This window comes from Xenopus laevis, chromosome 7L, assembly GCF_017654675.1.
Source record: "Xenopus laevis strain J_2021 chromosome 7L, Xenopus_laevis_v10.1, whole genome shotgun sequence".
Classification (NCBI taxonomy): domain Eukaryota; kingdom Metazoa; phylum Chordata; class Amphibia; order Anura; family Pipidae; genus Xenopus; species Xenopus laevis.
The window spans coordinates 123,903,525-124,008,603 of NC_054383.1; the positions used below are offsets into that span (position 1 = coordinate 123,903,525).

At 40.7% G+C, this 105,079-nt stretch overlaps 1 protein-coding gene across 2 annotated transcripts; it reads right to left on the reverse strand.

The window, feature by feature from the left end:
- Positions 1 to 9,536: 9,536 nt before the first annotated feature.
- trpm4.L (transient receptor potential cation channel, subfamily M, member 4 L homeolog) lies at positions 9,537 to 86,463 on the reverse strand. 2 transcript variants are annotated; one of them, XM_041569655.1, is made up of 26 exons: positions 86,184 to 86,385; positions 78,883 to 79,002; positions 58,849 to 58,916; positions 55,752 to 55,929; positions 41,025 to 41,205; positions 30,090 to 30,256; positions 29,823 to 30,000; positions 29,087 to 29,151; positions 27,152 to 27,334; positions 25,597 to 25,696; positions 25,381 to 25,499; positions 22,865 to 23,245; positions 22,388 to 22,516; positions 21,201 to 21,330; positions 19,215 to 19,360; positions 18,213 to 18,325; positions 17,239 to 17,337; positions 16,440 to 16,877; positions 15,667 to 15,799; positions 14,640 to 14,814; positions 14,097 to 14,265; positions 13,272 to 13,453; positions 13,056 to 13,188; positions 12,555 to 12,627; positions 10,892 to 10,988; positions 9,537 to 10,614 (listed from the first exon to the last, which is right to left on the reverse strand). In XM_041569655.1, exons 4-26 carry the CDS (start codon positions 55,896 to 55,898, stop codon positions 10,610 to 10,612), a joined length of 3,543 nt encoding a protein of 1,180 aa, XP_041425589.1. In that variant the 5' UTR covers positions 55,899 to 55,929; positions 58,849 to 58,916; positions 78,883 to 79,002; positions 86,184 to 86,385; the 3' UTR covers positions 9,537 to 10,609. The 2 variants fall into 2 exon arrangements, with proteins under 2 accessions (XP_041425589.1, XP_041425588.1); XM_041569654.1 differs by lacking the exon at positions 78,883 to 79,002 and having other exon boundaries at positions 86,184 to 86,463.
- Between the last annotated feature and the right edge of the window lie 18,616 nt (positions 86,464 to 105,079).

Genomic DNA, 105,079 nt, shown 5'->3' on the forward strand with positions numbered 1-105,079 from the left:
TGAAGCAAATTGTAACAGTTCAGAATCTGCACCTGGATCCTGAGAGATGGGAACATATCATCCAACTTCAATTTTGGAAAAACGGTCAAAAATAAAAAATGGAAAGCAGTTGAAAAAAGTCTTTATTTCTGGTGATCTATCTGAAAACAACTGAACTTATAAAAGAGTTTGGAAGGTGAACAACCCCTTTAAAGGAACAATATCACCAAAAAACTGATCATGTATCATATAATGTTGCCCTGCACTGGTAACACTGATGGACCTGGATTTTACTATTGAGTGTTGTTCTTAGATCTACCAGGCAGCTGTTATCTTGTGTTATGGAGCTGCTATCTGGTTACCTTACCATTGTTCTGTTGTTAGGCTGCTGGGGAGAAAGGAAGGGTGGATATCACTCCAACTTGCAGTACAGCAATAAAGTGACTGAAGTTTATCAGAGCACAAGTCACGACTGGGGGCACCTGGGACACTGACAATATGTCAGATTTCAAAAATAAAACATGGAAAGCAGTTGAAAAAAGTCTTTATTTCTGGTGATCTATCTGAAAACAACTGAACTTATAAAAGAGTTTGGAAGGTGAACAACCCCTTTAAAGGAACAATATCACCAAAAAACTGATCATGTATCATATAATGTTGCCCTGCACTGGTAACACTGATGTGTTTGCTTCAGAAACACTACTATAGTTCATATAAACAAGCTGCTGTGTAGCAATGGTGGAAATTGAAAAAAGTCTATATGGCACAGGTTAAATAGTGGATAACAGATAACACCATTATGTTCTACAGAGCTTATCTGCTGTGTAACCGGAGCCTTTTCTCCTTTGAATGGCTGCCCCCATTGCTACACAGCAGCTTATTTATATAAACAATAGTAGTGTTTCTGAAGCAAACACAGCAGTTTTATCAGTGCAGGGCAACACTGCATTATATTTTTATTTCCTTAAAACAATTAAATTTTTTGATGTTATGGTTCCTTTCAAACTCTTCCTTGGCCCCAGCCAATATACTGTTTTTAGTTGGGAAGAAAACCTTTTATAGAATAAGGTTCATTTGTTCTTTGTTTCGCGTTTTTTCCCGGTGTCCCGCCCGGCCCAATCTGACTCTGGCTGTATTCCAGGATCTGTCTGTTAAACACACAAATAAACCATATGACTGTTAATCTCTGGCTATGGGGTCTTTGAAGAGTTAGTGGAGGTAGTGTGTTGCAGAACTGTAACATTCAATTGGTTAAATCAATTGGGTGTCAGTGGTTCTTAAAAAAATGATAACTCTTTATTCACAAAAAGGTACAGCAATCACTTATAGGACGTTGACAGATTGATGCAGTACAGTTATTCAGCATTTACTCAATACAAAGCTTCCAGACGCATTTGCCCATCAGGGGTCAATAATTAATGTGTGGATTGAGTTAACTCATAAGTGTCCAATCTGAAGTCCTCCAAGAGGAACCTCGGTGGGAAAACATCTACACCTAAGGGTAGGGGCACACTGGGCGATTTGGGGAGATTTAGTCGCCTGGCGACTAATCGCCTAGTCTTTGTGGCAACCAATCGCCCCGAATGCCTTCCCTCTCTTTTTCGCTAGCTAAAATGAAAAATCGTCTGCGCTAAAGCACCTTTCACTTTTTCACTTCGGGCGACTTCAGAAAACAAATCGCCGTGGGTGCTTTAGCGCATTTTTTTATTTTACCCAGCGCAAGAGAGAGGGAAGGCGTTCAGGGAGATTGGTCGCCGCAAAGATGAGGCGATTAGTCGCCAGGCGACTAAATCTCCCTGAATCGCCCAGTGTGCCCCTGGAGTACACTTGAGTCCTTCCTCTATGGGTGGTACACCCAGGACTGCTAAAACCTTCTAATTCTCCTAGTTGGAGCTTCAGGCTGCTCACTAGCTACTCCAATTCTATCACTCACGCCTGGAGTGAACTTTTACGGAAATATCCTGACACTATCATCTACTGGTCTTACCTCTGCCGAGGCTCTGAGTTCCATTCACCGCTGCCAAAAGTGGGACCCAAGACACCAGGCACATGTTGGCTTCACCTTTTATAGACTAGAACACTGACATCTCCTGGACAGTTACTAAACTGCCAGGAAAATACTTTAACCGACGAAAAGGAAAAAAAACAGCTTCTCATTCCAGCTGTAAATTAGCTGTTCCAAACTTTAGGGAATGCCCTGAATAGAGCGTAACTAAACCTTAGCAAAGGTTTAGTTATAATTTAAGGGTAACATAGAAAAGATTCATGTACCAGAGGCCAACCCTTCAGACTAGAGGAAAAGAACTTTCATTTGAAGCAGGGGGGTTCTTCATGGTAAGGACAGTGAGGTTGTGGAATGCACTGCCGGGTGATGTTGTGATGCTGATTCTGTTAATCCTTTTAAGAGTGACTTGGATGATTTCAGGAATAAGCATATATCCAGGGCTATTGTGGTCTTAACATCTACAGTGGAGAAACACCTGTATGCTCCAATGTGCCTTGTGTTGCAGCAGCACTAACACCTGCCTCTTTGTGCTCAGTAATAAGATAATATCCGGCACCTTCCCCTATGAAATGCAGAATCAGACTTGGGTCCCCCCCCCCCGGAAAATGTTGATATTGGAGCTGCGGCTCTGCTGCAACTTAAAGGTTCGCTTCTTGGCATCGACATGAGAGGAGAACAAGCGGCAAGGGAAAGTACCCAGCATGCACCAGGGTTGTTTTTTTTGCAGCAGGAATGTTTAAGTTATGAAAACTGGGTCAGTTGGCAGCCATTTCCTACTTGGATGAGTGACACTTGGCAAGCGCTTGTCTGCTAAATGGTGCGCTGCGGGGCAGGTGGAACAGGCAGGGTACTGGGGAGATGCTGAATAAAATGTGTACATAAGGCGCCCTCTGCTGGATGAGGGTTCCTATAATAGGAGGAAAGTGAATGTGGAACAGCCATGAGCCTGTACTGACTTATTGAGTCACACCCAGGGCTGACTGTGTGTAGAAGCTGGGCCACAACTAGTAGAATCTGGGCCATCTACTGCAACATCAATTTAGGGAATAAGACATTTTCTATGAAATTGCTTATCTGTCAGTTTTTCTTATTGAATTGAGAGTCTGCACTCCACACGGGGGGGGGGGGGGGCAAACACTAGTAATTTTCACTGCACCCTACTGACTGCTGTGCCCCTTGCACCAGTGGGAGCTCCAGCAAAAGTGACCATGTAATGAACTAGTTGCTTGCCTCTATGCGCATGGCTGGGACCTGACCCTTATATCATATACAGTCAGACTGAAGTCTAGTGACACTTCTTTTAACCCTCTGGAAGCCACAGGAAGCCACAGGGGTAGGTGGCAGAGGCACATTCCTCTGGTCTATTTGGGGGAGGCACTTGGAGGTGGTGATTAGTGATGAGCTAATTCATTCACCAGTCAGTCATGGATTCTCCGGGAAATTCAGAATTTCGCCATGTGCAAATTTTTTTACAAAAATTTGCAGCAGAAAAAACGCCAAAAATAAAAAATGCCCATTGACTTTAATGCATTAGGATATAAAAGTCACCATAAGAAAAAACGGCCATTGATTTTAATGCATTTGGATAAAAAAGTCTCCATAAGAAAACTCCCATGAACTTTAAAGGGATACTGTCATGGGAAAAAATTTTTTTTCAAAATGAATCAGTTAATAGTGCTCCTCCAGCAGAATTCTGCACTGAAATCCATTTCTCAAAAGAGAAAACAGATTTTTTTTATATTCAATTTTGAAATCTGACATGGGGCTAGACATATTGTCAATTTCCCAGCTGCCCAAAGTCATGTGACTTGTGCTCTGATAAACTTCAATCACTCTTTACTGCTGTACTGCAAGTTGGAGTGATATCACCCCCTCCCTTTCCCCCCCCAGCAGCCAAACAAAAGAACAATGGGAAGGTAACCAGATAGCAGCTCCCTAACACAAGATAACAGCTGCCTGGTAGATCTAAGAACAACACTCAATAGTAAAAGGCCATGTCCCACTGAGACTCCTTCAGTTACATTGAGAAGGAAAAACAGCAGCCTGCCAGAAAGCATTTCTCTCCTAAAGTGCAGGCACAAGTCACATGACCAGGGGCAGCTGGGAAATTGACAAAATGTCTAGCCCCATGTCAGATTTCAAAATTGAATATAAAAAAATCTTTTTGCTCTTTTGAGAAATGGATTTCAGATGACAGGATTCCTTTAATTCATTAGGACAAAAAAAGTCGCCATAAGAAAAATGCCTATTGACTTTAATGCATTAGGACATAAAAGTCACCATGAGAAAAAACGGCCATTGATTTTAATGCATTTGGATAAAAAAGTCGCCATAAGAAAAACGCCCATTAACTTTAATTCATGAGGACATAAAAGTCGCCATAAGACAAAAGGCCCATTGACTTTAATTCATTAGGACAAAAAAAGTCGCCATAATAAAAATGCCAACAAATCTCCTCTTCTTCGGGGCGACTAATCTCCCCAAACTGCCTCCCACTGGCTATAATGTAAATCGCCGGCGGAATGTCACTTGGATCACTTCGTTTTCCGAAGTTGCCGAAGTTTCCTTCACCCATTGACTTTAATGCATTAGGATGAAAAAACGCCCAATGCGTTTTGCGGGACAGATTCGCTCATCACTAGTAGGGATGTAGCGAACTGCCGATTTGGTGTTCGCGAACGCCGTTCGCGAACACCGGCAAAAAATGCGAACGTTCGCGAACAGTTCGCGAACTTCGAACACCGCTAAAATCGTTCGATTCGAACGATCGAAGGATTTTAATCGTTCGATCGAAGGATTTTCATTCGAATCGAACGATCGAAGCCATTCGATCGAATGCTTTTCATTGGATCGAATGCTTACAATCGTTCGAACGAATGGAAATCGTTCGATTTTTAGCGGTCGAAGGAATTCGAATGGTCGAATGGTCGAACGATCGAACGCGAACTGAAACTGCGAACGTTCCCAAACGTTCGCGAACATTCGGCGGACGCGAACGGTCGAAGTTCGCGCGAACTAGTTCGCGGGCGAACAGTTCGCTACATCCCTAATCACTAGTGGTGAGCAACAGGGTGAACAAGCAACAAGGGGGCCATGCATGTGGGGGTACAGGGGGCTGATGGGGTGTCGACTCTGTGGGGGGGAGAGGTGAGTGAGCAAGTAAGATGTAGTTAGTAGTGATGCACAGGCCGGCCCGAAACTTGCAACCTAACACTTTCGACTCCTCCATTTATAGGTAAGCTCCTGCCCCTGTGACGTCGCTATGAGGCAGGTCAGGCTTTAAATTGAGGAGCCGGGTTGGGCCGTGTGCCGGTTGAGTGAGGGCAGTTTAGGGGGAGGTGCCGGTCCAGATAATCTGTACCCACTAGTGATGTGCGGGCCGACCCGTGGGTTTACCCGCGGTTCGGGCGGGTTCAGGTCGACCTCGCACTGCTCCTCTCGGGTGGCGGGTGTGGGTTGAGCTCTTCTTTTGCTCTCCACGCCCGCCACCTTCAAATGCCTGCATCCGACTTCCGGGTTCCGGATTTATAGGCTCACGTCTGCTCGCCCTGCCCCTTTTGTGACGTCATTGTGACGTCATCGGGTTGGTGCGGGTCTATAAAAGGACCCCGGAAGCGTGGACGCAGGCTGCAGCAGGGCGTGTTAGGGTCGGGTGTGGGTCAGGAAAACCCTGACCCGCACATCACTAGTACCCACACATCACTAGTGGGTAGGGAGCTGGGTGAAGTAGCACCAACACTACTAGGCAAAGCTCTGGGCAGCTGATTGGCCATCATGATAGTAGCAATGTAGAACTTAGAGAATACTATGGTCTATTTTTATCTTTACTCTTTTAAATGCCAGGGTCCAATCAATTTCCAACAGTGAGTGTAGGGTGCCCTAGGTGTAAAGAATACTTTTAAAGCAGTTGGTCACCTTTAAAGTAACATTTAGTATTTTTGACCATGCCTATGCTGTGGCCACACCCCTTTAAATGTCATGTAAATTTTTGCAAAATTTGGCAGGTTATGGAAAGCTTGAACAATCGTATCTAAGTACAGGTGCAGAGTATTCTGGGCTCTCTGCCAAAAAGCCTCTTATTTAAGTTTCAGAAACTTTGTATCTTTTTCTGTCATCAGTGCAAGAGATCAAAGAGAAACTCAGGACATTTTAAGAAAAACTCAGGACTCTGAGCTGAGCTGTCAAAATCGGGACAGTTGGGAGGTATGGAAAAGTCCTGTACTTCATGCAAATGTCACATGGAATAGCTTGGAATCTGGTCATGATCAACCTGCAGAGAGCGATCGCGACATCTAGTGGCCACAATGCTCATTGTCAGTATTAGGATTAAAATGCTTGGTGCTTTTTCTCTCAAAGAACTTGTGCAATAATGCGTAAAGAATGTTCTGTACAGCCAGTTGTGAGAGTCAATATTTACCCACTCTCTTCAGCAAATTGTCAGCACAAACCCTGTCAGCAAATGAAATAGCCCACCCCACCCAGCCAGCATAATGGAGCGTCTCTCTACAGCAGGGATCCCCAACCTTTTGAACCTGTGAGCAACACTGAGAAATAAAAGGAGTTGGGGAGCAACACAAGCATGAAAAATGTTCTTAAGGGTGCCAAATACGTTCTGTGATTGGCCATTTAGTAGCCCCTATGTGGATTGTCAACCTACATTGAGGCTCTGTTTGGCAGTACACCTGGTTTTTATACAACCAAAACTTGCCTCCAAGCCTGGAATTCAAAAATAAGCTCCTGCTTTGAGACCGCTGAGAGCAACATCCAAGGGGTTGGTGAGGAACATGTTGCCCATGAGCCACTGGTTGGGGATCATTTCTCTACAGTATAGAGATCACTTATGTAGTCTTCCAGTATTTGTAAACATAAAGGTGGTGGGCCTCCTGACTTGCTTGTACCCAGGGCCACCATTAGGGGGACACAGGGGGTACAGTTGTCCCGGGTCCAGCAGAATTTAGGTTTAAAGGGGTGCACTTAGCGGGGTTCCTCTGGAGCATTGACGCTGCCGAAAACACGAAGCTGCAAATTGAGCTGAAGCTGAAGATCCTAAGCCGCGAATGGAGTTCAAGTCACAAACAGAGTCGAAGGAGCGAACAGAGCCAAAGCCCAAGCCAAATGGAGCCAAAGAAGATGACTCAAAGCCATCTAAAGTTGCTATCATCGAGGACAAAGAAGAGGTAAGTTCCACTGGCCACCAATTTTTTTTATTTTATTACTCTATGGGCCCCTGGCCACCAATGTTTTTTTTAACTTGTAAGGGGGGCTCTTGCCACAAATGTTTCTTTTTGTTCCTCGTAGGGGTGACCCTGGCCACCAATGAAGATTTTTTTTAACTTTTATGGGGGCCCCTGACCACCAATTAACTTTTTTTAAAGTTGTAGGGGGGACCCTGGCCACCAATGGGTTTTTAGCATTTATGTTTTTTGCGCCTATGTTTTTGTGGCTTTTTTACTGGGGTTTGGGGGTGTGTGGGGCCTGGGGTGGCACATTCGGTGATGGGAGGGGCCCAGAAAATGTTGTCGTATGGGGCCCCCGTGATTTCTGATGGTGGCCCTGCTTATACCACAACAGGCTGAGCGCAACTGTAATTACACAAATTGGCAGGGTCCCTTTAAGTTGTGTACCGGAGGCTTGAGCGCCCTTGGTTTTGCATGTGTTTTGCAGCTGTTGGCAGGTGAGCACCAGCCATGCTAATTGATATCCCAGTGCAAACACCTTGACATCTTTCTCTAGTTCCTATTCAAATAAGGGCAGCAGGACGGGCAGCTGTAGCAGGGCAAACGCAGGGCTTTAGTTTCACTATTATTTATAATAATAACCATGTCTTTTTTCCAGGTAAGCGGATATTAAATGCAAATGCTAAAACCTGTGTATTTAATTTCCTTGTTTTCCTTTGGAGTTTTGGACAAGGTGGAAATGTGTCCTGCAACCACAACTTTCATTTGCCTGACATTTCCGGGCCATGCTCCAGTCTGCTTGAGTTTCTTCTCATTTATTTATGCACCACTTCCATTTTATTTGTTGTACCTTTATTTAGTTTGCACATTGGTGTGTGGCAATTCCTAGCTAGTCCCAGGCAATAGTAAATCTAACCGTGGCAAAGCAAAAATTTGGGAGGCTGCCAAGCAAGCCAACTAGTGTCGGACTGGCCCACTGGGGCACCAGGAAAAAACCTTGTGGGCCCCGGACTTGCCCGGATACATGGGCAAGTGGTGGAGCACAGTGCAGTGGAGTGCGGAAATATGGTGCTAATCATAGGCGGTGGTAATCTGTGGTGGTTGTGCGATAATCATGAAGGGTGCTGGAGTAGTGGGCCCTTATCTAGGGGGGACAGGTGGTAGGTCCTTTGCCACCTTTTTGGAAACAAATACCGGCCTTCCTTTATATTTCTATTTTTTCCCTATTAAAAAACATTGGGGTTAAGCATCATTTTTACTCGTCAGGCCAGTGAAATACTGGCCAGGTGGCAACCCTATTAGCTGGGAGGATGGGGCAGTGGGCCCTTGGCTCGGGTTTTTCGGTGGGCTCCGCCTCCCTTAGCCCAACACTGAGGACAACAGAGCTCATTTACTTACTGCAGTGCATTGAACAAAGTGCAATTTCAATTACCATTGCCATAGTATCCACAATGCAGCAACGCAACTATGTGCAATGAAGAGCGCAACTGTTTAATGATTTAGCAGCCCTGTAGCTGTAATGACCCCAAATGGTTTTAGTCCATCTTTTTTTTACTTATACCACACAATCCTTGGGTCTAGTGGGGTCCCTAAACTTTATGGGAACTATGGCAACTTCACAGAATTAGGGTAACTCTGAGCTAGACGGTTCAGATGAATATGATAATATCCACATGATGGTGTTGCACCTGTATAAGCTCAGTGAATAGAATTATGAATAGAATATTTGCTTTTATCTATATAAACAGTCTGGAATATGAGAAGAGACAGAACCTGCTTAGCTGCCATTTGTTTTTCTTGTATTATGGTTCATTTGAGGGCAGCACTATTGTGTGTGCTGGGGACACTCTGCTATGGATAAAACCTTTGGATGGCTGGATGAGCATAGTAATGTCGGCCTCAGCTATCTGCTGCTGTTTAATAAAGTATTATTTTATCAGATCCATTCTGGGACAGAACAGCAAAGTGAATCCGGTGCAGGAAAATGATTTGACTTTGTTTTTCTGATGTTCATCTCTGGAACCTCAAAGGTGCAATGGGTTCTGCTTGGCCAGTGCTGCAGCACATAGAGCCCAACATCAGTGCTTGATAGGGAAGCTCTATGGCTCTACAGCTGCCCAACTTTACAGTGAAGGTTGGCATGTTATTTTTGGTCAGTACTTCACTGTAACTGAGACTGAGAATTTCCAATCAATAACTATAACTGGTGTGTGTAAAGTCTGCTCTTAAAGTGTAAACAAAAAATAAAAAATCAAGACAAATCCAAAAAGTAATAAATGGTCTCATAACGTAAACCCCAGTCTAAGGGTTGCCAGTAATGACTATAAACAACTGAAGTGCGAGGACCATTAGAAGTGAAAAAGTAGTAGAAGTAATTAGAAAACTAACAAGTATTTATTAGGACATAAACAGCCTAATGCATTTCGTGCCTGGTGATAGGCTCATAGGCTGAGAATTTCCTGTCTTGAGGGGTTGAGCACTGGAGCAGGGATTCTATCCAGGAATCAGTACCAATATACCCCTTGTGCCACCTAGTGGGGCCACCATACATGGAGAGACAGCAAGACCAAATATGCAACTTAGGGAAAGGTTTCCATAAAAAAATAAAATCTGTTAGATCTTAAACTATAAGAACCCTCTAAACATCTTGGTTTATGCTTTGACTCATGTTTTAGTAAATAAATCTCTACATTTACAGTACACATATACAAACCATTATTATGGACACAATTTAAAATCAAAAGGTAAACAAAAACAGTAGAAAACATGGCATCCCTAACCTTTACATTATAATCTCTATAAAAAATAACCATGGCATTCTGTTGGTATTATTTTACAGAAAAAGTCTTGGACCTGTTAGAAATCATCTACCAAACTAGATCTAAAATGAAGACCTTAAAACTTTTCTTTAAAAAAATAAGAATTTGGATTGAAACTGGTAATCATGAAAGATTCCCAGCAGCTGCTGTTTGTAAGCAGGTCCATCTCTGTTCATTGGATGACCAGTTCAGAGCCAAGATGAGATTCCACGTGCCAGTATTTGGGACAAAAAGTTCTGCTTGTTGGCTGGACCAGAAGGCAAATCATTTCTAGTCTTGCACATGGAAAGGGTCCAGGTTAGGGATATTGAGCCTTACAGCAAGAATTCCATAGTCCATTGAGAAATTGCCCATGCATGATTGAGAAATTGTGACTCCAGATATTCAATTTATGTTTGTGGGGAGGAGGGTAAATATCTGAAGACAGAACTGGTGATTTGCTTTATATTTCAGCCTTGATTATTTTTTAATGACATGAGAGAATGATCTGTTGGGTGAAAACTTTGTAATTATCATTGGAATTCAGCAACTTTATTAATAGACAGGCAGACTAGTGGTCCATAGGTGCAAGGGAAGAAGATGGAAACCTCAGCAGTTGGTAGCAGCAATTCTTTCTTGGTCAAAGAATGTCAACCTGTGAAAAGGAGAATATGATATTAGCACATTGGGTTGGAGATATGCAATTGACTTGTGTTTGAGGAACAGGGGATGATGTGTGGTTAGTTATTAAATAGATTGTGGTATATGGTGTGTCTAGTGGTACAATACAATACGAGTTCCCCATATGTTTCCACATATTGAGATAATCAACTGGTCATAGGTCTTGGGTCTTGGTCTTTTTTTGGGGGGGGCTGCAGTTAGATGGCTGAGGATGATACTTTATTGACTTCATTCATGACTTCCCTACTTACCTTCAATACAAACAGGTGGACTTCTAGTGGTTTTCACAACCTCGCTCTGTTGAAGTGCATCGACTATCCAGGAAAGTGCATTACGGCAGTATTCCAGCTAGTAAAACGTATGGAAAAGTGGTAAATTGTTTGAAACGTTTGTCTTCCCCTGTGGTTGCTATACTCCATTCATTATAATAGTCTTAGATAATGCTGGCTTGTGTAAGTGTGGGTGGAAAAAGTGGAGCCCCATCTAGATGTAGGCATGTCCTGTGGGTAGAGAGGCCCCTATTGCGACTATGTTTTCAAGGTGTTTCCCTTTAGATATATAAAAAGTAACAGTGGTAGCCATGTTATTTAACTTTTCTCATGATGGATGGTGCAGAAAACTTGTGGCAGAGAAGGCCATAGTGAAGAGCAAGTCCCAAGGAAAGATCAGACCTCAGTATTGGTCAGGGAAGAGGGACCTTGTGAACAAGGAATATCTAGTGGTTTGTAAATTATAAGCCATCTGCATTGCATTGTAACATCTTGATGAAATTGTGTGATATATTTATCTGCTTGTTCAGTCAATACATTGTGATCAACCTAAAGGATAAGTAAACCTTAAAAATAAGTGAGTATAAATTTGATGAGTTCTATTCTAAGCATTTTTGCAATGTACAAAATTACACTTTGGCTGTTATGTCTTCAGGCACTTCCTTCAGTCATGCCAAAGCCCTCCTTGATTGGAGATTAGAACTTGTATGATTATTGTTCTGAACCAGCACACAGGCATGTGATTTTTTCACCGTGTGCACCAGCCACACACTGTCTTATATATATAGATAGATAGATAGATAGATAGATAGATAGATAGATAGATATATATACAGTAGTAATGAATCAGCACACTCTTTGTAGAAGTAAATAAAGTATTTTATTGGTAACACAGCATTATTATCCATCGTTTCTTCATCCTTGAGAAAGGTCCCCAGGTGGGACCAAAACGTCAGATAATAATGCTGTGTTACCAATAAAATACTTTATTTACTTCTACAAATAGTGTGCTGATCCATTACTACTACATATTATGAACATTGATTGTGCACCTCTACTCTACCTGAGATCGAATGCGGACACCCAAAGCATTTATATATATATATATATATATATATATATATATATATATATATATATATTATCCCACAGCACCAGCACTCAGATCAGTGTATAACAGGTGGTGCACGATCAAACGATCAAAGTTGCATATATAGTATAAAGAGGATCAGCACTCACATCGTTGTAGGTGAAGAAAATAGTATTTATTCAATAGATTTACATCTTAATCCTTGGATTAAGATGTAAATCTATTGAATAAATGCTATTTTCTTCACCTACAACGATGTGAGTGCTGATCCTCTTTATACTATATATATATATATATATAGATATAGATATATATATTATAGAAAAGAGACCAGTGCATTGCAATCTCCTGAGTGATGGTCTGTTTTTTTATCTTATGTTTCTAATGGGAGGTCTGATTTGTAAATCTTTAAATATATATGTATATAAACACAAAATGTGCTAGATAGACATCTGTGTTGCAGCACTATGGTAATCTCTATTATTTGAGACTCAAGTCCCCTTTTTAAAACCGACCTATATGTCAATAACACAAAAACCTTATTTAGCAGCTTACTTCAGTTTCCATTGCTTTCAACCTTCGGTCATGTTCCTTGATCTCATTCAGATGTTTTAAGGCCGTATCAACCCTGCAGATGGAAAATAATGGTGTCAGGTTGTTAACAGACCACATTAGACTGTGTTATGGAGAGCTATCCTTGTTATCAAACCAAATTATTCAATATTAGGGATGAGCAACCTGGTCATCTGATCAGATTATTCTATAATAGGGGTGGGCAACCTTGTCATCAGACCATATTGTCCTATATTAGGGATAGGCAACCCTGTTATAGATAGCTATTGCTGTTGCAGACCTAACACCATCTCACAGAAGGAAAGCTGAGCTCTAAATGTTGTGATCACTGGACTACATACAATAACGTAACAATGGATTTAATGTTTGGGTGTTGTACTTTTGTCCAAGTAGCAGCGGTCATGACTAAAGCTTGGCTAAAGAGATCACTTGCGCTGCCTTTTCAAATGCGAGGAAATAGTGGTGGCAATTTAGGGTTCTTACTTTTGTGAGGTTCTGCGCAGACGTTCTGTGTCACTGTCCCTTTTATGCTTAGCAACATTTACCATGTAGTTCTCCTTCTGCACGGCTTCCCAGATGATCATTCGGTTGTCTAGAGTCTCTGTCAGTTCCAGCACTAAGGATACAAGACAATATAAGTCCTTTAGATGGTAAAGACAAAAGCAAGTGTCCAAGGTCTGTGGGTTCTAAAGCACTCACTGAAATGTCGGATCTTCTGAGATGCCACCTTGCGGATCTTGCGCTTGATGAAAGCGTTAATGTGGCTGATGATGATGAATGGTGGAGCTAGGGCCGGGCGGTTGTGATACTCCACTATCAGGTTATATCGCTGGAATTTCCAGTAGATATCGCTGTTGCCCTGGACCTTGGAGAAGGTGTAACTGAAGATGGAAGAAGAGACAAAGATCATAGATCCACCTCTAATCAGGAGTCATTTCTATAATACATCAGAATACACACAATTTACACTGTGCGTGCAACAGATAAAAGCTTCCTGGTTGGTCCACTATTATAGGGGTTCATATCTGGGCACATAGGGACCATGTCAGGTCCCAGCACTCCTGTTATAATGTACTTGACTAAGAATGCCCGACAATTATTAAAGCGATATGGTAGTTCCTTGTAGCTGGTTTAAACATAAACATGCAGCTAATGAAGGTTCCATACACACCATAAGATATGACTTTACACTTTACTGTTTCTTTTAGGGAAAAAATTGTAATTAAACCACTGCTTATAAACAACTAGACTGTTGCAATTCCCTGTGTCTGTCACTTGTGGTAAATGAAGACCACATTTTAGTAACAATATGCATAAAATAAGCTTTCGATGCTAAAAAAATAATAATTTTGTCTGCTGGCTGAGAAACACCTGTCTCCGCCATTGACCACTGGCGACTGGCAATGGCTATTTAAGTCAAGGGCAGGCAGTATGGGTGGTGACAGCTGTTCCTTTGCCTCAAGAAGGTAAATGAAAGACACACTGAATGAGAAAACCTTTCTCAGCCCTTCCCCAGTTTGTCACCTGAACATGGCAATCAGCAGGTTCAGAAGAAGGATATTGGCAACCAGCAGAAAAATGACAAGCAGGAGAATGACCAGCCAGTTGGCATATGTGTTGGTGCAAGGTTCTGCCTCTTCCAGCATTATGGCGATGGGGTCATCCGTGCAGTTGGAGGAAGAAATCTTGGAAGCTTTAAGAGAGTAGAACAGGACCTCAGATACAACATGTAGAGCTATGACATTTATTTATCAAGATAGGCCTGTGGGCCAGAAATGGGCATTCTCTTATATCATGCACTCCAACTTCTAGAAAGGGAGAAAGGCTGTCCTGTGCATATAATTTCCATATATGCTGCTCGACAAGGCAACGAATGCATATGTCTACCTCCCATTATTCACAATTTAGCAATGCCTTGTTCTGCTCAACCAAGCCCATATCAACCCTCACCTCAACCCCAAAACCTTATTTTCTGCTGAGCACAGCGGGAAACAGTACAATCTTTTTATTCAGTGGGTATAGTGTGTTTATATCAAGTTTTGGACACTAAAAAAATACTTCTCTCACCATCAAACTCCTCCTGTGGGATCTGACCAAAAATTTGGAGATAAGGCCTGTAGAAGACCCGGCGGAAGATCCAGCTGAGACGCATGTCGCTGGGATGAAGCAGGCCCTCGGTGGTAACTCCATAAGCAATGAGCCAGACACCCAGAAAAAAGAGAAAGAAAAAAACATCCTTCATCTGCAAAAAAAAAGATAAAATAAGCTAAAAACATCTGCCCCCTCTCTCATGATCTCTCATGATTCATATATGGGTGGAATTAGTCTCCATAGGGGAGGGGTCAGCACTATTACATAAAAAAATGCAGAAGCCATGCTTGAAGTTTGACCTGCTGCCTGCTCAAACCTGGAGCTCACCTAGTTGGCCGAAACCTGTCCAACATGTGGGTAAACCCACAGCTCCATGGGAGTTTTGGGTCAACCTACCCATCAAAAATTTGGAGGGGTTGAACTTGATGGACTGCTATCTTTTCTCCATCCCAAATTAACTATGTAACTATCTATCTACTCAGTAGGGATACATCTACTGGGGACTCCAGAAGCATGCGATGGACACCTATTTTCTGTGCTGGAACAAAAATAATTGGTTAAATCAAATGCCTGAAGTGATAAAAGTTAATGATCATTAGTAAACCAGTCCTCTAGAAAGATAAGAAGAATGAAACCAGTTCAGAGGGCTGAGAGCTTATATAGAGCACTAGGATGAGCCTTGACTACCTATACCTTTTCAATCCCCTTTAGCTAGAGATTAGGGGAAAAACATCACCCTATTATTTGACAACTCAATGCTGCACAAACATCACAGTAATGTAGCTAATTAATTAGATTGTTGAGAGGGGTTATTGGACATTGGAAAATGAACAAAAATAGAATAATAATGGCCTTTTTGATGTTACTTTTGGCAAAAGCTTTTGAACAATGGTTCACATACAGTATACTAATCTGCATTTCTATGGTTTCCCTAGCTGTACAGCACTACAATAAATAATCATCAATATGCACCTTTTTATTTGCAAATAATTCTATTACTTACCATTTTTCTGACTATAATGATTTTTGGCCCCAGCTGTTTGTTGACGGCAAAGATATGGATCAGCCTAAGAGTAAAGACCATGAAGTCAAAGCAGAGGATTGTCCGGCCAGCTTCAAACGTTGCATCAAACATCCTGTAAGAAAGTATCAATTATTAGCTGGTCACTCAACATCTTGTGCATGTGCTGTTGGGTATCTTTTCCACCTGCTTTTGGCATTGTAGTAGGGTTGAAATATCACCACAAATTAGAAATCCCATTGCTTTTACTTGGGAAGAGAATTAAAATGTTCTATTGAAAGAAATCCACAAGCAAGTGTCATGGAACCAGTTCCAAAAAAGCTTACTAGATGATGGTTCCCAGTATCACCATCCTGTATGTATCAAATTACAAATGGAATGTTTTTCAAACAATATACTTGGTAAATAAAAATTACAAATAAGCTTAGGAACAAACATTCAAACAAGAATATTTAATATTTGCTTTCCTATACTCTCTGGAACTGTGCTTGGAAACCCGCAGACCCTTATAATGTTTATATTGCAAAGCAACGTGACGACTCCCAACAACACATGAAGTCCGAGGATTGACTATGATTAGTTATGTGTGAATTCGGAGCGAAAAATTTCAGAAACGACGCCGGCGTCCGTTTTTTGGACGCCGGTGCACATTCGGCGGTTTCACGAATTTATTCGCCGGCGGCAAATCGTGGGAATTCACCCATCACTAACTATGATTGCTCTGGAGCATCCACACATTCTTACTATAGACTTACCTGCAAATCACCCCGATGATAAAGAGGCATAGCGCGATGATGTCAACATGGTTCCACGAATCCTGCAAGTACTGCCTGAGCTTCTGCGCCACGGGCATGGTGCCCACAAAGAAACTCTGCCGTATCTCTTCACAGACCATTGTAAAAACCCAAAAATAAAGTATTAACTCTGAGTTTGCTGGGCCATCTGGTGGAGGCATCTTGAATTCCAAAAGCAGCACGTAGGAAAAAAGGAAGAGGAAAGCAAAGTACATGACCACGTTGCCAAAGAAGGCTGTCACGGGTGCACTCCAGAATTGCTTCCAGCGTTGCATCCACTTTGGCCGCTGTTTCTCCTTGATGATTTCTGCCTCTGAGGCCTGCCCTTTTTTTGATTTTTTCACACTCAACTTTTTGAGCGGTACTTTTTCTGCTTTCTCGTTGTCTTGTCTGTCTTCCCTAAAAAAGGAAATAAAGCTCATGTGACTGTTTCAAACAACAGCAGACCTAAGGATAAAATGTCGGCACTGAAAGAAATGAAATGAAAAAAGGGACTTTGCTAAGACCGTGGAAGAGATACGAAAACCAGTGAAATTTCTAAATTCATGAAAATACATGAAATCTGGTTTCAAAAGTGGTTCCCAAATTATGGGCTGCCCTTCTAGGAAGCCTAGGGCAGTTGGTTGGGAGGGGGAAATACTTGAAGCCCAGATAAGGTGAGAAACTGAGAATGCCTATTGCTTCTCCTAGTATTTATCTAAAGGCTGTGTACTTTTTTAGTTAGTCTTGTCTTATTTTCAGTTTGAAAGCCCTGGCTTACCCTTCCATAATTTCTGCAACAGTAGTCTTTATGTCAGTATCCAGGCTGTCCATTTCCATTCGATGAGCACTTTCTATTCCATTTTCATGGTCAATAGACCTAAAGTAGAGAGGGTTAACAGTGAAAGGGAGTCAATAGAAATGCATTGCCAACTATGTAATACAAGAGTATTTAGTTGAGATTATTAATGCTGTAACCCAAGATAAAATGTACATGTATATAACGGAGTGTTTGGAGTCCACAAACTGCACATCTTTGACAAATAAAGTAACCTCAGGACTGGCCAGCCTGTAAATATCTTGATGCCACTGGTCAACGTTTTATTTCATTTATTTTATGTCATGTTAACTGGAAAAATTGAGACCTTGGGGTTTCTGAAAATATTTTTTTTCTCTTTTGTGGCGTTCCATTCCTTAAGTCTATTAGAAAATATTAATAGAAAGCCTTGGTGATCTATAACCAATATAATACAAAGGAACTTCTTTGGTAGCTTGAAAACCTTAATTACAGAAATGTAGGCTTTCTAATTGTAAACATTCTAATATAAAAAGTCCTCAAAGCCACCATCAAATGAAAGGAGAACAGGCACTTTTAAGCTTTATTTCTATAGCCTTCCTAATGGCAGGGCAAAACTACCGGTATTGTCCTGAATGCAATGATATTGCCTTTCATAACTGGTGAGGGGGTAATGGGCTTGGGAGAGGTATTAGCTGAATAACTAAACCACTAAACTGGAGGAAATGATCAAAAATATACTGCAGTAGCCTCAGAAAATCCCCTTCCATGTTAAAGAATGTTAATTACTGTCACAAATATATGGTGGGACATGAGAACATTGATACATTGGCTTTGGTTACTGGGCTGCTGGACACCACCCCATTCTGTTCTACTGAACTAGGAACATATGAACCATTTACTTTGGCCTTTACAGTACTGTCCTGGAAAATGAGCAACACCTACAGCTTGTAACTTACTTAAATGTGATCAGGTCTGTATAAATCAGAGGCGGACAGAAGAAAGTCAGCACCATCGCCCACACAGGGGTGTTCTGAGCCATCTGCCCCCACCAATTCTCTGTTAACATTGACTGGAATACATATAAAATGCATTATTATGAGTATTTATGAAGAGCAGAAGTATCGAACAAAAACTGAAGGTAAAGATTTATAGGCTTACTATAATTCCATTTAATTCCACTTGTATTTACTTCATATTTACTGCAAAACTTTTTGCACTTCTTGGAAGGATGAAACTTATATTCACATTTATCTTTACTAATAACAGTCAGTCTTTGGGCCAATTCAATTCGAGATGCAATTCAATTCAGAAAAACTTGTCTCATGGTTTATCACATGGAAACTCTATTGAAGTCTATGGGAAAAAAACTGGAACTGAATTTGGAGAAAAGTTTTATTCTCCTCAAATTGAATCTCATCCATGACTTTTCACCATGAAATAACTTTTTTTCACTGAATTGAATCTGGGCCTTTGTTTGACGGCCATTTCTACTGACCATAACTTGAATTTGTCTCATAACAGACATGGACCTAATTGTCTCCCATAATAATCCAGAAATGTCTATTTCTGTTAATGACTTTACTTTCACCCACTCTCACACCAGGCAGGTGCCTTGATCTTATGTATTCTATGTCACTCATCATATCCAATCATTAACTAGATAATGTCACTTTTATCTACAGAATATTTCTAGAATATTGTTTATCACAGAAGAGGCCTCCAAAATTCAAATTTCCTCTGGCGTCATATCACATATTGATGTATGGGTTCTACTGATATCGCTGCATTCTAAAAATCCCCCAAAAACATGATCCCACCCAATAAAAAGTGGTCAACATTTTTCCTGTATGAAGGGAATAGTTCAGGGGTGAAAGAAGAATATCCATAGCTATAGAAACTGGAAATGCTTACATACCCAAATGAACCTGACACAACAAGAAATGGCACTGCTCATGTACCTGAACACCATCCTGGGCAAAGAAGTTGCGGGCATCAGCCTCGTAAGCCAACTGCAGACACGTGGCTCCTCCCCAGATGCTGGAGCGCCGCACAAGGAGCTTAAATGCTCGATTTTCACTGTTTCTGTAGCATTCATTAAACACTCCTAAAAGAGTAAACAAGAGCTTTAAATAATTTTTATACACAGCTAAAGCATTTAGACACCATAATATTTCTAAAAGGGATACTGTCATGGGAAAACTTGTTTTTTTGAAAACACAACATCAGTTAATAGTGCTGCTCCAGCAGAATTCTGCGCTGAAATCCATTTTTCAAAAGAGCAAACAGATTTTGTTATATTCAGTTTTGAAATCTGACATGGGGCTAGACATTTTGTCAATTTCCCAGGTGCCTCCAGTCATGTGACTTGTGCTCTGATAAACTTCAATCACTCTTTACTGCAAGTTGGAGTGATATCGCCCCAGCAGCCTAACAACAGAACAATGGGAAGGTAACGAGATAGCAGCTCCCTAACACAAGATAGTTACATAGTTACATAGTTACATAGTTAAGATAACAGCTCCCTGGAAGATCTAAGAACAGCACTAAATAGTAAAAGCCAAGTCCCACTGAGACACATTAAGTAGGAGAAATAACAGCCTGCCAGAAAGTAATTCCATCCTAAAGTGCAGACACAAGTCACATGACTGGGGCAGCTGGGAAACTGACAAAATGTCTAGCCCAATGTCAGATTTCAAAATTGAATATAAAAAAATCTGTTTGCTCTTTTGAGAAATGGATTTCAGTGCAGAATTCTGCTGGAGCAGCACTATTAACTGATGTGTTTTGGAAAAAACATGTTTTCCATGACAGTATCCCTTTAAGATGGACATAAGGGAAAGATTTAAGCTGCCGATTCAGCCACTTTAGACCATTTCAGTAGCTCATCTGTATGGAGCCCTCCTTCAGTTCTACCCAACCAGTATGTGGTCAAATGTTGAACTACTGTTTGCACCAGAGAGGCATTTAGGGGCAGATTTATCAAGGGTCAAATTTCGAATTCATGGGAGTTATTTAAAACTCCCATAAACTCCCATGAACTCAAATTCGACCAATTGAAATTTATTAAAAAATCTAATTTGGCAAACTCCAGTGGATAGAACCTGAAAATTCATCATTTGGAAAAAAACCTCAAATGTCAGGAAGGTGGTAAATAACTCCAAATTGATCCCAGGATGTCTTCCATAGGCTAAAACAGCAATTCGGCAGGTTTAAGGTGGCAAATAGTCAAATTTGAGTTCTTAAAGGGCCAGTGTATGATAAATCGAAAAAATCGAATTCAAATTTTTTGACAATTTTGACAATTTTAACAATTCCCTAGTCGAATTTCACAGTTTTGGCCTTAAAAAAACTTCGACCCTTGATAAATCTGCCCCTTAACATCTCTATGAGCAGTGATACTACAGATCCCATTTTTATTATATCTTCAGGGCCAAAAGGTTGCTGATACAATGGATTGTATATTAAGGGGGAAGATCAAAAGTAGATAAACATCTCTAATTAAAGGAACATTAACATCAAAAAATTAAAGTGTTTTAAAGTAATAAAAATATAATTTAGTGTTGCCCTGCACTGGTAAAACTGGTGTGTTTGCTTCAGAAACACTACTATTGTTTATATAAATAAGCTGCTGTGTAGCAATGGGGCAGCCCTTCAAAGGAGAAAAGGCTCAGGTTACACAGCAGATAAACTCTGTAGAACATAATGGTGTTATCTGTTACCTGTGCCATGTAGCCTTTTTTCAATTTCCCCCATTGCTACACAGCAGCTTGTTTATATGAACTATAGTAGTGTTTCTGAAGCAAACACACCAGTTTTACCAGTGAAGGGCAACACTGCATTATATTTTCATTACCTGTATATAGTGCCCTTTCTGTTGGTGGTTTGACCCATAATCTCAAATTGAAGAGTTCAGAGAAGAAACTTTAAAACAGGCCTTTAAATACCTATAGCAAGTTGCTCAAACTTAGCAGCCAGATCCCTCATGGCTAAAGATTCTTCAGCCTCTGACTCCATCCGGGAAAGATCCCTGAGAATCTTCATAGCAGCCAGAGCGGAGGTTACAGCCTCAGAGCCCTGCACAATAACAAAGGAAACACTGAGCACAAAAGATAATTATAACATGAGGAGGTATCTTCTCCTATTCTCTAGGCCCCAAACAGACACTATTATCTAACTGGAGAACATTTCAGTGTTAGTCTTTATGGATAACTTGGGCAGATTATTTTACATAATTGGGGAACTTCACCATCTCTCTTTAAACTAAAGGTAGACACACCCAGATTTAAGGGCACGCCATCCTGTGACCAAGTTACAGTCATTCTGCCCAGACTGATAATTTACCTATGGATGCCCATCCTCGGTAGGTAGGAAGAGGAGCTGGTATCTGCTGTCTATTTCAAAGAAGTGACCAATGCAATTTGGCTTCCACATGAATGGACAAATGGCACAATATACAGCAAATCTGCCCGCATGCTGGTCAGTCAGATAGATGACAGCCTTTACTATGTATGGACATCTTAACTCTGCTAATTTCAGTGAGAAGGAACTGGGCAGTATTAGGGTCAACATGAAACCATGATCCATAAGACCATTTCCAATACAGGTCTATCTATTTGGCTGATGTTGCTGTCATGTGCTTTCAGACAGAGCCAGGACTTTAGGATGGAACTGCTTTCTGACAGGCTGTTGTTTCTCCTACTCAATGTAACTGTTCTGTTGTCAGGCTGTTGGGGAGAGGGGGTCGATATCACTCCAACTAGCAGTACAGCAGTAAAGAGTGACTGTAGTTTATCGGAGCACAAGTCACATGACTGGGGCAGCAGGGAAACTGACAATATGTCTAGCCCTGTGTCATATTTCAAAATGAAATATAAAACAATCTGTTCGCTCTTTTGAGAAACGGATTTCAGTTCAGAATAATAATATAATAATAATTTTTCCCATGACAGTATCCCTTTAAATATTTAACCAATCACGGTCTGAGAAAACTGTGGCCACATCATATTCCAGGGTGTCCAATGACCCCATATAAGTGCCTTGAGCTAGTCTTTCTGACTCATCAGCTATGTTGCAGGCATGTTTTACAGGCCACTAAAATCCTGTTTAAATGATTCCTAAGCTTGAGACTCACCATTTCCCAGAAGTAAGTGGCCATTTCATCTCGATTCTGTAATATTGCCCAAATAAAGAGATCTATCCATGGACACGTTGACTTGTTTGGTTCATACTTTTCCACAGAGATTTGCTCCTGAGATTTTCTCTGTTCATTTAAGAAATAATAAACATATACAATTAAGTGACGCTGAGTCATGTGTATCATACAGCTGCCCTTACATCTCTTTTTATGAAACAATCCTAAAACTGTTCTATGCCAGTATGCAAAACAATATATCTAGATTTATGTGGCTACATGCAATATACTGTAAGAAGAATATCCGTGTTAGTCCAGTCAGGGTCTTCCAACCTGCACATAACACTAGATTACTAGTTGAACAAAACAATTTGCAAAAAGTACTTTTTTTTTCAGACATTTCTAAAACTTGGAGCTTCATTTATTATATTCTTTTAATAAAAGTAAATACGGGGCAGATATCCAAATACAACATACGCTTGAGTGTCTTCTGTGAACAGAACCTTTCATATTTCCCAGGACATGTGTGTAGAAAGGAGCACAGACATCACCCAACAGGTCCCGTAGGACCTTGGAAACCTCATAGAGCTTGAATTCCACCTCTTTGCCATTCGATTCCATCAGTGGGAATTGATGATGATGATGATGATGATCTTTGTTTGAACTCCTCCGTTCATCATGTTTGTGCTTTAGCAATTGATAGAGGAGAGTATTGTCCAGCACAGAACTGTAGAGTTCCTCAAGCCGCCCGTAGGTCAAGTAATCCACAATGTTCAAGTTATTGTCCACAAAAAGCTTCACAAACCTGGGCTTGTTGTTTATCAGAGCATCAGTCATTGTGTCATCAAGGTCAGTTGCCTAATGGAGCACAGGATATAGGGAACCAATTAAACAGACAGAAAAGAAGCAAGAGGGTTTTTTTTTTACTGCAAAAGAGCTATGACTGAATACAGAAGGCTGGAGCAACAATGGAGTCTTATGGAAGGCTGAAACTGCCAGCAGGCCAGTAACAACTTTAGGGTAGGGACACACAGGCAGATTCAGGTGATTTCGGAAAATGAAGCGCCGCAAGTGCCATCCCGCTGGCGATTTTTCATTAAAGCCTGCAGGAAGTTAGGGGAAGGCAGTTCAGGGAGATTGTCTCTACGAAGAAGAGGCAATTTGTAGCCGGGGCGACTAATCTCCCCAAATCTGCCCATGTGCCCTTACCCTTAGAGAGAAACAAACAGATTTATATATTAACCTCGTAATGTTTCTATCAGATAAATACAAAGGCAATAGTAGCTTTTGATTTATGACACTACGGAAGGTTAGTATATGCTACTGGCTTATACTGAGTTTTCGAGTTTTTTTATGGCCAAAACTGTCAAATTAGACTAGGGAATTGTTAAAATTTGATTAGAGGTTTTTTTAAAATTAGAATTCGACATACGCTGGCCCTTTAAGAATTCGAATTCGACTATTCGCCACCTTAAACCTGCCGAATTGCTGTTTTAGCCTATGGAAGATGTCTTGGGATCAATTTGGAGTTGTTTGCAGCCTTCCTGACATTCGAATTTTTTTCGAAGAAAAAACTCGAATCGAATTTTAAAAACTCTAATCGAATTCGATTCGAATTTGTGGGTCGATCATGGGAGTTCATGGGAGTTTATGATAAAATCTCTCTTCTAGAAACAGCATGTGTCACACAGAAACTAGACCAAACTACTATTTGCAGAAGAGAGACATTTCACCTCTCTGTGAGCAGTGATACTACAAATCTCCTTTTTTATTATATCTTCAGGGCCAAAGGTTGCTGATACAATAGATTGTTTATTAATAAGTAGTGGGCAGATCAAAATATGGCAAAGGGCAGTAGAGATAAAGCAGCTCTAATTAAAGGAACAGTAACATCAAAAATGAAAGTGTTTTAAAGTAATAAAAATATAATGCAGTGTTGCCCTGCACTGGTAAAACTGGTGTATTTGCTTCGGAAACACTACTATTGTTTATATAAATAAGATGCTGTGTAGCAATGGCGGAAGCCATTCAAAGGAGAAAAGGCTCATGTTACACAGCAGATAAGCTCTGTAGAACATAATGGTGTTATCTGTTATCCACTATTTAACCTGTGCCATATAGCCTTTTATCAATTTCCGCCATTGCTGCACAGCAGCTTGTTTATATAAACTACTACCAGTGTTACTGGTCCTTTAAATGAATACTTACCCTTTCCCCAAAGTGCAGTTACTTTAAAAATATGCTATCTGTGTAGTATATGATGCCGGGAACTCAAAGCTTTGTGCAAATCAGCCAAGGCAGACATTTTTTGTGTTTTTGGAAACCAAAAGTAGATAAAATAACATATTTAACGTAGATCAGAAGAAGCTGAGTATTTACTCCTCTTCTGTCAAGGTTTTCTATCCTAATTTTTAACCAGATAATGTTTGGACATGTTATTGGTGCCAATAAGATGCCAACTCAGTCTTTGTTGGCCTAAATGTTGCCATGTTTAATTCCTCCTCAACTAATGAGTCAGCTCTCTGACTGAACTGCTCTCCTTAAAGGAGCATTAAACCCCCAAACTAATGGAAACCCCTACCCTCCATAGTCCCCCCTCCCTGTTCCCCTCCACACAGGTGTTAATACCTGTAAATGCCCCTAAGTCTTTAATTACCCCTCGAAGCAGAGTCAGCTCAGCTGAGCTCATGGGTGCTATGGAGGGTAGGAGTTTTTATTAGTTTGGGGTTTAGTTCTCCTTTAAGAGCTTTAAAAATGGCAGAGAATACCCTACCCTTGGGGTAAGTATGTTAAATTTCATAATCATGGGAAAACACTTGCTGATGGATTTTTGTGCAATTTCATTAAAGTGCAAGCGACAAAACACCCTGCGTGTCATTGACTAATATTTGAGTCTATTTCTTTGCCTTCGTGGATGGAGTAATTACATGAATATAGAACTAGAAACCTTGTCATGGATATATTAGATTTACAGTGTGCTTAATGTACATTACCCGCCAGAGGATCTCCCCATGGAATAGCTCAGTTTTGGCAATGTCCTCTCGGTTCCAGGCTACTGCCAGTTTAAGCTCGTCCAGGTATTCTGTGGCTTCACTTGAATGTTTCTTGCAAGCTGAGACAGGATGAAAAAGGGCAGTTTCATTAAGAATACACAAAAGGTACCACAACTGGCTCCACATTAGTGAAATCAATAAACAGAATAAATGTACCTTTTACCAGTGCTTTAAGGATCACAGTTTCAAAGTCCTCCGTCCCGTCAGAATCTGAATACACGGTAACCAGATCCCTGTTCTCCACAATCCTCTCAACCTGGGAAAGAGATGCCAAAAACAGATACTACTGAGATCATGAGGGACCCTTAAGAATCTGTTGTGTGCCATGGAAAATCCCATCAGAGCTAAAGTCACAACTATGAAGCTGCAGCTGTCACTCATCCCTCTGTGGTGCTCAATTTCCATGTTCCGTTCATTGCTAATTGCTGTACAAAAGCTGAGAGTTCTGGGCAGACAAGGGAACCAAACGTAAGCAGGAAGAATGGGGAACAAGGAACGTGGTTGAGGGACAGGCCTGGTCGATACCAGGCAGAGCAATACAAAATCAAGAGTCAGGAACGTAGTCACAGACCAGGGTCAAAACCAACAGTAGCACAGTACAAGAACAGGATCCGAGAGAATGGCCAATAAACGGGCAGAGGTCCGGACAGGCAACAAACTAGGCAAGGTCAGGAACAGGCTAGGTCAAAAATAGACAAGAGAGACTAAAAAATGCATCAAGGAACTATTAGAAATAGACCTACATTGGGCATTGGGAATAGGGACGTGCTCCAAGTGCAATGACATCAGACAAAACCAGGAAGCAGCACAAGCATGCATGACAGAAGAATTGCCGCACCACTAGACCACCAGGTATTCTCACAACAAGCTTTCAACTGGTAGCTTTTCCAAACAAAATATCACCTTCCTACCTTCTCATGCTCATTTGAAAATATTATTTAAAGCTGTTTCCCTCCTCCACCACTTTAACACACTATTATATTATATTATATCATATTAGGCATACTAATAATGCAGAGTCTACTTTCAGAGATGCTTTACTATCAAGCTCTCCCTCCTCTACAGCATTGCCTAGGCCAGTGTTGCTCACCAACCCCTTGAATGTTGCTCCCAGTGGCTTAAGGCAGGTGCTTATTTTTAAATTTCTGCCTTGGAGGCAAGATTTGGTTGCATAAAAAACAGGTTTACTGCCAAACAGAATCTCCTTTAGAATGCCAGTCCACATAGGGGCTACCAATAGCCAATCATATGCTTAATTTGGCACCCCCAGGAACTTTTTTCATCAGATTAACGCATTAAAAAAAACTATACAGGTATGGGACCTGTTATCCAGAATGCTCAGGATCTGGGGTTTTCCAGATAACAGATCTTTCCATAATTTGGATCTTCATATCTAAATCTACTAGTCTAGTCTACTAGTTAAACATTAGATAAACCCAATAGGCTGGTTTTGCTTCCAATGAAGATGAATTATATCTTAGTTGGGATCATGTACAAGCTACTGTTTTATTATTACAGAGAAAACGGAGATCATTTTGAAAATTTTTGATTATTTGGATAAAGTGGAGTCTATCGGAGACAGCCATCCCGTAATTCAGAGCTTTCTGGATAACGGGTTTCCGGATAACGGATCTCATACCTGTATAATCAATTCATAATGTCAATAAAGTTGATAACGATGCCACAATCATGATATCATTCTAGCGCCTACCTTTTCCACCATTTTTGTTAGGTTCTCCTTAGGAAAATGATGTTTTAGTTTTTCTTCTATCAGACCCCTAATAGACTCCAATGCTATGGATTCCTCCAGGATTTCAGCCAAGCAGTCAGCGACACCACCTGAGCCAGCCACCAGCAGACATGGGATAGGGCTTTTTGTGGCATTATACACCCTCTGAAAATATAGAATGCCAACATTTAGATTATCTTCCATGGTATTGTTTTTGCTTCACATAATTGTATTTCTAATGCAAAACATGACCCTGAAGCTCTATTGGGTGCACAACCCTGCCAGGACCAATGAGGAGGCAGCCTGTCTTCTTATGGGTTCCCTTTGCATAGTTGATGCATCAGAGCTAATTGCACATCATAAAATCTGACTTGCACAGACCTTGCATGTATGGATGGCTTGCTGAAAGGGGAGCAGTGAAGAGTAACTTGATTATTTCAGAATGATTCAATAATTATATATGAAAACATTCTAATTTCCATGACATGAATCCTATATTAGTGCTAGAGGTCCCTCATGCACAGGGCAACACCTTTCTAATTGTCTAAACATATATACTAATCCGAGTACTACCCATCCGTCAAAAAGTGACAACTTTATTTGATAAACACTTTACAGAGCACTTTACAGTTGTAACTTGCAAGTTTGTTTGTTTTTTGCAAGTCCTGCAAGATCAGTTTTCCCCTGAAGGCAAGTTTAATGCCATTGTTTTTCAAGCTTCTCAATTGATGGCATTTATGGATTACCGTATTTTCTTTACAGGCTGATAAAAGCTAAGATTTTAAAAGATTTCAGGGATTGCTGTGCTAAAGGGACCAATTTACTTAAGTCTCAGGTGACAGGTCACAGTAATACATCCATGGGCTAAAGGTGGCCATACACGCTACAATTACAATCTTTCCTGAAAACGATTTTTCCAGGAAAGATCATTTATTTCAATACACATGTGTAGAACTGAAGTGTCAGATATACAGGTAGAAACAATAGAATTCTACCTGTATCTGATGATTCAGCACAAATAGTGGCCGATATTAGGGTACCTGAATTTTACAACTAGCCCCGATCGAAGAGCCAACCAATATCCAAGCCTTTTGCTGATATATAGGTCTGCTCATCTCCTGCCATACACGTAGCGAATATTGTACCAAAACTAGTTTTGTACGATAATATCTGTCCGTGTATGGCCGCCTTAAGTCTGGAAACTACTGCTTTGTGGGTTAGAGGTATTGCGGATTCCCCCAAGAGTGTAGTACTTCCCCCAGGAGCTGCAGAATAAACATAGCTATCAATATACATAGGCAGGTCGGACTGGAGCCCAGGGGCCACCTCCAAATCTCAAAACTCTCTCCACCACCGCCATGGCACAGGTCTTTATCGGGCAACTGGGGGAGCAGGTCTGGGCTGGCGGAGGCTCTTGAAGGCTGGGGCCCACCATTTTTTTCATGGTGTCCTGCCGACCCAGTCCAATGCTGTACATAGGGACATATTTATCACTTCCACAGCATGAGGGGAATTTCAAAACTATTTTCTTGTACAGGATTTTTGGAGACATGTCTATGAAAAGGTGAAACCCATATGAGCTCTGTTTTCACTCTGCATCCTGACTACCCTGACGTAGAAGAAATAAGGGAATAACCTCAAATTTGTCATCATAATGACTGAGGCAGTGGAGTAACTAGATATTACTGGGCCCCACAGCAAATTATTTTTCAGGCCCCCAAAATGTCTAGAGGTTGACCTGTTTTACCAATATTTATTGAACTAAAATATAAATTAGGGCCTTATGGGGCCCCTATACCTCCTGGGCCCCCTGCAGCTGCAGGATCTGCTTCCTTTGTAGTTACACCCCTAGACTGAGGTCTCCACTACTGAGTATTTTTCCATTTGGGCATCTACAAACAAATAGAGCAAACTTACCTCCAGCATTTTTGATTCTCCAGCTATCAACATGCACAAGACTGGGATTTCAATGCTTCCTTTGCCTAAAATAATAAAAATGTAGAGTATATATAACACATGACCGTTTAAAATATACAGTCACCAGACACTATTTCTCATAACATAAATACTTTGATACACACATATACAAACAAGGACCAAGCTTAACATATTTTTTTTATTTTGATCAATTACTGGGGTTGTAACATTGATCTTAAATAAAAAATGTATTATATAAAATATATGTATGTGTGAAAGGTACAAATATACAGTGAAATAACTCCTTGTGTGTTCCACTCTCATAGATGGAAAGACCAGCCATCCAATATACTGAAAGATAATGTCAACCTTGCCATTTTCAGTCTTCTTCTTGATATGGAAGTTAATTTGGGGTGCTTCTCCAACCTCTCATTCTAATGCCAAGTAGAGCCCCCTGCAGTCTGCCAGTCCACATAGGGGCTACCAAATAGCCAATCACAGCCCTTATTTTGTACCACCCAGGAACATTTTTCTTGCTTCTTTGCTCCTCTCCAACTCTTTTTACATCTGAATGTTGCACATGAGTAAAAAAGGTTGGGGACCCCTGCCCTAGATACACCATACAAGAATAAACAAATTCATTATACAACACCACTATTATTTATTACAAGTATTACTATTATTTGCACTGGAACTCTCCAAGAAGAACCTGTAGGGACCCAACAATTAAGCTTACCTCCAACTCCAGTTTTTTGTCGGGAAATGTGTTCCTCCAGCTTGAATCGGAAACTTGTCTCGCCGCCCATCTGTCCGTGTGACCCATCATCTGCGAGGAGGAAAACAGAGTAATTGTTGTCCAGGGAATAAGTGGGTCCATCCACGTTGTCCATGTAATATGTGGCTGGAAAAGAGCCCTGTATCACAAGAAACAAATAAAAGATGTCCATGACCTTCCTTGTCATTAATGTAGAGTACTGGAAATGACTTGGAGATGCTGCGTTACCTTGGGATTCACTAAGCTTTGCCGGTTGTGTACAATTCCCCAGGGAGCGATTCCCATTGCAACAACTTTGGTCCTGGAATTGGAGTTGGCGGTGGCATGGTCTCTCACTGCCTCCCCCACATATTTGCCAATGCCCACCTGCATCCCTCCTGTCATTATCCAGGCGCCTGAGAAAGAGAGAGAAGGTTCAAGGGAAATGAGTCGATAAAAGATACAGAACAATTTAATATCAGTCTCTTCTTTTTAATAATAAAACGTATTGGCAAAATGGTTTTGATGTTACCTGTAACGTGGATATACTGCTTGTTATATAGACTTACTAAGGGGCAGATTCACTAAGGGTCGAATTTCGAAGTTAAAAATACTTCGAAATTCGACCCTCGAATTGAAATCATTCGACTTCGAATATCGAAGTCGAAGGATTTAGCGCTAATCCTGCGATCGATCGATCGAAGGATTTTTCGTTCGATCGAACGATTAAATCCTTCGAATCGAACGATTTGAACGATTTTGATCTAACGATCGAAGGAAAATCCTTCGATCAAAAAAAGGTTAGCAAACCTATGGGGACCTTCCCCATAGGCTAACATTGACTTCGGTAGGTTTTATCTGCCGAAGTAGGGGGTCGAAGTTTTTTTTAAAGGGAAAGTACTTCGACTATCGAATGGTCGAATAGTCGAACGATTTTTACTTCGATTCGTTCGATTTCGTTCGAATTCGAACGAATTTAACCAATTCGATGGTCGAAGTACCCAAAAAATACTTCGAAATTCGAATTTTTTTCATTCGAATCCTTCACTCGAAGTTAGTGAATCTGTGTAGTTAAGGTAAACCAAATAAATATTTTTATCAAAGTTTAAATTAATTGTACAGGTTTTGGATCCAACATCCGGAAACCCTTTATCCAGAAAGCTCCGAATTATGGAAAGGCTATCTTCCATAGACTCGACTTAATCCAAATAATCCAAATTTTTAAAAATGATTTTCTTTTTCTCTGTAATAATAAAACAGTACCTTGTACTTGATCCCAACTAAGATATAATTAATCCTTATTGGAAGCAAAACCAGCCTATTGGGTTTATTTAATGTTTTCATGAATTTCCAGTAGATTAGGATCCAAATTATCCAGAAAAACCCAGGTCCGGAGCATTCTGGATAACAGATCCCATACCTGTATTGTATATATTTAGTGTCTGTATGCATTTATTGCTACATATGGATGCCTCCATGACAGGTATTCTAAAATCAGGGTGTGTTTTTTAATGCACAGGAATTCACTTGAATAGTTCCAAGCCAGGCAGGCTGGATTCGGTAGTTCTGACTCACTACAAGCACAACAACTAATTGCCCAGTAATTATATTGTTTCAGTTGCTGTTCATTGTTTGCTGACCTAAAACTTCTGCCCTGAATCCAGGCCACCAAGAAGCCTTATGTGCCAAATGTCAAGTCTTTCCTGAGGTTGAACATCACTGAGTGCCATGCACCTCTTATGTTTGGTATTCAGAAGGACATGAAAGGTGGAAAGGTGATGTGTTTAGTGTCTAGACAGATGAGTTCTAAATGCAGCAAATATTCTTCAACAGAAAATGACTTCTACATGGGACAGTATTGCCCTAAGGGCTAAGGCAGAGCTATAGACAGGGGTCCCAACCTTTTTTACCCGGGTAAAAAATGTTGGAGAGCAACACAAGCATGGAAAAATTTCCTGGGTGCCAAAATAAGGGCTGTGATTTGGTAGTCCCATGTGGACTGGTAGCCTACAGGAGCAGCACATCTGGTTTTTATGAAACCAAATCTTGCCTCCAAGCCTGGAATTAAAAAATAAGCTCCTGTTTTGAGGCCACTGGGAGCAACAGCCAGTAGATTGGGGAGCAAAATGTTGTTCACGAGCCACTGGTTCGAGATCACTGCTTTAGTGTGGGGGTTATTAACCTGATCTAATGTTTTTATTAAACAAAGCTCGACCAAACTCAACCATCCATGATTTTACCTTATTTAGAAATAAAGTAACTCAAAAAAGTCGAGTTGGAAAAAAACCCGATAAATTAGAGTGAAAACTCGAATCGTACAAGTTTTTTTTAGATTTTACTCTTGAATCACTTGATTTTTTCATGTTATCTCCCAAAACCCCCGAATTTTTGAGATTATCTGGCTAAACCCCCAGCAGACCACAATATCTTCAAATTGGCATAGAGACACCTGCCATTGACTTATACATCACCTTGACAGGTTTGAGATGCAGGATTTTCAGGTTCTAGCTTTTTGCAGCATCGGGGTATGATAAAAAATTTGAGTTTTTGCCCAAAAAAGCCCGACCACAAAAAAATCTAGGTTTAATAAATAGCCCCCTGTGTGTTTGTTACCACCTCTATTTTCTTCTTGACTCTAATAAAGTGATACAGAACAAGAAAAAAAAAGTGATGGCAGGTCTCTTTTCACTGACTAGAATAGGAGCCACCACCAGCAGCCCACGGCTTACAGTGTAGTGACCCATAGCAATTGCTGGACTAAATTCAATGCTGCTTGTGGCTAAAATGAGAAACCCGCAACCTCATTAGTGAAATGCCTTCGACAAGAGACATTTCTTGAAAGGATTACAGAACAGTGATGTATGCACTATAGACAGAAGATCAACTTAAAGTACTGTTACACCTTTCGTTTATCGGTGCCTTTAAATCAATCATCCATAATGCCACTTCAAGCTGTCAGGTACTTTATAACTGCAACAACTGGTTCAACAATACAAAACTCTGTCCTACAGCGATTGTAAGTCCAGCATTGACATTTTCAAGCTTTGATTTGGGATTCCAAATTGGGTCTCTATGTCATTTAGGGTGGTTCTCCATGATAATTATTGTTATTATCCTTTATTTAATATAGTGCAGACAGTGCTTTATAGAGATTATACATCATTCCCAGCAGTCCCTGCCCCAGTGGAGCTTACAATCTAAAGGTCCATGTCACATTCACACTCACTGGAATCAGGAGCCAATGCACCTGCTAGTATTGAGGGTTGCAAGAAATTTAAGAAATTGGAGTACCAGAGAGAACCCCATGCAGAGAAGGGGAAACAATACAGGTATGGGATCTGTTACCCAGAATGTTCGGGACCTGTCGTTTTCCGGATAATGGATCTTTCCATAACTAGTCTACTAGTCTAAAAGTCTACTAGAAAATCATGTAAATGTTAAATAAACCCAAGAGGCTGGTTTTGCTTTCAATAAAGTTTAATTATATTTTCTTAGTTTTAATCAAGTGCAAGGTACTATTTTATTATTACAGAGAAAAAATGTAGATTATTTGTATAAAATGGAGTCTATGGGGCAGATGTGCGAAGTGGCTAACGCTAGCGACACCCGCAGGGACATTGCCAATTCACTAACAATCGCAAGCGCCAATTCGCTACCGAACCAGACCATAGATATCAAATTTCTTGACCCTATTGCCAATTGGTGAACGGGCACTACTCCGCAAATTCACTAAAGTGCGGATTTTACTGAACGTTACCTCTTTCGCCAGAGTTGACTCCGCCACCTCAGACCAGGCGAAGTGCTAAAAAGAAGATAGATCTTTCTCAATCTTATGTCACTCTGGCGACTTTTCATTTTTTTAATCGGGATTGGCTGCAAAAGTCCTAACTTGGACTTTTTTTGGGTAACCGATTTTCTCCACACACTTTATAATATATGGAACATTAATTTTACAGTGTGCTCATGAGTAGGGCATCATATTGGTAGGCAAAAATGAACGCTAGCGCACCTTTGCTACAAAATGCTCGCACAGCCAAAGTAACGCTAGTGAAAAGTCACCAGCGTTCGACACCCGAGACAAAACTTTGCATCTTTGTGAATTAGCGTATAAGTAGAGCATTTGCGCCTGGCGAAGTGGTGCGAGGGGTGCGAAGCTGACGCTGGCTAAATTCGCCCGTTAGTGAATCTGCCCCTATGGGAGAAGGCCTTTGCATTATTCTGAGTTTTCTGGATAATGGGCTTCCAGATAATGGATCCCATACCTGTACAAGTAACTTCTTTTCTCTTGTCTGTATCATGGTCACAAAAATTTACCAGCAGGTGGGGCTGTTGTGCCTGTATTCATAAATGATCAGATTACATTTTTGCTAATATAATGGAATCACTTATGTATGTAAACTTCAAAGGTGCTTAGAAAAGCGCAAGTATTTGGTATAAGAAAGCTGAGAGGGGCAAAAAGGACAACTTATCAGCAGTGTTAAAATGTGTTATTTTATGAGAAATGCCTAATACAAGAGAAACCATCACCATGAAGTCATGGTGACAGTAAAGACAGGTAACCAAGTGATAGGGAATTAATTCCAGTATATGAGGATGCCGGATTTGCATTTCCCCTGTGCAATGACGACTCTTTAAGGCTAATGCAAATAGTAATGACTACATAGGTTTCCATAATCTTTTGACATGCAAAGTAGCACTGCACATAGGCTAACATTGCATTGGGTGGCTGTCCAGCATCTAAGGGAGTCAACCAAAGTGTAACCTATTGCTCCCTATAGAGCAGTGATCACCAACCAGTGGCTAGTGAGTAGAGATGGGTGATTTTTTTCGCCTTCTTTCGTCGCGGAAATGACACCCAAAGACTTGTATGGCGGTGTGCGACAAAAAAAGAAGCTCGTCGAAAAAATTTCGCTGTGCATTTTAATGCCCGTCTGCGACATTTCACCGGCGGCTATTTTTTGGCGAATCGAAAAAGGTCAAATTCACCCATCCCTACTAATGAGCAACATGCTGCTCTCCAACCCATTGGATGTTGCTCCCAGTGGCCTCAAAACAGGTGGTTATTTTAAAATTCCTGGCAAGTTTTGGTTGCATAAAAAAACAGGTGTCCTGCCAAACAGAGTCTCCTGTAGGTTGCCAGTCCACATAGGGGCTACCAAATGGCCAATTACAGCCCTTATTTGGCATCGCCAAGAAAATTTTTCATACTTGCATTGCTCCTAAAACTCCTTTTACATCTGGATGTTGCTCACAGGTAAAAAAGATTGGGGACCCTGCTGTAGAGCAAAGAACAAAAGCATGTTATGGGCTGAGACTGCTGAATATTTAAAGGAGAAATAAACCCTTTGTGGTGTTTATACATTTCCTGATTCAGCATGGGAAAAACTTGCTATTGATATTGTGGGTCCTTTTACAGATGCTCCTATAAACTGTAGATTTGCTATAACCTTGATAGACTATTACAGTAAATAGCTTGAAATTGCATTTGTTTCTCATATAACATCAGCTACAGTAATAACATTTCTATCTACAGTCTTCAGCAGAGAAGGTAATGCAAAGGAGTTAATATCAGACAACGGACCACAGTTTGTCTCATATGAGTTTGAATCCTTTCTGAGAGAGAGGAATATTGTGCATAGGAAATCTTCAGTGTATTACCCACAAGCAAATGAAATCGAGCGATTCAAAAGAAGTCTGAAAGAAGCACTACAGACAGCAAATCTTACTGGGAAATCTAAGAAAATATTTACAACAGAGTTCCTACATAACTACAGAGCAATGTGCCATGCAACAACCCAATCATCTCCAGCTGAATTATTACATGGCAGACAGATGCGCACTAAGTTACATGTTGCAGACATCAAACTTCCACTAAATACTGTGCCTACAAAATCATCTACTGCTGTCATTGTGAAACGTCAACAAGCCAAATGCAAGGCTTATACGGACAGAAAACGTGGTGCAAGAGAAGTACACTTTCAGCCTGGATCTTTACTCAGAATTAAGAAACCAGGAATACTGCAACAAGGACAATCTAAATGTACTACACCACTTGAAGCAAGACGCCAGCGAGGACCATACACATGTGAACTGTCTGATGGATGCATATGGAATGCAAGTTGTTTTGCTCCTGTTAGATATGACTTTGGAGAAGCTCCATTTGATGAAGGACATTTTCCTACTCCTGATGTCAACTGCAATAGGCCTGAAGAAAGTGAACATATAAGGCGTACTGAGAGAATCAGAAAACTACCTGCATGGACCAAGGACTTTGTGATACGAAGAATTTATGATGTGATATTGCTTTAAGATATATACTGTTTAATTGTTGCTGTTTATTACATTTGTCCAATGTTTGCTACTTTACGCGGAATATGTGGTGCTTATACAAATGGCCTGCAGATGTCACTGTGCACACGAGTTATACTGTGTATGCATAGTACTTTCTATACTGCTTAAGAGAGATAGAGTTGGAAGTTACTGTTGTGTAATGGCTGCATGAACCTGCTAATAACGCACTGTTATACTCTACTCATCCTCGGCTACCAAAACATAACACCCTTAATAAAAAAAAAACCTACCCCTTACCCTACATAGACCCCCCTCCCTCAGGGGTGCATTAACGCATAGGTTAGCCTAGACTATAGCCTAGGGGTCCATTAATGGTCAGGGGCCCATTGGTTTTTCTTGCAATTTTTTTTTATTTAAAAAAAAAATTCACCGACCGGCTGGTCCGGCATCCACTGAGTGACCTGCCATTGACGCCCCCCCTGCCCGTGCCCGCGCTGATGCTTGCTGCCTGGGATGGGTAAAATTAAGGCAGGCCAAGGAGGCAGGCCGCAGTTCAGGTGCGCTGCATGCATCAGTGCAAGCCAATCTGTTTAACTAAGCCGGCTCGGGCTGTCTTCTTCGTAATTGGCCTTCGCTGAAGCAGATGCGTGGCTTGGAAGAATTGAGCACGCACTCTCAGGCGTAGTCCGACGCGGAGCAGAACTGACAGCCAGTCTGACTCTCTTGACCCTTCCTTACAAATCCAACTATTAGCTTACTATCTAAAGGGCAGATTCCCTTAAGGTCGAAGTGACTAACGCTAGTGAAAATTCGCCAGCGTAACATCATTTCAGAACTTCGCTGATTTCCTAACAGGCGCTGGCGTCACTTCGCTAGCGAAGGAGATAAACGCTAACATTGCTTCGCACTCTAACGTCAGGTGAATTTTTGTTCTGGGGAATGGATGTAACTCTGTAAATTTACTAAGATGCAGATTTTACTGAACGTTACCTCATTCACCAGACTTGACTTCTCCAGCTCAGACCAGGCGAAGTGCATAGGACTTCTTCCATTTTTACTGCAAAAAAGACCCAAAAATGCTGGCATCTTTTCCTATTTTCAGAGTGAAAGCCTGCAAAGGTCTGTAAAATCTTTTTTTGGGTAACCGGGTTCCCCCATTTTCTAACTTATTGAAAATAAACTATATACTCATGTGTAGGGCATTATAACAACTCTATTTTATTTATTAAGGTTCCCTGGACTTGTGTAATGTAATAAATTTGCTGCAATATATATGTCCATTCAACTTTATCATTTCCCATCGTATGCAAATTAGGTAATGCTAGGGCATCTTCGCTTTGATTGCCGCAGTAACGCTAGCGGAAATTAGCCAGTGTTCGGTGCCCTGGATGCAACTTTAGGGAATTGGCATTGTTCTAGCTAATTTTCACCTGGCGAAATGTTGCGATGGCTGTAAATCCAGCGATGGCGAATTGTCGCTGCTTAGGGAGTCTTTTTACGCAGTTGCCACTTGCCAGCCTGATTATTCCTTCAATCCTGTCTAAATAATTGTCTCCCTCCCAGAGTCCCAGGCAGCTGGATGGGGGCACCACGCTTCCCAGGTAGGCAATAGCTGTGTACCACTACCTGCTGTTTTTTAAATACCAAGCCAGCCAGGCCACTGAGAGGCCAGCTATTTAGTAGCAGGTGTGAGTGGCCATTCACAGGGGTCGGCAAGCAGCAGGGCACCCAGCACCTGGCCAGGCCCCTGAAACACTGTCTGTGAAATATTTTTGCTTTCAGAAAATTTGCAGCCTGTAGACAGTGAAATCGTGTTTGTTGCCTGCAGATAGTGAAATCATTTCTGCAGACAGTGAACTAACAGTGAAATCATTTTTGTTATAACAGAGGCATTTGCCTGGGGGGCAGCTAAGCTGGGGGAGGTCTATGTAGGGTAGGGGGTACGTTTTTTTTTATTAAGGGGTTGTTTCTCCTTTAAGTGCTTCATTTCTAAATATTGTCCACAAATGTGGGTCTTATTCACTGCTGCCAATATGTTAGCCGCACTAATACCATTGCAATCGAAGAATAAACCAGCTCTAAATCATAGTGATGTCTCCATGCTTTAAGCGCTGGTTTATTTGTCGATGGCATTGATGTGAGATTTCTGGTGGAGAACTTCTTTAACCAACTTGGGAGAAAATATTTTTTGTGGGACTTATGCTATTTGTTAATATTAACTGATTAGCTGATCCTGGGCCGGATTCATCGGGCGAGTGTCCCTAGGCCGACCAGTCTGATCGCCTGCAGTCCCCCCACCGCTGCCGCCAATACCACAAGTGCAAGAGCGCTGGCGAACGTGGATGCAGCTGGGAAGGCGTGCGTTCCTAGCACCTGCACTACAACCTCCTGCCGTGTGCGCATACGCGCCAGTGAACGGCACAGTTGAATGGGGACGCAGAGGTCCCCATATTGCGGCTGGGCGGCATGCCGCCCCTAATTTTTTGCCGCCCTTGGCTTGGGCCTATGTGGCCTCGCCACAAATCTGGGCCTGAGCTTATCCCTCTGTCTGATCTTGACAGATCAAACTGTGGGGCTGCCCATTGTAAGGGGGCCCCCTTGAAGGGCAGATTAGGGTGATATATAGATCTGCTGAAAGTTATAGCCAAATTATTGTTATGATTATATTTTATTACATCAGGGACTTTGTTACCCGGTAAGGAGGAGTCTCAAAAAAGTGTTGGACTGCACCCCAAAAAAATAAATATCTGCCTCCAGATGGCAAACATATCTGACAGATGGAGGGTCAGAGGTGACAGACTTTATAGATGTAAATGGTGCAATATACACACTATCTATTGTTAACTAACCCCACTATCACTGCGGGTGTAATAATGAAGTAAGAAATACTATACTATATATTACCCTCTCTCGGTCTATCCTGAGCTTACAGCGCTGGTTTATTCGACACAATTGTTACTGCTGCCTATCCGAAGGAGAATGGATCATCCAAACCAGCAAAGGGAGTGAACTTCAGAAATCATAGACTTTTCCTTTCTTTTCAATGTACAAATGTGACATACCATTCAAGAAATGCTTTATCTATAGCTGTGGCCCCCCTATTACCCACTGAAAAACTTCCTCATTCCTTTTTATCTTGGTAGCAAATGGAATGTCAATTTACATTGCATTGAAGTTAGACTTACATTGAAACGACGCCAACAGGGTTCAGATAAATAATATTAATTATGAATAATTACTAAGTGCATATATTGCAACATAGCTGGCAGCATTTCAGCATCAAAGATTAGCTAAGCAGCCTGCCATTACCCTGAATATGAATAATATATTGGGTGGTTGCCTGTGTAGGTGCATCTTAGTTAAGGTGAAAGGTTAGTGTATGGGGCCCTGAAAGTTCTGTGACTTCAGATTAATACAGCAGTACCATTTTATGGTATTCAATTGACCATGAGTACTTGAGGAAACTGATTGGTACAACTGGGGGACTGTAAGGGTGATATATAGCCAATCAAAATGCCCTTTTTACTGTAATACTGTAATGCCTCAAGAGATATGACACAGAATGCTTGGGCAATAGTAGAATTAGGAATACTTTTCAAGTTTCTCCTTTTCCATAAATGAAGCTTCCAAGCATTAGGATTGGTAAACACTATTTCCATGTCAATGGAATTAAAATAATGCTCCATTTATTAAGAAGGTCCAAACATCTAAGTGACTTACCTGACACTTAGGGGCCGATTCACTAACTTCGAGTGAAGGATTCGAAGTAAAAAAACTTCAAATTTCGAGTAGTTTTTTGTGCTCCTCGACTATCGAATTGGCGTAAATTCGCCTGAGTAGAATGATTCGAATAGATCGGGCGCAAAAACGCTGCGACTATTCGCCATTCGATAGTCGAAGTACTGGATTGAGCACAAAAACGCTGCGACTATTCACCCATTCGATAGTCGAAGTACTGTCTCTTTTAAAAATACTTTGACTGCCTACTTCGCCACCTAAAACCTACCGAATTGCTTTAAAAGCCTATGGGAAAGTCCCATAGGCTTGTTTTCCAAGTTTTTGATAGAATAAAAAGGCATTCGATCTAATGAAAATCCTTCGAGCAAATATTCGATCAAGTGCCTATTTCGCCAATTTCGCCAGCGCATAAATTCGCCCGAATTGCCTATTCGATTCTATTCGATTCTATTCCCCAGTCGAATTTCGAGGGATTTAACCCCTCGAAATTCGACCCTTGATGAATTTGCCCCTTAGAAACATGGTTATTTGATCATATAATGTACTGGACAACATTTCCCTAAACCATAGAAATGGGGGCAGAGGATTTTGTGATTGATTTTGAGTTGCTTTAAAGGAGATGTTTACTAGTATGATGTAGAGACATATTCAATTCAATTTGTAATTGGTTTTCTTGTTTTTATTATTTGTGGTTTTTGAGTTATTAAGAATTTTGGTCAGCAGCTCTCCAGTTTGCAATTCCAGCAATCTGGTTCCTAGGGTCCAAATCACCATAGCAACCACTCATTAATTTGAACAAGAGACTGGAATATGAACAGAAAAAGGACCTGGATAGAAAGATAATAAAAAGTAACAATAAATGTGTAGCCTTACAGAACATTTGTTTTTTAGATGGGGTCAGTGACCCCCATTTGACAGCTGGAAAGAGACAGCTATAAATAATGAAGACCAGTTGGAAAGTTACATAAAACGGGTATGTTCTATAACATACTAAAATTAACTTAAAGGTCTGAAATGTATAAATATAAACAAATATTTAGTGGCTCTTTCCACCTTATTTGAGACAAAATACACAGACATTCCTGCATAACTCAAGACAACACAGTGACCACGTTGTCAGATTTTTCAGAATTTGTTGTTATTTGGACCTCTCACCCGTGCTCTGCGCAGCCTTGACCAGACCCTTCCTCAGGATGTCCTTCAGCCATGTCTTCATTTTAAAGTCCCCATCTCCACCAACAACAGAGACCACCAGGTTTGGTGGAGGGATCTTCCAGTTGTTCGTTATGAGACTGTAAATGCTTCCTGGGTCAGTGTCATCGGACAAGCGGATGAACTAAGACAAAAGGAGAAATAAAAGAGAAATCACTAGAGGCTCAGGGGAAATGGATGATGTAAATCAAGCTGATGACACTCAGTCCCTTTAAAAACTCCAGATCCCATTGGTTCATTAATCCTTTGCACTGTTAATCACAATTGTTTTAACTTGTTGCAAACAAAGGGAAACAAGGTCATCAGATTGGCAAATATAAACCCACACTGCCCTAACTTGGCAATGGGACTAATGACTATTTGTTTCAATTTATACCAGTGGAACTGCTTTTCAAAGGCCTGCTAAACCTTCATGTGTCCCGTCCCACCTTGTGTTCCATCCCTTTGTATTTGCTTAGCAATTTTAAACAACTACAAATGTATTCCCGCTTAAAAGACTGATTTGCAGATTATTCTGGAGATGGCGGAGGTCACATTCTGATCTGCAACTCCTATATAGTAATTATGCTGGAACCCAGTGTTTCTAGTTTTACCTGCTTTGTATATTGTAATGGATGAACCTTTGTTCCCATGGAAAAGATACATTAAATATTTCTAAAAATGAGAGACATTAGATAGACAGACAGACAGACAGACAGACAGACAGACAGATGATACTGGGAGGCACATTTATCAAGGGTTCAATTTCGAATTCATGTGAGTTTTTTTAAACTCCCATAAATTCGAAATTCGACTAGTCCAAATGTATTAATCAACTCAAGTTAATTTAAACAACCCGAAAACTTGAATCAAAGTCGATTCGAATGATAAAAACTCAATTCATATTTAACATACTAGATTCGAGTTTTTTTCTCTGAAAAAAACTTGAATGTCAGGTAGGCTATAAACATCACCAAATTGATCCCTGGGCCTCTCCCAATGACTTATACAGTAATTTATTACTTGAAAAAAGTATCCAGTAAACTACTTAAAAAATCAAAACTTTTTTATTAAATAAATATAACACAAAAATGGTACATACTGACCCTCAAATAGTCCACGAAATGCGTAAAGTGGACTATTTGAGGGTCAGTATGTGCCATTATTTTTATTATGTGGATTTAATAAAAAAGTTTTGATTTTTTAAGTAGTTTACGGGATACTTTTTTCAAGTAATTATTTGAGAGTGCCTTGGGAACTAGCGCAAAATCCAGGAACTTTTATTGCCTTGTGTGGACAGGCAAACTAGACTCCCCCTACATAAAGGTATATTTCCTGTTCATTTATTTACAGTCATTTTTACAGGTTTTAAAATAGAATAAGGCTAGAAATGGTGTATTTTGTATACTAAATATAAACATGAACTTACTGCACCACAAGCCTAATCAAACAAATAATTTATGCTTTCATAGTTGGCTACAGGGGGTCACCATCTTGTAACTTTGTGAAACATCTTTGCAAGACTAAGACTACTGTGCACATGCTCAGTGTGGTCTGGGCTGCTTAGGGATCGTCATAAACAAAGCTGCTTGAGTTCTGCATGGCTGGGAAGTAAGGATGGGGCTCCCCCTGCTGTTCATAAGTATGATTGTTTCCCTGCTCAGCAGTTAGGGACTGTCTGACAATTCCTATCCACAGCAGTAAAGAAGGGAGAATTTCACTGCATACAGTCAGGTTTCTTATAAAAACGGTGCACATTTTTTTAATTAAAGTATATTGGAGATAGGTTTCTTTTTCATTAAAGAATGTAAAAATGGTATTTTATTGTTTTGCCTTTACATGCCTTTTAATAAGTCCCAAATTCAAAAGGCCATAGTAGATATTTTTCAAATCAACCTCTCTGCACAAACCTCCTGTTTTGACAACTGACAGGCCCATAAAGACACCATCCAAGGGCTCTGCATCCAAAAAGCCTCTAGGCAAAAAAAGCTCAATAACCAAAAGTGAACTGCTCCTGAACAGCAATTAACACAACTACAGACATCACTTAATAAGAAACATATAGAACAGTTACTAAGCAGATTTAAATAATAAAAGAAGAACTACAACAACTAGATCTGCAGAAAATGGAATTCGTAAACTAAAAATAAGAAATGATTATAAGAGAAACAAAATAGGGGAATTATCAGCAAAACAAATTAAAAATATAAGAATGAGGACACAAATTCGAACTATTCTAGATGAAATGGATAAGACATATAATACAAAGCACATAGCTGACTATTTTGCGAAGTTCAACCAAAAACTCTACAACAGAGACCTGGACACCTTCCAGACCTCTAGGCAAGATATAGAGAAGTTCTTATATCAGACCAACCTCCCAAAATTAACAGAGACCCAACATACACAACTGAACACACAAATCACCACAACAGAGATTGAAAGGGCAATGAAACATCTTTTATCTCATAAGGCCCCTGGCCCCGATGGCTACATGGCCATATACTATAAAACACATGCAGATCTTCTGATCCTGCAATTAGCACAACTATTTAACTATGCTGCTTCACAGCAACAATTCCCCAAGGAGATGCTTGAGGCACATATCGCTTTAATCTATAAATATGGGAAAGACCCCAAACAATGTGCCAACTAGAGATGTCGCGAACTGTTCGCCGGCGAACTTGTTCGCGCGAACATCGGGTGTTCGCGCTCGCCGGAAGTTCGCGAACGTCGCGCGACGTTCGCCATTTTGGGTTCGCCATTGTTGGCGCTTTTTTTTGCCCTCTCACCCCAGACCAGCAGGTACATGGCAGCCAATCAGGAAGCTCTCCCCTGGACCACTCCCCTTCCCTATAAAAACCGAAGCCCTGCAGCGTTTTTTCACTCTGCCTGTGTGTGCTGAAGAGATAGTGTAGGGAGAGAGCTGCTGCCTGTTAGTGATTTCAGGGACAGTTGAAAGTTTGCTGGCTAGTAATCGTTTTGATACTGCTCTGTTATTGGAGGACAGAAGTCTGCAGGGTTTGAGGGACATTTAAGCTTAGGTAGCTTTGCTGGCTAGTAATCTACCTTCTACTGCAGTGCTCTGTATGTAGCTGCAGTGGGCAGCTGTCCTGCTTCTGATCTCATCTGCTGACTGCTGCAATAACAGTAGTCCTTGTAAGGACTGCTTTTATTTATTTTTTTGTTGTTTTACTACTACTACTACTACTACTACTATAAGAGCCCAGTGCTATTAGTCTAGCAGTGTTGGGGAGTGGGACTGGTGTGCTAATCTGCTGCTCCTAGTAGTTCAGCAGCACCAACTTTAATTTTTTTTTTTAATATTCATTTTTTTTTTATTTTACTTTTTTTTATTTTACTACCGCTGTAGTAGTGTATAAGTTGACCTTTTAGGCATTATTTGCCCTGTAGGCATTATTTGCACACTGTTTTCTTCAACCCGCCATCGAGCTGTGTGACCTTGTTCACATTCTGTCTAAATATCCATAATATTACCGTCTCCAGAAAAAACACCGGAGTCACTTTTTTCAAGCAGCCATAATATATTTTACGTAATCCGTATCCACCGCTGTAGTAGTGTATACGTTGGCCTTGTAGGCATTATTTGCACACTGTTTTCTTCAACCCGCCATCGAGCTGTGTGACCTTTTCCCATTCTGTCTAAATATCCATAATATTACCGTCTCCAGAAAAAAACACCGGAGTCACTTTTTTCAAGCAGCATTCATATATTTTACGTAATCCGTATCCACCGCTGTAGTAGTGTATACGTTGGCCTTGTAGGCATTATTTGCACACTGTTTTCTTCAACCCGCCATCGAGCTGTGTGACCTTGTTCCCATTCTGTCTAAATATCCATAATATTACCGTCTCCAGAAAAAACACCGGAGTCACTTTTTCAAGCAGCATTCATATATTTTACGTAATCCGTATCCACCGCTGTAGTAGTGTATACGTTGGCCTTGTAGGCATTATTTGCACACTGTTTTCTTCAACCCGCCATCGAGCTGTGTGACCTTGTTCCCATTCTGTCTAAATATCCATAATATTACCGTCTCCAGAAAAAACACCGGAGTCACTTTTTTCAAGCAGCATTCATATATTTTACGTAATCCGTATCCACCGCTGTAGTAGTGTATACGTTGGCTTGTAGGCATTATTTGCACAGTGTTTTCTTCAACCCGCCATCGAGCTGTGTGAGCTTGTTCACATTTTGTCTAAATATTGATAATATTATCGTCTCTAGAAAAACCACTTGAGTTACTTTTTTCAAGCAGCATTCATATATTTTACGTAATCCGTATCCACCGCTGTAGTAGTGTATACGTTGACCTTGTAGGCATTATTTGCACACTGTTTTCTTCAACCCGCCATCGAGCTGTGTGAGCTTGTTCACATTTTGTCTAAATATTGATAATATTATCGTCTCTAGAAAAACCACTTGAGTTACTTTTTTTCAAGCAGCATTCATATATTTTACGTAATCCGTATCCACCGCTGTAGTAGTGTATACGTTGACCTTGTAGGCATTATTTGCACACTGTTTTCTTCAACCCGCCATCGAGCTGTGTGAGCTTGTTCACATTTTGTCTAAATATTGATAATATTATCGTCTCTAGAAAAACCACTTGAGTTACTTTTTTTCAAGCAGCATTCATATATTTTACGTAATCCGTATCCACCGCTGTAGTAGTGTATACGTTGACCTTGTAGGCATTATTTGCACACTGTTTTCTTCAACCCGCCATCGAGCTGTGTGAGCTTGTTCACATTTTGTCTAAATATTGATAATATTATCGTCTCTAGAAAACCACTTGAGTTACTTTTTTTCAAGCAGCATTCATATATTTTACGTAATCCGTATCCACCGCTGTAGTAGTGTATACGTTGACCTTGTAGGCATTATTTGCACAGTGTTTTCTTCAACCCGCCATCGAGCTGTGTGAGCTTGTTCACATTTTGTCTAATATTGATAATATTATCGTCTCTAGAAAAACCACTTGAGTTACTTTTTTTCAAGCAGCATTCATATATTTTACGTAATCCGTATCCACCGCTGTAGTAGTGTATACGTTGACCTTGTAGGCATTATTTACACACTGTTTTCTTCAACCCGCCATCGAGCTGTGTGAGCTTGTTCACATTTTGTCTAAATATTGATAATATTATCGTCTCTAGAAAAACCACTTGAGTTACTTTTTTTCAGAACGCATTCATATATTTTACGTAATCCGTATCCACCGCTGTAGTAGTGTATACGTTGACCTTGTAGGCATTATTTGCACACTGTTTTCTTCAACCCGCCATCGAGCTGTGTGACCTTGTTCACATTTTGTCTAAATATTGATAATATTATCGTCTCTAGAAAAACCACTTGAGTTACTTTTTTTCAAGCAGCATTCATATATTTTACGTAATCCGTATCCACCGCTGTAGTAGTGTATACGTTGACTTTGTAGGCATTATTTGCACAGTGTTTTCTTCAACCCGCCATCTAGCGTGTGTGTATTATCGTTTCCAGAAAAACCAACTGAGTTTTTGTTGTTGTTGTTGTTTTTTTAAAAATAATGCCAGGCAAAGGCAGGCCGCCACGCAGAGGCCGTGCTAGGGGCCGTGCTGCTATGCAATCCTGTGGCCCTAGCAAATTTCCCAGTTTTAAAAAGCCAATGACCCTGAACTCCCAAAATGCTGAAGAGGTAGTTGACTGGCTTACACAGCACACCCCATCCTCTACCGTTTCTAACTTTACCACAACATCCTCCTCATCCTCCACTGCTATGGCCACCCCACGTAACACTTCCTCCACCACCGGTGCCCCTTCTTCACTGGGGTCAGAGGAGTTATTTTCCAATGAGTTTCTTGAACTGAGTAATGCGCAACCATTATTGCCAGAAGAAGATGAAGGAGATGAGGACCTTACACCAGATTTAATTCTGGCAGAGAACACGATAGAGATGGACATAATGAGTGATGAGGAGGAGGTCCCCGCTGCTGCTTCCTTCTGTGATGTGTCAGAAGAAATTGATGCATCTGAGGAGAATGATGATGAGGAGATTGATGTTTTGTGGGTGCCTAGTAGAAGAGAGCAAGAGGAGGGTAGTTCAGATGGAGAGACGGAGAGTCAGAGAGGCAGTAGGAGAATAAGACTTAGAAGAAGCAGGGAGGACAGCCCGCAGGGATCAGCAGGGCAACAACATGTATCGGCACCTGTGTTCAGCCGGCCAACGCACCCGCCATTGCCGCCAATACCGCCAACTCCGCCAACTTCTACTGTTACCGCCAGATCGCACACTTCCAAAAAGTCAGCAGTGTGGGATTTTTTTAATGTGTGTGCCTCTGACAAAAGCATTGTAATTTGCAATGAGTGCAGTCAGAAACTGAGCCTTGGTAAGCCCAACAGCCACATAGGTACAACTTCTATGCGAAGGCACATGAGCGGCAAGCACAAAGCACTTTGGGAGCAACACCTCAAAGGCAACAGGCAAACTAAAAGCCACACTCCTTCTGGTCCAGCATCTTACTGCTCTACCTCTGCTCTCCTTGACCCGTCTGAACCACCCTCCACTCCGCCTTCCACCTTGACCACCTGTTCCCATTCCCAGTCATCTGCCACCAGCCAAGTTTCTGTGAAGGCCATGTTTGAGCGTAAGAAGCCAATGTCTGACTGTCACCCCTTGCCCGGCGTCTGACAGCTGGCTTGTCTGCACTCTTAGCCCGCCAGCTTTTACCATACCAGCTGGTGGACTCTGAGGCCTTCCGCAAATTTGTAGCAATTGGGACACCGCAGTGGAAGGTACCCAGCCGCAATTTTTTTTCTAAAAAGGGAATACCACACCTGTACCAACATGTGCAGAGCCAAGTTACCGCATCTCTGTCACTTAGTGTTGGGCCAAAGGTCCATATGACTACTGACGCATGGTCCTCCAAGCATGGTCAGGGCAGGTATGTCACCTACACTGCCCACTGGGTGAACTTGGTAATGGCTGGGAAGCAGGGAATGGGTAGCTCAACAACAACAGTGGAGTTGGTGTCACCGCCACGGATTGCACGCGGTTCTGCCACCACCTCTACTCCTCCATCGCTCTCTACCTCGTCTTCTTCTTCTTCTTACTCTGCTGCTGGGTCCTCCTTCTCCTCCTCCACACCTGTGCACCCCCAGCTCCCCTAGGCTATTCGACGTGCCAGGTACGCCGTTGTCACGCTGTCTTGGGGATGACGTGCCTGGAAAGCAAAAACCATACGGATCTGTACTCCTGTCATCTCTGCAGTCACAGGCCGATCGGTGGCTGACCCCACACCAACTGCAGATCGGAAAAGTGGTGTGTGACAATGGAAGCAATCTGTTGGCAGCGTTGAGACTAGGCAATTTAACACATGTGCCCTGCATGGCACATGTGTTAAATTTAATAGTCCAACGTTTTGTCTCCAAGTACCCAGGATTCCAGGACGTTCTCACCCAGTCCAGAAAGGTGTCGGCCCATTTCAGACGTTCCTACACAGCCATGGCACGCCTTGCTGACATTCAGCAGCGCTACAACATGCCAGTCAGGCGTTTGATTTCTGACAGCCAGACTCGCTGGAATTCAACGCTCCTTATGTTGGAACGTCTGCTGCAACAACAAAGGGCCGTCAACGAGTACCTTTTTGAACTGGGTGGTAGGACTGGATCTGCACAGCTGGGGATTTTTTTCCCCCGTTACTGGGTGCTTATGCGCGATGCCTGCAGGCTCATGCGACCTTTTGAAGAGGTGACAAATATGGTCAGTCGCACCGAAGGCACCATCAGCGACCTAATACCCTTCGCTTTCTTCCTGGAGCGTGCCGTGCGACGAGTGACAGATGAGGCTGTAGACCAGCGTGACGAGGAGCTGGAAGCGCACGATTTCTGGTCGGAATCACCAGAACGAACCCAGGCACCTGCTGCAACGCAGGGAGAGGTGCCAGAAGTGGAGTCAGAGGAGGAAGGTGGCTTTGTGGAGGAGGAGGAGGAGGACCAACAGGAGCAGGCTTCCCAGGGGGCTAGTGGTGACCTTTTGGGGACCCCTGGTCTTGTACGTGGCTGGGGGGAGGAGACCGTGGATGATGCAGTCCTTGATAATGAGGAAGCGGAGATGGATAGCTCTGCATCCAACCTTGTGAGAATGGGGTCTTTCATGCTGTCATGCCTGTTGAAGGACCCCCGTATCAAGAGGCTTAAGGAGAAGGACCTGTACTGGGTCGCAACGCTACTAGACCCTCGGTACAAGCATAAAGTGTCAGAAATGTTACCAACATACCACAAGTCCGAAAAGATGCGGCATTTACAAACCAGCCTGCAAAACATGTTGTACAATGCTTTTAAGGGTGATGTCACTTCAGGAACTCATCAACATTCCAGGGGCAGAGGTGCCAGTAATCCTGCCACGAGCACACCTGCAAGGACAAAGCCCTTTGGCCAGTCTGTAACGTCAGACATGCAAATGTTTTTCTGTCCAAGGCAGCGCCACAACCCTTCTGGATCCACCCTCAAAGAACGCCTCGACCGGCAGGTAGCGGACTACCTGGCATTAACTGCAGATATCGACACTCTGAGGAGCGATGAACCCCTGGACTACTGGGTGCGCAGGCTTGATCTGTGGCCAGAGCTGTCACAATTTGCCATGAACCTCTTGTCTTGCCCAGCCTCAAGTGTGCTCTCAGAAAGGACCTTCAGTGCAGCAGGAGGGATTGTAACTGAGAAGAGAACTCGCCTAGGTCACAAAAGTGTCGATTACCTGACCTTTATTAAAATGAATGAGGGGTGGATCTCGGAGGGTTACTGCACGCCGGAAGACTTGTTCTGACTTCTATGCAGCTGTCCTTCTCTTCAAGCCTCATGACTCCACACACAGCTGTCCTTTAGCGTCCTCCTCCTCCCTCCGCCACCGTTACAAACTAGGGTGCAAACCCTACTGGTTTAATTTTTTCTGGCCTCTGTGCTTCAGTGGCTGCAACCAAAAAAACTGGGCAAACAATGTCTACAAGGTCAACGTATGGCAAAAAATGACTATTTTCAGCATTTATATGGCATATTTTTTCTGGCAACTGTGCTTCAGTGGCTGCGTCCAAAAAAATGCATATTTTCTGCATTTATATGGCATAATTTTTCTGGCAACTGTGCTTCAGTGGCTGCGACCAAAAAAATGCATATTTTCTGCATTTATATGGCATAATTTTCTGGCCTCTGTGCTTCAGTGGCTGCAACCAAAAAAATTTATATTTTCAGCATTTATATGGCATAATTTTTCTGGCCTCTGTGCTTCAGTGGCTGCAACCAAAAAAATTTATATTTTCAGCATTTATATGGCATAATTTTTCTGGCAACTGTGCTTCAGTGGCTGCGACCAAAAAAATTACTATTTTCAGCATTTATATGGCATATTTTTTCTGGCCTCTGTGCTTCAGTGGCTGCGGCCAAAAAAACTGGGCAAACAATGCCTACAAGGTCAACGACGTTGACCTTGTAGGCATTGTTTGCCCAGTTTTTTTGGCCGCAGCCACTGAAGCACAGAGGCCAGAAAAAATATGCCATATAAATGCTGAAAATAGTAATTTTTTGCCATACGTTGACTCAACGTATATGGCAAAAAATGACTATTTTCAGCATTTATATGGCATATTTTTTCTGGCAACTGTGCTTCAGTGGCTGCGACCAAAAAAATGCATATTTTCTGCATTTATATGGCATAATTTTTCTGGCCTCTGTGCTTCAGTGGCTGCAACCAAAAAAATTTATATTTTCAGCATTTATATGGCATAATTTTTCTGGCAACTGTGCTTCAGTGGCTGCGTCCAAAAAAACTGGGCAAACAATGTCTACAAGGTCAACGTATGGCGAAAAATTACTATTTTCAGCATTTATATGGCATATTTTTCTGGCAACTGTGCTTCAGTGGCTGCGTCCAAAAAAACTGGGCAAACAATGCCTACAAGGTCAACGTATGGCAGTTGTTTAAAGAGAACAGTAGATTACTAGCCAGCAAAGCTACCTAAGCTAAAATGTCCCTCAAATCCCTGCAGACTTCTGTCCCTCCAATACAGAGCAGTATCAAGCAGATTACTAGCCAGCAAGCTTACTATCATCTGTCCCTGAAATCACTAACAGCTCTCCCCCTACACTATCTCTTCCAAGCACACACAGGCAGATTTTTCAGATACATTTTTGCCCTTGATCCCCCTCTGGCATGCCACTGTCCAGGTCGTTGCACCCTTTAAACAACTTTAAAATCATTTTTCTGGCCAGAAATGTCTTTTCTAGATGTTAAAGTTCGCCTTCCCATTGAAGTCTATGGGGTTCGCGAACCGTTCGCGAACCGCTCGCATTTTTGCGCAAGTTCGCGAATATGTTCGCGAACTTTTTTTCCGACGTTCGCTACATCCCTAGTGCCAACTACAGGCCCATCTCCTTACTAAACACTGATTTAAAACTGTATGCTAGGTTTAGGTTTAAGAGTCATCCTAGCATTATACTCTAACCCATAAAGGTAGAAGGGTTTCTTTCCAATCGATTCACTCTCTCTAATGGCACATGCCAGGGGTGTCCTTTAGCCCCTAGTTTTCATTTGGTAATGATTATGGCACAAAATGTAAGGGATACACAAATAATCCAGGGAATAGAAGTTGGTTGGAAGGTGTAGTAATTACCAACCCAGTGGAAGACACTAAAGCATTACAATCCATACTGGACATATTTGGGAAAGTGTGATACTATAAGGTAAATGTAAGCAAAACCCAAGTTATTTCAATATTAGTTTCAATATTCCTGATATAACATATCAACAGTTATAGAATACAACTGGAAAAAATTAAATATTTAGGGATTTATTTAATAAAAACTCCTAAAACCTTATTTAAAGCAAACGATCAAGATTTACTGTCAATAGTAAAGACATGGAAAATCTGCATGGTTTGGCCGTATGACTATATTAAAAATTATGGTCTCGACAATTATTCTATATACATTCAGAACAGTCCTTATAGGTGTGCCAAGGTTCTTTCTTCAAGAAACCCAAAAAACGAATTACTGGGTTCATTTAGGAATACAGGAAAACAGGATAACACACCATTTTATGACTTTGCGGTACCTGACATTGAACGATATTATAAGGCCAATATTTTAGACCACAGCTGTGTGTGGCATCTACCCCTACAAAATGAATGGTGGCTTGAACTGGAACAACACTGCGTAGCTCCCATTCTCCCGAGAGAAATGGCAAAATTTAAACAGCTGTACAGAGTTAAACCTGGGTATGGGCAATATGCACAGGCCCTAAGAGCAAATGCCATTTTCATCATTCTATGCCCCAATAAGTGTATTGGAACTCCACACCATAGTCAACCTAAAAACATGGTCACCCAGGGAATATCCATGCTAAAAGCCCAATATGAGGATACCCAATTGAAATCTACAACTACAAGGAGAATACAGCCTTCAGAATTCTACAAATATCTTCATATCAGGCATTTACTTACACAATTCCCCAACCCTGGCACCAGAGACAGGTCTCCTTTGGAGATCATGTGTGCAAGAAATCCAGTGACCCTAAAGGCATTGCTATGTTACAATATACTATCCGTGCCCACACATCAAGAGAAATTTTCAGCAATGCTTAAAGTGGGAAAAAGACTTTTACCAATCTTTTTAAATAGAGGAATGGTGGGGAGCTATATGACAGTTGAAATCACATACAAGCTGTGGGAACCACCAAGAAAACTACTATAAAGTATTACATAGGTGGTATCTCACCCCAGAAAAAATTGCCCAGAATTATCCAGGCTCATCAATGCAGTGCTGGAGAAATTGCAATAACAAGGGATCTATTCTACACATCTGGTGACGTTGCTATAAACTGCGTAGATTCTGGAAACAAGTGTTCCACATTGTTGCAAAGTCCCTAAACATCACCCTGTTACCCACTGATATTGTCTGAAAGGCAGAGATATTATCGGTAGCCAACAGAAATCTTCTAACCTGTCCGATCGCCATGATATGAGAAATGTTGGGACGATCCACACATGGTCCAAAAAACATACGACACACTTTCTCTTTATCTTTGCATCTATGGCCAACATTATTCTGTAGGAAAGCAGGACTATGTCCATGGGGTTGTAGCTTGTAGTATGGTAGCTTGGAATTAAAACTACAACAGGTATAGGATCTGTTATCTGGAAAGCTCCAAATTACAGAAAGGCCATCTTGCATGGACTCCATTTAATCCAAATAATCAAAAATGTTAAAAATGATTTTCTTTTTCTCTGTAATAATAAAACAGCAACTTGTACAAACTAAGATATAATTAATCCTTATTGGAAGCAAAATAAGTCTATTGGGTTTATTTAAATGTTTAAATGATGTTCTCGTAGATTTGTATGTATGTATGTATATTTTTATTTGTGAAGCGCTCCTTGAGGGCAAAACACTGTACAGCAAAACAATAAATTAGTAGTAGCAAACAAGGGGTCATTGGAATAAAAAGTAACAATAAGTGCATTATTAGAAATACAATTCACATAAATATAAAATATAATTACAATACAGATTAAGTGCTCAGTGTCAAGGAAACAAAAGGCTAGAGGACCCTACCCCGTAGGGCTTACAGTCTAAATGGGAGGGTAACATACAGACAATTCAGAGGGGTATTAAGGTGCTGTGGGTTACAGTTTGTTACACTGTTATATAAGTGCCAGTTCAGGTGCTAAGGTAAGATGATCCAAATTATGGAAAGATCCATTATCTGGAAAACCCCTGAGCATTCTGGATAACAGATCCCATACCTGTACTAAAAAGTGGGGGGTAATGATCAGCATCCCCTCAGGTTAATATAGGCCACAGGACTCTGAAGGTATATTATTTATTACAAGAAACATTTGGATAAATCATGTGACACAAGTCACCTCACTAAGCACCCTTTATAACTGGTGACATCACTAAGCAACTAATCTGGAAGCCTATTTATTAAAATGTCTGATTTTAGTGGTTTTAGAGCTTTTCAAACCACAAATAACCTCACAAACTCTAAAACTAAGAATGTCATGGAATTTATTAAAAGATCCCAAAAAAACATGAAAAAAATTCGGATTTTGATAAATAACCCCCTTGTTTCACCACTCATACGAGTGGCTTCTTCAGTTGAATGAGTGGTGAAACGTTTTCAATAAAAACTCTAAGGGGCAAATTCACTAAAGTGCGAAGCGGCTTACGATAGCATAAATTCGCCAGTGTGACGTCATTTCGTTACTTCGCCGATTTACTAACGGGCGCTGGATGTAAATTTGCTAGTGAAGTGGACCTACTCTAGCGCTACTTCACACCCTTACGCCAGGCGAAGCTGCGCTATGGCGAAGGGACATAAGTACGCTAATTCACCAACTCGCGCATTTTACTGAACGTTACCTATTGCGCCAGACTTCGTTCGCCACCTCAGACCAGGTGAAGTGCAATAGAGTAGATAGGGATTGCATCAAAAAAAGTTAAAAAATTTTCTTAGTCCCAAAAACACTGGCGTCTTTTCCTTTTTTAAGGGTGATAGGCTGAAAAAATTCATACATTTTTTTGGGGGTACCCTCCTTCCCCCCTACAGTTCCTAACATATGACAACTAAACTATACAGTGGGCTCATGTATAGGGCATTATAACAACTCTATTTTATTTTATGAAGGTTTCCTGGGCTTGTGTAGTGTAATGTATTTGCTGCTACATATACGTCCATTGTACTTTAACTTGGCGCCGTATGCAAATTAGGCATCGCTAGCATAACTTCGATTTGCTTGACGAATTAACTCTAGCGCAAATTCTCTACCGTTCACCACCCTGAGAGCAACTTTGCATTTTATTGAATTTGCTACCGCTGGTGAAACTATGCCTGGAAAAGTGTGGCAAAGCTGTCGCTGGCGCAACTTCGGATCTTCGTGAAAATTCGCCAGCATGACGTCATTTCAGCACTTCACAGATTTACTAACGGAAATAAACTCTGGTGCAACTTCGTACTCTAATGCCAGGCGAATTTTCAGTCTGGCAAAAGAGCGTAACTACGCAAATTCACTAAGTTTTTGATTTTACTGACTGTTCTACTGACCGTATTGCCAGACTTGCCTTCGCCACCTCAGACCAGGCGAAGTGCAATAGAGTAGATAGGAGTTCCTCAAAAAAAAGTTAAAAATGTTTCTAAGTCCCAAAAAACGCTGGCCTTTTTTTCCTATTTAAAGGGTGATAGACTGAAAAAGACAGTAATTAATTTTTTTGGGGTACCCTCCTTCCCCCCTACATTTGCTAACATATGGCACCTAAACTATACTGTGGGCACATGTGTAGGGCATTATAACAACTTTATATAATTTTATTAAGGTTCCGTGGCCTTGTGTAGTGTAATTTACTTGCTGCAGCATATACGGCCATTGTACTTTAACTGCACGCCGTATGCTAATTAGCCAACGCTAGCGTAACTTCGAACTGCTGAGCGTAATTTCGCCAGCGTTTGGTACCCTGTGCGCAACTTCGGATCTTTGTGAATTAGCGTTGTCCAGGCGAATTTACGCCTGGCGAAGTGCCCGAAGCCAGCGCTGGCGAATTTTCACCGGTTAGTAAACCCTAAATGTCCACTTGCCTTTGACTTAATTCTACTAGATACTGTATATCATGACCTGGATAAATGAGAATTTTCATCGACTTACCTTGCTTTGTTTCCGCCCAGCACCCACAAACTCAATATCTCCGTAAGCATCGGTGGGCTCCTCCGTTGTGTGTTCTGCAGAGTTCCACTTACTGACTATGGCTGCGCCAAAATTATCCTCCATTGCCACAGACACATGATTTATCATGAATGCCCCGCACTGGCACAGTTTTGTTTGGCTGCATAAAAACACAATCAAATAACATAGTTACAGTCTGAAATAAATCTCCTGTTGATAACATTTAAGTACCTGAAGCATGAACCCCCCATTCCCTCTGAGGTTTTAATATTATCATTTTAAATATTATTTTATCTTTTCCTATTGCCCATGCCATTCATGTATCTTCCCTTGCACTCACCAAACTCTGTTTCCTGTATGTAGCGCCAGTAGCTCTTGCTGACACTACGGGGGTTATTTATCAAAGGTTGAGTGTTAGAGTTTTTTTAGACCTCGAATAAACTCACAACTCAAATGGTATCTTATTCAAGAAAAAATTCCAGTGGGAAAAACCAGATTTTCTGCGAGTTCAAGTCCCAAAACCCAAAAACTCAAATTAATTGAGTTTTCTATGGGAAAAAAATTGGACTGCTCGAATTTCTTGAGTTTTCGAGCTAAATCTGCTGAAAAAAACTTGAACATCATGAAGGCTATTAACATCTTCAAATGGTTCAAGGGACCTATGCCATTGACTCCTAAATGACCTTAGGATTTAGATGGTGTATTTTCAGATTCAAGCTATTTCCAGGATCGAGGTATAATAAAATCCGAGGTTTTTTTAACCCGAAAATGTGAGTTTTGACCAAAAAAATACAACTCCAAAACTTGAATTTTTGTGGAAACACAACTAGAACCTTAATAAATCTGCCCCAACAGATTATATATATTATATATATTCTCTATTCCCCCACGCACTTTTTTGTCCACATAAAAATATTTGTGTGTTGACGAGAATCAAATGTTCTATTCATTTTCTATGAGGCTAAAAAATGTTTTAATGAACTGGGAAAATAAATACAGTATATAATTGAAGCTGACAATTCCACATGAATCCTATTGAACCTCGCCATTTTTTTTCTGGCTACTTTTTTTTATACTTTAATAAATGCCGACTATTTGAGGTTACAAAGAATATTCTGGAGTATCTGCGTATTCACATTTTTTTCTCGAATTGTGAAAAAAAAAAATATAACGACTTTTGATAAATAGTTTTTTTGTGCAAAGAGAAAAATTCCGCAAATGCATGCTATTTAGCTGTAAGGTATGCCAAGGGAAAAACCAAAAAAAAATTCCTTGAAGCACAGCACATTTTCTTTGAATAAAAATGCCTTTATTTGGAACACTGGCAGGACCTGGATAAGCGATGTTTTAGGCTACACAGAGCCAGGGGTGATCCGTGGTCTGCTGCCGCCAGAGGCAGCAACCCCCCGATGAAGCTCCCCTCTCCCACTCTGCCCTTAAAAGTTTAGTGTCAGAGCGGGTCAAAAGGGGCAGCATCGCTAGTGCAACGAACGTGTACTGCGTTGTCTGCATTAGCAGAGCCAAATTTCCGGTTTAAAAACCGGAAATTCGGCTCTTAAAGTTACAGGAGGCAGCTTTTTGCCGCCCCTTGTAATTGGCCGTTCACTGCCGCCTGAGGCAAGGTGCTCACCTTGCCTCATGGCAGGAACGGCCCTGCACAGAGCCTTTTCTCAAGCTCTGTGTAGCTGAATCGTCGCTTATCCAGGTCCTGCCAAGTTTTCAACTTTATTTTCCCACAGCACCACTGACAAGTCAAGAAGTGCCACCGTTCATCACTTACGGCCAAACCACTCTGAAAGCGCCCGATCTCGTCTGATCTTGGAAGCATTCCAGGTCCGGCCTGGTTAGTACCTGGATGGGAGACCTCCTGGGAATACCAGGTGTCATAGGCTTTTCAAATTTTGCCATTTTTTTCAGTTTTCAGTCTTTTTTTTCCACATCGCCGACGAATCAAGAAGCCGCAAAGTGCCATTTTTTCAAAGTTTTGAAAGTTTCATTTTTTCAAAGTTTTGAAAGTTTCATTTATTCAAAGTTTTGAAAGTTTAATTTTTTCAAAGTTTTGAAAGTTTCATTTTTTCAAAGTTTTCAACTTTATTTTTCCACAACTTTTTTAAAGTTTTCAAAGTTTAATTTTTTCAAAGTTTTCAACTTTATTTTTCCACAGAGCCGTCGACAAGTCAAGAAGCCACAAAGAGCCGACGTTCATTGCCTACGGCCGCACCACCCTGAATGCTCCCGATCTCGGAAGTGATCCAAGGCCGGGCCTTGTTAGTACCTGAATGGGAGACCGCCTGGGAATACCAGGGCTCTTAGGCTTTTCAACTTTTGCCATTTTTTCAAAGTTTTCAAAGTTTCATTTTTTCAGCAGCCAACAGAATCACATAAACTCCGCAGTGTGTGCCCAGTCCACTAATCTCCCTGAAATGCTTTCCCGTCTGCAAGAATACGAATCACACAGGATGGCATATATTTCCAAAGTCGCCCGAAGTTGCCTCACGAGGAAACGTCGGCATTTCGGCAGATTAGTTGCCCGAAGTAGAGAAGATTTGCCGCTGGGCGTCTTATCTCTCCACGTCTGCCACTACCCTAAGGGTAAGGACACACGAGGAGATTCAGGGAGATTTTGTCGCCTGGCTACTAATCTCCTTGTCTTTTGAGCAACTATCTCCCTGAACTGCCTCAGTGTTTTTCCCCATAGGCTACAATGAAAAGTCGCCTGCGCTAATGCACACACGGCGATGCGTTTTCAATAGTTGCCCAAAGTTGCCTCACTGAGGCAATTTCAGGCAACTATTGAAAACGCATCGCCCTGTGTGCATTAGCGCAGGCGACTTTTCATTGTAGCCTATGGGGAAAAACGCTGAGGCAGTTCAGGGAGATAGTTGCTCAAAAGACAAGGAGATTAGTAGCCAGGCGACAAAATCTCCCTGAATCTCCTCGTGTGTCCTTACCCTTAATGTCAAACATGCAGACATGTAACAGATAAGATAAAAGAATATAAACAGAGGATTCCATGCACAAAAGAGCAAACAAACTATAAATGAAGTATGTGATTGATCCTTCTTTAGTCACTACTCACCCGATGCTGTTTGTGTCTTCTATGAAAGTAGTGCATGTTTTCTTTTTAAATAACTTGGGAATCCAGCTCTGCAGAGTAAGAAAGGAACACACATGCATTACAAGCGATTATACACAGATTGTTGCAATTGTACCTGGATAGAGAACTGGCTAAAAGATAGACTACAAAGAGTGGTGGTAAATGGAGCATTTTCTAATTGGACCAGTGTTGTTAGTGGAGTACCGCAGGGCTCTGTACTAGGTCACTTGCTTTTCAACTTGTTTATTAATGACCTGGAGGTGGGCATTGAAAGTACTGTTTCTATTTTTGCAGATGATACTAAATTGTGCAGAACTATAGGTTCCATGCAGGATGCTGCCACTTTGCAGAGTGATTTGTCTAAACTGGAAAACTGGGCAGCAAACTGTAAAATGAGGTTCAATGTTGATAAATGCAGGTTATGCACTTTGGCAAAAATAATATAAATGCAAGTTATATACTAAATGGCAGTGTGTTGGGAGTTTCCTTAAATGAGAAGGATCTAGGGGTCTTTGTAGATAACACGTTGTCTAATTCTGGGCAGTGTCATTCTGTGGCTACTAAAGCAAATAAAGTTCTGTCTTGCATAAAAAAGGGCATTAACTCAAGGGATAAAAACATAATTATGCCTCTTTATAGGTCCCTGGTGAGGCCTCATCTGGAGTATGGGGGCAGTTTTGGACTCCAGTCCTTAAGAGGGATATAAATGAGCTGGAGAGAGTGCAGAGACTAAGTGCAACTAAACTGGTTAGAGGGAGGGAAGAGTTAAATTATGAGGGTAGACTGTCAAGGTTGGGGTTGTTTTCTCTGGAAAAATGGCGTTTGCGAGGGGACATGATTACACTTTACAAGTACATTAGAGGACATTATAGACAAATAGCAGGGGACCTTTTTACCCATAAAGTGGATCACCGTACCAGAGGCCTCCCCTTTAGACTAGAAGAAAAGAACTTTCATTTGAAGCAACGTAGGGGGTTCTTCACAGTCAGGACAGTGAGGTTGTGGAATGCACTGCCGGGTGATGTTGTGATGCTGATTCAGTTAATGACTATAAGAGGGACTTGGATGATTTTTTGGACAGACATAATATCAAAGGCTATTGTGATACTAAGCTCTATAGTTAGTATAGGTATGGGTATATAGAATTTAATTAAAAGTAGGGAGGGGTGTGTGTATGGATGCTGGGTTTTCATTTGGAGGGGTTGAACTTGATGGACTTTGTCTTTTTTCAACCCAATTTAACTATGTAACTATGTAACTATAATACTCCATATCCTTCACTTACTGGGGCTCATTTATAAACACTGGCGCATTTGCACTTGGGCAGTAACCTATGGAGACCAATCCAATGTTTGATGCCATTGCATTAATTGCATTGTTCTTTTGCAGGCGGTTGGAAAAAAAAAGTGAATCACTGGTTGGTTGATATGGGTTACTGCCCAGGTGCAGTGAGTCAGAATGTTTCTGGATTTTAACAGCATATGCCATACAGTTAATTGCTACTATATATATATGGTATGCATTGCAGTGAGAGCTACAGAAGAGCAGGTTAAATAAGAATCCAAGATTTACACCTCTGTACAGATATTTATTTACTGTAACTAAGCCAGTGAACACATTGCTCACTATGAACAGGAGCAATATAATAAAATTGTGCCATAAAGATATTACAGTTGCCCTTCTTAGCCAACTCCTGGTTTTATTGTTTTTATAGAGCTGCACTCGGGTACTGTCCTTTAGAAAACAATAATGTAACAACAGGGCTAATAAGTGCGTTCTTGTTTGTTCTTATACTTTTCTTTTGAGGGATCTACTCTCTGATCTCATAATATACAGTAAGGTCAAAGCACAATATAAAATAAGAAGCGAGCATGTTCTGATTTGAGTATCTCAAGCTATTATGACAGATTTTTACTGACATGTCTGTTGATTAACCAATAGTAACCTAGTGGTATTTGGGCAGGACGACTGTGGTCTCCAGTAACCAGTAGGCCACACCAATAAAGGCCTGGATTTGGGGGCTGGCTACAAAGGCATGGGCCTAGGGTGTCAAACTTTGGGGGTGCCTGCTGGCCGCATATGAGATGGGGAGATTGATTTTGAGATGGGTGGATGTGTAATGGGGGTAGGGGGGTGCGAGGGGCCTAGGGGCAAACCAGCTTTCTATCTGGCCCTGCACCAATAAGGTGTTGTAGTATACTGTATATACAAGTGCATGCATTTACAAAAACAGTGAGACTAAAGCTGTCCATAGACGCACAGATCCTATCGTACGAATCGAGAATTCTTACGATTTTCGGATCGTGTATGGAGAGTGCGGACATCTTTCGTCCGGTGCAGATCCCGCCTGGGCCCATTGCACATCGTAATCAGATCATTCGGCCAAACGTTTAGATTACCCCCGATATAGCCATGCTCGTTAATGGCATTTCGGTGAAAGATCCGCTTGTTTGACAATGTCACCAAACGAGCGGATCTTTGCATCTATGGCCACTTTAAGCCCTCTGACTGAAACCAATGCCCAGGTCAGGAGAAACTTATCCCAAGAAATGCTACCATGCAGGGAGGTGCCAGCCTTTGAGTATTATGACTGGAAGTAAATAGTTAAGGACCAGCATATAGGGTTTACTTTAACGAGGTGTGGTGACTTACCAATTTTACAATCATAACTTTGTAACTGAAAACCCCTGTATTTGTGAATACATGCACTTGCATATATACTGGATTACTTGTGAATCAGGGGACAAGGGAATGCGTATTGATCAATCCCCCCTTTTTTCTGTATGTTTGTAGTTAATTTGGCCCTTCAGTGGCACTTCCATTGTATTTAAATATACTTTACTTAGCCTTGGAGTGCTCTCACAACCCTACTTTTTTTGCATTTTTGTTTTTCAAACTCAGTAACACCCTAAGACAGAAGTTGGTGAACCCCAAGGGCAAGGCCAGACTTGGCGTTTTTATGTTACGTTTTTACAAAAGCTCCGTCGGGTGTAAATACGCAGAAACTGCACTTCCACTGAAACTACTGGAAAAGGCACTATGGCAAATATCACAGGGCGCTTGCAAGCTGAAATCTGCCATGGGACGCCAGTATTGGCGTTCTTTAGCAGAAACGCCAATACGTCAAGAAATTAACAAATCAATAGATTCTATGGGATCTGCAAGTTTGAAACCACACTTTAAGTAAATGCACAGCGTATTCTAAATATGGCATCCAAATTCTCGCGAGATAAATGACGCATATAGGTTTTTAGGGCCAGTGACGTAATTACATTGCGTATTGACGATCATTCCTTCTCCATTTTGCATGTAAATAGTTTTTCTATTTCTAAATAGCTTTTCTATTTTCAGCCTGCGGAATTATGGGGAACGAGAACAATGAGAAGTGCATGTTGGGAAAAGAAACCTAGCTGCTGAAAAAAGCATGAAAAACGTATGTTGACGGTCACGTGTAGTTTGAGTGGCCGACGGAGCTTTTTAAAAAACGAGACATAAAAATGCCATGTCTGGCCTTGCCCTAAAGACCAATCACCAAAGCACATGAAGAGCAATGTGGTCTATGCTGTTCAGTGTAGTGAAGAGAACTCTGATCTGTACATCGGAGAGACAAAACAGCTGCTCTGTAAAAGAATGGCCCAACGTAAAAGGGCTAACTCCTCAGAATCTACATCTATCTACATTTCAAGGAAAAGGGACACTCCTTTGAGGATAACAATGTGCACATTTTGGATAGAGAGGACAGATGGTTTGAAAGAGATGTGAAAGAGGTAATTTATGGCAAAGTGGAGAAACCATCCCTGAACAGAGGAGGGGGCCTGCAACACCGCTTGTCATCAACCTACATTGATGCTTTGACATCCTCACCCTGGTGGTTTCACAACAATTCTCACTTACAGTGATGTACATTGAAAGATTAACACCTGCCTCAATGTAAATCATGGTACCACTGTTACTGGATCACACTTTCACACATCTGTGAGTTACAGCCAACACCTTACTGAAGTTTAATGGAACCATTGTGATTGGATGTCTGTTACTTTACTACCCTCAAGTGTTTAAATGCCAAGGCATTCGCTACCATTTCAGTCGAACGTAAGAAGCCACTCGGGTGAGTGGTAAAACCTTTTTCAAGAAAAACTCTAAGGGTAAGGGCACACCTGGCAATTTGGAGAGATTTAGTCGCATGGTGACGCAACTTCGGAATGCGAAGCGCCGTGTGTGGCATGTCGCATGCGACTTTTCATTATAGCTGGCGCAAGAGAGGGAGAAGCTGTTCGGGAAGATTATTCGCCCCAAAGAAGAGGCGATTAGTCGCCAGTCAACTAAATTTTCCTGAATCACCAGTTGTGCCCTTACCCTAAGGGGCAGATTTATTAAGGGTAGAATTGAAAATTTGAATTTTCAAATTTTTTTATTGTCAAAACTGTCAAATTTGACTAGCAAATTATCCAGACTCGATTCAATTTTTTTAAACAATTTGAATGAGATTTATCATACTCTGGCCCTTAGAATTAGAATTCGACTATTCTCCACCTAAAACCTGCCAAATTTCTGTATAAGTCAATGGGCGAGGTCCAGGGACCAATTTGGAGATGTTTGCAGTGTTCCTGACATTCAAGTTTTGGAGAAAAAACACAAATCAAGTTTGGTCGAATTCTATTCAAATTCAATTCGAATTTTCGAGTTTAAGTTATTCGATTTTATTTTTATAAATCTCCCCCAATTGAATTCCGAGTAAAATCTAATTCATGTTAAAAAAAACTTACATGAATTTGAAATTCGACCATTGATACATGTGCCTCCCCATATCCATATTGCCTTTGATTTAATTCTACTAGATACGTTTTTTTCCATTTGGCTTCATATGGCTCAGAACCGTATATAATCCAATAAATATCAATACCTTTTATTGGGCAGGGAGGTGACGGGAGATAATTTGATTCATACTGCCGATAAGTAGGAAAAACTATTGGGAAAATCTTGAAAGGAGATCAAACTTGTAACTGGAAATTGAGTCAGATGGAACAGGTTTGTGGAAGACCTATGTCCACATTACGCAATCAGGATATTTGAATAGCAAAGGTTCTTAACCATTAAACAAGTTTTATTGAATACACAGAGAAGGTACTCATGTAGTTCAATGCTATACAAGAGGAAGATTCAGTTAATGACTTTCCTATGCAGAGCAGATATACAATGGCACCACTGCGAAGACAGAGTTTGTAAGTTTAAGATTCACCTTTGGAATACTCAGTAGTGGTCTGGATCCAGGTCCGGACTGAGAATTAAAATATGCTCTGGCATTTCAGGTACACAGAGGCCCAATCAGCCCACATAGAGGCCCAAACAGCCCCCACCAGCCCACTAAATACTGACTTTCTATGGGACCTTATAGCAGCCCCTCTGGCATTTGCCAGAACCCACAGATTGCCAGTCCGGGCCTGTCTGGATCCCTTCAACAGAAACCAGAGGGGTAGTTTTAGCCAGAGTCCCTTTCCAAACTGTGGTTCCCTCACTTTAAGGCCAGTATTGCCTAGGGAGAGCTATGTCCAGCTATCAACCCTTAGTTGGAGCTCATTGCTGCTCTTTTAGCTAATGTTGTCTACTAGTACAAGTGCTAGTTTGTTACCTTCTAGTTACCTTGTTCATGGGGTCTCTGTTTCCTGAATTTAACTAGTGGGATGTATCCATTACGTCTTCTTCACTAGGGCCTTGTGCTCCAGGTTCCCCAGCACCAATCACCCTTTTCCGCAGGTGGAGGCCAAAGAGGAATACACTCCGGGGCACATTTACTCAGTTCGAGTGAAGGAATAGAATAAAAAAAAGTTTGAATTTCGAATGTTTTTTTTGGCTACTTTGACCATCGAATTGGTTACTTCGACCTTCGACTTCGAATCGAACGATTCAAACTAAAAATTGTTCGAATATTCGACCATTCGATATTCTAAGTACTGTCTCTTTAAAAAAAACCTACTTCACAACCTCGAGTTTTTGAAAAATGGACACAGCATCATCTGGTCACTATCGGATCCCTTTTGAGCACGACTAATATGAAATCTTTTCAGATTTTTCAGTATACTTATGATTTCACGGAGGCAGATCGATATGCTTATACCCAGGTTCGGCACTTTGTGCAGTCCACGATACAGAATATGGCTTCTAGGGATCTAACGGTATTTGAAACCATTTGTCATAATTGTCCGCTGACCAAAGGGATGATTTCTCTACTTTATACTCAATTGCTGGAGGTTACTCTTCCTTCACAACCTGCGTATTGTGCAGCATGGGAACGTGATTTGTTGGTTCCGTTACAAGGGGATGGCTGGCGTAAGATTTGGGCATCCACCAAAGGAGTTTCTGAAAATGTGGCGACTAAGGAGCTCTCTTATAAACTTCATACTAGATGGTACATGACCCCACAAAGGAAACACAAAATTTCTGCTGTACACTCCCCTTTGTGTTTTAGGGGTTGTCCTAACGTTGGTACTTTGGTTCATGTTTGGTGGGATTGCCCTATTGCACAAGCTCACTGGATTAAAGTACATTTGTTGTTACAAGAGATGTTTTAAGTTTCATTTCCACTGAACCCCTGGGAACTGTTACATAATTATCCAATCACGGCTTTAAAGAAACGGTCCAGGCAGTTAACTAAGCATGTCCTTTCGGCTGCTAAATGGAGTTTGGCTATTAGTTGGTTGTCCCCAGTCATAGCATGGCAACAGACCTTGCGGAAAATACAGGCTATCTATATCATGGAACAGCTTTCAGCTCGTGTTCAGGGAACCTTGGACGGATTTTCGGAAACTTGGGCCCCGTGGATTGTCTATGTGGCAACCGAACAGCTCCTTTTATAGCATTGTATACATAGTGGATCTTTGAAAGATATTCTGTGTACATCACTGTGTTTATTGTTACATGTGTGGGGGACCCTATTCTCTGAACTCTTTCTTTCTTTCCTATTCCTCTTTCTATCTGTTTTATTTTTTTCTATTCTTCAATAATTGGAGATTTTTGTGGCATTGCTTCGTTTTGCGACTGTTTTGTGATAACTTAAGCTATTAATATTGTATTGCATACAATGTTCACGTGGCTTTATGTGCAACGATGTCCACTATGTAATTGTGCATTATTTTCTTTTCTTTTCTTTTCGTAAAACTAATAAAAAATTTCTGAGTAAAAAAAAAAAAACCTACTTCGCCACCTAAAACCTACCTAGGTGCAATGTTAGCCTATGGGGAAGGTCCCCATAGGCTTCCTAACAATTTTTTGGTCGAAGAAAAATCGTTCGATGATGGATTAAAATCCTTCGAATCGAAACGATTTTTCGTTCGATCGAACTATTTGCGGTAAATCCTTTGACTTCGATATTCGAAGTCGAAGGATTTACATTCGGCAGTCGAATATCGAGGGTTAATTAACCCTCGATATTCAACCATATGTAAATCTGCCCCTCCTACTTACTATATTAAACATGAATCGGAATTGTCCACTACCCTCCTAGGACACTAGGGAAAAGCTATGCCACCAAAGGGCATAGGACTTCCTTAGCTAAAAGGAAATTCCCAAATCAGTAGGGGATTTAATCCTATGGGCCACTGCATATATACTAGAGATGTGCGGGCCGGCCCGATACCCGCGGGTCGGTGAGTTCGGGCCAACCTTGCCCGCACTTTTCTGGACGCTCTTTTTGCCCACGACCTTCCAAATGCCGGCTTCTGACTTCCGGGTTGAGTTTTTATAGACGTGCGCCTCTCGCCAGCCACTTCTGTGACGTCATCAACGGGGCTGGTCGGCGCTGGTCTATAAATATATCTATATATGTAAAAAAAAAGGCAGAGCGTTTGTCCAGGAGCAGTAACCCATAGCAACCAATGTTTGCTTTTAAACAGTTGACCAGTAAATGCTAACTGCTCAGTGGTTGAATGGATTACTGCTCCTGGCAAATTTAGGGGCCGATTTATCAAGGATTGAATTGAAATGTAACTCGACTAGGGAATAGTCCAAATTCGATTCGAGTTAAAAAAAAAAAATTGTAATTCGAATTTTGAAATTTATCATGTACTGTCCCTTTAAGAATTCAAATTCAACTATTCGCCATTTAAAACCTGCCAAATTGGTGCTTTAGCCTATGGGGGACCTTCTACAATTAATTTGGAGTTGTTTGGTGGACTTTTGAAAGGATACATTTTTTTTGTGAAAAAAATTCGAATCGAATTTGCAGGTCGATCCTATTCAACCGAATTTAAAAAATTTGCATTTTTTTAATAAATTTCAATTGGACAGTTTTGTTTCGAATTTATGGGAGTTTTTAGAAGGTCCTATAAACTCGAAACTCGACCCTTAATAAATCTGCCCCTTATTGCCTTTTTGTATGTAACCCCTTTGGTGTTCAGTGACAGGGTGATCAGGCACCTGCCTTCCAGCAGATCTTAACCATAGAAAGCTACTTCTATTCACTTGAGTACAATCATATGTACAGACATAGAGACAAATATGACTGCAGGTGCCTTCAACAATTACTGTTGGGTGTGGTTGGGGCAGATCAGGGGGTGCAGTCAAATCTTTCATTGGATAGGCCCACACCCTGACCAATCATCAGACAGAGTGATAGTTTATTCTGCATGTTAATTTTATAATCCCATTCATTTTTTCTGCACTGGTTTGAATAGTGTTTGTTACATTAAAGCATCAGATTTTCTTATATTTTAAATTTTGTAATAAAGATATATAAAAAAAAAAGAAAACATATAAATATCGAATAAGTAAAGGCAACCAAAAATAGTAGCTGTGTTCAGCTTTACTCTACATATGAAGATACAAGTGAATTATAAAAGCAACGGCCTGTCGATCATAATACAACTCCTAACCCAGCTGAACATCTACTGCTCAGGGTAGGGCTTTCCAGCCTAAACTTTTTATTCGCACACACAGTCTTCTGCTCCACCTTAACTGGCCATCTTCTTTGTTAAACTTACAGGTTACACAGGATAAAGATGCATGTGCTATGTACACAATAAGAGAGATTTATTCTGTGGGTGACTCATACGGTGTAGTAACAAAGGTGTATGGATAAAGAGTAGATGTCACATTGCTCAACAGAACTAAAGGTACCAGATGACAAATAGACTTTACACAGTCCCACCCTTCTATTTGTTAACTAAATACATGGAAAAAATGTCCAAAGTACAGCTAAATAAAAAGACAACAAAAAAAGGTAGTACAATGTGAGTAAAGTCCTTGTTCATACAGAAAACTTGAAATTGTTTCCTTATTCCAAATCCTGGAGTGGTTCAAAATGAAAATAACCCTGGCTCCTGCATTGCCTACTGGTTAGTAATCCAAAGGGATTTTTCCCCATTCCAAAACTATCATACAAATAATAGGGTTCATTTACTATTTACAGTACAAAGTGCAAAAAATGGCTGCAATTCACCAAATTGTTTTACTTTATGCACTGCTCTGTACATCTGGGAATTTCTGAAAGGGTTGGTAAACCTTTTGCACGACACTGCTCAACCAAACATGACTAATTGTTTCCTGGATTACAAATTCCAGAATATAGTGAATAAAGTAGCCCCTCTTGTAAAATATAAGGATATTATAAGTTACCGAGGAGTTCAATGACCATATAAAAACACGAGGCCGAAGGAACTCCGAGGTAACTTCTAATATCCTCATATTTTGCAACTGGGGGTACTTTATTTATTATAATACACAAGTTTCAGTGAGTCATGTGACAGAAATGACATCAGAACTCACCGTTTATAACTGATGACATCAGAACTCACCGTTTATAAGGATATAATTTACAGGATATTCATAGCTTTTGTGTATTATAATGTAATATATAATGAAGACTGAGGTATACTGGAAGCTGTAGTCTAAAAATGTCAGCAACAATTCTTAATGCAATATTGCACAATAAAACATTTCAAAATCTAAAATACTCCCTGAGAGGTGGTGGCTCACACTGCACTAGTACAGCACTTTAGCACAAGACTTTAGCACTTTATATTTTAATGTTGCACTCACTTATCTTGCCCAGCCTTTTGGCTGCTGCAGAGAAAGTTTTTATAATTCGAGTCCTTGGATGGCACATTTTTATAATTTTTTTCTTTATTTTTTCTTTTTTTTATAATTTTTCTTTTTCTTTTTTCTTTATTATTTATGCACTCCCGTGTGTCACTTTTTACTCTATTTATGTCTTTTTCACTTTGGGTTTTCAGGGTGAAATTTACCCATTAGGGCATTGCCGCACAGACTAAAGCTGGCCATAGTCATAAAGATTTGTCCCAACATTTTTCATGAGATGGCCATCGGTTGTTCAGTTGGACAGGCTGGAAAAATTCTGTCGCCTACCGATAATATCTCTGCATGTATTGCCGATCTGACGGTTTTCAGTGGGAGACTGTCACCAGCTTTGTCGGACATAACTATCGTACGATTGCTGTCAGGGACAGAACATTGGCTGATCTGTTCTTTGATCTGAATGGTTAATGGCAGTTTGGGTGATGGCAGCGAAATCTACATGTTTATGGCCAGCTTAAGGGGAGGACTGTGTGGCTATTAGGTGCTAGTCTTCCCTGAACTTAAAAAACAAGACTTTGGCATGGAGGAAACCCTGGGGGAAGCTTTGGCCAAACCTGGGGGAAAAAGACTCTCCCTAGCCGTCAGGTGAAGGGGAGTCTGTTGGCCCTTGCCCCTTTGTGCCTTTTGGCCTATGGTTCAGGGATAACGGGGCCTTCCATAACCTTGAAGACTTGTTTATTTGCAAGTGTCTTTTGACCTGCGCCATTTGAATATTGGGCCTTTTCTGTTAAGGATAGGCTCCACCCTTTTTTGCAGGTTTGATTTGTATTTTTTTGGGACTGAAAGCACAGACCTCAGGCTTTCAATAAAAAATAAATCAGTACAATACTGATTGGTGATATTTCATGCATCTAGAATTATGTTTTTCGTCAACTTCTATAGAAAACTAGGAAGCGATGTGAGATAGTATTATGGTTGGGTTTACTACCCCTTGAAGGTCTCTGTGCTACCTGCATATGCTCCATGAATACAGCGGTGCCTGTGTTGAAGCAGCCCTGTATTCATGAGGGGTGAGTGAAAGAACATAGGCGTCTCCCCTCCTACCAGCCACGTCACCTAATTTACGCATCATTAAGTTAGTTCCCATGGCAGAGCACAAATACTGAAAACCATACAAAGAGTTGGATGTGTTTACCTAGATGAGAATACATATTTATACAAGAGTTTAAATGGAGTACTAATGTGACTTTATAAATGCTGAGAAAAAAATGGCTTGAGAAAAGTTCCCTCGAAGGACCAAAATACTGACTAAATTTATTTATAAATTTATTTGTTCCTTTTTCAAAAATTATCACCGTGACAAAAGTTTCCAAGTGTAATGGATTTAAATAAGTCCTGCTGAATGCCATGCCTCTCTTTTATATAAAAAGCACACATTATGTTATGTGGATGAATAAATGGAAATTCTCTCTGTATAACCAACCTTAGGGTATAACATTCTCTCCTGGATCTCCATGGTAGTTATAACGGGCCTAGATTTAACACTGACTATTCTATATGGTCTGTACTGGTTCTTGAAACAAAGATACCGGCACACAAGGCTTGCTTGCAGGGAAACCCTTGCTTTAATTCAAAAGTGCGGAAGTGCAACGTTTCGGGGATACGCCACCCTTTCTCAAGCTTGAGAAAGGGGCGTGTCCCCGAAACGTTGCACTTACGCATTTTTGAATTAAAGCAAGGGTTTCCCTGCAAGCAAGCCTTGTGTGCCGGTATCTTTGTTTCTTGACTCAATTTGGAGGTTGCCGTACCCTCTATTACTGAGCACCAGGCGTTATCTTCAGGAGATTGCCGTGGGTGTGCGCCTGCTCTATCTTGTTTCTGTACTGGTTCTTAACATGTGGGGTGTGTTATGTGGTAGTTAATAGGGGAATCCATGGATAATTGTTTTCAGTCCAGTCTCAGTACTATCCCAAAGACAGAACTAGGTCTGCATTTCCTATCAGAATCATAGCTGAAATACACTAAGGAGCAGATTTTTCAAAGGTCGAATTTCGAAGTGATAAATACTTCGAAATTCGACCCTCGAATTGAAATACTTCAAAGTATTTTTCACCGAATTTGGCCATCGAACGATCAAACTAAAAACGTTCGATTGAACGACTAAATCATTTGAGTCGAACGATTTGAACGATTTTAGCGTACGATCGATTTTACTTCGATGTGTAAAGACTTAGAAAAATGGTCTAGAAGGTCCCCATAGGCTAACTTAGCACTTCGGCAAGATTAATTTGTCGAAGTATTGAAGTCAATGTTTTTTTAAAGAGACAGTATTTCCATTATCGAATGGTCGAATTTTCGAACGATTTTACTTCGAATCGAATTTGTAGTATCCTATTCAATGGTCGAAGTATCCAAACAATTACTTCGAATTTTCAAATTTTTTTACTTCAAAAATTCCCTCGAATTCACTTCGACCCTTGATAAATCTGCCCCTTAGTGATAGTCAAATGCACCCAAATGGCTATGAATATTGCAATCTTCACACTTGACCTTTAAAAAAAATCACTGATATTGTATTTTTCCTCTTTTCTATAGAAAGAATCCAAAGGAAAAGTGGATGGACTTTATCTCTAGAGCAAGTACATAAGGTTGAAGTTTGTTGTCTTCCATGTTGGCTAGAGAAATGTAAAACAAAAAGGAAATGTTTAGTAAATAACTTCTCTTGTTGAACAAGTACATTTCCCATGTCTGAGAGGTTTTGTTTATGAATAGATAACACCAACAAACGTTGCCACTGAATGGTTTATTGATGATATTTCATGTTCAGAATTTCAGTATTCCTATGGGACAGGTTTGGAGGTAGAGAAGTCTGTCGTACCTTAGGAGATCTGCTATGATTTGAAGACTTAAATCACATGTTTTCTGAATGCCTTTAGGAGGGTTAGGGATGAATAACTCAAATGGAAAATTTAAGGTCATGTGACTACATATTAGAGGCGGGTCAGACAATTACTTTCACTTTCCATTCAGCACTTCCTAGATGTCACTGCTCTCTGCACAATCCCCTGTTCTCTTCACAGTTTTATTGTGTAGCCAGTGCATGGGGATGGACATTGGGTTCCCCATTCTGGTGCACAAACAAGATTCTGAGATGATGCAAGGTTTGTCTTAAAGGGATCCTGTCATCAGAAAACATGTTTTTTTTCAAAACACATCAGTTAATAGTGCTACTCCAGCAGAATTCTGCACTGAAATCCATTTCTCAAAAGAGCAAACAGATTTTTTTATATTCAATTTTGAAATCTGACATGGGGCTAGACATTTTGTCAATTTCCCAGCTGCCCCTGGTCATGTGACTTGTGCCTGCACTTTAGGAGAGAAATGCTTTCTGGCAGGCTGCTGTTTTCCCTTCTCAATGTAACTGAATGTGTCTCAGTGGGACATGGTTTTTTACTATTGAGTGCTGTTCTTAGATCTACCAGGCGGTGGTTATCTTGTGTTAGGGAGCTGTTAATTGGTTACCTTCCCATTGTTCTTTTGTTTGGCTGCTGGGGGGGGAAAGGGGAGGGGGTGATATCACTCCGACTTGCAGTACAGCAGTAAAGAGTGATTGAAGTTTATCAGAGCACAAGTCACATGACTTGGGGCAGCTGGGAAATTGACAATATGTCTAGCCCCATGTCAGATTTCAAAATTGAATATAAAAAAATCTGTTTGTTCTTTTGAGAAATGGATTTCAGCGCAGAATTCTGCTGGAGCAGCACTATTAACTGATTCATTTTGAAAAAAAAGTTTTTTCCCATGACAGTATCCCTTTAATAACAGTGTCCACAAAATGGCTCCTGCCTGCTTGCTATCATTATGAATTCCCAGACTGAAGGAAACAAGATTCCAATATTTTATATAGTGTAATTAAAGTTAATTTTGCTTGACTAATGTGATGAAATAATATTTTGAATATTTTTTTGGGTTGACGAGTCCCTTTTAATTGTAGAGTCAGGAAAACCCCTAACATTAATTTTGCCCAGTCTATTTTCTCCCATATTGCATTGAGAGACTTATATGACTCTACAAGAATTCTATAAGCACTAAATAAAAAGATGCATTACAGGTAAGGAGTCTTGTCATTTGAAAACCTTTAGGAGTTGAAGTAATGATATATCTCTCTAACAAGCAGGGTTTAGCCTTTCACAGATTAGAAATCAGTTCCAAAGGGCAATGTGCAGCAGTGGTGAAATGAATGGTTTGTGGTGAGCAGTGGGTGGTGTTGCACTGGTGCTTTCTGCCACTTTTGACGACTATTACCCGTCTCATCAGTGAATAACAATTGGAAGTGACAAGTACATAACCAGAGACAGGCTAGAGAGCTGTGGATATCATTTTGACTTGGTTCCTAATCTGTAGATGGGCATGAATTCAAGGTTTCTAAGGAGGTACAATGAAATAGGGATCTTAGAACAACAGAACTGGAATGACTAAAGCAATTGTATTGTTTTATCCAGTATCCTGTTACAGAGAACAACCTTTCAAGAGAATGGGCACAGTCTTAAAGCCTCCATACACGGATAAAAGATGCCGACAGACCGAGTCGGCAGCTTATTGGTCCGTGTGGGGCCATCTGAGGGGCTTCCCCAATCGATAACTGCCCAGAAGTCGGGCAGATGCCGATCGGGCAGGGTAATAAATCCCATCTGATCATGGCCGCACCTGTTCATTGATGCGGTCCCGCGAGCCTCCATTCTGATCGCTGAGCCCTAGGGCCCATGATCAGGGGCGCTTCGCCAATGAGGCGAGTTGAGGCTGTCGCCTCAGGCGGCAGCGCCCCACTAGGTACCAGGGGCATCAAAAATGCTGCTCCTGGTACTTTAAGAGCGAATTTCCGGGGGAGGGGGAGGATCGCCCCTGCCCATGATGGGATCAGCCTGATACCGCCCACCTCAGCGGATCTCCCTGTGTATGGCCACCTTTAGACCCTGCCAGGGGTCCAAACTAGTCAGCCAAGTTACAGTTAGGTTAGGCAAGTAAGCCAAATTATTAGTAGACTGCTCTGTTGAAGACCTAGTTGTGGGCTCTCGGCAAACACTGAAATCTATGGGTATGGGATCCGTTATCAGGAAACCCATTATCCAGAAAGCTCCAAATTACGGAAAGGTCGTCTCCCATAGAGTCCATTTTATCCAAACAATCCAAATTTATAAAAACGATTTCCTTTTTCTCTGTTATAATAAAACAGTAGCTTGTACTTGACCCAAACTAAGATATCATTAATCCTTATTGGAAGCAAAACCAGCCTAGTGGGTTTATTTAATGTTTACATGATTTTCTATTAGACCTACGGTGTGAAGATCTACTGTATATTATGGAAAGATCTGTTATCTGGAGAGCCCCAGGTCCCAAGCATTCTGGATAACAGGTCCCATACCTGTATTACTGAAATTCCGTGAAATAGGTCATTACGAAAAGGGAAATTCGAAAAAAGATGGTGACTATGGGCTAAGAGAACTTTCTTGGTTGGTCACAGACTACCAGCTCTCATTCTTTGATCTTTGCATTCTCATAAGTGGGATATCCTTGCTTAGTCACATTATGTCAGCTCAGTCACTATTCTCTCTGCTGCTCCACTATTCCTCTGAGAGGAACAAGCGATTGTGATGTAATTAGCTTTATCCCTAGAAAGCCTTTCTCCTGGGCGACGTAGCATTGGCTCTGGTGCATAGCAACGCCGCTACCTGAATCAGCCACTTCAAACTCAAACCTACTTCTAAAAATATGAGTCATTAGCACTCCTTGTTATTTGTAATACCGACAATGTTATTTGTTGTAAACCCTGTCATTAAATCAGTCTTACGCAAACAGAATCCCCAAATGTTTCAGTACTGCCAAACAACATAACCAACAAGCTTTGCATTAAATAAAAAGGCATTTTAACAGTAAATAATAATAACAAAAGAGTGCTGCATAGGCAAGAGGTTCTCAGTGTGTTATATACAGTATATGCAGCATATTTAAAATTATTTCTCCCATAGAGTCTTGCCACTTTTCCCTACAAATAACAAAACAGTGATAATAAGAGCAGCAGTGATCCCAGCTACTATGTTCAGTTTATATTCCAGCTACAGAATAAAATACACTTCCTTTGTTGTTATTACCCTGGCAGCACATAACCAACAACTAATATAACTGGCACCAGACTTTGTTTGGTTTTGCCAACCTCATGGGCGTAACAATGCAACATTATTAAAGCAGCGGCCTCTTTTATTATATTTATCCAGAGCAAATTTGTTTTTATCAAGATTACACATCATTGATTTCTGATATGGACCAACACTTTGTCTTCTGAATAGTTGCATTATTGCCTTGATAATAGATGTAGTTTCCTGCTTACTGTTGGATATAAGATACATACTGTGCTGCTTATTTTCCAGTTTAACCTGCTCTTGTTCACTATTCTTATCTCCTCCACTATACCAAATATAATGTCACTCAAACTACTATTTCAGAGCAGTGTAATTATATAGTGAATAAAGTACCCCCTCTGGTAAAATATAAGGATATTATAAGTCACCGAGGAGTTTCATGACCATATAAAAACACGAGGCTGAAGGCCGAGTGTTTTTATACAGGTCATGGAACTCCGAGGTAACTTCTAATATCCTCATATTTTACAACTGGGGGTACTTTATTTATTATAATACACAAGTTTCAGTGAGTCATGTGACAGAAATGACATCAGAACTCACCTTTTATAACTGATGACATCAGAACTCACCGTTTATAAGGATATAATTTACAGGATATTCATGGCTTTTGTGTATTATATAGTGAATAAAGTACCCCCTCTTGTAAAATATAAGGATATTATAAGTTACCGAGGAGTTTCATGACCATATAAAAACACGAGGCCGAAGGCCGAGTGTTTTTATACAGGTCATGGAACTCCTAGGTAACTTCTAATATCCTCATATTTTACAACTGGGGGTACTTTATTAATTATAATACACAAATTTTAGTGAGTCATGTGACAGAAATTACATCACTACTCACCGTTTATAACTGATGACATCACTACTCACCGTTTATAAGGATATAATTTACAAGATATTCATGGCTTTTGTGTATTATATACATTTACGCTAATGTATATTAGCCAAGGGCTGTAAAATTGTCTTCCCTGCTTTGCAGAATAACATTGTCCTATGAGAGAGGTTTCTGCAGTAAACTATACCTGTTGTAAAGCAAACATTTATATTCGTTATTGGGACACAGATGAAAACCTTATGATTATTAGCTAGTAAGATAACTATAGGGCTTGTTCAATAGAAATGAGCAGCAAAGCGTAGCGGATGGTCCAGTGCAGCTTTAGAGGAAGAGCAGGCACCCAAGTTCAGAAGCCACTGGTTTAGCTTCAACACAAACAAATATATTTAAGCATAAAAAACATCCAATCATAGTATGATAACTCACCAGAGTTGAACAGTGGCCCACGTGCTCCTGCCCCAGGCCCTCAGATCAGGGGAACGGATAATCCGTATACACAAGCAAGAAGGGTTTAGGGCACTCTGGGAAGCCACATATAGATCAGACCCATAGTCAAATAGTTAAAGAAGATTTCTTCTACTTTTTGAATATTTGACTTTGGGTCTGATTTATACGTAGCTTCCCAGAGTGCCCTAAACCTTTCTTGCTTGTGTATACGGATTGTTAGCTTCAACTCACTCTTGACCGGTACTATTGGAATCAAGTGATGACAATTTGGTGACTTCCCCAACATAATTATAGTACATGGTAACATTGTCCATCTGACACTAACCCAGAGATGATAATGGTCTACACAACTTCAAGAAAGTCACTACTGGCTGCAGTTCCCAGAAGCCAAATGTATTGTGCCTACCAAGACATTAGTCTTACGGGGGCTTATTTCCGAGCCCTTACAATGCTTGCCCTCCCCTTATTAAACTTGCTTTTTGTGTGAATGGCCATACATCTATCTGTACTTTAACAAAGGACCCTCCACAAAGAGGACACCAGCTGATGGAAACATTGTCCTTTACTTTGATTCTGAACTCTATCCACTGCAATAGTTGACTAAATTCTCCCCACCCCACAAGTAATTAGGTGTTAGGGGTCTTAGGCTAAATCAGGGGTCCCCAACCACGGGGCAATGGACAGTCCTGAACTGGGCCGATGAACAATTAACACGGCACGTCATATTGGATGCTGGAGGGACGAGATGGACGACGCACGCCGAATTGGACGCCAGTGCTCACAATTTGAACGCTGACCCCCTCCCAACCCCCTCACACTCCCCCGACCCCCCTGGTCCTTGCAAAAATATTTGGCTTTTCTTTGGTCGCCAGGCCAAAAAATGTTGGGGACCCCTGGGCTAGATCACTGGTTACTTGGGGTCTGCTGTATACTTTGTCCCATATCCCTTTTAGAAACACAGTAAGATATTCAAGTAGTATTTGCGCCTGCTGCTCTCACTGAGAAAAGCGTATACCATAACGTCTTTTTTTGACATTTAAGTACAGCATGGCAGGAACTGTACACAGCGTCTATCCACAGTCAACAGAATTAGCCTTCTGCATTTGAACCATAAGCAGCTTAAACTGGACTATATGGCTATGCATACGTAGTTTCAACTGACTTCATGTACACAAGGCTTAGCAGAACATACAATGATTTGTGTCATGGACACTAAATACACAAGCCTGCAGACAAGGTGCAATGTTGCTGTCATGGACAGGGCATTGTGGGAAAATACATATGAAATTCTCTTTCTGTGGGGCCAGTTTGTGCCCGGTTACCCACCAGCAGTTTATAGCGATGCTAAAGCAGTGGACGTTCCCCCATCATGTGCCATGTTTTTTCTTCTCTAATTTGAATATGTAAATTAGGATTCTGATTCAGTTGGCCAACTCTTTTGTGAAGGATTGAGGATACAGCTGAATTCAGAAATTAAGGTTTTGGTGCATCCCTAATTATGTCACGGAACTTCTCATTATAAATCATGGCTGCTTCTTAAAGGAGAAGGAAAGACATCTAGTACTTGGGGGTGGCAGATGTTAGGCACCCCCAAGTGAATGTATTTACTTACCTGTAACCCGGGCTCGTGCTCCTATCTGCAGAAAACTGCAAATGGGTTATTCCAGCGAGCACCATGGAGAGCTTCTCTTCCGGCTTCTTCTTTCTTCAAATTTCACGGGCCAGGCGCATGCGCACTAGAAAGACGCATTTAAAGTTCGGCTTCTTACTTCTTACTAATGCACATGCACAGCCGCGCAAATAAAAAAGAAGCCGGAAGATTAGCGATGCGTGGTGCTCACTGGAAGAAGCGGCTGCAGTTTTCTGTTGATAGGAGCACAGGCCCGGGGTTTCAGGTAAGTAAATACATTCACTTGGGGGTGCCTAACATATGCCACCCCCAAGTACTAAACGTCTTTCCTTCTCCTTTAAATTCTTTCGGAATTGCCTAAACATCGGTAGGAACATCAGTACAGGTATGGGATCCGTTATCCGGAAACCCAATATCCAGAAAGTTCCAAATTACGGAAAGGCCATCTCCCATAGATTAATAGATACATTTCATTTTTAAAAATGATTTCCTTTTTCTCTGTAATAATTAAACAGTAGCTTGTACTTGATCCCAACTAAGATATAATTAATCCTTATTGGAAGCAATAAGGGTTTATTTAATGTTTACATGATTTTCTAGTAGACAAAGTATGAAATCCAAATTACAGAAAGATCCATCATAGGGAAAACCCCGGGTCGCGAACATTCTGGATAACACGGTCCCATATCAAAATCAAATGTGAATGCATGGGAATCATTGTCATTGTAGCAATTGATGTTTTTTTCATAAGGCGTAGGGCTGTCATTTAAAAGGCATTGCGGCCCCAAGCTATCCGTGGATGCTGGTAGTAAGCGCGGCTGGGGGCAGAAATCAAAGGAATTTGTATCAGTAATTACACAGTACAATATTACCTATTTTGTACTGGTACAAAGTTCATCCTGTGGCCAGTGGGCTTCACCAATCTTTGCCCTGTCTTTTAATTGATGTTTGTTTCCTTTCTACTGAATCCGAAGTTGTGTCTTATCTCTGACCTGGGCAATATAAACAATCAGTCTTTAACACGTTTAGCTTTACATCCTGTTCCAAAGACATAACTAAATATAACAGCCTGCCAGGCACAGTCTTTTAGCCAGAGAGCTGACACTTCTCTTGACAATGAGGCAAATATTTCATACAGAATTATTCTGTTGTTAAACGTTGAACCTATTTGAAGTCAAGTGAGTAACTAATCATTTATTCTGCTGAATCATTTGTAGATCTTGTGGTTTTGATTTTTGTTGAATCATTTGCATATCTGTCAGTTTCTAGATTTTAGCAATGGTAAAGTCTAAACAAAATGTACTCATTTTTAATTTGAGTAGTAGTGGAAAAATGGCAGCTCTGTAACCTGTGTCCCACCTCTAGGGGGTCCTGGATGCAGTACCTTGATCAGTAATATCTAATAGAATTAAGTCAAAGGGAACTGGAAGTCAAAGGCAACTGGACTATTGATGGGCGAATGTGTAAAAAATTAGCAAAACGTGAATTTTGACGCCGGCGTTCAAGTTAATGGGCATCTGAATAATGTTAACGGTTTTGATGCGATTGACTTTTCTGAAGCAAGTCCAAAAATTTGCGACACCTAAAATTTGAAGGGAATTCACGCCTGTCAAATTTATTCGCCCATCACTAAACTAGGCTTTTAGGGGTTATTTATCAAAGATCAAAGTTTTTATACCTCGAATGAACTCACAACTCGAATGGTTTCTTATTTAAGAAAAAACGTGAATGGAATAAACTGAAATCAGCAAGTTCGGGGGTTAGCAGCCCGATTCAAAAGTCAAATTGATCGAGTTTTCGGGCAAAACCCTCAGAAAAAAAGTCATGAAGGCTATTAACATCTTCCAATGGTTCAAGGCGCCTCCTACATGTCCTTGACGGATCAGGTTTAACCCAAAAAAAATTATTTTTGACTAAAAAATAACCTTGAAAACTTGAATCTTCGTGAAAAAAAACCACGATCCTTAAAGGGGTTCTTCACCAACGTATGACGTAGAGAGTGATATTCTAAGTCAATTTTCAATTGGTTTTCATTTTTTATTATTTGTGGTTTTTGAGTTATTTAGCTTTTTATTCAGCAGCTCTCCAGTTTGCAGTTTCAGCAATCTGGTTGCTAGGCTCCAAATTACCCTAGCAACCATGCATTCATTTGAATAAATATTCAGGCCTCTCCTATTCATACCACAGTCTCATATTCAGATCAATGCATAGTTGCTAGCATAACTTGGACCATAGCAACCACATTTTAGAAAGTCTAAACTGGTGAGCTGCTGAATAAAAAGCTAAATAACTCAAAAAACACAAATAATAAAAAATAAAAACCAATTGCAAATTGTGTCAGAATATCACTCTCTACATCATACTAAAAGTTAATGAACAACCCATTTAATAAATTTGCCCTTTAGAGTCCAGTGACAATGATTCTTTCTAAAAGTCCAGTTGCCTTTGACTTAATTCTACTAGATACTGTATAATCATGACCAGGATAAATGAGAATCTTTCTAGACCTTGATTAGTATGTTCCTTGTTGCACACACTGCACACCTTTACTGCCCAAAGCAATCCAAGCACACACATGGCACCCTGGAGGAATACTTAGAACATCATACAACAAAACAGTTTTAAATGCGTTTTTTCTACACTCCCTTAAGCCCCAGTAGAGGCACTTTGTACTAAAACATGGCCAGGCCAGGCTAAAAGGAAAATTTAAATACAGTTTCACCAGTTAAAAACAGACGTTGCCCAATATACTTGAAAGAAAAATGATGCGTCATTTATTTATAATAAGGACAATTTGTTTATGGTGCACTCCCGCTTTTCCCAGATATGTGCCCAGAGATCTACTGGAGGCTGCCTGACTTCCATTGTAAATTGTAATTGAAATCATAAAATAGAATATGGCTAGAATATTTTATATATCTCATATTTTATCCAAATTTTAAAAATAATTTCCTTTTTCTCTGAAACAATAAAACAGTGCCTAGTACTTAAAGGAATAGTAACATCAAAAATTAAAAGTATATAAAAGGAATTACAATATAATTGAATGCTTCCCTGTACTGGTAAAACTGTTGTGTTTGCTTCAGAAAAGCAACTATAAGCTGCTGTGTTGCCATGGGGGCAGCCATTCAATCACAGGATACACAATAGATAACAGATAAGTTCTGAAGAATCCTATTGTATACGACAGAGCTGATCTGTTATCTACTGTGTATCCTGTGTCTTTTCTCATTTTTCAGCTTTGAATGGCTGCCCCCATGGCTACACAGCAGATTGTATAAACTATAGTTGTTTTTCTTAAGCAAACACAGCAGTTTTACCAGTGCAGCAGAACAGTACATTTTGGGGAAGATTTACTAAAGGGTGAAGTGACAAACGTTAGCGAAAATTCGCCAGCGTGGCGTCATTTTGTTACTTCGCCAATTTACTAAAGGTCGCTGGCGTAACTTCGAGATAGACTCTAGCGGTAATTCGCTCCCTTACGCCTGCCAAAGTTGCGCTCTGGCAGATGGACGTAACTACGCAAATTTACTAAGATGCAGATTTTTCTGAACGTTACCACTTGCGCCAGACTTGCCTTCGCCACCTCAAACCAGGCGAAGTGCAATATAGTAGATAGGGATTGCTTCAAAAATTGTTTAAATTTTTTCTAAGACCCAAAAAACGCTGGAGTTTTTTCCTTTTTTAAGGGTGATAGGCTGAAAAAGATCGTAAATTTTTTCTGGGGTACCCGGCTTTCCCCCTACATTTCCTAACATATGGCACATAAACTATACACTGGGCTCATGTGTAGTGCAATATACAGTAATAACTTTATTTTATTTTATTAAGGTTTCTCTGGCTTGTGTAGTGTAATGTATTGGCTGCAACATATACGTCCATTGAAATTTAACTTCCCGCCCTATGCAAATTAGGCAACTCTAGCGCAGCTTCGCTTGCTGCAGTAACGCTAGTGCTACTTCGCCAGCGTTCGGTGCCCTGGACGCAACTTCGGATTTTAGTGAATTAGCGTTGTCCTGGCGAATCTACCTCTGGCGAAGTGTTGTGATGTGAGCTAAGCCGTCGCTGGTGAATTTTCGGAGGTTAGTGAATTTGCCCCTATATATCCATTAATTTAATAGACTTCAATTTTTCAGTGTTACTGTTCCTTTAATCCAAACTAAAATATAATTAATTCCATACCTGTACTAAATTTACTGCCCAGCCCAGAGTTTCGGCAGCCCTATAGCCATAATAATCCATGGCATTAAAATCATCCAAAGCAACTCCCCATCATCTGATCCTGTAAGGGCATTTTTTTCAAGTGTCGGTGACACTGCACATGCTCAGTGGGTTCTGGGCCGCCGAGTGAGGTTACATTTGTCATAGAAGCTGATGCCAAAGTGCTGATTATTAATCAAGATCAATTCATAATGCAGTGGTTTGTGTGCTGCCATGTCAGACACACAAAGTTGAAACATTTACACAAATGGGTTTGGTCGGTGTCTTTATGTTGTATCAACAATTCCTCCACCGCCAGTCGTTTCCAGTCAAGGGGAATGGCAAAAACAATCGTTTGACATTCAGTTCACCTACACCTAAATATTTGCGTGGGCTTCACAATTTAGTTTGTGGGCTACTGTTAATACTTGTGTGTGTGTGTCAGCCCAACGAACAATTAAGAGGGAAACACACCGGTCTCTATAAACAGGTGGATTATAAATGAATTATTTGTTTGTATAATAGATGTAATAATGTAGCAATTAAGGGAGGTCATACACTGGCTAATCCTGAATGCCATCCAGCCAATCAGACCATGGGTCAAACTATACAAGGGGTCATGCAAGGTATGGCCTCCTGTCTTTTGTTCTGTTTATTTGGCCCAACAGGTTATATTGGTACTGGTATGGGACCTGTTCTGAATGCTCCGGACCTGGAGTTAATGGATATTTCATTACCTTAAATCTACTAAATCATGTAAACATTAAATAAACCCAATAGGCTGGTTTTGCCTCTAATAAGGATTAATTATATCTTAGTTGGTATCAAGTACAAGCTACTGATTTATTATTACAGAGAAAAAGAAAATAATTTTTATTTTGATAGTCTATGGGAGATGGTCCTTTCTTAATTCAGAGCTTTTTGGATCAGGGCCAGATTTGGAGCACAAGGGAGTTGCGCAACCCCCCTAGTGCTCCTCAGCCTCGCCACAAATACGGGCCTGTTCTGGATAACAGGTTTCCGGATAACTGATTCCATACCTGTATATGAATGGCCAGCTTCAAAAGTGGATTTAGAAAAGTTCCAAGTGTGATTTAGTACTGAATCTGATAATTAGCCAAATACCAGAACTGTTTGCATACGTCAGCTTTGGCTTAATCCATGATATTAAAGGAAAAATGACGGTCTGTGTGTTGCCTCAGAGATCACCTGACCAGAAATACTGCAGCTCTAACTGTAACGGGAAGAAGTTTTGAAGCAAAAGACAGAACTCTGTCTGTTAATTGGCTCATGTGACCTAACATGTATGGTTTGTTTGGTATGTTTGTGAGTACAGTGAATCCTACGATCCCAGGGGGTGGCCCTTATTTTTTAAAATGGCAATTTTCTATTTATGATTTCCCAATGGCACATACTACTAAATAAGTATATTATTATGAAAATGGTTTATTTACATAAAGCAGGGTTTTACATATGAGCTGTTTTATGAAATACATTTTTAGAGACCTACATTGTTCTTATTGTATAGTTTTCCTTTAAATGATAAGTAAAGTGAAATTTATTGGGGTGTGGTGACACACAGGCCCAGGCCCCCCCGGGTATAATCTCTAACTGTAGACTGGCCCGGGGGACTATTCCTGCTGCACAGTCCTTTTCAGTATTTCGGACACCACACATGTCCAGTAGAGTAAAAAATCAAATATTTAAAGGGGTTGTTCACCTTTGATTTAAATGTTATCTTTCTGCAGAGAGTGATAGTCTGAGACAATTTGCAATTGGTTTTTGTTTTTTATTATTTGTGGTTTTTGAGTTATTTAGATTTTTATTCAGCAGCTCTCCACTTTGCAATTTTGGGTTGCTAAGGTACAACTTACCCTAGCAACCATGCACTCATTTGAATAAGCAACTGGAATATGAATAGGAGAGGACTGAATGGAAAGGTTGAGTCATCAAAAGTAGCAATAACAATACATTTGTAGCTTACAGAGCATTCATTTTTTATATGGGGTCAGTGACCCCTGTGTGAAAACTGGAAGGGGCCAGAATTCAGAAAAATGATTCAAAAGCTATACAAAAATATACAATGAAGACCAATTGACATATTGCTTAGAATCGACCATTCTGTAACATACCAAAAGTTAACTCAAAGGTGAACCACCCCTCTAACGTTAATGTCGCACATTTGACTCAACTGCGTATGTGTGTTATCAGGACTGTACAGAGGATCTCTGGAGCTTTAAGAAAGATGGCAGCAAGGCAGGGACAGTACCCTGGGTCGGAGCACTTCAGTAGACTGGAACGCTGGCCCGGGGTATAAGGTTAGCGATTAGAGATGAGCGGCTTTTGACAGCCACTATACTTAGAGGAAACAGCAGCAATTACCTCTATTCACCTGTCATTCCTTTTCATAATTATCATCTTTTGGGATGTAGGTGGACAACCTCCCAAAATCGTTCACTTGAACCGTCTGTCACTAGTATGTGTGCGAAGATTTCCCATTTCCCTCCCAATTACAGTGGCCCTCAAATGTACTGTAACCCAGCGCCGATTCTAATGAAGACGCCGCCTGAGGCGGCTCCTTAAATGCCGCCCCTTCCCTGGCAGAAACACTAGTGCGGAGAGCGCAACTGCGCTCTCTCGCGCTAGTAAAGCCGAATTTCCGGTTTCAAAACCGGAAATTCGGCTCTTTAAAGTGACAGGAGCGGCTTTTTGCCGCCCCTGGAAACTTATCTGGCGCTGCCGCCTGAGGCGAGCGCCTCAGCTCGCCTCATTGGCGGAGCGCACCTGCTGTAACCTTTAAAGGGAAAACATGGGAAAACGTTTTTTTAAAACGCTCCAGTTAATAGTGCTGCTCCAGCAGACTTCTGCACTGAAATCCCTTTTTCAAAAGAGCAAACATTTTTCTTTATTTTTAATTTTGAAATCTGACATTGGGCTATACATAGTGTCAGTTTCCCAGGTGCCCCAGTCATGTGACTTGTGCTCTGATAAACTTCAGTCACTCTTTACTGCTGTACTGCAAGTTGGAGTGAAATCACCCCTCCCTTCCCCCCCAGCAGCCCATCAGTAGAACAATGGGAAGGTAACCAGATAACAGCTGCCTGGTAGATATAAGAACAGCACTCGATAGTAAAAATCCAGGTCCCACTGCGACTCCTTCATTTACATTGAGTAGGAGAAACAACAGCCTGTCAGAAAGCAGTTCCATCCTAAAGTGCTGGCTCTTTCTGAAAGCACATGACCAGAGAAAATGACCTGAGATGCACTTACACACCAATATAACTACAAACTAAAAAAAATACACTTGCTGGGTTAGAAATTGAATTTTACATGGTCGAGTGAATTATCTGCAGTGTGAACAGTGTAGTTTAGAAACAACAACTACACCATAAAAATCATTACAGAATCCCTTTAATGTGACTTGACTTGAAAGCATGGAAAAAGTGAAAGCAACACAATTCTGCTTACCGATTGCAAAGAGTGTGCTCACATTGGGATATGCAAATCTGGATTCAGTTTGGCATTTGGGCCGAGCATCTGTTTTCGTCCAAATCCAAAAATGATGGATTTGGTGCATCCCTAGTTAAAGTTGGAGCAACATTTATTTTAACAAAGGTATTTTCCCATGCCTCAGGTAGCACCAAAAATAAATTGTAAGCTCTATGGGACAGAGACACTCTGTGCCTGAATAACTGCATCAAGCAATTAAACACCATATGCATTACAAAGCAAAACAGAATGGGATAGTTCTAACAGACTTTATGATAAGGACAGTCATATCTGCTAGTCACAAGCATGAAGAATTTAAAGGCATGGCTTGAGTTTTTCCTGTAAACATTTTAGCTGAGAGGTAGAAAGATCAGCAGTAGCATGTCTGCACCTGAAGTGCCACATACCTCCAGAGAGCCATATATCATGCTGGGTCCCCAAATATAACTGGCAAGTCAGGACTATTCCTACTGTCAGAGCATACCTGGTCTTTCTGAATGTTGCTGGCCATGATTCCAGTGCTGCTTGTGACCTGCTGAGATCCAGTGCTGGACTCTTGGAGTTTTCCTGCTTGTGAGTGCTGGAAGCTAAGGAAGTTCAAATGACAGAGCGTGGGGCCGGTTTTTCCCTTACACTGGAAAACTGAACGCCACACCTACACATTAGCAGCTGAAAGGACCTTCCCCAGTCCCACCCTTTCACCTTCTCTATGTTGTGCACCTGCACAAAACCTGTTCAACAACATAAGTAGTTGTGGGTCACTAGCAAGCCTTCCCTCTAATTGACTTTCAGCCATGAGCCTTAGAATCAGCATTGGTGCACACTTTTGAAAAATTGTGGGCACAGAGACGGGGGTGGATCCAAATGACACCACAAACTCTTGTGTGTGCACGACTGCACGACTTATGTAACTGCGTGGGCGGAAAAGGGCCGGCACAATGAGACATCACAAGTGCAATGTGCAACATGCTAAAACAGACGGCGAAAACTTTTTTGTAGCCACAATAGCACCCTGTACCAGAAGCAGGGGGCCCATAGAATTTACAACCCTTGTTCCAAAAGCACATGTGTGCAGCCTAGAGCTAAACAGCATTAAACTGGACCGGCGGGACACTGGGAAAAACCTGGTGGGACACGGCCCTCACTGACCCAAACTGCTCCCTAGCTCAAACAATGGGCCCTGCCTCCACCCTGGCCCCAATAGTTGCAGCAAAAAATAAGGTGCACAGGCTGGGGTGGATGGGGTTGAGGCGGGGGGCTGAGGGTGTGCGGGCCCCCGAGGTGGCAGCCCCAGTGCACACTGGACCTCCTAGTCCAACACTGGAAGTAAACAAAAGTTACGCACCAAAGCAAATGTTCTGAAAAAGTGTACTGTCCCCCTTCTGCCTCTCCCCCAAGTTTATTTCTATGTGCTGATTTGCAAAAAGATTTCTGTGTATTTATTTATAGACATAATTTGTGATTTAATACTGGGGGCATGTGTGTTTGAGAGAGTGGAGGTTGTGACCAGTAGAATTAATGAGCACAAATAAAAAAAATGACAACTTTTGAAATGTGTCATTAGAGTTCCTGTATACATTCTTTTCTTCTTTTCACCTCCTTCACCCATTGATGCTGGAGCTACGGCATTAAGCTGGCCATAGACATGCAGATATACAGTATCCTTATGTCGGCTGGAAGGTCGTTTGTTGCAATATCCCGACCTACCACTTAGCATTCAGATTAAATGAAGTAGTAAAAAGAACAAATCAATCGATGCTGTGGTCATTAATTGACAGACAGCAATCATACGAAAGTTATGTCCAACAAATAGTAGTGACAGTCGCCCATTGATATCGTCAGATTGGCGGTATAATATCAGTAGCCGATATAAATCTTCTAACCTGTCCGACCGACTAAAAGACAGATTGCCATGGTCTGATAAATGTCGGGCTGATCCACACGTGGTCCAAAAAATGTACGAAACGAAGATTGGTACGACTTTATCTTTGCATCTTTGGCCAGCTTTAGGAGCAGGGAAACGATTTGATGGACTAAAGTACTCTCATGGCTATAGAATTCGGACACTGGTATGTAAAGCCGGGGCTTTGGAGCGGAGGTTGGGCTTTGTTTAGAAAAGTAATCAGAGCTCCAGGCCGGTTTTTATGCTGATAATGACATTCCTATAAAATCCCTGAAATGTCAGTACCAATTGGTATAGACACCACCAACCAATGTCATTTCCTTCCTCCAAGTTCTGCGATATATATATATATATATTCCAGTAAATGGACCCGCACTCCTTCATTTTTGTGAAATAAATCAATGGATAGTATCCTTGAAAAAGGTCCCAGAGAGGACCGAAACGTTGGAGATGAATTTGTGAATAAAGCACATTGATTTATTTCACCAAAATGAAGGAGTGCGGGTCCATTTACTGGAATATATCATAAAGTCTTGACCAACGCACCACCATCTATACTTTAAATCCGGAAAGAGTGCGCTCACTGTACTGACATTATATATATATATATATATATATATATATATATATATATATATATATATATATATATATATATAAATATATATATATATATACACATTTAACTTATCTAGTGTTCATGTGCATGCAATAAAGTAAGAGACACAGAAGGGAGAAGGTTCCTGCCCAGTAGAGCTTACAATCTTTTCCTTCTCTGCTACTTTGTCTTGAGTTTGGAGACACGTGTTGATAGAATTACTTTTTATTTGTGGCATTTGATTACATTGTAGGATTTAATTACATAATCATAAAATGAAAGAAGCAAAGACTTAAAAGCGGAAACCGAGTTGGCTGATTAGCCAACCTATAAGTCAGGGCCTTTTACATCTGCTTAATGGTGAGCTGATGGAGCAACCGAGCGAGTTCTTCCAGTATCACTTCCAGTATTTCCTGGGAAGATCTGTGTTATTGAACGTGTAACCTGCTAAGCACCTTGAAAATTTTAGAATTTAGGCTATGGCAATTTTAGGAGTAATGATGACATCGGGCAAGACTGCAGATGACTGATACTAGCTTTACTAAGAAGGTCATTCAAGGAAAACATATTTACATGAAACCCTGCCTACAATATCTAGATACTTATAAAAAAAAACCATTATTTTAATGAAACCATCAACATAGTTGATGTATTTCTTGAAGGTGTCTCATGGTTGATCCAACCCTTAGAGAGGGGAGAAGGTGGGAGTTACACATATGAGGAATGATGGAAAAGACTGACTGAAGAATAAGTGGGTACATCCAAAGTGAGAAGGTGATGATTAAAGGGGTGACTCGTTAATCAGTGGGGGATTCCACGGTGACCTGCCTATGGTTTGGCACAATCGTTTAACAGAAATTGTTGCAGACAAGTACATTGGTACATCAGCAAACAAGACAAGTAAATATCACCTTAAACATGTCATGTGCAAAACTTGCTCCTGTGCCCAGGCCCATTAATCACTACTAGTGACGGATGAATCTATCCTGTTTCGCTTGTGCCGAAATATTTGCAAAACGGCTGAAAATTCGCAAAACGCATTGAAGTCAATGGGCGTAAAAATTATTTTGATGTGCGACAATTTTGACGCGAGCAACAATTTTTATACACACGACTATTTTGTCCAAATACATTAAAGTCAGAGGGCGTCCGAATAATTTTGACATGCAACGTTTTTTTTTACATGCGCCAATTTTGACACACGCTCGAGGCGGATTTTTCGCCCGCGAATATTAACCGCAGTTTCATGAAAACATTCACCGCAAATACATCCCTGTCGAATTTATTCGCCCATAGCTACTGTCAACATCAGTTAGCTGTTTTAATTACATTATGCACATCTTCACCCATAGCTCAGAAGAGGTAAATTACACAAGCATTAGCAAAGAAATATATGTCACAGGCGCTGAAATTTGCTTGGGCAAATATGTTTCACATGATGGAAATAATGTCCGCACATTGCTGCAGTTCTACTGTACCCCAGGGTATCCCATTTCTTGTGTTCTCTTACTGTCTAAACTTCCCTTATTTAGTTGGTGTAGTCAACTAGAAAAAGAACACACAAGGGGCAGAAGGGGCAGCAAAATTAACCAATGTACCATTGGGCAACTGTTTTCTGTTGTGCAATCTGCCAAACAATTATACCGGCATGGGATCTGTTATCTGGAAACCCATTATCCAGAAAGCTCCAAATTACAGAATGCCCATCTCCCATAGACTCCATTTTATCCAAATAATCCTGATTCTCTTTTTCTTTGTGATAATAAAACTTGTACTTAATATAACTAAAATATAATTAATTCTTTTTGGAAGCAAAAGCAGCCTGTTGGGTTTATTTAATGTCTACATGATTTTCTAGTAGTCTTAAGGTATTGTGGAAAAACCCAGATCCCGAGCATTCTGGATACCAGGTCTCATACCTGTACCTTTATTTCTTGAAGACTGTGAACAAAATAATTCTTTGTGTTATTTTTTTTTAATTTTTGAAGTGCCGAATTATGTTCCAAGAAACTCACACATGAATAACCTTTTTGAAAATGTGAGATAAAAATAGCGGTTGCTTTTAAAAAAGTCAAAGCTTGAAAAATCTGAGATGTTTACCAAACTGACATTAATCCCAGCAGTTTTATAAATACAGCAGAACAAGTCTCGACGAACCAAAATTTGGCCACATAGCAGAATGGGACAAGGAGAGGTTTAGAGGTGAAAAGGGCATCAAACTAAAGTTTAAGCATTTTCTTAATATGCAAATTTATGAATAGGAAACGTTCTCATTCAGTCCTTGCAGAACCTTTGTTTTGAGCCACACAATTAAACCCATAGTTCTCATTTTATTATGTGACTCCCTTTGTCACCCTGTCTTCTGACCACCTCCAACACTGCCCACCTCAGTTGACTGATACAATGCTGACTTACTGCTCTTACATATTATCCACATATTATCTCTCTAGTGTTCCTAACCTCCATCTTTACCGTCGTAAATGTTGCATGAACCTTTACCCTATGGATACATTTAAAGGCAAACTACTCCTTTTGTTTTGCGTATGGGATAACCTTTCAATAGAAATTTACTACCTTTTAATGGATGACATATATATTGCTGCGACACCAAGGGCCCTCCTGGCAGTCACTGGGGCCCCCTTACAATTTCCAAACTCGCCCGCCCCCCCCCCCCGCAGCATTATGCTGCACGCATGCGTAAACGCAGTGGCTCTGCATCACATCATTTTTTCTTTAGGGGGTGGCCAATCGGGGGAGCAGGTCTGGACCCATGAGGGCCGGGGCCCATCGGGTTTTTTCCTGGTGTCCCACCGGCCCAGTCCGACCCTGTTTGCCTCCCCTCCAAATAAAGGTGCCATTATTTGTCCATATACATCTAAGCTGGCCAACTGTGTCCAACACTCACTTTCATCTGATTCATTAAAGGGGAACTCCGACTTCCAAACCAAAATTTGATAAAGAGGCCCACATAACACAGAAACCCCTAATATACCCATCAACGCTACCTGTTTCTTCAAAAAGTATGAATAAATGCCATTTTATATTCTGAAATCCAGAATAGTATAATAGTTATAACAGTTCTTCTCTTTCTGCATCATTTGAAATCCTGGCAGGGAAAGAGGGACTAAACACTGATGTTACAAATTGTAACAATTACTACACAGCTTACAGACAGCATGCAGGAACTACATAACCCACAATGCATTGCACTGGGATGTTCTTTTCCTTACTGAAATCACGTGTGCAGGGAATTGTGGGGTTTGGAGGATGCAGGCTGAGGACAGATTGTTGCTGATATAACGGTACAACTACACAGACGAAAACGCAGTCGGAGGCGACGGAAAACAAGTTACAAGCAACAGCAACGTCGGATGGTGTCGCAGCGTTCATCTGACGCGACGCGACTGTCGAATGCAGACGCTGTATGCTGTGTCCGCATCCAACAGACGTGTTGCGTCGGATGAACTCTGCAATACCATCCGACATTTGTATTCCTTACCTTGTTTTCCGTCGCATCCGACTTGACACTTAGCACCGGATCAGGCACAATTGCGGGGAAATCGTCTGTGTAGTTGTACCCTTAAGTAACAGTAGTCAGGCAGCTCAGCAAAGTAGTCAGACAGACCAGCAGGTGAGCAGGGGCTAGGCTTAGGGAATTGTTCCAAACCATTAAAAAGTCTGCATATTTTTTAATTCTTGTATATTACAAAGTTGCTTGAAATTACGTTTACTTTTCAAAAAGCTTAAATTGTGTTTGTGTGGAGTTCCCCTTTAAGAATTGAAGAATTTCACTGTCCATTTTTTTTAGTAAGGACCTGTTATACCACACCCCACAGGTATCACCTAGCAGAATTTGGGAATGGTGGGATCCACTGCTCCTACAAAAAAAAAAAAAAAAAACAACAGTAAAAAGGGAAAGTTGTGCATGTCACGGTCACCAAACATTTCCAAATTCCAGAGAGTCTGGGATTTCTTGTATTATTGTATTCCAAGAGTGGCTTCTCTACAGCCTGCCATAAATACTGGTTTCCTGTGACACTTTCCAGCACCTCTTAATTATTTAATATTTTGTAGGATAAGTGGTGATGAAAGGTATTCTCTGCCCCCTGCTTTCTTTATTTCTACCTTTCCAGTAGTTCTTGCCACACCTCAGGGCATTATCACACACACACTCTAAACTTCATTGCCATTTTTTTCAGTTGACCCTCGCCTACCTGTTCCAGTGACTCTAATCTATTTTATAACATGGTCCCTCTTTGTTATAGTCACTGCCATGTTTAAGAAAATCTGTATATCATTGGTTTGTTGGGGGTTTTGGGTATTTTGACTATATCACCTGTTTTATGATCACTGATAGTCTGCCAGGGGCTCACTGATTATTTAGACAACTTCCAAAATACTGGGGGACTTTTTAATTCTCCATGCTTGCAGTCAAACTGATCATAGATTAATTGGTTTAAAGGAGAACCAAACCCTTTTTATCAAAATCCCCTACCCCCCTACCCTACATAAACCTCCCTCCCTGCTCCCCCCAGCCTAGGTGTTCCCCTGGGTAAATGCCCCTAACTTTTTACTTATCCCTCGTTGCAGATTTAGTGCATCGGAGTTCACGGTAATCTTCGGGAAGAGAGTGGTGTGTTGTCGCATGTGCAGTTGGAACAATCTGCCGGTCCTGAACAATTGCGCATGCACCGAAACCACGGAAATTGCCGAAGCGCAGGAAGAAGACCCGAGAATTGCCGAAGAGAAGAAGATGGCGCCCGTGAACTCCAATACACTGAATCTGCAACGAGGGGCAAGTAAAGAGTCAGGGGCATTTACCCAGGGAACACCTAGGCTAGGGGGAGCAGGGAGGGAGGTCTATGTAGGGCAGGGGGTAAGGGATTTTAATAAAAAGGGTTTGGTTCTCCTTTAATGATTATTAAAGGGGCTGTTAAACTTTAAAATAACTTTTAGTATGACATAGAGAGCGACATTCTGAGACAATTTGCAATTGTTTTTCATTTCATATCATTTGATTTATTTTTACTTTTTATTCTGCAGCTCTCCAGGTTGCAATTTCCACAATCTGGTTGCTAGAGTCCACATTATCCTAGTAACCATGCATAAAAGCAATAAAAATTATTATGTAACCTTACAGAGCATTTGTTTTTAGATGGGATCAGTGACCCTCATGTGAAAGCTGGAAAGAATCAGAAAAAAGTATAAAAAAGAAACAATGAAGGCCAATTGAAATGTTGCTTAAAATTTGCCATGCTATAACATACTAAGAGTTAACTTAAAGGTGAACCAATCCTTGAACCTTTTTTTTATAATGCAGTAATATATTATACAGTGATTTGCTGAGATTATACATCAGTCCATGCCATGCTGGAGCTTACAGTTTGAGGTCCCTATAATAGTGATATTCATGTCTTATCTTATTGGTACCAACTAAGGTGCATGTGTCCTTGACTTTTTCACATTAAACATTTATTCTGCACCAAGAAACTACTTCTCTCATAAATTCTTTTATAGCACCTTTCTAGCTGCTCGAGCAGAACTGGTAAAATGATAATAAAAAGAGGTTTATGGTTTTTTTGCATCATATGTGTGCAGGCCACCAGCCAAGTGTGTAAATATTTTGTAAGTAGGCAGTTGATATTTAATCTGGGAATGGTTTATGTGTAGAGATACTACGGAATTCCTTCTTCAACAAAGTACATTGTGGCAAGTGTACACAAGTACACCAGTAATATATTTAAGACAGAGACATTTTGTGCATACTGCTACTGAAAAATGCCTTACCCTTTAAACAAAACAGGGATGGTTTGTCCATATATTGCAATATATTTAAGCTGGCCAACTACGTCAAAGTCATCCCATATCTGGCCAGTCCTACACTCAAATTGCATCTGATTCATTAAGAATTCTATTGCTTCATTATACATTTTACAAAGGGACGACTAAGTTTTACCTGCAACTTACTTGCTGCTTTCAAAGTAAAACTCCCAAACTTGGCTGCCCTTTTATTAGACACCAGTGGGATCACCTGACTATAGCTGGGAAGGGTGGGAGCTACAACATGGAGCTGGTCACTGCTCCTGTATAAACTATAACAAACAAGGGAAAGTTGTGCTGAGGACTCTTGTAATTGTCTATATGTATTTTGTGGTCACAGCCTCGTTGCACCCCCGCTTATGGTTTTAAAAACTAGTGTTGAGCACAACATTCCCTGGCCGATCAATTTTCTGACAGATGTTGGCCGAAAAATCTTAAGATGTTTGACCATTCGAATCCCACTAACCGCACGATAATTTAGAAGGGTTGGTCGGACTTCGCTAAAATCGGTCGTTCGGCAAAAAAAAATCTTTGCATCTACAGGGACCTTTAAACCGTGTCATCTGTTTTAAAAGCTGGCGGTACATTAGCCTTTACATCCTTTAAATTAGTTTTTTCATTCTTTCCCCACCTCTATTCTCAACATCAGCTGCTCCCCTATGCATATCCCTTCGCTGGCTCCCAATCTCCTCTAGCAGTGGCGTAACTACAGAGGAAGCAGACCCCTCAGTCACAGGGGGGCCTGGGCTTTGGGGTCAGGATCCTCCTAAAGCAGCAAACCCCTCCTCCCCGGCCATTCTCTTACTGATGAGGAAGGTGACACAAGTTGGGGCGGAATCAGAGTGTGCCGGGTCCCTCTGAAGGTTTTTTTGCAGGGGGGCCTGGCACACTGTAGTTATGCCACTGTCCCCTAGAATCAAATTCAGATTACTAAAACTCATATTCAAGGCCCTGAACAATGAAGTCCCTCCATATATTTCATCTCTGGTCACAAAATACTCTCCTTTCGCTCTGTTTCTGACCTTCGTCTATCTTCACCTCTCATCACTTCAGCCCATTCGCATCTACAAGACTTCTCTCAGGTCTCTGCTTTTCTCTGGAACTCTCTGCCACAAGCTGTCAGACTCTCTCCTTCCTTCCAAATTTTCAAACTCTCCCTAAAGACCCACCTGTTTAGGGAAGCTTATTCAATGTATCTTAATTAATCAGTCATATTATAAATCACACATTTGTTTCTAAAATCCCTATGGCTCAGTCAGTGGTATAACGAGATGCAAATTAATTTTATGGTCCCCAACATATCCAGAGGTTGTCCTATTTTACCAATATATCTCGAAATTGCTCTTTATTTGGGCCTTATGGGGCCCCTATACCTCCTGAGTAGTGATGGATGAATTTCTGCCATTTTGCTTTTCGGAAAAAATTGCGAATTTCCAGCGAAATTTGCGGAAAGGTGGAATATTTGTGAAACACGAAAATTGACATCCGCATCAATTTCGGACGCGCATCCGAAAAGTCCGGTGTTAAAGTCAATGGGCGTCTGAATAGTGTTGACGCGCTGTGATTTTGACGCCGGGTGAATGCCCTGCGAATTCGCGTCAGGTGAATTTATTCATCCATTACTACTCCTGGGCCTCCCTGCAGCCGCATAGTCTGCTTCCTCTGTAGTTATGTCTCTGGTCTCAGTTGTACTCAACCCTTTAGTTTGTAAACTCTTGTGAGTAGGACCCCCTAATACCTATTGTACCTATTGTACTGTAAACCCTTGTTTGTTATCTAATGTAAAGTACTGTGTAATTTGTTGCGCTCTATAAATAAATGATGATGATTCTTCATTCCTTGATCATCCTCTATTGGTGAATTGGGGCCCCGCAGGTGCTATTTTGTGAATGTATCTTCCATTTCTTGTTTGTTCTAATATCATTGTAAAGTGCAAGCTGCTGGCTCTGTATAAATAAGTCAAGATAATACACACTCTGAATCAGAACAAACATCCCTCATAATATATATAGCAGATGTCCTTACCCTTTATTTGAAAAAATCATTAAAGTTGATTACACTGTTGGATTTTCTATGAGACTGGAAAAGAGAAGAAAGTTCGGTTGAGACAAAGCAAACAATAAATATGAAATCGGACATTCTAATGCGAAAGCAAATTCAGCAGCAGTACAAGGGCAACACCATAAAGGGCAGTATTTGCTTGCCCTGTTGTGCACTGTTAGTTCTGACTCTTGAAACAATCTATAGGCAGCCAGCTCCAATTCTCTCAATGTCTTGCATGTATCTTCAGATGGTGCCTCTTTCTTTGTATTAAGGGTTGGAATTAGCAGTGCAGATCATAGAAAGGAGAAGACAGATACTGTTTCAAATTACTACATTTAAAATAACTTTAAACCATTGAAAATCTTTTCTGAATGCACATCAGAAAGCAGCTTAGAATTACATGTAACATTTAATTAAGATTTAACATATTTTGTCTTAAATTTCTATGAATTTGAATTGTCTTCAATAAGATTAACACCCCAGTGTCCACTCTCATATACAGTAGAACAATAAGGCTGATAGCTCATCATCACAGAAACTCCTGAACAAGAGAAATGTATCTCTCAATTCCATCCAGGTATCATTGTAACATTGTACACTAGATAGTACATATTGTGAGCTTCTCCCATATCACTTGTTCTAGGTGATAGGATAAATCATTACAAACCCAAGTTTGTGCCATATTCGATATATTTGGAAGGGGCATTGAAAAAGTCTGCTGAATATGACTGCAGGGCCTTCCATATGTAAGCCTATAGTAAACTGAGTGGCACCGTTGCTCTGACTGTGAGCTTTACCCCACAAATTACTCCAGATGAGACCCTAAATCACAGGGAATGAGCCCTTGCAACGGTGTGTTGTGCAACTGTAACTATATGCTATGCACAATGATTGGGCATCAGAGGTTCTTTCAACTTAACCATTAAACTGGTTTATTTACACAAAGGATTAACAGCACAAGTAATAATCATGCAACCTTAGTCAATGTATACTCACAATACTGATCAATAACAAAGTCTTCCCTCTAGTAGTGCTTGAGAGTGGAGCATCAGTCTGACCAGAGTGTCTTCTGTTTTCTCTGAGGACACTTCAAATGGGGAACCCCAGGGGTATCTATTTAGGTCCCTAATACCTGTCTCTGATTCCCTGTCTAGGCAACAATGCACTTGAGAACTAATCCCTTCTATCCAGGGCCGGACTGGCCCGGCGGGACACCGGGAAAAAACCCGGTGGGCCCAGACCTTCATGGGCCCCCGTCAGGCCAGACCCTCCCTCTTAATATTCGAGAGATGTAGAAATTAAATTTTTTTCTGGCGCTGCGCAGTGCCGTCATGCATGCGCACGGAGCTCAGCCCCCAGGCTGACCCTGCTTCTATCACTCCTCGGTGGAGCCAAAGCTGTTCAATATAGGTAGCCCTAAGCCTGACTGGCTCTCCTAGAGAGGTTATTACAGGATCTAGCTATTCCTTAGTAGTCCTGACTAATAGGGGTTCTGCAAGTCACTCCAATTCACTTTCAAGAGTCACTGCCAGAGACTCCTGGCAAAAAGCCCTGAGAACGCATGGCACAGTCATTTTATATTATTACACAGTGCCATCTAGCGGTCCAACCTGGGATAGCTAGGAATCATACTGCAACCAAGGAAATTGGAAATTTATTTACGCTACTGTATATCAGACAAATGAACATCTATTCCAATCTTCCAACCTGCAACTAACCATTCAGATTAAAATAAAGTAGTAAAGAGAACAAATCACACAATGCTCAGGCCACTAATGGACAGACAACAATCATACGAACGTTATTTCCGACAAATACTAGTCGCCCATTTATATCGTCAGATAGGTAATACATGCAGAGATATTATCGGTAGCCAATATGAATCTTTTAACCTGTCCGATCGAATAAACAACCGATTGCCATGGTGCGAAAAATGTCGAGACAATCCACACACTGGTCGAAAATCGTTCACTGGTCGGAATCATCATTTTGTAAGATTGTATCTTTGCATCTATGGTCAGACTAAGGGTCCCCTTTGTGCCCAATCCTTAGTGGAAGGCAAAGTAATTGGGGATCCATTTCTCAGTCCCCTACACATAAATATACACAGCACAGACTGATAAGCAAAATAAAGTGGAATCAAGTTTATTTAGACTGTTTAATCCTACACAGAGACTGGTCAATACATTGTTTACCACCAATATGCCGCATACATTTTTTGTGATTATCCTCCACTATATCTGTATTGTATTACCGGTACTTACCTTTCTGGTCAGACCATCTCCTATTCATATCCCAATCACTTGTTGCTGGGTTAATTTAGACCCTATCAATCACATATATAAAATTGCAAACTGGAGAGTTGCTGAATAAAAAGTCAAATAACTCAAAATATAATTAAAAATGAAAACTAATTACACATTGTCGCAGAATATAAAGTTAATTTGAAGGTGAAAAACTCCTTTAATGTAAGGCTAGTGCTTAGTATTGATGGGCGAATTTGGAGCATTTTGCTTCGCCGTAAATTCGCGAATTTCCCGTGAAATTCACGAAACGGCGAAAAATTCATGTCTGTTTTTGGCGAAATTGCGCCAGCGTCCATTTTTTTGACACCGGCAAATTTTCGCAGCGGTTTTGCGAATAGCGGGAATTCGCCACGAATTCACGGCTGGTGAATAAATTCGCCCATCACTAGTGCTTAGGCTTATCCATGTAATTGTTCTTATGCTCTGTTGAGCAGGGTCCTCTTTATCTCTTTTTGGGTCATCAGTTGTATTTTTGTATTTAATACACAAAAGCCATGAATATCCTGTAAATTAGATCCTTATAAATGGTGCTCAGTGATGTCATTGGTTAAAATCGCAGCTTAGTGATGTCATTTCTGTCACATGACTCACTCAAACATGTGTATTACAATAAATAAAATACCTCTGTTGCAAAATATGAGGCTATTATACGTAGGGATACACTGAATAGACTATTTGGGAATCTGAATCCTAATTTGCATATGCAAATTAGGGGAAGGAAAGAAGAAGTGGAAAAAATCTTCTTTTGTGATGAAAAGTCACGTGATTTCCCTACCTGCCCCTAATTTACATTTAGAAATTAGAATTCGGATTTGGTTCGGCCAGGCACAAGGATTCGGCCGAATCCTGCTGAAAAAGGCCGAATCGTGGCCGAATCACGAACCGAATCCTGGATTCGGTGCATCCCTAATTATAAGTCACCTCGGAGTTCAGCCTTGTACTTTTATATGGTAATTGAACTCCTCTGTAACTTATAATATCCTTATATTTTACAAGAGGGGGTACTTTATTCACTATATAATCTATACATTCAGAGTATACATCTGTCTATTGGACAACTCCGTGGAAATATGCTGCCACTTATATAATAAGAATGCTATTTTCTACCTTTGAAAACTTGTTCAGATACAGACATTTTATTTAGGTTTCATATAGTCCCATTCTTTCTAAGTTACCGGGGAACATTCCAAGTAATAGGCTACATAGAAGAAGTGGCATAATATAAGGTTCATGAGCTGCAGTGAAATGTTAGCCCTTGTTTTTGTCGTCACCATTCATTACGGCATCCACATTATACGACTTTCCCTTTAGTCCCCAGCAAATTGGACTGAAATTTTGTTTCTTCAGTCCCCTCAGACTTTAGTATCAACTGTTTCTACCTTAACTAGGCTTGTCCAAATCACATTATTTTGCTCGTATATTATTTTATTTCTAATGATAAGAGGAAGAGTCTTGAAAATGTGCAGAATTTATTCACTGTTCATCTCCAATACCATTTGCAATTTTTTGAAATTGCAGAAGAACTTTACACAACTCAGAATATACAAACGAGAGAATAACTGAGGTTTGGGAACAACAGAGGGCGCCAAAGTGACAGCGGTGAGCAGTAAATATGCAGCAAGTAATTCCATCCCTCTCCATACAGACTGGTGCCTGTACAGTAAGCTCCCTGCAACAAGACTGCATCAACTGCACCATGACTGGAACATGCTATTTTGAAGGGTAGGCAAAAAGTGGCCTTTTTCTGGCCATTCTAATAAAGTATAATTCTAGGGATTCACCAAATCAAATCACTGCACCGTGTTTTTCGAATTTTCATGTGAAATCCGCAAAATACCCCAAACTTAAAGGGCATGTAAAGTCTAAAATAGAATAAGGCTAGAAATGCTGTATTTTGTATACTAAATGTAAACATGAACTTACTGCACCACAAGCCTAATCAAACAAATAATTTATGCTTTTATAGTTGGCTACAGGGGGTCACCATCTTGTAACTTTGTGAAACATCTTTGCAAGACTAAGACTGTGCACATGCTCAGTGTGGTCTGGGCTGCTTAGGGATCGTCATAAACAAAGCTGCTTGAGTTCTGCATGGCTGGGAAGTAAGGCGGGGGCTCCCCCTGCTGTTCATAAGTATTATTGTTTCACTGCTCAGCAGTTAGGGACCGTCTGACAATTCCTATCCACAGCAGTAAATTAAGGGAGAATTTCACTGCATACAGTCAGGTTTCTTATAAAAACGGTGCACATTTTTTAATTAAAGTATATTGGAGATAGGTTTCTTTTTCATTAAAGAAAGTAGAAATGGGATTTTATTATTTTGCCTTTACATGCCCTTTAACTAAGGCTACAAATGTCTTCAAAAGGTTGAAGGGACCTCTGCCATTGACCTTGACAGCTTTTAGATGGTGTATTGTCAGATTCAAGCTATTGCCAGGGTTGCGGTATAATACATCTCTAAAAAAATCTTGTTTTTTTTACAAAAAAGATTTATTTTTAAACCTTAAAATTAAAGTTTTGACTGAAAAATACCCTTGAAAATTCAACATTTTCAGGTAAAATTCAACTCAACCATCAATAAATAACCCCTGTAGTATGTTATACAATTGCCAATGCTAAGCAACTTTTAGATTGATCTTCATTTTTTTATTCTTTATAGTTTTTGAATTATTTTCCACCTTCTAACTCCTTCCAGCTTTCAAATGGGGGTCTAAAACCCAAATGCTCTTTAAGGCTGCAAATGTATAGTTATTGCTACTTTTTATTACTCATCTTCCTATTCAGGCTTCTCCTATTCATATTCCAGTCTCTTATTCAAATCACTGCATGGTTGCTGGCGTAGTTTGGACCCTAGTAACCAGACTGCTGAAATTGCAAACTGCAGAGCTGCTGAATAAAAAGCTAAATATCAGAAAAATCACAGATAATAAAAAATTTTTTATGTCATGCGTAAAGTTAATTTAAAGGTGATCAACCCCTTTAATGGTGTCTGAACTTGTGAACAACCCAAAACTTCAAAAGGGAAGCACTTTACATGCCATTCAACTGAATATACTGTATATAGTGAATAAAGTACCCCCTCTTGTAAAATATAAGGATATTATAAGTTACCGAGGAGTTTCATGACCATATAAAAACACGAGGCCGAAGGCCGAGTGTTTTTATACAGGTCATGGAACTCTGAGGTAACTTATAGTATCCTCATATTTTACAACTGGGGGTACTTTATTAATTATAATACACACATTTTAGTGAGTCATGTGACAGAAATGACATCACTGCTCACCGTTTATAACTGATGACATCAGAACTCACCGTTTATAAGGATATCATTTACAAGATATTCATGGCTTTTGTGTATTATATATATATATAATGTTTATTATTATTTTATGGTACACCCTTATAATCAACCATTTCATAAGTGGCACTGACAATCTGTTCGGCTCCGTCTGCAACAATCTGCAAGCCCATGAAATGTGGCGAATTTGAGAAAGTACAGTATGGCCGCCTCAGCTCATCTCTAATAATGATAAGCAGCTGGATCCATAAATTTGCCCAACTCTGACAGCTCTGCATTTGTTTCCATGTGCCCCGTGACAAGACACCCCCTGGTCATATTTCAGGCAGCTAATAGGAATATTACAGGGTGACTGATTTTGTGCCAGTGATCTCTATGTTGCTCCGTGCTTTGTCTAGCACAGACAGCAGCAGCAGCAGAATGGGTGCAGGATTGGATATCGTCCTAAAATGCTTAAGAGGAAATGTGAGCCGGCTGAACAGGCGTGCGGAGAAATCCTTAATCACACGGGTTATTTATAAACGAGCTTCAAAAAAGTGCGGCGTGAGAGAAACCCAATCTTACAAGCTAATATGGCGTCATAGTTGGACTTAAATGCAAGAACTGTTTTTTTTTTTTAAGAGCATATCTTATGTATATAATTAGCCAAAGCTTACTTACTATATGTTAATAAAGAAATATTTTGCCATGGAGAGTCTTAAAGGGGAACTCCAGCTTCCAAACCAAAATTTGTTAAAGAGGCGCACATAACACAGAAATCCCTATTATACCCATAACAGTTACCTGTTTCTTCAAAAAGTATGAATAAATGCCATTTTCTATGCTGAAATCCAGTTCTTCTCTTTCTGTATCATTTGAAATCCTGGCAGGGAAGGAGGGACTAAACACTGATGTTACAAATTGTAACAACTTCTCCGCAGCTTACAGACAGCATGCAGGAACTACGTAACCCACAATGCATTGCACTGTGATGTTCCTTTCCTTATTGAAATCTTGTGTGCAGGGAATTGTGGGGTTTGGAGGATGCAGGCTGAGGACAGATGGCTGTTGATACAAAGTAACAGTAGTCAGTCAGCTCAGCAAAGTAGTCAGAGAGATCAGCAGGAGAGCAGGGGGCTAGGCTTAGGGAACTGTTCCAAACCATTAAAAATCATGAAAAGTCTGCATATTTTTTAATTGGTGTATATTGCAAAGTTGCTTGAAATTATGTTTACTTATCAAAAACCTTAAGTTATATTTGTGTGAAGTTCCCATTTAAATCTCTCATTTACAGAGAATATGTCCCAGTAAAGTGAACTGGATGGCTGAATGTATTCCAAATTGTAGGCAAAATAATTAGTATATATATATATATTAATTGTTGACATTAGAAGCTAATGAGCTCACCATAAAACCTTTCTTTGAAATTTGGAAAAGTGACCTGTTTTGGTTAGGATCACCACGGGCCCTTTATATTTGTGGTCCCCCAGCAGTTTCTAGGTGTGTTGTTTCTATTATTGCTAGATTTCCTAAAAAAAAATAAACCTCGTTTACAATTACAAGTGCAAAGTGCTAAAATGCATGCAAAACTGAGCACACATTGATGCTATTCACAAAAGTAATTGCAGCCCCAATGTGCCTGCCCAGCCTGTTGCACTGAGACAAAGGAACACTGGAATTAACAACAGCCTGGACATGAGATTTAAGGATTCCCATAGCACATTGCATCAATAAGTGCTGCATCAACTAATCAGGTGTTAATGCTGCTATTAATGCAGAGCATACACTGAAATCTGTGAATGACTTTCCAAATTGATGCAAATATGTACCCATATTTGAGCCACGTGCACAAATTGGGAAAGTCTCATTGATAAAAAAATAAAAACCATGGTGCACTTCTGTTTGCTATCTATCTATCTATCTATCTATCTATCTATCTATCTATCTATCTATCTGCTACCACCTCGGTGAGCAGAAAACTAGACTTGGGATGGCAGAGGATGTGATCTACTTGCACTTTGCTACATACAGTACAGTACCACACAAAAAGTTATTTTCTTATAAAAATAAATCATGTTCCAGACACAAGTACACTTTCTATACTAGTAAACAGCTTTAGTCTAATTAAAATGAAAGCTAAATAGACCCATAATGACTGGTAGGTATCATGGATTTCAAGCCTATTTGCAATTTTGCCATTTTAAGGGCATGTAAAGGCAAAAAAATAAAATCCCATTTTCCAATATACTTTAATTAAAAAATGTGTACTGTTTTTATAGGAAACCTGACTGAAACCTGAAATTCTCCCTTAATTTACTGCTGTGGATAGGAATTGTCAGACGGTCCCTTACTGTTGGACAGGGAAACAATCATACTTACAAACAGCAGGGGGAGCCCCCGCTTTACTTCCCAGCCATGCAGAACTCAAGCAGCTTTGTTTGTTTCCCTGTAGGGCAGTTGGCGAATGTGTGGAGATTTGTATTGGATTTTATTATTGCCTTTACATCCCCTTTACTGTTTCCAGCTCTAGCTGCAGGGACAAAGATCATGGACCCAGATTTAAACAGATAAACTGGGATTCTATATGGAGGATTATTTTGCTGCAGCCACTGGTTCTGCAGAGTTGGAGAAAGTTTGTATTAAACAATATAAAAACTATAAAATCCACATTAGATTACATGACAACACAGGACCCAGTGCAGTCTGTATATTCTGATTATTAATCAGTCTTGCTGTATCGGCTTCTGGCAGATATTATTTGACTTGTGCTGTTTTGATAATTGATAATTTATGACGATCCCTAAGTAGCCCAGGTCACACTGAGCATGTGCACAGTCTTAGTCTTGCAAAGATGTTTAACAAAGTTACAAGATGGTGACCCCCTGTGGCCAACTTTGAAAGCATAAGTCATTTGTTTGATTAGGCTTGTGGTGCAGTAAGTTCATGTTTATATTTAGTATACAAAATACAGCATTTCTAGCCTTATTCTATTTTAGACTTTACTTAAATAGCCAATCTGCTCCATGTCACTACACTAGTGCAAATTTGCTTAAGTAAAAGTCAGTAAAAGAAGGCCCGCAAGAGTATGTAGGGAGAGATAGTGTCTATAGTAGCAGAGGAGATACGAGTCTCTGGGAAGGGAGTGTGACTGTGGGATAGCAGGTATAGTAGGGAGAGATGGTGCCTATAGTAACAGTGGATAATAGTCTCTGGGAAGGGAGTGTGACTGTGGGATAGCAGGTATAGTAGGGAGAGATGGTGCCTATAGTAACAGTGGATAATAGTCTCTGGGAAGGGAGTGTGACTGTGGGATAGCAGGTATAGTAGGGAGAGATGATGGTGCCTATAGTAACAGTGGGATAATAGTCTCTGGGAAGGGAGTGTGACTGTGGGATAGCAGGTATAGTAGGGAGAGATGGTGCTTATAGTA

What these genes read in the sequence shown, in the direction of transcription:
- trpm4.L (XM_041569654.1), bottom strand. Translation starts at nt 86,210, where the DNA reads ATGGCCAGCAACATTCAGAAAGACCAG. An exon ending in TAACAAAAATGGTGGAAAAG is followed by an intron (nt 25,697 to 27,151) that starts GTAGGCGCTAGA and finishes TCTCTTTCCCAG; the next exon opens with GTTGAGAGGATTGTGGAGAA. An exon ending in ATGGGGAGATCCTCTGGCGG is followed by an intron (nt 23,246 to 25,380) that starts GTAATGTACATT and finishes GTGCTCCATTAG; the next exon opens with GCAACTGACCTTGATGACAC.